Genomic DNA, 144179 nt, shown 5'->3' with positions numbered 1-144179 from the left:
TGAACGGAGTTATTTCCACGGAAATGGATAGAACACCCAAAGAAAGGTCCAGTAACTCAGGTAAATTACCCCTCTCTTTTTTTCAACTAATTGAGAACTTTGAGCTGTATGATGCTTGGAGAACTAAAAACCCCACGGTAAAAGACATCACACATTACTCCGAAGCCAATAGGTCAGGGGGAAGGATAGATTCAATTTGGCTAACGAAAAAGTTAATGCTGAAGTTAGATAAAGCAGAAATACAGAACAGATCGATATCAGATCACAACCCGGTATTGATTCAATTGAAGTTTAGGAACAACATGAGTGGAAGGTGGAGATTAAATGACGAGATCTGGAGGGACGAACTAAGAGTTAAGAAAGCCAAAGATACCCTGAAAGAATACTTTGAAATAAATGAAAGACAGGACACAGACAAAAGAACAATCTGGGAGGCGAGTAAAGCCTATATGAGAGGGTTCAGTATTCAACAAATGACAAAGATAAAAAAAGAGAAAGAGAAAAATATAATGGAAATGAATAAACAAATTAGGGATAAAGAAAAAGATTTAACGAAAGATCCCCAAGACGAGGAATTAAGACAACATGTGAAAAGATTACAAAACCACCTCTCAGAAATAGTAAACAGGGAAGTTCGAAATAAAATACTTTGGACGAAACAAAGATATTTTGAATCCGCTAATAAACCCGGAAAAATGCTAGCTTGGCTACTAAAGGGAAAACAGAATGATAGAATAATAAATAAAATAATGGAAGAAGATCTAGAAATTACGGACCCACAACAAATTAAGGAAAGATTTATAAATTATTATAAAACACTTTACAAGGAGGAAGGGAAAGACGAGAAAGCAATACAGAATTATTTGGCCCGAAATAAATTACCAGAAATTAATGAGGAAGAATTCCAACTTTTAAATGCTGAAATTCAGGAGGAGGAAATTAGAAATATGATTAAGAAATTGAAAGAAGGGAAATCGCCAGGCCCTGACGGAATCTCCGTCAAGTACTATAAGATATTAGAAGAAGTGGTAACACCGAGATTAAAGGAAATAATGAATGGAATTTTGGAGAAAGGCGTATTACCAAAGTCCTGGCAAGAAGCATTAATAACGTTGATTCCCAAAGGAGATTCAAATGCGAAATTAATTAAGAACTTTAGACCAATATCTTTATTAAATATTGATTACAAGATATTTACCGGAATATTAGCAAATCGACTAAAGAGTGTATTAATTAGGATAATTGGAAAAGATCAAGCGGGTTTCCTTCCCGAGAGACAAATTAAGGATAACATCAGGGTAATTATTGATTTAATGGAATATTTAGATTTCAAACCAAGCATGGCGACAGCAATGCTGTTAGTTGACGCGGAGAAAGCCTTTGACCGTGTGTCTTGGGATTTTATGATAAACACCTGTGAAAATCTAAAACTGGGGCAAAGGTTCTTGAGGGGAATCAAAGCAATTTATAGTGAACAAAGAGCAAGGTTAATTATAAATAATGAACTCACCGAAGAATTTAGCATAGAGAGGGGTACAAGACAGGGCTGCCCCTTGTCCCCCCTGCTATTCATCACAACCCTGGAGACTTTACTGATAGCAATTAGGGGAAACAAAGCGATTAAAGGAATAAAATTAGGAGCCTACTGTTTTAAAACTAAAGCGTTCGCTGACGATCTAATCATTATGACCGAAAATCCGGAGGAAGGAATCGTAACAGGAATGAATGAGATAGGGAAGTTTGGGGAAGTATCAGGATTTAGGTTAAACAAAGACAAATCGAAAATGCTAACGAAAAATATGAGAGTAAAGGATCAAGAGAGTTTGGAAAAAATAACAGGGATTAAAATTGAGAAAAAAGTCAACTATCTAGGGATTCAGATAACTAACAAGAACACAAATCTATTGAAGGATAATTACATTGAGAAATGGAAAGAAGTAAAGAAAAAATTGGTAAAATGGAAGTGTATGAATCTATCCATTTGGGGTAGGGTATCTATGATTAAGATGGTGATTCTCCCCCAAATTCTGTTCCTGTTTCAAAACATTCCCATATTAATTGGAACCAAATATCTAAAAGAGTGGCAAAAAGACTTGACGGACTTCATTTGGCAGGGAAGAAAGGCAAGGATGAAGGCAGAGATATTAACGAACCCCAGAAAGATCGGGGGATTTGCCCTACCAGACTTGAAAAAATACTTTGAGGCAGCCTGCTGGACCTGGATAAAAGATTGGTTAACGTTAAAAAAATCGGATATTCTGGAACTAGAGGGGGTAAACAAGATCTTTGGGTGGCATGGTTACTTGTTTTATGAAAAAGGAAAGAAAAACAAAGAATTTCAAAGTCACATCTTAAGGAGGGCCCTATGGGAGGTCTGGGAAAGAACTAAAGATAAAATCATAGATAGGACTCCCTGGTGGGCATCACCGGTAGAAGCTAATGCCACATTAAGATGCTATAAGAAAGAGGTCTGGCCTACGTATAGAGAAATTACCGAAAAGGACAACGACAGTATTAAACTCAAAGAATACGATGATCTTAAGAGTAGAGGAATATCCTGGCTAGAATACTATCAATTAAAAGCCACATTTGAAAGAGATATAAAGGAAAGAGGATTTGGAGAAACAAAAACGAGATTTGAATCAGAAATTATCAACAGCAAGGGGAAAACCCTCTCGAAAATGTACAAACTTTTAAATGAGCAGAACTGGGAACAAGAAAGTAAGAACAAATACATGGAAAAATGGGAAAAAGATCTAGGTTATCAGATTGAATATAAAAAATGGAAAGATTTCTGGGATAAACAAATTAATTTCACAGCCTGCTATGCTTTAAAAGAGAACTTTATGAAAGTTCACTATAGGTGGTACTTAACGCCTGAAAAAATAGCCAAAATAAATAAGAATAGTAATGACAAATGCTGGAGGTGTGGGCAAACTACCGGAACGTTATACCACATGTGGTGGTCATGCCCCAAAATTAAAACATTTTGGGAAATGATACACAGGGAAGTCCAAGAATTAATCAAAGCTCCGTTTAGTAAGAAAGCAGAAGCCTATTTATTGGGAATTCTTAATAATGAAATACCTTCAGATAAGATCAATATATATCTTTATGCAGCAACAGCAGCAAGGATGATCATTGCTAAATCATGGAAGGAACCTAAGACACCTACGAGAGGAGAATGGATTGACAAACTTTGCGAATATTTAGAACTAGCAAAATTAACTGATCTGATTCGTAATAAACCTAGACATAAAATTAAGGAACAGTGGGAGTGCTTAAATGATTATTTAAATAAAATAGGATTGGGCAACAGAACATGGCTATGTTTAGAGTAACTGTGTATGAATTTGAAGACTTCTGTTTTGTTAGCAGAAGTTAGCGTATTGTATTAAGAGGACAAGATATGGAAGTATAGAAGATTGAAATTCTGTGCAAAGCGCGGTGGAAGTTATAGAAGATGTTATGTAATCAAGTGCTTAAGATATGACTGTTGAATCAGTCAACTGGGGCTTGCCTCCTTCTTTTCTCAGTCTGTTTTTCCCCCCTTTTTTTCCTTTTTTTTTTTTCCTTTCTTTTTTTCTTCTTTTTTTTTCTTTTTATTCGTTGACTTTATTCATGTTTATGATAATTTTCAGCATTAGTATTAATATAACTATTATCATTATCATTATTATCATGCCTGCTCCTTTTTTTCTCTTTCTCCATTGCTCCTCTCCTTTCCGACGCAATTGCAAGCAATAGTTTTTTTTTTGGGATTTTAACTTTAGGTAAATGTTAATAGGAGAAATAAAGATATAGATTTGTTTGTATTATGTAACCGATGGATGTGCAGGAACGTAAGTGTATTGTTTTTTTTCTTGTGCGTGACTGTTTTATGTTATTCTTTGTAATAAAAATAATAATAATAAAAAAAAAAAAAAAAGAAATAAAAAAGGACGGTAAGAAACCTTACCTTGTCTTGGGCAACCAGCCGGGAGCCACTGGCAGCATCCTGACACGGAGGGAGGGAGAGATCAGCCTTGTGTTTAACTACTTGCCTAGTATTCATAGGAGATCAGGAATTCCATATAGGCATGTGATCGGGGTGAGAGAAGAGGAATGGATGTCTCATCTCTTCCCCCTCCCCCAACCAGCTTGGTTTCCAAGTTGGCTGCAAAAAATAAAAAGGAAAGTCTCTTCCCTCCTAGCAGGGAGGGGCTGTTAAAATATTGGCTTTCAACAGATGGGTTGGACACACTCCTGGGTCACAACCTGATCTAAGTTGAGGCACAGCAGCCGCCAGGACTGGCTCGACCATGAGGTGATGTGAGGTGGTCACCTCAGGCAGTAGATCTGGCCTTGAGGAGTGTGCTACTCACCACTGATGCCATGCCTCCACTCCCACTTTGCTGCTGTGGGCAACCGCTACTGCCACCGCCACAAGCGCACCACACCCCTGCCATGGGAGCATCCCTGCAGCCTCTCCAGGTGCTCATGCATAGATCAAAGCTCCAGGTCTCTCCCGGTTTTCCTTGGAAATCCTAGGGGTTGAACCTGGGACCTTCTGCATTGCTCCAACACTGAGTAATGTCCCTTAGGTCTAACTCCTCCCTTGCAGGTTTTTTTCCAATCAGGAATGTTTACTGGAAAGGAAAAAAAATGCCCACATAATCTTTGGCCATCTCTCAACCATAAGGCAAGCTCCAAACCTCTAAAGAGAGGAGACAGAAAAATTGAAACCTCTTTCTCAGGCGAAGAAAACTTTTGCCCTCTGAAGGGTGTATTTCAGCACAGCCCTGATTTTTAGAGATCCTTTGTGCTAGTGCCACTTTACAGGGGCATTAAGGAAGGGTACACATCACCAGGGGCTGCAGAGGTGAAGGTCGCACAATGATCAGAAACAGCCAGATGAATCTTTTGGCATTGTGTCTCTCACTTGTATTATATTGGCATGGCAAACCTGAAAGAAAAATAGACTTGAAAAACAGCTCAGAAGCTGAACCGAGCCCATACACAAAATTGACTGTCTTGATGAGTGTTAGGAGACAGGAGGCAGATGTCCAAATCCTTTTGGGTCTGATCTGGCATTTTAGAGAGTTCCTTTCCAATTGTTTTCAGATCATCATGCTTCTTAGTAGCCTGAGAGAATAGCAATTGCTGTCTTGGATTCCGCAGATTTTGCCTCAGTGCAGTGATTAAATTGAATTATACGTGCTGATATATTTTCTTTTGTTCGAGGAAGAATGTCAGACCCAGTCAGTATGATGAACTGTCAGAACAGGAACTCATTCCCAAAATCTCAGCGGCCAATCTTCAGATGTTATTCTGTGGCTTAATATTTTGAACGCGGAGGCTGTCTCCAGAACAAAGTCACAAAATTGTTTTGATTGTTTTGATTTGTTGCTTCTTTGGAAATTTGTTCTGAAGAATAACCTCTTTGCTGGACTCTTATGAAAAAGGTTGCTCCTGTTGCAGCTGGAACAGGAACAAAATGGATCTCAGAGTTTAGAGTTAATGGAGACACATAACATAATCACTCGGAAGGGAAGGGGGGCATAGTTCTAGTGGCATGTCCATAGCAAATGTAATATGACCCATGGCCTTGGAGGGCAATAAAGTATGGCTGTCAATCAAAGGCATCATCTTGTGCCCTAGATTTGTGGGGCCCAAGTGTGTGTGTCACATGTGTGTGATGCCATGGTGACAATGCACAACACTCATTGCACGCACAACGCCACATCGTTGGGATGAGACTGAGAGCAGAACCTAATGCAGCCAGGGCCGTCTCTAGGCCCAGGTTCGGTGGCGCAGGGCGCCAGGCCACCAGGGGCGCTGCTGCGCCCACTGCGCCCGCTGAGAGGCGTGGCGGAGGCTGCCCCAGGCATGCCTCTCCGCTGTTCAGCGGCTTCAGGCCACTCTCCGGAGGTGCGCGGGCCTGGGGCCCCTCCGCCACGCGCAGGGGCGTCGCAACAGGGGGCGGGCAGCGCCCCCTGGCCCAGGGCCGGCCCTACAGCCAGGTTGGGTTGCGCAGGGCTCTGGCCCTCCAGGTGGCAGCCGCGCTGTGCGCGGCACCCGCCACACTGGGAAACGGGGCGGGGGCGCCGGACAGATCGGTCGCACCAGGGCGCCAGGTATGCTTAAGACGGCCCTGTATTCCAGCTTCTTCTCTCATGCTCAGGAGGAGCCAGCCACTGAACCATACCACGTTTGGCTCCAAATTCAGCCTCCTCTGCCCTCTCAATATTGATAATAATATAATAATATAATAAGAATTTATTATTTCTACCCCAGCCACTCTGGGTGGCTTTCAACAGAACCTTAAAAACAGAATAAAACTTCAAACATTAAAAACTTCCCTAAGCAAGGCTGCCTTCAGATGTCTTCTAAAAGTCAGGTAGTTGTTTATTTCCTTGACATCTGATGGGAGGGCATTCCACAGCACAGGCACCACTACCGAGAAGGCCCTCTGCCTGGTACCCTGTAACCTCACTTCTCACAGTGAGGGAACCACCAGAAGGCCCTCGGAGCTGGACCTCAGTGTCCAGGTTGAACGATGGGGGTGGAGACGCTCCTCCAGGTATACAGGGCTGAAGGTTTTTAGTGCTTTAAAGGTCAGCACCAACACTTCGAATTGTACTCGGAAATGTATTGAGGGGGACCAGGCCTCTGCCAGCAGATATTGGGGTCACACCTGTACATATCTTTATATGCAACTGCTTGAAATATCGTTGAAATATCAGGATGTATGTTGAAGTTCATTTTCAAGGCGGAATTAGTGCCACATTGTGCTCAGAAGGGAGTCCCACGGCATTCAAGAGGGCTCTCCCATAATTTTAAATGGATAAAGGTTTGGTTGCAACCTGTTATTGTAAACTCTGAGATGTTTTGAGCAGAGAACTCAAGAAGCAGCATATGTATAAAGTGAGGAGTGGGATGCATACGCTGTGTGTGTCACCATCTTCTGCGGCTGCTGCACAGATGAGAAAAGATTAAGGAAGCCATTTTAAGTGGAAATATATTTTGCCACATTCTGCACACCTATTTGCATATCCCAACATTTCAGTGAAGTTCAGTTCTGCAGACCTAAAACCAGTGAAGACTGTTGTCTGGGAAATATAAATTAATACTTACGACCACTAGAGGGCAGAGCAACATTAGGAAAGTGAAGAAAGAGTGTTTTGGTTTATTGAGAAATAGAAGAGATTCAACAAATAAGACTATTAAAGTACATAGAGTCAGTATACAAATAAAATATTCACTGACTGTATACAACCCAGAAAAATCTTACAGCAGGCCCACTCCCAACCAGCAGACAAATATTGTTCAAGAAATAGTGTGTCCTGAGAGGGCAATGGTTCGAATCCCACTTCTACCGGTACTGTAGGCTCATTGTTTGGCTTTGTCTCTCATTCCCAGTCCACCATCTGTGAAATGGGACTAAATTGCTTGTTTGACAGGGTTGCTGTGATGGCAAAAGCTTTGGGTTGGAGCTAGATTCAGTCATGACTAAACCAGTCGTGGTTGGAAGGCCCATATTGTGATCACCTGGCAGAAAACTAAATGGATGTGGGTGTGCTCATTCCCTGGGTGAGGTTGCATGTATGTTGCCTTGGGTTCCAAGATGGAAGCCAGTCAGTGTATAGGCGTAAGCCAGCCCTCCCCAACTTGGTGCCTTCCAGATATTTTGGACTCCCGTTAGCCCCAGCCAGCATGGCCAAAGGTCAGAGATGATGGAGTCCAGCAGGAGAGGCTGGTCCACTAGGGCGAGTAGAGCAGTGCCCTGCCAAGTGCAGTCTTCCCCCAGCCAGCCCTCACCTGCCTATCTCTTTCTTTCTTTTTTTTTAAAGACATTTTATTCCACTTTTCCAAATTCAACAAATTAACAAAACCAATCTTTTATACAAAATCTTATATTCACATCTTTTACCTTGCTCCGCCGAGCTATGACTTCCCCCCCTCCCTTCATGCGGGTTTCTTGTTAATTCCCTTTTTTGCAGTTCCTTTTTTGACATATTGGTCAATTCGTAAGGTTTATTTTAATCCTGCGAGAGTTTTTAATGATCTACAGTTTTTCTCCATATAGTCCACATATTTACTCCAGTCCTTTTGAAACCTTGTCTCCCCCTGGTCACGAATCTTGCATGTCAATCTAGCAAGTTCAGCATAGTCCATCATTTTTGTCTGCCACTCCACAATTGTAGGTAATTCCTGTAATTTCCATTTTTGGGCTAACAAAGTCCTAGCCGTGGTTGTTGCATACATAAACAGTGTTTGATCTTCTTTTCTAATCTCTCCTCCCATTATTCCTAACAAAAATGCTTCTGGTTTTTTTGGAAAAGTATATCTAAACATCTTTTTCAATTCGTTATATAAACTTTCCCAAAATCTTTTAACTTTTTCGCATGTCCACCACATATGATAAAATTCACCATCTTTCTCTTTACATTTCCAGCAACTTTTGTCACTCATTCTATACATTTTAGCTAATTTAACTGGAGTTAAATACCATCTGTACATCATCTTATATACATTTTCTTTCAAGGCAGTACATGCTGTAAATCTTAAAGTTTGATTCCATAATTTCAACCACGCATCATATTCAATATTATGCCCCAAATCTTTTGCCCATTTAATCATCACTTCTTACCTGCCTATCTCTTTCATTGCTTCCTAAATTGTACTCAGAGCAGACACAGTGATTTGAATGACTGTGACTAAGTTAGAGCCACTAATTTCAGAGGGTTTTGTCTGGGTAAACCTCGCAACTAATTTAGTGGGTGGCCCTGATTATCATGGTCCTCCTCCTTATTCTCCCTTGTAGAACTCAGTAGGGAGGAGGGTTGAACCAGAACTAGTTGACTCTGCCCATCGTTTGCTCTGGCGCAACCTACTGCTGACCTCCCTGCCTTCTGCCCTACTGGTTCCAATGGGCACTGACCTTCGCAGGAGCCCAGCCACATCTGGAGGACCACAGATTCCCCTCCTGGCTTGGCTTCATCTCTTGCAAGCTTCATGTTTGTGACTAACTAAGACCACATCATTCTATCCAATTGTTACTGAGGCTTCATGTTTCTATCACCCTGATTTTGAACTTGTTTTAACCTGTTCCTAATTACATTATACTGTTTTCAGTGACTTTGGGGTGGCTGTTGTTGTTTTTTATTGGGGAACTTATCGTTTTGATGTGCATGCAATTATGTACGCCACTTTCAATTTATTTATAAAGAGAAGCAGAGTGGAAATGTCTAAATAAATCACTGGCACCATTCATGAAATAAGACCTCTTGCTGGCAGGGGAGCTGAGTTCTGAAAGATCAGCTCCAGCTAAGATTGAAACACTGAAATTTAAAGGGCCCTGTGTGGCACTCTAGGAGGTCTCAAAATAGGCTTTGCACTTTACTCTTATGCTACCACAGCAGCATGCCAGAAGAAGTCAGTGTTGGTCTGCTTCTCTGCTGTGCTTAGGCTCCTCTACTGCCCCAGATGGACAGGAGGCAGTACTGCAACTGCTAGGCAAGTAGGGATCAGGTCACACACCAAAGGGCTTTTAAAATATTTTCACACTGATTGCTTTTTTAAAATAATAATAAAAAAAATTAATGTACAGTTGCCAGGCACACAGTAGACAGCTTCCTCACTTTCCCATGCTTTCAGAAAAGCCCAGCTGAGGGTGTCATGGCTATTGATGTAATTTGCACTGTCATCTTGCTTTGTTTATTTTTCATGAATTATTGAGCCCATCCCACTTCACATCTCGTTCTCCTTATTAATTCTGGTGTTCTTTCATAAGATTTTGTAGTTGTTTTCAAAAACTTCTCTGTGGGTTCTGCAACACAAATTCCAGCCATGTAAACAATAACGCATTTGGGTTTATGGAATTTCACCTAACTTTACTACAGGCATGCAACATGTCTGTATGTGGAAAGGAGATTGATTATGTAAAGTGAAGCAGGATTTATTATTTAATACCCCCCAAAATGATTTTTTAAAAATTAAAAATAATAATATGCTTCAGGGCATCTTAATTGCACGAACACTCATGGAATCGTGGGCTCACTACAACGAGAGCACAAAATAGCAAATTGTGTGATGTTTGGTAAGCAATTTTGAAAGATGCAAACTTTGTTCGTATCCCAGCTGAAGACACCCAGGAAGGCTGGAGGAGAGATCAGTTGTAGAAGAAAAGAAAGGACACCCACAAACACCCCTTGGGCACAAAAAGAAGCTCTGGACCCCATGCATGATAATTTCACTGAATTCTCCTCTCCCATTCATAATTCCTGAATGCAATTTCTTTTCTCATTCATGGATTGGGAGTGGTTGAAAAATGCAGGAGAAATTTTCAGCTCAACACCACAAGGAAGTGCTTCTGCTGCACAGATTATTGCCTTTTTTCAGAGCAGTTGGGAAACATACTGGCACAGCCATTGCTCTTTTGGGTGCTTTTTGAAATACACTTTGATCGCAGGCACTTGATTGGATATAGCCTGTTCCATCAGATTGACACATCTCTCGCCCACCCTTGCTTACTGCATTTCCTTGTTGTGACCCTGAACACAAGCATTAGCCTTTCAGCGGGGGACTTCCACTGCAGCTGAAATAGACAAAGCTGAAAGCAAACTCTGGAGATGCTGTATGTCAGTTTCACCACCTGCGGCGAGTCTTCACACTTTACCGCGCAACTCACTACCAAGGGGAAACCCCCAAGCTTTGCCTGGAAGCTGACCAGTTTCTGCTCTCAGTTCTCACTTTGCAGGATGAATGCTTCCCCACTCATGCACTGAACCAGGAGTGCTTTGGTAACATGGCACTCTGAGTGACGCAGGTGGCGCTGTGGTCTGAAGCACTGAGCCTCTTGGGGTTGCTGATCAGAAGGCCGGCGGTTCAAATCCCCGTGACGGAGTGAGCTCCTGTTGCTCTGTCCCAGCTCCTGCCAACCTAGCAGTTCAAAAGCACACCAGTGCAAGTAGATAAATAGGTACCGCTGCAGTGGGAAGGTAAATGCCGTTTCCGTGTGCTGCTCTGGTTTCCGTCATGGTGTCCCCTTGTGCCAGAAACATTTTAGTCATGCTGGCCGCATGACCCAGAAAGCTGTCTGTGGACAAACGCTGGCTCCCTTGGCCTGAAGCAGTCATGTCCAACTCTTCGTGACCCCATGGACCAGAGCACGCCAGGCACTCCTGTCTTCCACTGCCTCCCGCAGTTTGGTCAAACTCATGTCCGTAGCTTCGAGAACACTGTCCAACCATCTCGTCCTCTGCCGTCCCCTTCTCCTTGTGCCCTCAATCTTTCCCAGCATCAGGGTCTTTTCCAGGGAGTCTTCTCTTCTCATGAGGTGGCCAAAGTATTGGAGCCTCAGGGCTGATTTCCTTCAGAATAGATAGGTTGAGTCGGAAGTTAAAATATACCAGCTATTTGAAAAAGTATTTCATCACCTCTGGGATACTGCCATTTTTATTTTTATTTTTTTGGCTTGGGTGTTTTAAACTCCCGATTAAGAAAGGTATTCATAAAATGTGTGATAATAGAATGGATCAATCAAAACATACTGAACATTCTTTTTCAAATTGGATTGAGAAACAGAGGTTGCTTTTTTGAAGCTTCTTTTGCAACATCTTTAAGCGCCTCCATCCCTCTCACGACCTTATAACAAGACCAGGAATGTTTGTGTGGTTTTGCAAATCTTTTGTGGGGTCCACTAATAAACACGCATATAAACAGAGGCTGCTACTGGAAAGGGCTTTACATGCAGAGGGTCCCAGGTTCAATCCTCAGCATCTGCAGGTGGGGCAGGAAGAAACCTGCACCTGAAACCCCGGAGAGCTGCTGGCACTCAGTGCAGACAGTACTAAAGATGGGCCAACAACCTGAGATAAAGCAGCTTGCTATGTACCCATGCTAGGGGTTTCTTCAAAGTACAATGTGTTTACTCCCCAATTGTCAGACTGCTGCCAGAGACTCCCAAGTCGGTTGCCCAGGAACGTACAAAGACTAGGTAATGTTTCTTACCGTCTGCTTTGTAATCAGTATTTGCAGAGAGAGGCTATAGAACCCAGCCTCTTGGGTAATGGCGTTGTCCCAAGTGAATCTCCACCCCACCCCACCCCAGTCTCTCCCACTTCCTCATTCGTCACTCTCATTGTCTCTCCTACGGGTACTGCTACATGCCCTCTGTCTTTGAGCTCTTTGCTCTCCTACTTTCAAGGCTCGCCGGGTTCTGGGAGGGGGGGGGTCTGGAATGCTTTCTAAAGACACTGTGTCTGTCAGCTGTCGCTTCCTCCTCTTCCTCCTCTCCCATTATTTCCCAACTTTCCCCCTCATCTCCCTCTGAGCTGTGACCTCCCTCAAACCCCTGTTGTAAATCTAAACTGTCTTCCTCTTCCTCCTCCTTGGAAGGGTCAAGCTGGGGAGGCCGTCTTCACCATTCCTCCTCTGCCCAGTCCCTGACATCAATGTACAGTCCTTCAAAAAAAAGGAGATATTGTTGTGGCTCAAATGTGCAGCTGGTCTCCTGCTCCTAGGTCCTAGGAGGAGAAAGGGTGGTGTGTGTGTGTGTGTGTGTGTGTGTGTGTGTGTGTGTGTTTCTATGAGGTGAGATGCAGCGATTACAGCAAGAGACTTTACTGAGCCAATGGCTAACAGAACAGTCAAACAGGGACAAAGCAACTGCTTATGTGTATTTCTCAAGGCCTGGGCAACTCCCACACTCAATGTGATTGGCTCTCTAAAGCTGCAAATCGTAACCCAGAGTTTAAGAGCCAATGCCAGTAGCCCAAACCCTGACAATGCTACATGATTGGATATCATGTATCGAAATAAAACACACAACAAGCTCAGGGAAACACAGAGCGCTGCATCAGGACTACATTCAGAGATGCCTTCCACATTCTTGGCCTGACTTTGATTGCTGCTACCGTGAATGGGCATCCATGACATCATCACATCCAACGATGATGGCATTAGCAGCTTCATGTTGGGCGTGGTAGAATAAAAACAGATTAAATGGCAATGAGGGCAAATTAATCACAAGACAGGTGGAGTGCTGGAATTAGACTGGGGGAAAATCCAAGTTCAAATCCCCACTGCGCCATTTGTTACGGTCTTTTAGCCTAATGTACCTCACAGGGTTGTTGGGAGCATAAAATACGTAGCTGTTTGGGTGGGAATGAATGATGCTAGGAGGAAGGGTGTTAGAAAAAACACACACAACTAAATACAGCGAGTGTCAAAAAGTCACATCCAAATCATACATGTAAAATGCATTTATACCACTTTAACCACCATGGCTTCCCTCAAAGCATCATGGGAACTGTAGTTTACCCCTCAGACACCTACAGTTCCCGTCAGTTTGCACAAACTACAGTTCCTTTAAGCTTTTAATGTATGGTGTGGAAGTGAGCAGCAGAAGGTGGTATACTTTTCTTTTCTTTTTAAACATTCGTGAAAATATAAAACTGCTTTTGATTCTGCCCTAATTATAGCGTGTATTATCCAAAATGTTGTGAAGAATTCAACTTGTTTGCCTTCATAATTCACACCTTTACTGCTCGTGGTTTTCCGGGCCTCATCCAAACATCATGTACACACAATTATTTCCCTACATAGTTTCTCATTTTTGTGAGAGAGGGCTTTGCGGCATTTGTCTGTTTGCCTTACTGCTGAGAAAGAAATTCATCTGAGCTCGTTCGTTTCTAAATGTAGCCTAATAAAATAAAGTCAGTTCTTTCCCTCCTCTCCAGTAATCCTTGAGTGTATGTGGTTCTTTTCCAGCTAGATCCTGTGAATAATTTGCCAGCTAATGACCTCCTTTCTCTGTTTATGAAATAATACTCTTAAGAATAGTAAGGCAAGGCGCAAGCGGGAGGCATATGTTTCTTCTCGAATTCCTGCTCGACAAATGACCTGAAAATTGCTGTTGCAAGAACTTCTAAAACATATGGCTGTGCAAAGGGAATTTTAACTTCTTGTGCCGGATCCAAAAACTTTCCAATTATCAACAAAAGATGGCATACCAGCTCAATTACTCCTGAAAGATTCCAGTCCAGACGGAGACCGAGTAACCATAGTTGTGTGGGCGTAGGCAGCTTGAAATGACACGAATCGCAGAAAATTTCAAGGGCAAATAAAGTGCGGAGGCCATTTATATATATCTCACACGTCCAGACAAATGCGTCCCACTGTGCCGAATGTGCTTTTGAGAGGAAGTCGGAATTCTTCGGCATCCGACCAATGCTGATCTCAAGCCATCATAAACTATGAGAGGTAGCGTTCGTTCTCCAGTGTCACAAAATGCCTGCAACAGCTTTTTCACTTCATTTGTCAACAGCGTCGGACAAAGAACAAGGGCCAAGTGCTTATATAAGAAGAGAAAAATGCCCTGAATGACTATCAGGGATGTTGATCCACAGCGGGATTAATTATTAGAGGGGCAAAAAGAGAGAAAGAGAGAAAGAGAAATCTTTGATGAACATCCTTTTGGCTACTGCATGATAAAGTTTACATTAGAAACGTGTTAGAAACTGGTAATGTGGTATGGAAGGTGGTTAAGCTACAAGGGTGATTCACATGCTGCATTTTCTGCTTTCTGGGAGCCCTCTGAGATAGGGCCCTGAATACATAAACATCCAGATTTTATCCCTGGCATCTCCAGCTAAAGGACTGGGGAAAAGTTCTGCCTGAAAGCTTTGAGAGCTATAGGCAGGCTAGATTGGTCAGCATTCTACAGACACCATTTACAGCAGTTTGCTGTGCCTAATATCCAATGTCAGTATCCATGGAAATTTAACGTGAGGATAAGCAACATTTTCTCTCTCTCTATGGATCATATAATTCAGAGTTCTGGAGTCAGACTGATGTGCTCTCGATGGAGCAAGCTTCCTCTAACCACACAAATACCAGAGATTCCTGAGAACTGCCCAGGGGGTATTAGTATCACTATCTCAAAGAAAAACTCTAGATGGATGGAACCGAGAGGTTCTGCTCGGGGGGGGGGGGGAGGTTTGGCAGGCTCAGATTCTCCATCCAGCTTTTCTAACTTCTGTTCCCACTCAGAATCAATGTTGTTGTTTGCATGATGGCTCAGGAAGAAAGCTAATGTAGCTACATCAACAGAACTATAGGGTCCAGATCAAGGGAAGTAATACTACTGCTCTATTCTTCCTTGGTCAGACCACAACTAAAGTAAAGTGGTTCTGGGCACAATCGTTTATAAAGGATATTGACAAAGCTAGAGTGGGTGCAGAGGAGAGTGACCAAGATGATCAAGGGTCTGGAAACCAAGCCTTATGAGGAATGGTTGAGGGAGTTGGGTATATTTAGCCTGGATAAGACGGGACTGAGATAAGATATGGTGGTGGTGTTGTTTAGTCGTTTGGTCGTGTCCAACTCTTCGTGACCCCATGGACCATAGCACGCCAGGCACTCCTGTCTTGCACTGCCTCCCACAGTTTGGTCAAACTCATGTTCGTAGCTTCGAGAACACTGTCCAACCATCTCGTCCTCTGTCGTCCCCTTCTCCTAGTGCCCTCCATCTTTCCCAACATCAGGATCTTTTCCAAGGATTCTTCTCTTCTCATGAGGTGGCCAAAGTATTGGAGCCTCAGCTTCAGGACCTGTCCTTCCAGTGAGCACTTAGGGCTGATTTCCTTCAGAATGGATTGGTTTGATATTGCAGTCCACAAGACTCTCAAGAGGCTCCTCCATCACCATAATTCAATAGCATCAATTCTTTGGCGATCAGCCTTCTTTATGGTCCAGCTCTCACTTCCATACATCACTACTGGGAAAACCATAGCTTTAACTATACGGACCTTTGTAGGCAAGGTGATGACATCAAGATATGATAGCCATCTTCAAATATCTAAAGGGCTGTCACATGGAAGATGGAGCATGCTTGTTTTCCCCTGCTCCAAAAGAGTAGGACCTGAACTAATGACTTGAAGTTACAAGAAAGGAGATTCCAACTAAACATCAGGGAGAACTTTCTGACAGTAAGAGTCATTTGGCAGTGGAACAGGCTCTCACAAGAGGTGATGGACTCTCCTTCCTTGGAAGTTTTTAAGCAGAGGTTGGATGGCCACCTCTAATCTCATGGATGATCTAGTTGAGGTTTCTGCATAGCAGGGGGTTGGACTAGATGACCCCTGGTGTCCCTTCCAACTCTACAATCCTATGATGCAGAGACCTGGCTATACAGGTTTGATGCTCCCCTGCACTATGTGATTACATTTATCATGCTGGGGGGTGGGGGTGGGGAAGCAGAGGACAATGCACATGCACAGCTGGCCCATGGCATCATAGAAGCCTTCTGGAACTGAGCAAAGTGTGCTAGATTCCAGCGAATCCTTAATCTGGCTTAAGGTGCTTCCACCACAAGTGAAACTGCACTTCAGTTGCCAAACTTCATTAAACTGATGCAAAATTCTGCAGCATTTTGACTAGGGGGAAAAAAAATAACAATGTTCTCTCCAACAAAGACAGCTGGCCCTCCTCTCTTCTGTAATAGGCCCACGTCACAGACAATCACACGTTGCAAGCCCAGAGCCTGTTTGTTCATCATGATTTAATGGTAACTGGAAGTTTTAATCTCTGGAAAACAACTCTGAGCTGTCTCTCCACAGCAGCCAGTTTCGCTAAATCATTGAGGCCCAGAGTCGTTTCAGCTATGTCATCTCGTTGTTTAATTAATATGGCGAAACTGTATTTGTCCAGATCTATGCAGCACATGCTCCCCAACCCAAAACAGCATGTTTCAGTGGATGCATCCAAAAAGTATTCTTTAAAGACTTTAAAGACTAAGATATGAAAGATGCCAAGAATCACAAACCATGACCACTGTTTGAACAAGGCAGCTGTGGGGTGACATTTCTGAAACTCCCTGTTTTCTATTTATCGTCTGACGGCATGTGCCAGTGATGGCTAATAATTCTTTGGCATACTAACTACATGCCAAAGAGTACAAGAAGGCACATGTTTGCTTGCCCTGGATCCTTAACACGGACTCCCAGATGTCACGGGACTCCATTAGAACTGACAGGGCAAAGGTAGAGAGCTAGACTGGTGGCTGAGAGTGGCCACTGAGACCACTTAACACCAGTTAACATTAGCTCCCAGTAAGTTTCTGAGCACAAGTCAAAGTGTTGGTGCTGGCCTTTAAAGCCCTAAACGGCCTCGGCCCTGTATATCTGAAGGAGCGTCTCCACCTCCATCGTTCAGCCCGGACACTGAGGTCCAGCTCCGAGGGTCTTCTGGCGGAAGAAGTGAAGTTACAGGGAACCAGGGCCTTCTCAGTAGTGGTGCCTTTGACATCAGATGTCAAGGAAAGAAACAACTGTCTTACTCAGGGGTCAGCAAACTTTTTCAGCAGGGGGCTGTTCCACTGTCCCTCAGACCTTGTGGGGGGCCGGAATATATTTTGAAAAAAAATATGAACGAATTCCTATGCCCCACAAATAACCCAGCGATGCATTTTAAATAAAAGGAGACATTCTACTCATGTAAAAAAACATGTTGATTCCTGGACAATCCGCGGGCTGGATTTAGAAGGTGATTGGGCCGCATCCAGCCCCCGGGCCTTAGTTTGGGGGACCCCCTGGTCTTACTTTTAGAAGACATCTGAAGGAAGTCCTGTTTAGGGAACTTTTTAAAGTTTGATGTTTTATTGTGTTTTTCATATTCTGTTGGGAGCTGCCTAGGGTGGCTGGGAAAACCCAGCCAGATGGGCGGGGTATAAATAATAAATTATTATTATTAAATTATTATTAGAGAGGTCAACAGAAGCGGAGCCAGAGCCAGTGACAATGTGGAACCAGCTAACTCTTGTTTCATCCCCATCCTCTTCCCTGCTAAGTTCTCTAAGAGTGACAGCAATGAGGAGGAAGCTGATAGCTAGGACTACACTGACATGTGTGTCTCTGCTCCTAGCCACTTGTTCTGAAACCTTATTTGAATGCAACTATGGGCTAAACCTGGGATTGTCATCATGAAATTGGAAGCCTTCACTCCCATTTTAAATGAACCACAGTGCTATGCCTGAACCCCAAACTGTGGTTAATCTTAACTATGGTCTATTTCAGGGGGTGGGAACCCATCTTCATAAACTGCAGTTTGTGGTTGTCCTGCTAGGAAAAAACCACTGTAAATGAACTCTAGTTTCTCAGAGTTTTGGCAAAACACTCAACCCACCTGGACTCTTTTTGTACAGGTTAGGCAAACATACATGTCTCTGACTTCAAATATTATTTATTTTATGTGTTATGCACATGTGTGAAATGCTGAAAATAATTTCAGAGGTTGCTTTCAGCTTAGAAATTGGCTGCACAAAGATTGCTTCCTTCGCATGAAAATAGCAATGACAGCTGATAAACAAGGGGATGAAAAACAGTCGTGATGTATTCCTCCCGAACAGGAGATAAAGGCAAAAGTATTGCCCCCCTTATCAGAACAAACAGCGATATCGTGCAACCTCCACTGGAATTTCCAATATTAACCTACCTGCAAACCAAGGGAAACATTTTCTCATAGCTCAGGAATTACATTAGCATAGTAGTTTGCTTTATGCGATAAGGAATGTAGCTTGTCGGAATTCTGCCTAACTGCAGCTGTGAAGGAATGAGGGCAATGAGAAGAAAGACGGCCCAGGGTGGTTACTTATTGCTCCGACTCTTCCATCCTCGGTTGTTGCTTTTGAAAAGTCTGCCAAAATATTTCATTGAGAAATCAAAAGTCTTAGCTATTCCATTTGGTGCATTTATTTATTTTTTACATGCACCTGTTTAGTCCTTCCCATCGTCAGGAGGGTGAATGTGTGATCCATAATAAAGGGCATTTTATAGCTCACCTGTTGGTAACTAAACTCATTAATCTGAGTGCATATTGAGATGTGTTTTTTTTATTTTATTTAAGTGCTTAATTACCAGAGCTATTAAGTGGCATACATAAAATGCAGCGCTCCCAATTTTTTTTATGAGACCATTCAGCGAAGGGGAGAGTTATAAATGCATATAATATATCTGTTTCCTGACATGGTAAAACCCTGACATGGCAAAAGCTACTATTTGCTGCACTTTCCCTAGCTCAGCTTGTGTGTTTCTAAAACAACAGCAACAACCTAGATAGGATAGTGACGCTCGAAGTCTCTAATACAGTCTCGGTACAGGGAAACTGACGTTGTAAAAGACTCCCATGGAATACCCTGCTGTTTAAAAAAGGGGAGAGCACAAAATGTGATCCTGTCGCAATTTGCTCCTGTCAATATAATGATGTAAGGCAAAATAGTTTTAAAAGGTTACTGTCTGACCGAATTCTTGTGACATCATTTTTTTTGAGGGGGGGGATTAAATAAGTAACTACACTTGGTTGGCTATTGGGAAAGGCCTTCTAATAATTAACGGAAGGAGCTAGAGAATGTTCTGCTGTCTCTGTTCAAAGAAAAAAAAGGGCAATTGTATTTAATTAATCTTTGTGTTTTGACATCATGGGATTCATATGGGGTTTATCAGTCTCTGCTGTTTATCCGGAAACCAGGGCTGTGCAACTTGTGAGCTACGCAGCCAAACACAGCCCCACAGCCAGGCATGGCAGGTCATCAGTGGGTTTGCCACCTGCTGGGAACTGCAGACCATGGAAGGCTGACAGTCACCTGGCAGGGCACAATATGTGATGGGTGTGATATGCGATATGGTGTTGCATCAAGTAAGAGTTCTACCACACTTTCCAAGGCATTTTCCTGTTGTTTTCCTTATTGAAAAAAAGTCCGCTTTGGTGGGGTGGGGTGGACTGCTTTTGTTGTCCAAGATCGCCAAATCCACTTTACTTGTGGATTCATAACCTGAATATGCTGGAAACAGTGGCAGCCTGGAAGCGCCTTTGCTCTCAGTGATCCTTTCCACCGGAGAGGCTAGGGACTGAATTGGAGACCTTCTGGATTCAAAGCATGTGCTCTGTCCCTCATCTATGGTCCATTGTTACCTTTAGAACTGGATCTGAGTATAGCCATCATGGTGGGCAAGTTGGCTGGCTTCCAACTTCACTCACTCATGGGGGGAGGCTCTGGGAAAAGGGAGACAGCGGGGAGGTCATTAGCTGCTGCAGTGCATTAGCCTAGGTTAGAACTTGCCATTGATTGCTACTTCTTCTTGGAGCAATAATAATCATGACCTATTCGCAGGGCACTCCTCACCATACCATGGTTTGTCATCTGCCTGCAGTGAGGCTGCCCACGGCTCCTACTTTAATCTCCCTGAAGACGCAGGCTCAGCTCAATGCTACACATCATCAGCCTCCTATTACCAGAGCTGGGACAGGCCTCAGCATCATTTCCCTGTGTTGGACCTCTCATCTACACCACCAGAACAGTTCATTGGCCAAGTTGATCTCAGAGATAGTATAAAAACCAGGTTGCATAAACACAAGCACACCTAGATGGACATGGGCTTGCACAAACTTCTCCAGTTCATGGCAAACTGCAGGCCAAAGAGATGGTGAAGGGAAAGGAGCACTCTTTTTAAAAGTTCTGCTTTTCTAGAAAGAAAGTACCGTTGAAAGCATTATGTCTAAAGAAATTCTACTCATGGCACCCACTGCACCCTACAGGGCAGTGATCAGGAAACAAGCTTCTTCTTCTTCTTCTTTTAATAAAAGTGACTGTTCCTGGCTTAGTATATTTTTCTATGTAAAACTGTAATAAAATGCAAATTCAGCAATGTGTGGAGGTAGCACAATGGGAGCAGAGGATCGCAGTGAGTTTGAAGGGAGTGCCTTAGGTGGAAGATAACGCAGAAATGGCTTGGACAAGGATGTGCATTTCGTTCAGATTCAAAATTTGTTTGAGAGCCCTTCCCCAAAGGAAATCCATTTCGTCTTCTTTTCACCATGAAAATGGATGCAAAAGACACCCCAAAAATCATATATCCAGTGCTGCCTCATCTTTGATTGAATGTTCTTTGATCCATCAGAGGCTCCTGTCAGTGGAATAAAGAAAGAGACATTTTAGCTTGTGTGTGTGTGTGTAGAGAGAGAGAGAGAGAGAGAGAGAGAGAGGAGAGAGAGGGAGAGAGAGGGAGAGAGAGGGAGAGAGAGAGAGAGAGAGAGAGAGAGAGAGAGAGAGAGAGAGAGAGAGAGAGAGAGAGAGAGAGAGAGAGAGATTTATGCTTTCCCTGGCCACCTCCCAGAGTGAACTGAAAAATCCCTGAGTCCTCTGGAGGTGATTGTGAATGGAATGGGGAGGGTGAATATATCACAATAACCTTATTTTTCTGTTCTGCTGAAAGAAGCCTCCACTGGCTCCAAGAGCCTTCTGTCAGCAGCATGTGAGACAACACTGGATGCACTCCTTAAGAGTCTCATGCTGCTGCTGCTCGCATAGCTGCCAAGTTTTCCCTTTTCTCACGAGGAAGCCTATTCAGCATAAGGGAATTTCCCTTTAAAAAAGGGAGAACTTGACAGCTATGTGCTGCTGTTGTTGTTGTTACCCATCTCAACAACCAGATTCATCCAAGAGAACAAAATCAAGATGGCTCGGTGGTCAGTTTTAGTTGCAAGGGTTTACATTTCAAGCTGCCTCTTTGCCCTGGGCATGCCCACCCACACAAAGTGGGGGGGAGACCCATATGCCTTACATTTAATGAGGTCCAGATTATATGGTAGAATGTCTAAGCCAGAGAAAATATTTCCAAACTCCCTCACAGCGAAATAGACAGCTATTGTGCACATTTCAGTTAAAATGAACAAATGAAACTCAAATAATCTACGAATAGCTATTCATTTCATTTTACCAGAGTGGTATGTTAATTCATATCTATATGTTCTGAACCAACAGGCCTAATTATTATTACTGTTATTTCATTGTGTAGAGACCCAGTCATTTGCAACTCAGAAGTAAGTTTCATTGAGTTGAACTTCCAGGGAACTCTGCCTTAAAATGTCAGCCTTCATTTTAGAACTAACCTAGATAGGTAGGAATAATATTAATAATGGGTGAGCCCCCTACTCCAACACCTCAATCCAGAATGGGTTTAGGGAAAATAATTGATTTGGGTTTTGTTTTGTTTTTTTAAAAAAAGATTCCCGGCCCCAAGCCCACTTGGAACTACACACCCCAGAAAGCCTCCTTTTCCCCAACCCTCCCCAGTTAATCTCTCCCTCCCCCCCTTAAAACTCAACAAACAACATTTATGGTAGTGCCTCCCACCTAATCATAATGGCAGTTTCCAAGGTGGAAAGACCATACTAGACCCCACTTAGTTATGCAAATGTGCTAGCAGTTTTATTGCGGCACCACTGGTATCACGAACCATAAGGAATGTAGATCCCATGGCTCTTACATCCCTATTAGGAAGCCTAGGAGAATTGCACTTCCCATGAATCCTGATGCCCAGGATGCTGCAATGCATGCTGGTGATGAAATTCCAAAAATCAGAAACCAAGGGAAATGTGATGTTCCTAGTAGGATTGAAGGAATTGTGCGTTGTATCCAAAGTAGCACTAATTTACTGTTTTATCATTGTAAGGATGTATGCTTGTGCAACTGGATTTGGGGAGAGGAGTTCCATTGCACAAGTGGAAATCCTTGTGCTTATGGAACAAGTTAGCTTGATGGCACTTTATATATTCCTTGTGGTTCCTGACTCCTGGGAGCTCCCATTGCCAACCCTCTACTACCCTCTACTACCGTATGTTGCTGTCACAACTGTCAGATATGTTTGGGTGGTGAAGGGACATGGGCAGGGCTATCTGTGAGGCAAGCTGGTTAAGAAACTGGACCAGAACTTCTCTGACATTTGGAGGAAACCCCACCTTTCTCACCCACTATCGCTAAAGAACATTGGTTGGGAACATTCAGGTGTGATGCAAATGGTTCCACTTCACAATAAAGGCACAGGGGTAAAACACAGTTGCTTCCCTTCTTGGAGAAATGAACTGCTTGAAGTTCTGGCTGCTTGAGGCCTCAGCCTCGAAGTTCATTAGTGCCTCTTTGGAGGTCAGGACTCAGAAAGGAATTCTTTTTTCCCCTATTCCCCATTATGGCTGGCCACATAGTGAAGGAATTCGGGGCAGGGTCGATTATGGCTAATGTGCTAATAAAATTCCCTCTTTTAAAAGGAGACTTGGGTAAATTTTGCTTCCCTGCTCCTACATCAACAGCAGTGGCTCCAGTACAAGGTATCATTTTACCGATTCTGTGTTGCATATTTGGGGGCTGGTAAGAAATTTGTCCTTCATTGAGTTTGGGGTTCCGAGGCCACAAAGGAGCCTGAGAATCATTACAGGAATCATTATAAAGGGATATAACAGAATGAAAAAGCTCTTGTTATTCTTTGCTTTGATCAAAACTACTAGCCACACACAAAAAAGTATGGAGTAACACATGCCAAAGTCAACCCCAACCAATATTCTCTCTAAGCACTGGAGCTGCTATCTGCCAACTTCTCCTTATTTTCTCCAGTCGTCTGCCCATGTCATGTTGTTCTAACAATTAAGAATGTGGCTTTCAGTTTCATTTAAGGGTAACTTAAACTAAATCATGCACTTGACATTTTAGGCCTTCCTTGGAATACGTGGGAGAAACACTCCATATTGCTTGCAACACATGCTATATGATGTGATGGGCTGATTTACAAAGGCTTTGAGGGGGCATACAGGAGATAGGGCAATGATGGCATCCAGGCTCTGGGGGGGCTCCACGAGCAGTCTCTGGAGTCAGTACCATGGCTCTTTCTGGGCCAGATGTTGGCACAGGATTTTGATAAATGGCCCAACAGGAGATTCTATAGCAGGAATAACCAACATGGGCCCTCCAGATGTTTTTTGGACAACAACTCCTATCATACCTGACTGCTGCCCATGCTGGCTGGGACTGATGGGAGATTTATGTATATGTTTATTTAATGCCACACCTTTCTCCTAATACATGACCCAAGGCAGCTCACAGCATGAATTAGCTACAGCTAAAATCCCTGAATGTGTATGTGTGCATACACCCATAATGGTATATATACAATGGTATCAAAAAGCCACTGAGAGGTCCAGCAGAACCAACAGGGGTACCCTCTGTCTCCAACTCCTGGCAAAGGTTGTCTACCAAGGCAACCCAAGCTGTTTCTGTCCCTTAATCAGGCCTGAAGTCATACTGGAATGGATACAGGTCATCCAGGAACTCCTGAAGCTGAGAAGCTACCACATGCCCCAGCACTTAGTTCGATAATGGAATATTGGAGACCAGAGTTCAGCAACATCTGGAGGTCACCAAGTTGGCTACCCCAGTTTCACAGAAGTGAAGAAAAGTGGGAAGATGGTGGGGGTAGCTGAAAAGAAGGTGCATTAGAAGAAGCCCAGGAAAAGAGGCAGGTGGCGGAGGATGAGTGGTATAAGCAGAAGATTTCTCTAGTGAGCACTGTTGGTTTTGTAGTCCCACTCCTCTCTTTCAAGCACACTCAAGCCATGCTCTTTCTTTTAGGAAATGTGTCTGGTGTGATAATATATAATAAAGGAAATATATATCCAAACATGTACAGGGTGCCTATTCATCAGCAATGAACAGCTGCAGCATTTCCTACACACATTGAGAATTAAAAAAGTATGGCTTCCATCCAGGGCAAATGGCCGAGCTCTTATAGATGCCTGTTATAGGTGCATCTGTTGCATCTGTTGCATGGTTTCATCACAGGAGGAGAACCAGGAGAGATTGTGATCCCTGGTCTTCTCTGTACATAGATCCCATGGGACCTGAAGTGGGAGGAAAGGAAGGCATGATAGAGAAAGATTTAAGTACCTATCACCTTCTTCCCAGATACATACCATATTTTCCCGTGTATAACACCCCCACCCCGTGTATAAGATGCCCCCTATTTTGGGGGTCTAAAATTAAGAAAATGGGGGGAGATTGCCCCATGTATAAGACTATCCCCCCTTTTAACATTATTTTTAGTAAAACAAAAAACAAAAACCTAGTCTTATACACGAAAAAATATGGTAATTACTAAAGCAGAGTAACAGAAAACGGATATAACAGGATAAATATACCGTAATGTGTATAATCAATACAATAATTGCATACAAACTTCTGCTTAAAAATGCTGAGCCTTTTCTTTTAACTGGAATGTAAGACACCATTATTAAAGGGTGTATTTCCATGGTAAAAGAAATACATATAAATGCATGGGTTATTCCCAGAAAACCAATGATTTACTTCATTGTTTATTTTACTGCTGATACAGTGGTGGTACTTGGTAGTCTGAATATTATATATTTTACCCAGACCTTTTCATTCAATGTCATTAACCCTTACAGCAGCCGCAGAAAGTAGGCCATTATTACTATATGTGCTGCAATGCTTGTCAGTAAAGAAGTACCGTAAGTTCCACGGAGCTCAGTAAGATTCACTTCCAGATAGATGTTCATAAAGTCTCAGCCTGTGTTACAGATTACAGGCTTAGGCTGTCATGAAATTCTACTCAATATGGATCCAGAGCAGATTCCAATGTATAGTTAGCAGAGTAAAAACTGAAACACGTTGCAGGATTCCCAAAAAACAGACCAGAGGCAATTATATTTCATCCAGCAGAGTTTTACTGCTACTGAAGGCAAATGAGCATAATGGTCGCAAATCCAATACATTCAGGATTGGCATAGTCCATAAGAAATCCAGTTGCAGCAGACTTAACTTAAACGTACAATAACTTAGGATAAGACTAAACCGGAACACTAAGCATACTATGTAAAGAACACCACACCAGAAGAAAAAGAGAAAGAAAGGGAAAAGTGAAACCCAGGCTCTTTCTAGCCTTACTTTTATAGTCAGCATGACCTTGACAGAAGAGATAAGAGAACCAGTTTAAGTCAGCTGTACTCAGCTTCTCTGAAGGAATAACCCAAACATCATGAACCTTCTGCTTGCTTCTTTCATGCAGAGAAGCTTCCAGAACCCTCTTGAATTACTTAGAATAGGAAAGATATCTACACATCAGATCAATACTTTCTGTACTACCGGTAAGAAATGCAAACTGACATAGGCTGAGTATAGCAAGAATGCAAACAGGATTTTCTGGGCCCAGTACACTGTATGTGGATTGGGCTCTCTGAACCACTCACCCAAGAGGACACAGATTTGCATAAAATTGCATCTTTTTGCAGTTGGAGTTGAAGGCACAAGATTAAATCAGTGGCCACACACATAAGATTTTTGACAGGCAGAATATGAAGCTTTCCCCACAATTTTATTGGGAGGGGAGCTTAGCTTCTTGAATAAAGGCACAAGAACCCTGCTTTTCCCCCAAGCCTAGGCTGTAATCCTGCATTCACTTAAAACACAAAGTTGTTACTTCTGAGTAGTCACTCACACCATTGTACTGCAAGTGAAATATCCAATGCCTGGTTTAGCTCCTCCCTAGCAGAAGACGCTCCTAAGTCTCCTTGCAAAGTTTTCATATTTTGCATTTGCCGTCAGTGCAGGGCAGGAGTGCTGTTTAATATCTGTGTAGTAGTATTTGCAAAAAGAAAGAAAAAAGTAGGAAGTTCCAGCTCTCAGATAAATCTACCCCTCAGGAAAGATGCATTTTCGTTGCTAGTAGAAAAAGGGCAAGCTACAGAGATTCAAAGGACTACATAAGCGAGCAGTTCATAGGACCACAGGGATTCCTGTCAACTGGTGTCCAAATTCACTCATCAATCACAGCTCTGACTTCCCTCATTGGTTCAAAGTGATATAATGTGAGAGCAGTCAGAGTAGTTCATCTCACAGAAGTGGCTTGGAAGGGTTCATTCACTTTTACTTCATAACTATCTTTCTAGGAGGGCTAGAGATTTACTACTCCCCCTTTTTTATTTTTAAATTAAGTGCCAAGTTTGGGCCCCAGTACATCAGCAACCCCTCTGGTTAATTTGTAATACCTCTCCTTGTTCTCGCTTTCTTCAAAGCAAAAGGGTTTGTGCTTTAGCATGCACAATAACTGCACAGGCCTATTTAACAAAGCAATGTTCTGCATTTTTACCAGGAAATAATTCTATTTGGCCATAAGTCTTCATAAGGGGCACCTTTGATCCCAAAGAGTGTACAATGGCAATAGCCATTCCTTGTTCCCTACTATTAGACAGTCAGAGGTATACATTGCCTCTGAACATGGGGGTTTCATTTCTTTCAATAGTAGGGTTGCCATACTGTATTTCAAAAAGTGAAAATCCAGACACAAAAGTTGTTGAGCTTTTTTTAAAAAAAAGCTATGTTTTGGTAAATTCTACACTTCCGACATGACATTTAAGCGATTTCCTTCCAGACACTGTTACCAACAGCTATGTCCAGGAAATTCTGGATGTATGGCAATCCTATTCAATAGTAATTTTTAGACACACCCTTCATCAATTTGGCGGAATACTTGAAATGTCACTTGCAGCTAGTGGTCATTACAACACCCTGGGCCTGCAATGAATTAATTTCTACAAAGGGAAGTAGGGCTATCTGGCCTGGCTGCATTTCTCTCCTAACCCTAGGTTTGACTGCTTGTTTTTAAAGTGGGAGAGCTTCTCGGGAAAACATTCATCCCTATCCACCATTGCCTCCAAACACTATTGGCATACCTGGAAAATATATAATCCTTCTATTACTGTCAGTAAAGTTCAAAACACATTTTACATAGAATTATTTGAGCTCTCTCACACAGCCTGTAGTCTGAATAGGGAAAGGGCACATAGTCAAAGACTTCTTAGCCTTTTGTCCCCTATTGATTTTTCAGCTCAAAATAACCATTGCTTTTTCACCTATTGTGGGAAGGCTACAGTGTATCTGTGTCTCTTGCAGCCCCTCCTTCTCACTGGAGGCAATTTTGAGTGGGAAAATGCCTGGGATTGGAAGTGCTTAGCAACCTATCCCAGAGCCAAATCCACCCAGGCCCATCTTCTGAGAAGTCGCTGCAGCGTCTGGACCACAGAAACCCACCAGGGCGGGGGGAGGAGGCCGCTACTTATATCTTTGGGCGGAGCCTCTGGCGACTCGCGCGAGCGCAGCCTCCGCCGGCTCTATTTATGCTGCTCCCTCGTCGGCGGCTCCCGCCCTCGCGCGCCGCCCCGCCCCTTTTCTCCCCTCGGATATCCCTCCCTCCCCGTCGGCGCGCGCTTCTCGCCGCTCCATGGAGGAGGCGGGGATGCTGTGCGGACTGCGCGCGGGATGGGGGCGCAGCCGAGCTGCAGCCGGCCCGGGACAAGCGCTGTGCAAGGCGAACGGCTGTAGCAGCAGCAGCAAGAAGGACAGCCGCACGCTCGGCGGGGAGCCTGAGCTGGAGGCTGAGGAGGCAGGCGCCGCCGCCGCCGGCGGGACCAGCGAGGCTCTGGCGGGCTGGGATGAAGCGGGCGGCGGGCGGCTGTGGGGCCAAATAGCTTCCCGCGGCGGCGGCGTCAGGAGAGGCGACGACGACGGCTGCTGCTATTGCTGCTGCGGGCAGGAGGCTGAGGGCGGCGGGGCGGCCGCCGCCTCCGCGTCCTCCGCCGCCTCCGCCGAGTGGGGCGCGGGGATGGCGGCTCCTCCTCACGGCTACCCGCTCTCGGACCCGGGCTCCAACAGCGAGCGCAGCGCCGACTCGCCGCTGCCCGACGACGACGGCGGCTCCTCGGCGGCCGGCCCCGCCCGAGCCCCCTCGGCCAGCCCCGAGTGGGGCGAGGAGAGGTTCCGCGTGGACAGGAAGAAGCTGGAGGCCATGCTGCAAGGTGAGGGGCGAGCGGCGGGAGGGAAAGGCGAGCGGGCGGCGGGCGACGCCGAGGGACTCCAGGGAGCCGCGGCCGCGCGGCGCCTGCGCAACTCGGCCCGAGGATTCCGCTTTGCCTCCCTCGCCGCTATTCGCTGCCCGTTAGACGCGCGGTGGGGAACGTCCTCCTTACCACGTGGCAGAGAGGACCACGCAGCCAGCGGCTCGTGAGGAAGCCCCCTCCCCGGACTCGTCTGCTTTTCCAGCCTGGAAGGAAGGGGGCGCCTCTGGTTTGCTGGGCTGTAGGAAAAGCACATACCCCCCCCTCCCCACACTACTTGATGTATTTCTCCACGAACTTTTTGTGAAATCCAAGGCATTGATCGTTTGTCTTTTTCCATCTCGTCGACTCCCTTTGCCATAGCTGTCAACCCTCCCTTTTATTTTTGGCTGGAAATTCCCTTATTCCAGCGCCGTTTCCCGCTGCTATCCTGGATTGTTAGATATAGCGTAGACTGTCCCTGGGACAGGTGAGGCTGCTGCTGATCCCTTATTTTCAAATCCGAAAGTTGACAGCTATGCCCTTTGAACAGTTCTCCCCTCAGAAGGAAGAATCGTTGGCTTATGCAATCTGTGTGATCTAGTTGAGATGCTTGCATTGTAGAGGGCTGGACTAGATGACCCTTGAGGTCCCTTCCCATTCAGGGATTCTATATTGATTCCCTATTCTTCACACAACGATCCACTTTTCCCCTCCCTCCTTTTGGGGACTGAAACAGCAGCCTGGAGTGTCTCCAAAGGAGGCGGACAGAATAGCCCATTCTGCCATACTTCTGCATCCTAACGTGTGTGGTAAAATTCTCCTTTCTGCTTGGCCATTGAAACATAGAATTGGAAAGGACCCTGGGGTCATCTAGTCCAGCCCCCTGCAATGCAGGAATGTGCAGCTGTCCCATGTGGGATTGAACCTGCAACCTTGGCATTATCAGCATCACTGGAAAACATTTTTTTTAAAAAAAAGCCATGCATCCCTTCAGAAAAGAGAGTTCAGTCCCCAGTTTGCTTTACACAGTGTGGCCTTAAACAATGAATTAACAGAGAAATGGTCCCAGCACCATGGGTGATCTTCAAGGCCAGTGCCCGTGTGGGATCTTTAGGGGCGTTGCTGGTGAGGGTAAAGCAGGAAAGGTGTTCAGCACCAGCTATTGGGGAAAACCCAACCCCCAATTTTAAGGAGCACCTCTTTCCCCTCTATCAGCATTTAGAAGTTGCTGGTAGTGTCCATCTACTTCTTCCTCCTTTTGTGGACTTCAGAGAAGATGCTTTCAAGGGCTTGTGCGTTGCATGGCCAGGAGGAGCCATTGAAAAAGATGTCATTAACAGAGCTTTGGTGATGGTGGTAGGAGGATGGAGAAGGGGCTGTCAGAAGTCAAGGGACTGGCCTTGACATGGAGAGAATTGGGGGCTAGAGGCACCCTTAGTGTGCAGAGATCTTTAGCAAAGCTGGAGAAATGGTCCCTTTTCTTTACTGTGAATTTCCAGCGAAAGCTTTCAGTTTTACCCTGTTTTAAAGCAGGGTGTTATTTCTTCCATTCTAGGAATAGTGGCTGCTGTACAGTAATTTGGTGTTTCTGGGATGCTTGCAAGTTCAGTCTCTTCACTCCCCCCCCCATCCTTCCTACTCCAATGTGCCATCTAAACTGCAAGGCTAGAAATAGTTTGCAGAGCACACACTGAAATATGCTGTCTCCAAACTTTGCTGGCTGTTTTGTTTTCTCCTCCCTCCTCTCAACTTTCCTTCCCGTGTGTTTCCCAAACATATCAGGTCCCAGATGTGGATAAATTCTCCTTTCTACAGATGTCAGTGCTTAGAGCCTCTGCTGTTTTTCAGAGGCTGGAAGTGTTTGTTTCACTAAGCTGAGGAGTCCACATTTGTCGAGAAATTAGTGTTTTTAGGGGCTTGGTGCAAAATGAATCTCAATAGCTTCTATGTGTGTGTGTGCGGGTTTTTTTTTTTTTTTACTTAATCATTAACACAGGCCCAAAGTTCTGCTTCACAGAATCTCAGAGTTGTATGTTTTCCAGGCAAATTCTTAGCTCTGCATAATTAACATATGCATTCTGCACTCTGAAGGGAATACTCTTTTGCATAGTGTGAATGACTGTCAAAGTGGTAAGATAACTTTGTAACCAATTTAGGGGTAACCCTTTTAGAAGGGAAAGCATTAAGGAAATTGAAGACTATAAAATGAACATCTGTAGTATAGGAGGCTTTTTGGAAATTATCCAAAGCCAGACTTTTAAAAAATATTTGCAGCCGGTATAATCTGACATGCATTATTTCCTTATACAGTACAGCTCCAAATAAAGCAGTAAACTTGTGCTTCACTTTCTAAATTACTTGAGTTCAAACTTCCCCAGGATCCTTTTCATAAGGCTGACGTTGCAAAGGATTCTGGGTAACTTTGTAGGACATTGGGTGCTGTTTGGTTCTCCTGAGTCCAAATTGTTGCTGCTGTCTTTTTTCTTTTTCTGCAGTCTTTTAAGTAGGTGCTAAAACAATACCCTAATTTGTGGCGTGTATACTCATTTTATATTGCCCATTTAGTATCTGGTTACAATGGATTTTGCATGTTTTCCCAGCACTTGAAAATGTGGGTGGGTGTGACCAGGTATCATGGGGCAGAAATGCATGGCATGGAGATTGATAACTCTATCATACAATTTTTTTTAACGTATTTTCATTAAGATGAACCCAACAATCTCCTGCGCTTTTGGGTTGCAAGGAAAGATTGGAAGTAGTCTACAAAAGAGTGCTTTGGGCAGCATATCCACCATTACTTATCTTCTCATCATGGAATCCATAAATGATTGCAGTATCCTAGAGTTCTGCAGTTTGGAAACCATTGTTCCATGAATGAAAAGTCCATAGTACTGAGAAAATAGACATAGTATTGTTGAACTCCTATAATGTGGAAGGTAGGCTGGAAAGTAACTGCATCAGTTTACTAACAAAAGTGGAAATGTTTAAGAGTGCATCGTGTAGAGGAGAACCGAGTGTTTTCTGTTGCCTGTGATTATGGTGGATTACCTTAGAATTTCGTTCTGTTTTGAATTATGTTACTCTTGCTGAAACTTAAGTAAACAGTTTTTGATAAAACATTTATGAGGGCTAGTTATGAAGGCAGATGTGTAGATTAGAAATGTTTGGAAATCCTCAGCATTTGTGTACCTAATTGAGCTTTTAATGGTCCCTATGCTTTAGTGATGGAGATCAGAAATTATCCAGAAACCTTTCCTTTGATCAAAACAAATACGGTAACTCCGTTTTATTGCTTTGCAGTTTAATATGCTGATTATGCTGTGAACCACCTGTAGCATTTTTTTTAAGTGGAAAAGCAGGATTACAACAATTTTATGAACTCTGTACATAAGCCCTTAAAGCTCACTAACTTGCTAGGAGCTTTCAGGAGAGGGACAATGTCCCTTCTAAAACATCCCACTGTATGTCTATGCTGGCTGTAGGGTGGCTAGGCTTGGTGGACCTTTGATCATAACATGGCTCGTATTATAATGTGTGCAGATCAGAGATGCAGAAGCTGTGCTCGCCTCATACATTGTTGGCCTGCAATGGTTCAACAAGCTGGCAAACATGTACAGCACTTTGCAACATGTATGTGGCTAACTTATATTTATAATCAAGGCTTTGGAAGTGAGCACTATTATACTTGTTTCCTTCATGACTTCACAATTGCAAAACACCGGGACTGAACTCTCCAACACACCTTTCCAAATATTCTGTAGCTCTTCTAAGTCTCTACAGCACACAAATAAATTATGTTGTTGCTGATCCACATTTTAAAGAACTCCTTTTCCCTATTTTTCGGCCACAAAATAGGAAGTAGTGTTTACTTCTTGCAAGATATCCCCGTAGCTGTGTTGCCTCAGTGTTCAGTTCTGAATGTTCTATTCAGATGGTTATAGCACAGCTTTTGATCATCAGATCAGTGAATTGTGGGTAGTAGAAAAGCAGTCAGTATGACTGACTATAATGTTTGGAATTTGTTTCAAATTAGATTCAGTCTCCTGGGGGTAGGTTAATCTTTAAGCAGTTAATATTTTGTTTTGCTGATAGAGGGATTTTTGGTATGCAACTGAGCAGAGATCACAGTATTTACTGTAATGACTATAATTTAACTTTAAAATTTGAGGAGGCCTTTAAACCCTAAAGGCATGGTATAATCATTGGAAAGAAGTTTGTGTGAGAGATTGTGCTGCTAGCTGATCAGAGCTGAGTAGTGGAACATATGGCAGATAATGCCATGAGGTTTTACCTGATGTGGAATATAATTCTAGCTCTCGGATTCCCCCTCCCCATTCCTCCAAGCAGCTCAAGGAGGTATTTATGACCCCCCCCTTAGTTCTTACACAGGCTGAGGCATAGCATTTAGCCCAGTGCTACTCGGGAAGCTTTGCAGCTCAGAGGGGGTTTGAGAGTTGAACACCCTAACCTCTGTACCACACTGGCCAAATCACGTAACCGCTGGGCAAGAGGGCAGCCCATATGGATAATTTTATCTCTTGCTAGGCAGATGGACAGTTAAGGCTACCTGTCTTTGGAGGTGTTTGCCCATGCATATACCTGGCTCAGGAACTCAGATTTAATAAGTGGTCACAACAGGTACACATTGATAAATTACTATTTGGTCGATGATTGTCAGCATTCTCCCACAGAAGCCTCCCATTTACAGGAGGTGCTCATGTGCTTTCTGTTCGCTAGAAAGCACTTTTTTACAAGAATAGATTATTTTCTTGTCAGGCTTGTCTTCGTATATATATTCTAAAAAGAAGTAATGTAGTTTACCTCCTTCTGGATGTGCTTATATTTTTACTGCTCTTTTTGTAGTTCCACTTGACTCTGCTTGCTTCCACTAATCTGTTTTGCGTGGCTTTATCTGCTTGGGTATATGTTGCCTTATACAAAGTATGCAGAAAAGCCATAATAGAGAGCAGGGATTAGTTGGAGCGATGCAACTTCCCATCAGTGCACCATGCTTATTTTGTCCTTATACTGTATTTAATTTTTCAGGTGCTTCAGGCAAGAGTACTTCCTTGTTTCACCTTATGAAGCTGATCAGCAGCTGTGGAACAGATGCCTAACTGAAACATTTACTGGAGCAGCATAGTTGATACTTTGGTAATACCTGTAGAGAAGAACTGCACAGGTTGAACGATGCTCTATCTCATGCCTGCATTCCACCCACTCTCAGACTGGTGGTGCCTAAGCCACACTGTTCTTCTCTACAAACATTATCAGAGAGGAATTTAACCAGTCCACAATAAAGTGATTTTTACTAATTTTTAAAATTAAGCCTGTACCTTCATTCAGGTAGAAAATTCTAGTCCATTTTACAGTAGCTTCTAAAACACAATTAATAATTGTAGATGGAGGCAGGGAGGGCATCAGATACTGCAAACCTGAGGATTCTTTTTTAAAAACAAACAAACACCAAAACCCTAAAATACAAGGTTAGTCGCCTTGAAGAAAAGTCCCACAGGCAGACTACCACTACTGAAAAGGCCCCTTTCCCTATTGCTCACTCACTTTGCTCCCCTTTTTATTTTTTGGTGGGTGGGAGCACTGAGCTAAGCCATTGTTCTGTTTAACATGTCACCCCATCCCACGTTCATGGCTTATCTCTCCCAAACAAACCATGAGCTGTAAACTATAGGACAAAGCTTGGTTACCGCTCATGTTTCTCTGGAGAGTGCTAAACCATAAGTCTGGGTTCGGACAACAAGCTAAACCACAGCTCAGCTCCTTGCAGCAGCAAAATGATGAATGAGGAGCAAAGTGACCACAATCTCGTCCCCAGGAGCCCACCCTTTTCATCATGCGAACCAGGCCAGCACTTAGACTCCAGGGATTCTGTTACAAATACTTGTGAGTTTGGAGGGCCATGATTGACTTGAATTGCTGCATAATATATAATAAATCTGAATATCGCTTCCCAAACACGACAAATTCTAAGCTGTCGGGAAAGTAATTGGCATTAATTCTAGACTTGAGTTGCTGTTAGAAGTACTGAATGAGAATGATCCCAAACAAGTGATGTGTTTGTTGGAAATGTTGCTTTGTACTTATAGAAACACTCTATTTTAAAACACAATGATTTTAAGTTTGTGTATTAATGGCCTAGCTTCACTGAAGGCTGGAGGTCAAACAACAATCAGAAATCTGAAGTGGGTCCCATGGACATGACATGCAGCCCATGCCCCCTTTCGTGCTTGCCCATACGTTACTGAATGTGAAGAACAACTGTGTTTGGGTACTATTGTGCTGGTAATGCAGTGCTAGGTTATTTCAGGACTTGACCCAAAGCTTCTTGGGCTTGGAGTTCGTCAGCTGCAATTTGCTGCTAAATTGCTTTTGGGAAATGCAGTAGTAATTTATTGCACTTTTCCTGGCATACTTATAAGAGGCAGCATAGATAGTTTGGGGCTAGCATGCAACACAACCTTGTAAATCCCACAAAAGTTAGTAGTGTACAACAATCTGCTAACCTGCCTGCCCACATGTATCTGTGTTAGTCACCTGTGGCATATTGGTGGCCTGAAATGGAAGGAAATTGCTACTTAACATTCTAGTTTTCTGCTTACCTGGCCATTAAGGTAAAGGTACCCTGACCATTAGGTCCAGTCGCAGATGACTCTGGGGTTGCGGCACTCATCTCGCTTTACTGGCCGAGGGAGCCAGCGTCCAGCTTCCAGGTCATGTGGCCAGCATGACTAAGCTGCTTCTGGCGAACCAGAGCAGTGCACGGAAACACTGTTTACCTTCCTGCCAGAGCAGTACCTATTTATCTACTTGCACTTAGGCTTTTGAACTGCTAGGTTGGCAGGAGCAGGGACCGAGCAACGGGAGCTCACCCCGTCACAGGGATTCAAACCGCCGACCTTCTGATTGACAAGCCCTTTTTACCTGGCGATTACTCTGGTGTAATGTTTCTCTCCTAGAAAGAAAAAATTGCCCTTGTAAAATGCAAGTAATTTCAGTGCTTCTTTATTCAGTGCAAGGAGATAGCCCCAGTACTGAAAAATGGTAGCTGAGAGAGCAGCAAAAATATTATCCCCACTGCAGTGCAGAAGGCAAGCCAGTGCTCTGATAAAGAAAGGGCAGTGATGGAAAGTAGCAATATCATTTTCAAAGAACTTAAATTCAGCAAAATAATGATGTCTCAGCTACAGACATGAAAATCGGCACTAAAGGTTACATAAAAGCAAGGATTCTGCTGTGTCTACCTGTATAAATTCTGTTACCCCCACTATAGAAATCTGTGGACCTTGCAAAGGGAGCAAGCTAACATTTTCTTTGTGTTACTGGAAAAAAAATCTCATAGCAGTAGCTGTGAATGTAGTTAAGGCAAACCAGAGATTCTGGCTGGAGACGACATTCTCAAACTTCCTTTCAGCAGATGTGCTGGTAACTTTGAATACCTGTTGTCAGGACGGGCTCCATGCCAGGGAGGGTTTCCTGAAAATGAGCATCAAAAAAGACTGCTGGGACACGTAAAATGCTTTAAAAAAAAACTCTTAAACTTAAGGCTTTGGCAGCAAGTTCACTTTATTCATACTTTCTCCCCATCTCCCACCCCAAGATGATCATATTAAAATTGGGCAGTTTGTATTTGAGATTTTTTATTTAACAAAGCTCAAGCATGTCAAGTATTGCTTTCAGTGGTGTGTGTTTGGGCTTCAGAACTCTTAAGGGAAGGGTTCTTTGTGTTTGTGTAAACTTCTTTTATTTATGCAACTTTGTGAATTTCTCACACAGGGTGCTACAGTGTTTACATCCAATGCACATGTGTTACATTTAATAGCATTTTGGTTATTTTTTTGCAATACATGTATACAGAAATCCCTTTGTATCCTCCTATAAGTTGCTGGTCAATATGGTGAATTTTATTCAGTGTTGTTATGCAGATCTTTACTCGCCTTTTTTTTTTCAAGTGGCAGAGTGATGCATTGTACAGTATACCCACAACTTGGGCGGCGGGGGGGGGAGGTATATTCCGGGAATTGAGCCTAAAGCCAAAATTGTGTACAGTGGTGCCTCGCTAGACAAATTTAATTCGTTCCACGAGTCTTTTCTTTTAACGAAAAATTCGTCTAGCAAATCCCATAGGAATGCATTGAATTTTTTTTGAATTTTTTTTTGCCCATAGGAACGCATTAATTGAATTTCAATGCATTCCTATGGGAAACCGTGATTCGCTAGACGAATTTTTCGTAAAACGAATTCGTCTAGTGAGGCAACCTCCGCTAGAAAAAACATTTCGTTAAGCGGAAATTTCGTTAAGCAGGATATTCGTTAAGCGAGGCACCACTATATAGGGAAAACTGTGAATCTGGTCTGGGACAGTAATAAATTTCATTTCATTGTATAGGGAAAACACATTGGGTTCAGTGACAGATGGGATTGCCAAAGTCTTTTTCTGCAGACTTCTGCCCTGCCCCCTTTTCATTTGTTTTTTAAATTTTTTGCCAAGTGCGTAAAGCGGAATGTGCACAAATTAAATTCACATAAGTTGCAGGCTTACTGCAATTTATGGCATCATTTAGAACTGTAGCCAGTTATAATCTGCATTTCATCCTAGACCTTAATAGGGACGGAGGTCTGTTCATGTAAGGAACCCCTTGTTAAATTATACTTGAGTAAATGCAACACAGTCATTAAATAATGAGGGACTGTGGCACAGTTTGGAATCTCTGCCATTGTTCAGCACTGTATGAATTGTAGCTCAAGGAATTGTAGCAGGCAGTGCCTTAGAGCATTATACTAGGGATGCCTTTTTTAACAGTGTAAAACAACATTCCCCAACCTGGTGCCCTCCAGAAGTTATTGAACTATAGCTCCCATCAAGCTCAGCCAGCATGGCCAATAGTCAAGGATGATGGCATTTGTATTCCAATAACTTATGGAGGGCGCCTGGCTGGGGAAGCCTGGCATAGAAACTTGCATTAGGTAACAGAGATATCTCTATGTAAGAAGGAAGCAATGTGAACATTTTTAGATTTACAAATAAAATGCATCTTTAAAGGACGATATATTGACATGGAAATGGCTTTGACCGTTCCTGAGTTTTCAGTCTTCAATGTGTTTTTGTGAAAAGCTGTGATTAACATTACCAGTTAGAAAATCTGCAGCAAGAGCTGGATTGCAATTCTCTGTGTACTTGCTTGGTATTAACTGTCATGATAAAAGTTCTGTGAGTGGTGTAAAACCATTCCTAACACTTAAAATGAAGTCCGTGTTCCGAATAAGAATCAAGTTCTTGCTCTTCTGGAATAGGTAGATATGCAATGCAGGAAGTTCATTCTTTCCTATATAAATATCTCTTAGTAATAATAAACCACTAAAAGGAGCCAAGCCTCTTCCTCCCTGTGTCTAGTTTTTAATGAACCACTGTAATACTTTGCTTAGAAAACCAAAATACTGAGGTTTCAGGTTAGCAGTCTAGATTTTGTAGTAACTGGAACTGGAACATCTTTAATAGCGTTTACATTTTGTTTCATGTGTGCATAGCAGGAAAGGCTTCAGTTACTATTTTTGCTTTCATGTGCCAAATCTGCTGATTAGGCTTTCCTATAGAAAAATAAATATATGAAACGGATTTGTGGGAGTTGTAGTCTTTAAAACATTTTTACATTCCTTTGTTAACTATTGTAATAATACCACTTTCTCAAATTTCAGTGTTTCCTTAGTAGTATAACAGGCTATCTTGGTTTGGCATGAATGCCTTGGTTAAGTATTGCTGGCTTGCACATTCCTGTTGGTTACATTACAATCTTTACCTATCATTGGAAAACATGCCCTGTTAACTGCTCATTGTGGACAGCCTGATTAAAAACCTGCCTATTTAGTGAATAAACATGCCAGTGTTTATCCCTTATAAAAGCTAGAAAACTGTCTTCATAATTCTTCATATTTCACATTGAAATGGTGGGTAGGAAAGTTGCCGTGAAATGCACCTGGATTTCGTCCACACAATTTTTCCCTCTTCACCCCTTTTTGTTTTCATCTTACGTCCACAACTGTGTTGGTAAAGTTCATTGAAACATTTTTCATAGCTCCAGTACAAATAGCAAGCTGAAGGAGAGCTGTTTAGGGCAATTTGATAATTGGATTAGGTTTTAATCAAGCCTTCCTCTAGTTCTGGGTTTCCCCAAACTTGGGTCTGCAGCTGTTTTTGGACTACAGATCCCATCATCCCTGACCACTGGTCCTGCTAACTATGGATAATGGGAGTTGTAGTCCCAGAACCACTTGAGACACAAGTTTTGGAAACCCTGCTCTAGTTTGAGCCTTCTCCTGAGACTGGAGCACTGAAACGCCTTGTAATTTAGAAAAATATATACAAATTAAGTCTCTGTGCCTGTCCATTGTTGCTCAGTGTCATCACCTTAGATTGACAATTTGTGCACCAGATTCCCAAGTATACTATGTGCAACAAACCACAATTAGATGCATGGAGCGACAGGTAAAATGTTTTTATTGATTTTGCTATTTGTCTCCTCTCTCTGTAAGTTCCAATTTATGCCTAATTTTATGAATTGTGGTGACTTGTGTTAAGAACCTTTTCTTCTCATACTTTTATGCAGACAATAAATTCACCAACATCTTGTCATATACAGGGAACGCCTTGTAGGTCAGCTTGGGATCAATGAACGCCTGAAACAGTGTCAGAATTTTCCTCTTAGTCCTGCAGCTATCTTTTTCTGTCACATTTGGTGTGTCACTCTTTTCAGGACTTCAGAGTGATGCACCTACATGGTTGTACTTGCAACTTCGCTTGCCCAGTCATCTCCGATACTCCTGTCCAGTGTGTCACACTAGATTTGGATAACTGATGTTGCCAAAACTCATAACTAGCTGTTCCAGTAAATGAACTTGTCTAGCCTATTTGCTAATCTACATTATGAATTGAGCAATATTTCCCTAAGAAACCTCTCTCAATGAGATTCTGAGGAGAAACTTTGCAGATGAGGTGATGAAAGGCAGCTGCTTTGTAAACACAGGTTAATCCCCTACCCTTGATGGAAACACATGAATTGCCGTGAACTGTGGGTGATATTCAGCCAGGTATTACTTAGAGTAGACCCATTGACATTAATGGGCCTAGTTTAGTCATGTTCATCAATTTCTCTAGATCTCCTCTGAGAACAACTTGGTCGAATACCGCCCTGTGAGACCAGGCCACCTGGTGTTTTCTCCTGTAATGTTTATGTGGTAGATATTTCACTATTCAGTTCTAAACCTCTCTCTGGTTCCCTGATATGTCCATTAGGATAAGGGAAGGTGAGTTTCCAGGCAGCCCTCTGCCATCGCTGGTATGATGGGTGCACTGCAGGTGAGACCACAAACTACAACATCAAGAGGCCATTGTAGTGTTTGTATAGCAGCATCAGCACACATGTTTATGAGCAGAGGGAGAACTTGCAGAGTGTAAACGAACTCATTGCACATGCTTACCAAAGCTGCTTGTGTGAGTACTGAACTGATTTGATTGGAGTGCAGGGGAGTTTGCCCACTACTACTCTAGACAACAGGTGGGAGATAGGGATGAGGAGAAGCATGGTATCTGCAACAGCTGTCTCTTTCCATGAAGCTTTATTGACATTAGCTTTCAGATCTTGGTCTATGAGACAGCAGAGAGCTGCAGCCTCCAAGCTTTCTGCTTATGGTACAAAATGTGCTTGAAAGAGTGTGGACAATGCCTGGCAGTATCTTGGAAGCTGGATGGATTAGCAGATGACTATATTGTGAAAACTGCAGAGCATCTCTGTCTCTCCATCTCTGCTGCAATGCCTAAGAGTACCCTAGACATTATGGCAAAGATGGGAGAGAATATGCCATGTGGTTGGGATCCCAATTCTTAAAAGTTGCAGTAGTCAAAGGGCAGGGCTATAGTATTCCAGTGCTCATTATGTTCCTGGATGTTCATAGCACTGCATTCATAAAGCTGTCAGCTGTCGTCCAAAGAGTTTCTTTCAAGCTCCGAGCAGAATGTAGCTTCTGGTAATCAAAGTTTGAATCATTATTGAATTGAAACACATGCCTCTTAAAAAAGAAAATACAGATAGGGCTGAGCTGCAGGGGGAGTGTTCCCAAGTGTTGTTGGCAGTGCTTTGCAGTTATTGTGTGAGTGATTACTGCAAAAGGCCCTTTTTTTGCCCATTTAGAAAGCACTTTCCTCACTCTGAATTCCCTTAGTGACGTTGGACAAATACTATTTGTTATGCAACCTCATGACATCATCACATTAAGTACATGAACCCTGATTAGAATTGTCTGTGTGGCCATTGCCAGGAATTAGTAAGCTCAGAAGAGGTGGCAGTGGTGGAGGAAGCACAGAAACAGCAGGGTCAAAATCCACATACATGTACCCAACTATAAAGTGTTTTCAGAAAACTTGTTCCCTGAAAGCATTAGTTTCAACCTCAACTTCAAAACAGGCAAGCATTTCTCTCTCTCTCTCTCTCTCTCTCTCTCTCTCTCTCTCTGTATTAGAGCTCTTGCCTTTCATTCGCTTCTTGATATCTTAAGATAAAAATGGTCCAAATTAAATGCAACTCCAGACTATGGTGCACTGAAGCACTTCACATTATGGCAAAATGTTCAGTGCACTGAGAGATATTCTGAAGATAGTGTGTACTGGCTGGAATGTTAGGGCAATTTACATCTCAGATGTGGACTAAATAAGAACTCTGTGAAACTGTCATGCATACAGAAGTCCTGAGGGTAATTAAAAACACACGGTGTGGAAAATATTTGTGTTCAGATTTTTTTGATATATATATTATATATAAATAATATATGCAGGTATCAGGATGGGTGCACCAGCCCAATTAGTTTGGCTCTGAGCCAATAAGTAGCCATGAATCATGGACCTGAAGTGGCCTTATCTAGGCTGCTCTATGCATTTCCTCTTACAACTGTGCCATGACCCTGCCCCCTACTCATGACACTACAGTTGTTGTGGAATGACCACTAGCACCTGTGTGTGCTTCTGGGTTGTCTACCTAAGCTTGATACGCAGATGGGGAGTTATAATAGAAAACAAAATTGCTGATACCATAATACCAGTATACACATGTATGGCACGCTTGCAACTGGAAATACTGGCCAGCTCACCTCAAAAAGAACATTGTAGAGTTTCACACGCTAGCAAGGTTATGCTTAAAATTCTACAAGGCAGGCTTAAGCAGTATGTGGACCGAGAACTCCCAGAAGTGCAAGCTGGATTCCGAAGGGGCAGGGGAACCAGAGACCAAATGCACTGGATTATGGAGAAAGGTAGAGAGTTCCAGAAGAACATCTACTTCTGCTTCATTGACTATGCAAAAGCATTTGACTGTGTCGACCACAGCAAACTGTGGCAAGTTCTTAAAGCAATGGGAGTGCCTGATCACCTCATCTGTCTCCTGAGAAATCTCTATGTGGGACAAGAAGCTATAGTTAGAACTGGATATGGAATAACTGATTGGTTCAAAATTGGGAAAGGAGTACGACAAGGCTGTATATTGTCTCCCTGCTTATTTAACTTATATGCAGAATTAATCATGCGAAAGGCTGGACTTGATGAATCCCAAAATGGAATTAAGATTGCTGGAAGGAATATCAACAACCTCAGATATGCTGATGACACAACCTTGATGGCAGAAAGTGAGGAGGAATTAAAGAACCTTTTAATGAGGGTGAAAGAGGAGAGCGCAAAATATGGTCTGAAGCTCAACATAAAAAAAAAACCTAAGATCATGGCCACTGGTCCCATCACCTCCTGGCAAATAGAAGGGGAAGAAATGGAGGCAGTGGGAGATTTTACTTTCTTGGGTTCCATGATCACTGCAGATGGTGACAGCAGTCACGAAATTAAAAGACGCCTGCTTCTTGGGAGAAAAGCAATGACAAACCTAGACAGTATCTTAAAAAGCAGAGACATCACCTTGCCGACAAAGGTCTGTATAGTTAAAGCTATGGTTTTCCCAGTAGTGATGTATGGAAGTGAGAGCTGGACCATAAAGAAGGCTGATTGCCGAAGAATTGATGCTTTTGAATTATGGTGCTGGAGGAGACTCTTGAGAGTCCCATGGACTGCAAGAAGATCAAACATATCAATTCTGAAGGAAATCTGCCCTGAGGCTCCAATACTTTGGCCACCTCATGAGAAGAGACGACTCCCTTGAAAAGACCCTAATGTTGGGAAAGATTGAGGGCACAAGGAGAAGGGGACGAAAGAGGATGAGATGGTTGGACAGTGTTCTCAAAGCTACCAACATGAGTCTGACCAAACTGTGGGAGGCAGTGGAAGACAGGAGTGCCTGGCATGCTCTGGTCCATGGGGTCATGAAGAGTCAGACACGACTAAATGACTAAACAACAACAACAACAAGAGTTAGAAAAGGTTCAGAGAAGGGCAACCAAAATTATCAAGGGAATGAAGCAACTCACCATTGAGGAAATGTTGCAGCATTTGGGGCTTTTTGGTTTAGAGAAAAGACAAGTATTACTACTACTACTATTACTATTACTATTACTATTACTACTACGTGGTTGCCCTGGCCAGTCCAAGCACCTTGTCCACATCTTCTAGCCTTTCTAACATAAACTCACCCACCACAACAGTGTTCTGCCTAGAAGAGAAATGATGGAAGTGTATCAAGTTATGGAGACAGTGGATAAAGAAATTTCCTTAGTAGGTGCTCTTCAGCCCTTTCCTTTCTGAGGTGAGCTGTGCTTTGGAACTGCTAAACTATTTTCTTCTTCCTTTCCTTATGCAATTTGAATTAAGACTAAGGCCCTTAGCTTGATTTGCTGCTATCACAATTTGGTTTTTAAGATACTGATTTTTAACTGTGTGTTTTTTGTTGTGTATTTTGAATCTTGTACTCTGCTTTGGACAACTTGTTGGGACAACAGATTATAAAATTGATAAATTCACAACAAGGATCTTCAGAAAGAAGCACTCTTTCCTGGCCATCTCCAGCCTCCTGCTAGATCACACCATGCAAATGATTTCTGGCTGTTTCTAGCTTCATAAGGATGAAGTTTGAAAATACATATTGGTAATTCCCTCTGCTATTTCTGTAAAACAATGACAAAATATAAAAGCATTTATGAACCACTTAATATTTAAAATATCTACATGGTATACAAAAATAAAGCATAAAAACAATATAATGAAAAAATATATAATAAAAACAGGTACAACATGAATAGTAAAATAAAAAATATATAACTTCAGTAATAACAGGGTCCAGCCTTATGGGTCAGGAAAAGCCTGGACAAATGAAATTTAGGAGATTTCTGAAGTGATTGATGGATCTCAGTTATCTCAATTTGTCATGCAGAAAGAACACTGAGTAGTTCTATCACTGCTGCTGTTGCTAACAGACATTTAGCTAAATCTAAAGTTAATAATGCACTTTGTAATAACAGAAAGTTGGAACTCTGTTCCCATCAGAATATTCCCATATAAATATGTATTTAATTGAAAATTCCTTTTGGGTGACTTTCTCTGTCTAGTCTTAGTTGAGAAATGTGGGTAGTTTTTGAAGTGGCTAATGAGTGCAAGAAGTTGAGAGAATGAGTAAGTGTGGAAAGTTTGAGATTTCTGTTTACCCCAAGCAATGAAAGTCATGTAGTCTTCATATTCTAAAGCATCATGAGCCCACCTGCAGAATTTTGCATTCTGATAGTATTAAACTTGTTAGCATTAACTTATGTTTTTTCTCATTTGGGGGGTTTGGTCTCTTATCTCTAGCTATGCTGTTTTGGGTGCATACTCTCCCCCCACCCCCAATTTCAGGATTATCCAAGATCTTGTATTGAATTAATTTACTTTAGTATAATGTGTCATCGCTCCCCCCCCCCAAAAAAACCCCTCATAAGGCACAGTCTTTTATTTTTGGGACCTGCTTGCATGTCACTGAAATCCTATCCATTGCCTAAGCCATATGGATCATCCAGTTGTTGAGCCTCCTTTAATCCATTTGTTGCTCACAGTCTTTGTGTTGAGCCATTTCACTCATCTTGCATAGTTTGAGCCCCCAAGTTATGCTAGCATAGTATGAAGAGCGTTGCATAGTCTTATTGACCAGCTTTACAAACTAGTCCACTAAAACATTTGATAGCCCCTGTGTAATTTGCAACTTATGTAAAACTGGAGAGGGCAACCTGTGGCCTTGTCACATCTGGCCTACTCAGAGCCCTGCTCAGGGAAGACCTATTGAAATTAGTGGAATAACTTAGATTCATTTGTTTCGGTGGGTCTCCCCTGAGTATTATTGAGTTGGATTGCAAATCTTATAATCCCTGGCCATTGCTTATGCTGGCTGGGGCTGCTAGGTGTTGTGTTCCACCATATGTTGTAGACCAGGGGTTCCCAAATTGTGATCTGTGTACCACCAGTAGTCCACGAGCTTTATTCAGGTGATCTGCAGCATGCCTGTGGATCTGTGGTTGAAGACAGAAGATGGCACATGCATCACAATTACACATTCATATTGCTTTTAATTGCTTTTTTTCTTACATTGGACTTTTTATTATGCTACAGTTTTAATTCTTTGGAATTAAAATTGTCATATAATAAAATGCATTGTATAAGAAATAACAGAAGCAATTAAATAAAATTAAAACCATGCAGCATCTAACACAAAACATGACAATTAATACAATAGACAGAAACATCATTAAAGGGTCCACCAAGACTCTCAGCTATTTTCAAGAAATCCCTGGGGACACAGGGAGTTGAAGAAACACTATAGGGTGCCCACTCATTGGTGTAAAGTAAAACCCACCCGAACTGTTGTAAAGGTTTCCTTTTTGGTCCCTTGGAAAGTTTTGCTTTCCACAAGTGAGCAGGCAATTGGCTGTCGACAAGCCTACAGTTGCCTTGTGTGAGATAATTGCACAGTTTGGTGATCAGTGTAAAAAGTCTAACTGATCCTTGTCCGTAAAAATCTAAGCATGAAACAAACTTTGGTTTGAAGAACAGAGGTGGGGATGGTAGGGCTTGTTCAAATCAATATACCCAGAAAGTATATTTAAATATTGCTATCTGGTAGAACAGAGAATTTATTCAGAATGTTTCATGAAGAGTACATCCAGCATTCTCCTTTCACCATGTTTTAGTATACCCTAAACAGCATTTGTTAATCTTCAGACTGAAACATAGCTGCCAAGTTTTCCCTTTTCTCGCGAGGAAGCCTATTCAGCATAAGGGAAAATCCCTTTAAAAAGGGGATAACTTGGCAGCTATGGACTGAAAGTTAGTTTATGCTTCATTGGATGGTTTGCATTTTTAGTGGGTGGGTGGGAGTGTTGTTGAATATGCTGTTGAAAGTTTCTCTAAGGCAGTGTTTCCCAACCAGTGTGCCTCCAGATGTTTTGGGACTACAACTCCCATCATCCCTAGCTAGCAAGACCAGTGGTCAGGAATGATGGGAGTTGTAGTCCCAAAACATCTGGAGGCACACTGGTTGGGAAACACTGCTCTAAGGAGTACTCCTTTTTATTATTTTGTTTCAGTGCAGCCTATAGTTTGTTTCCAGGGCTTTAAAAACAAAGTAATGAGCAACAGTGGCTTGCATGTAGATTGAGAAATGTGTTCCCAAGAATTGCAAATTTCATTTGTCTGAGGTTACCTGACTCATTCAGCCAGTTATTCTAGCAAGTATGTTTCCCTGCTGATTTGAACCTCATAGATTGAAGTTCATGGTTATGCAAACTAGGAAAGCGGGAGGGAATGTGTGTGAGAGAGGCAGTCTGTATCTCAGCAGTCTGAATTCTGCAACATATGTAAATCATGCAAATTGAGCCATTTCACACTCTTTCTTCCATGGCATTGTTCTAATTTTTCTAGTCAAGGGAACTGAATCCCTTCTCTTAGCTGAAATTCAGCCATCTTCCTGGTTTCTGAGATTTCAACAGGCATTGCTCACCTGCCTTCCAACGCAACTGCACAGCCACAAAAGCTGGAAGCTTGCTCTCTTGTTCTGAAGGAACTTTAAGATTGGCAAGAATCTGAATTCCGTGCCTGTTAGCCGGCCTGTGTTTTTCCTTCTTACTCTGAAATTGCATGTGTATACGCAACTCAGCCTGTCTCTGGCCATTAATAAAAATAGGATGTACAATTATCTATCCTCATTCCCCAGGCTGCTTTCATAGTTACAGCAGCCATAGTGGCTTATTTTCTGCAAGGCTTTGTTGGTTTTTGCTCTTTGAGTGTACCGATGCAATTGCAGTTGTCCAACTGTAACCAATTTAATAGCATCAGCAGGATACAGAAGAGATCACATCAGCAGAAGGCTCTGGACAGAGAAACATGGCTCTTGTTTCTCATGCAGAAGCTCTCTCCAGCCAGTCATAAATGCCCACGACCCAAATACCAGAACAGGGCTTGGGAGAATTTGTGGTCCTCTCGGTGTTTCACATCATCCCTAATCATTGATAAATGCTAGCTGGGGCTGATGGCAATCTGGGGCCCTACATGTACTGTACTAATAGACACTAAATTGCATCAGCAAGCATTGCCAAGAGTGATTGAAGGATGGGAGTTGTAGTTCATCAACATTTCCAGGACTACAGGTTCCCCACTACTGTGTTGGGCCTTTTCCTGTTGAATAGTGATTTCTGTTCTGTTATCTTGGCTTTCCCCTCTCCCTGTAGGCTTTTTTTTTATTAGCATAGTCTGTGTTTAATTATGACAGAATGAGTTGTCAGTTTGGCTTTGAACTGCTCATACAGTTTTAGTTTGTGACTATTTTCTTCAGAATGACTTTGCTTATTAGTTTTGCATTTGGTGTGTTGTATTGCTTGACATCCATTGGCTCTTGGAGCATAATAATTCTACCACTAAAAAGGTAAAGGTAAGTGACCCCTGGCGACTATGGGGCACAGTGCTCATCTTGCTTCAGGCCGAGGGAGCCGGCGTTTGTCCACAGACAGCTTTCCGGGTCAGCAAGACTAAACCACTTCTGGCTCAACGGAACACCGTGATGGAAGCCAGAGCACACGAATAACAACCTGATGATTCTCAAAAGAAGACACACAAGACCATGTACAGAGAAGACCAGTCAAGATACCCAGGTGTTCTTCAGATAATCTTGAAAAGGGACAGTACAGTAATTGCAGGCGGGGGTGCGGGGTAGACATTCCTATAGCAAGATCTAAGGGTAATCGAGGCAGGTGGAGGTACTGCCATTAAGCTGCCAGAGGTGATACCCCCCCTCCCCATGATGGTGGCTCCTCCTTTGAAAAGAACAAAATGAGCCCTTCTCTTTCTAGGAACTTCATTTTTGTTTCATCACTTTGGATTCTTTGTTGGAACCAAGGGATCTTGGTAACCAAAACAAAGGTTTTGGTACAGTTTCCTACTTTTAATTCATTTAGCCCACTCTGGAAATGCTTCTGACATTTTGTAAGTCTACTGAGGTTTAAACGTTTTAGTTTGGAACTCCTTTTCAGTCAACCTGGCTCTCCTATCTAACCCTTTAAAGTGCCACATTAACCTTTTATATGCCCATAGAAATTCAGCAACACTTCACCTTTGTAAAATTCACTACGTCTGCAGGATGAAGTCACAGGAAGTCTGTAGAAAGTATAACCAGTCATCGTTTTAGCTTCAGCATTTAGGATCAAGTAAAGGGCATGTAGGAATCTGAAGCAGCACGGACAATGGTCCAGTTACCCATTTTGCCTGCTATATTTGTAGTAGTGGTTTACTAATTACATGACTACTTCATTTCAAGTTTCGTATCACTGCTACAACTGTAATCACAGATACTTTTCTAGATGCCCATATAACCTCTCAGTGTGAAGCTCCAGCTGGTTGTCTTTGGCATATATCACCTGTGTGTTTGTATTAATCACATGTGAGTAAACACATATGTGCCTCTCGTTTCCCCCGAAACCTGCTTAAATAGAGAAGTCACGTTCCCAGTCCTACAAACAACATTCCATAGGCTCCCTTCCCAACTCTCTTGCAGGTCCCCTTCTAACTTTTCTGGATTTTATTATCATAGTTTGCTGAGACATTTGAATTTAGCAAGGTGTGGTTATTGCTAATCAAGAATTGCCTCCAAATTTTGGCTTGTGGTTTTGCAATCCATGTTTGGAGGCTAAAGTACATTATCATACCTTGTTCTTTTTAGGTATGTGTAGAATTACATCAGGTAACAGTGGGAGAATCTAGGCCCAGGGATGGCCACCTATATGGTGCCTTCCAAATATTGCTGGATTCCTAACTCCCTGTAGCCCCAAGCAGCATAGCCAATGGCCAGGAATTATGGGAATTGAAATTCAACAGGAAATGGTGGTGACCCCTGAGCTGCTCAGTGGCTTAACTGGAAGGGAACAGGGCAAAGGGAGTGTCTGCATCAACGTTATACAATGCTGTTACAGTGGTACCTCTACTTACGAATTTAATGTGTTCCGAACACACATTTGTAAGTCGAAAAAATTTGTAAGTCGAATCCCATAGGAATGCATTGGGAGAAAAAATTCGTAAGTCGAAGCAACCCTATCCAAAAATTCGTAAGTAGAAAAAATCCTATCTAAACCGCATCCAAGATGGCGGACGGAGCTCCATTTGTAAGTAGAAAAATTCGTAAGTAGAGTTATTTGTAAGTAGAGGTACCACTGTAGTTGGCTCCATGATGCAATAGAAAAGACTGCCTGCCACTTACATAGACGTCTTTGACTTCAAGGAGTATCTGGCAACTTTGGTCTGACAGGCTCTCAAATTACTGAGGCGCACAGATTGAGTGATCTCTAAGATTCTCTGAAAGGAAACCAACCACACAATGCAGGATGTCAACGATGTTAATATGGAACTTGAATGCACATAAGCTGTAATCTGCTGGGTGTTTCATTGCCTCAAGCAATGCTTAATTCTGGAGCGTGGTAGAAAAGAGAAGCTTGATTGTTTGATGGATACAAAAACTGAGCCGGCCAAAATAATTTTTTTTCTGACAAGAATGGCCATCTTACAACTGATGTGGGTATTAACTTGCCTTCAAAATTGAAAGTGGCATGTAGATGAGAAATAGCAGAATTCATTATTTGGAATGTCTTCCAAGTCTTCTGGTTTCTTCTGATAGCTGGGGATGGGGAGAGCTGAAGTGTTTTTGAGAACATGCAGAACCACCGCAATGCATGAAGGAAAGAAGCCAATGCTGTTGAGGATACATCATTCGGAATTAACCTCGGCTGTTCCACCTTTTGAATGTAACTGAGCAATTTATAACAGGGCAAAACACTTGCATTGCCTGCACTCAGTGAATGTAAAACCTCTTGCATTTCTTCTCCTTTCCTGCGGTGTCAGCATTTGAAATTTACAAATAAATACAAGATAGCTCCAGCCTGAATGGCAGAGACAAAATTTAATTTAGTAATTCAGTTCACTGTCTTGTTGCTAGTTGCAGTCAAAAATAGAATTGATTGCCACTAGTGGTCAGTAAAGATCCTTTGACTCCTTTCCTGACAGTTAAATATTCCACTATTTTGAACTTTTTCCGTGCCACTGTTTGCTGTAAAGAGAAAATGCCTAAGTTTCCAAAGTGTGTAAATTTTGTTGATGTGTTAAAACCTCTGCCCCATATCCAAGTATAAAAATTGGGGATTATAAAGCTGTGTGTATCATTCTTAAAATGAATGTTACATTCATTTTACACATGTGTATAATTTTGAAATCTTATGCAAATTTAGATTCCTCAAACAGTATTGATTCCAAAAATATGCTTGAAACAGGTTTTCAATACTTAATTTACATGGAAATTAGGTTTTTAGGAATAGTACTAATCCTGGATATTAGAAGCAGCCTAATAGCATAAAGCCAACTTTAAAATCCTTGGCAATTGATTGCTTGGCTTTGAGGGATGAAGAGCAAATTAAATGCCATTATTTCACATCCCCTTTGACATTTTTGGCATGTGTTTACTCATTTGTCATTTATTTGACAGCAAGCGTGGAACAATCCAGTTAAAGAGCACTGTTGCAGTGTTTCTGTTTTTGTTTCCGTGAAATTTTGTTTTGGTTTTTCTTGCTTTTTAATTTCTATGTAATCCAGTGAAAATCTTTGTGAATCAGCCTTCTGGAAAAACAAATCAATAGATTCATACTGCTTTCGTACCAGAATCAGCAGGGTTCAATCATCCTTGGAGAATTGTTGCCACACTCCTTTGCCTTTAGTTAAGTGCCTCTGACACATTATGGTCCAATTTCATACCATTCAGTGCCTCTCATTCTGCATATTGGGGTGGGGTGGGGGGAGTGATAGCATTTCTGTGGCTCAGCTAGGGCAGAGCCATTGTGTACCTTTTAAGATCAGTAGTGATAGCAACCTGAATCAAAAGTGAAGTCCCCCCCTTTATGAAATTTTTAATACTGTAGCTTTATTGAGTTCCTTCATCACAGCGGGGAATATTACATGGCAATATTTATTTAGGTTATTTGTACCATGTTCAGGGCCATCTTAAGCATATCCGCCGCCGTGGTGCAAAGATCCCCCTGGCGCCCCCTCCCTCCATTTTCCAGAGTTGTCAACCTTTTTTAAGTGTGGGGGGGGATCCCAAAGTTGTTGACCTTTTTTAGGGAGCTGACACCACACTTACACATTATCTCTGCTTGAGAGGAGAAAACAGGAAACATAAACAAAGAACCAGTAAACAGTTAGGATGCAGCTTAACTGTATCAGAAAGGCACTCAGCATAGCTGCCAAGTTATCCCTTTTTTAAAGGGAAATTCCATTATGCTGAATAGGCTTCCTCGTGAGAAAAGGGAAAACTTGGCAGCTATGGCACCCAGCCAATTTGGTTGCCAATAAATATTTGAATGTGTCTACCAGCCCGAAAAGGTTGTCAATCCTGGCTTTCCATTTCTCTTGCCTATTGCTTTTCTTGAACCCCAACCTCTGGAGCTTTCTCCCAACCTGTTTGTTGCTGACAGTCAGTGGAAGAGAATATGCTAGCATGACCCTTTTGAATTGTTCAAGCTACACCAGCCATTATTTCTTTACTTATTTAAACCATATTTATTCAGTTCTTTAGTGGGGCATTCCTTTTGTCCCTGACAAACTACCTGCAACTTTGGAGCTGGGAATGTTACTACGCAAAAAGTAGAGTAAATTGATTGCCAAAATGTGTTCTTTTTGCTGGAATGCTTCTGGTAACGTGGTCAATACAGGTATTGTTTCCAGCTGTTGGAAATTCCACCAGTGCCAAGCTTTTTGAGAAGAAGAGATGCTGACTGTTTTCTAAGGATCTAGAAAATTGTGGATGTTTCCAATTAAGCCTCTCATGCCTTTCTAAAGATAGTTCAGCTCCTAATATAATATTGGATCATCTGCCTGCGTTAGATCCATGTTGCTTTCCCAAGCCTCATTCAACTGTAAGCTTTGACTTACAAACCCCAACATAATGTTGTTTTAGTGCCTTACCCAGCAAAGGCCTTGTGCATCCTTCAAGGACCAGTAGTACTAGCAACCTGAGTCAGATTTAGAATTTTCTTCCTTTTTTGCAATTTTAGCAACTTCATTGAGGGCCTCAACAACAGAGAATATTAGCTTAAAATTAAACTTGTGAGCAAGACGCTGAACTCTGCATAATCAGGGTCATAATCAATTGTGCAACCATTTGCACAATTAGCAACTGGATTTTGTTCTTGTTTTTTAATGGAAATGGGTATGGGATGCCCTCTGTTGTAGTGCTCATCAAGAATGAGAGGCCCTATGCCTGCTTTAGGCATAGGAAAGAAAATGCCTCTTCACTCCATTTGAAGCTAATTGCATCAAGTTTGGCCCTAGGGCACGGGTGTCAGACCCAAGGCCCGCGGGCCAAATGCGGCCCGCGAGACCTCGCCATGCGGCCCGCGAGACCTCGTCATGTGGCCTAGAGCGCCAGAATGCAGGGGGCGCTGAGCAGCCCGCCCGCCGCCCGCTGCCGCCACTGCCACCGCCGCCGCCGCCCTGTGCTGCCTGGGGCCGACTCCCGCGTCTGCAGGGGGGCGTAGTTGGCCCCCTGCACCAGCCCCTCCCCGCCGCCGCATCATACCCTCTGCCAGCCAATAGGGCTCAGGGGGGCGGAGTCCAGCTGCAGCGGGAGAATTTCTCTTTGCTGGGCTTCCGGCGAGGCATCACGGCGCGCGCCACGGAGCTCCTGAGGGCAGCCAGCGTGTTCGCGCTGCCCAAAGGGCTCCTAAGCCACTGAGACCGCCGCCGCGTGAGTGCCGGGGGTTCCTGTTGGACCCCCCCCCCCAGCTGAACAGAGAGAGGGAGAGAGAGAGATCGACCCTACTGCGCAAGTGCCATTCATTTCCATGGGAGTTCGCCCTGCAAAGCCCCCTGAAATGAATGGCGGCGACAAGAGTGGGTCGTTTCCTGAGCCATTGAGCAAGGTTAGTGGCCGCTGGAGACGCAGGGAGGGAGGGAGGGAGGCTCTCAGAAGCAGCCGGAGCCCACCCGGGCAGATTAACCCTTGGGCTGCTGGGTACCATCAGCTCATTCACCCGCTGCCTTTCTTCCGCTGCTTTCGAGAGAAGTCCGGTTAGGCGGCAAGGCTGGAGTTGCAGGCTGATGCAAAGGAAGGGGCTTGAGGAGCTGGGGACGGGGAAAGAGATCTCTTAGAGATCTCTGCTGGCACCAGAGAGGGATGGCTGGTCGGGCAGTTTCAGCTCACGGAGGATTGTTTTCTGTTTGAGAAGTGGGGAGGCTATTGACAGGGAAGCGAGCGCTCACTTTCCCTCTGGAGAGCTCAACAGCTGCTCTCGGGCTGGCAGCGCCTTGAAATCAATTTTAAAGAGAGGGAAAGGGGAGGAGAACAAGCGGGGATGGATGGAAAGAAGGCGGGAGGGAGGGAGGGAGAGAGAGGAGGGAGGGAGGGAGAGAAGGAGGGAGGGAGGGAGGGAGGGGAGGAGGACAAGCCGGGAGCCTCTGAGGGGGAGAGCGAGAGAGCTAGGAGACAACGGGGAGCAGCCGCTTTGCAGCCGGCCTCAAGATCTCACATCTATACACTCTCCGATCGATGGCAAGGAGGGATAATATTTGACAGCTGCAGTCCTCCCCCACCTTTTCCATTCTAACCCAAGAAGGGAGGGAGCTAATGTCTAAGAGGCATTTCCTCTCGGTTCCAAAAACAAAACAAGAATTAGCCCATTATAAAAGAGGAGAGAAGAACCCCGCAAGCGAGTAAAATCTAGTCAGAAAAGTTTAAAAAAAGTTAATGCCTTGTGTTTGCCACATGTGTAATAAACAGTGTTTGGCAATATTTGTATGTTTTTTTAAAAAATTACTCTCTGTTACCAAAAATCATTTTTCAATAAATTGTACAATAATTGTACATTTGAATACCTACTTGCCATTATTCTGACTATGTTTTTGCTTTCAGAGCTAGTTATTACTTACATTATTACAAAAAACAGTAATAATTGAATGCAGTGACAATAATTTATAATAATAAAGAGTGGACACATAGTCCTACAGATACAACCGGCCCTTTGAGGGTGAGCAAACTGCTGATGCGGCCCCCCGATGAATTTGAGTTTGACACCCCTGCCCTAGGGAGATTGGTTTGTCCTGTACATCCTGTCAAAGAAACAATGTTTACTTCACCATCCCATTAGAGTGTATGGAACAGAGGAATTAGAGTTTTGTCTTGGTGGCAATTAATTGTGTCCACTGTCATTTATTTGTCCAGTCCACAAATACCTCTGCTATGGGACAACATCAGGCAGCTCCTTCAGCTAGCAAACAGTGGGGGACCATTTAAGGGTGGCAGAGAAGGTGATGCTCTGTTCTAACCTTTAGGCACAATTGACTATAGGAGTTTCCCCATGTACACATCACTTAAAGTAGTAGCTTTGTTCAGTAAGACTTGCTTGGGAGAACTTTCAGGTAGATTATGCTTGATGTGAAGAAGGGGCTTTCTGCCTTGGGCACCCTGATGTCCCTGGCTAACCTTTGTCTAGGATGAGTAGCTGATATTTGGGATTTGGAGAGTACAAAGGAGAGCAGATGGCATTAAGTTCATATTGGGGTCCTTATCAGTTTCTTCATGTCTTGGTTTTAAAAATATTACTCATTGCCTCTGCAAATGAGAGTGTCTTTAGCACCTGCATATTTTTTGAAAGAGAGAGGGCATTGAAATACACAGCTGGAAATGAATATGGAAGGGCATTTAATTCAAATGCACAGAGCTGGTTTTACTTAACTGATTTGTCTAAAGAATGCACACTGGCAACAGGCATGTAGAGCAATATCCAGGGTGGTAAAAAAAAGTAGTGTTGGCTTTTCCTGTTGGGTCCCTGACATTCCTTCCAAATTAGTGCAATTCCTACGTCTCCTTAAAAAGAACAGGCCATTTGGCAGGAGGTTTTGAGCAAAGCACAGAAACACATGGAGAGTATTTTGCTAGAGGGATATTTAGTAGGAAATTTAAGACTGGCTGCATCTGAAGTCACATGCTATGCTATCTCATCCTCTAAACATCTGACACACCATGAAAAGTTTACAGTCTGTGAGAGGAGAGGATGCATGTAAGATGTGTTTGAAAGTACTAGGTATTGTGTTGTGCTGCTAAACACAAAAAACCCCTTAGTCCAAGCATCCCCAAACTGCGGCCCTCCAGATGTTTTGGCCTACAGCTCCCATAATCCCTAGCTAACAGGACCAGTGGTTGGGGAAGATGGGAATTGAAGTCCAAAACATCTGGAGGGCCGAAGTTTGGGGATGCCTGCCTTAGTCTGACAAACTGCACTGAAGTGACCCTTGTTAAAAACATGCAACTTACTTTAGCAAATATGCATAGCAGACCTTTAGTATGCATGGATGTATGTGAGCATCTCTGAGACACTTAGGTGTCCTTAGTTACGTACACTGCTTTTTGGTGAGCGTGCCTGCTTTCATCATGGTTTAAATGAAAGTGCACATCTGTCATCTGCTGCTAGCTGTGTGCAGCACTTTCTACTGTGTAGTTCAAGTAGGATCTACTCCCCCCCCCATTTCTGCTTTATGTAATGGTGTTCTTATATCTAAATCTAGTTCCCAGATCCCAGTTCTTATGCAGCTTGTTGTAGCTGAAACTATTTGCTTGCATAAGGTGAATCTATGGACAGGGTCCAGAGCAGGTGTTGAGTGTTGCCCTTGTGATGTAATAATCTTCAACACAGAGGATCAACAGATTTATTTCTTGATCTGGTGAGAGTCTCTGCCTACTGAGCCCCACCAACAAGTTTGGTTCCTTAGTTCAGATGCTCCTCCCCAGTCTACAAGCATCCATTTTAGCATGCTGTGGTTTCGAGCGCAGAATTGGTCCAGGCCACGACTTGTGTTGAGTTCTGTTTGCATCTGAGATCAGCCAATAACCTCAATGTTTTGTTCAACTGGGAAATAAAGTAGAAGACGTGAACAGTGTCACGTGCAGAACTAGGAAAGTACACAGATGTGCCTATGATGGTTTCATTCTATTTTAATTTTCTTGACTTGATCTACTACAGTTTTTGCAGTTAATCATTTGCTGCTCAGTATTTTTTGCTCATGCAGAAATGAAATGTTACTTGGCTTTGGAGTTGCTGTAGAGGAAGTCAGGGGGCAATGTTCCAAACAAGCTTAATTTTTCATTTGTTTCAGGTTTCTTGGAGTGCATGATACTTTGTTTTCTCTTCCATCATTTCATGTGCAATTAGCATACTGAGTAATAAATATTCAGTTACATTGTGGGGATATTCTGAATATAGGAAATTTGGAAACAAAAGAAAATGTTAAGTCCAATTGCATTTAGCCATACTCCATGCTTATTCCTTTATATCATTAGAAGGCCACTTCATGCATTGTTCTTTAGGTGTATACCAAAAATAATAAATTTGTAAGGATTATGGCTAGATAATGTGTGTGAAGCACTTTGAGCACATGAAAGCACTATACAAATGTTGTTTTGCATACTTCAAAGCCTCAGGGACTGAAAATGGAGCAATAGTTTTGAATCTGTGTTTTTCCATTATTAAGGCTAGTTACACTTAAGGCCAGATTGGTAAATGGTTTGTTAATACAGACTAGCATCCAAAAAGCTACTTTAGGCTTGCCCAGGGGTGTGGACAGATGCAATGGGATTTTATCCCCCCCCCTTTTGAGCAACTGGCTTTTGTGTCAGTTTAGGCTGAATTGATGTATCAGTATCAGCGACCCTTGGTAGATGGCCGAGCTCTCATCTCTGATGTCCCCTTGAACTTCAGAGATTATCGTAAAAGTAGCACAAAGTCTTGCTGCTTCTGTGTTCGCTGCTGGGGATGTGTTCGCTGCTGAGTTCCTTGCCCTCCCTTCTTTAGACTTCGCTCTGATGTTTGTCTGTGATGCTGTGCAGGGCTTGGAAGCATTTGGAAATTGCCAGACTTCTCACTGTTTTATGGGTATCTCCAAAGCCTCACACAACATCTGGGACAAGCCACCACCCCTCTCTCCAGACTAAAAGATACACTGTCCTTTCAGCTCCAGTCTTTGTGAACCCCTGCACTTCAGTTTCGAAAATAATTTGCACCTGAGTGGGAACAAAAGCTTCTGCGTGATAAGCATGGCTCCCAAACCACATTGATCACGTAGAGCAGGTTGTGCAGTTCTTTGGATCTTGGCCATAAACTTTAGATATTTAGGCAAAGAGCCATATTTAGGAAATGCATAAGAGTCTGGAAAGACAGCAGCCTGGGTATTTAGGCAGCTTTCTGCAAAAGGCTTAGACAGTTAAAATTAATATTGGTCATTTTCTGGTCAGCAGCAATATATTTGAAAAATGCAGTTCCATGCTCATTCTTGAGCATTTAATCTGGCAGCAGTGTATGTTGACAGTACTCCAGCTTTGTTTTCAAACATTGTTCAAATCCCAGTGGTAAACAGATCCTCCTGGAAGAATTATGTTAGCAGATGGACCTAAAATCTGACTTGTGACTTTTGGAAGCTTATATTCCACTGCCACAGTTTGAGCAATATGTAGCAATTAATTAGTTTCCTCATCCAGAGGAGCACAGTATCCCTAATCACTCTGCATATTTCATTTTTCTTGTATGGGGGAAAAAAATGGAAGATAATCGGTTAAGTTTACAAACGTTCACTTTTTCAGTACCGACAAAAAATAATTCAGCCATCCTTTTGAGAGAAATGAATTTTAATGATAGATCGAGACTCAATAGAGTCGACAGCTCTGTCTCTGAAATATGAGGAAGAACATGAGTCTGTCTCACTTTAGAGAACATGTGGGCAGGTGATTGCTTTCCTGTGTCTCTTCCTCCCTCACCCATTGAACATCCTCTTCCACTGTCACTAAGAACTGGCCACAGGGTGGAGGAAGAAAAGCCAAGGGACACTTCCTCCTTTATCTCAGTGGATTTGAGGAGAGAGAGAGGAAGGAAGGAAGAGAACAAGCTGGCTGGCTGGGTGCCAGAGGAGGATGAAGGTCCCAGATGGAGATGGGGTAGCAGGGATGGTGTGAATGAGTTTGGATGGATGAGGAGAAAAAGGGGGAAGAGAAAATGGATGCCCTTGCTCACTTTGTCTCTGCTGACCAGATGTGTGACATTACGACTACATTCCCCTGTGGGAATGTGGCCTTCAGACCTGAAAATATTGCTCACCCCAGCCTTGGCATCTCTAGCCTGACAAAGTTTTAGTTTAGTCCCACAATTATCACAAGTATCTAAATTCATATGAAAACAATATGTGACAGGGGATGAGAAACTGATGAGCTAAAGGTTTGACATCTGCCATCCCTAAAAAAAAATGCTTCAAAACTGATCATTGGGGAAAATGGGAATGCATATAAAAGATATTCTGATCTCTTCACGGGAATGAAGCACCATATTTGGTAGCAGTAGAAGCAAAAGAAAAATACTCTAGGAAAGAATATAAAGATTAATGTTTTTCATTCCCATCTTACGGATGCACATTTACCTGGGGGGGGGGGGAATGCACAGCAAAGGCTTAAAGAGTTGGCTGGCTTCTCACAGTTTAATAACTGTATGTAAATGCTGCAGCCAATTCTGGAAGTCATATGTAGTGGTGAGCTGTCACCTGAAAATATAAAAATATGTTATATCCTTAAATATATGCAAACTCCTTGGAACTTTATCAGTATCTCTTGTATAGCTTATGTGGAATTGAAACTACAGTAGTTACTTTACACTGTCTTGGTGATGGTGAACCTCTTGGCTAAGATGATGTGCCTGAAACTTAGATACACATAGAGCTACTTTGGATGTGATACTTAACTATACAATAGCATTGCTCGAATGAGCCTAGGAGAACTTTGCTCATCCTCTTCCTCCTGCATGGCTGAAAATAGCAGTTTAGAAGAGTTTGTTTTTGTTTACTGGACACAGCAACCTGCGGTTAAATCCAACCAACTGTGCCTAATTTTGTTCTTTTGAAGCAAGCCAGCTTGAAACCATAGTTAAAGATGTCCAAAGCTAAACTGTGGCTTCAGCTAAATAGAACAACTCCGCTGGAGGTGGAGAGGAGAGGAAAGGCTTAAAAAATTCAACCATTCTTCAGCAACTGTGTCTGATCCTCCCATAACTTGGCACTTTGCTCTCAGATTTCCAGAAAGGCCCTGAACTCATAAGGAGGAAGAGCATTCACATTTATTTTGGTTCTGGCTGTTGCTTGATTGAGTTGACTGATTTCATAAGCAGGGCAGAGAAAAATCCTTTGGGCATATGATCCCTTTGGGCCTTCTCAGTTTTTAGAATACCTTGACAAGAATGAAATGCTGCAAAAAACTAAAAGAAGTGTCCCCGTAAATGGTTGGGCTGCATCTCAGAACTACCATTATGCTACCAACACCTACCTGTAGCTTCATTTTAAGAGTGTGTAGAGTCATAGTGGAATAATGATGAGAGTGTGGGACCAAGCCTGGGGAAACCCAGATTCAAATCTTAGGCTCACCTTGGCGACTCCCTTTATTTTCTCCCCCTCAGCCTCACTTACCTCCCTCCCAGAGTGAATATATGTGGTAGTGTTATGTGAAGTTAAAATGGAGTAGTGGCAGGGAGAGAAACGTGACCATCTTGGCCTCCTTGGAGGAAAGGTACAATATTAAAAAGTCAAACTTTCCCCCTGGATGGATGTTTGGGTCATTGGAATGCTTAGTGGCAACCCCAAGTAGCTCCATTTCCCTTGACCTGTTTTGCCATTCGCTTTAAGATGATTTTACTCAATAAGCATTTAACCAGATGGGTTGAGTGGACATAGAATATATAGACAAGTCCATCAAAACAACAAACAATGAAACAGTAAGAGTGTTAGCAGCAGGTAAACATGACTTGATTTGAAAGTTGAGTTCACCTGCTGCATTCTTACTGTTTTGTTCATTGCATCTGTTGCATTGCTTAGTGTGCTTGCAGGGAACATCCATCTTTAATTTTCCTTAAGTTAAAAATAATATGGTTTATTTTTTTTTAATAAAAAACTACACCTGTGTGCCTCCTAGTAATTTTAGGTGTGGTATACATAATTATGATAATAACAAATGCAAGAAATAAGTAAAACCTTAACTGATTCATTTCATACCTTATTCACAGCTTATTTGTTCTTCTCATTGTGAGACTTCATTCATAAACATATGTAGTGTGATGATCTCTATTAACCAATAAGACGTCTAGCAAAATGTTGCAGTGTTTGCCTATCCCCTAAGAGGATTCTATAACCCCAGCCCCAGTTCTGCAGGGAGCTTGTTTCCATACTATGGAATTCATGCTTGAGCAAGAATTGAGAAGTCACTTTTCTAAATATCTGTACACAAGCAGCTGTGATAATATAACTTTGTTCATCAGTTTCCTACCGGTATGTGTGCTTTGATCTTGTCTCAACAATGACTTCATTTCCTTGCTGTCAAAAGCAATATTTTGTTGATGTGATTGCACTTAGAAAAGTAGCTTTTTAATGCAGACAACTAGTCTGTAATAGTTCCACATGTGAGCTAAGAACCAGTATTGTTGTGCTTCACAGTTCTGAACTCTATTCACTTATGAAATGAATCTTTCTCTAGGTGACATATAAAATATGCAGGAATTAAAAACAGTAGGGCTACATTTTTGCCAAGATAGTTTAACATCTGTGGACACCCCACTTTTGGCACGCCTTCCCAATTTGTACTATACAGTTGCATAAGTTTAGCTGGAGCTACGTAGAAGTTACCATGTTGTGGTACTGGTTGAGCTGCTGCTACGTAGCCTCTGTCTGCTTGTAAAATGGAGTGAGGCTTATTCATTATTATTTTTTTAAAGACTGACCATGGAGTGCTTTTGGAGGGGGCTAGTTTCAAATGTGAAGTCAGCTAGCCATAAATTGAAGATGGCAAATTTAAGGACAATGCAGGTTCTATCGATAAGAACTCAATTAATTTTTGTCATAATACAAGTGCAGGACCTGCAACAAACAGTTCCAATGTATCCCAAGCCTAGAACAGGAACTTTGTGGCAGTGTTTGGGATTTGCAGGAGAAATGTATTTATTTCCCACCCTTCTGAAACCTTCCTTCACTACTATATCATGCACAAGGGCTGGCATCTGATACTCTGGTCCAGGGGATAAAACAACAACTGTTTTAACTTGCTGTCTGTATTCCCAAAGTGAGACTTTCCAGACCTCCTAGGGCTGTCATAATTTCAGTGTTGGAGACCCCCAATGGAGGGATCCCATTTTGACTTGGATAAGCCCCAGATTTTGAATTTTTAAAATCTGAATTCGCCCAATTCAGCTTGAGACTTGTATGCACCCACTGCATACCCCTAGTACAAATCCATATATCTTGGTACAAATCCAGGCCCCTCCCTAAATTTGCTGAGAGTCTTCTGGCCCCAAATACCATTCCTGGTCTATTATTTCTTAGTAGCAAAGGCTGTGAGGAGGAATGAGAGAAGCTCTGTAGAACTCACTACATAGCAACAGCACTTTGTGATCAGTTTCTAGTAATTTCAAATGAAAATGGAAAACTTGGTTAGCAGCTAATTAAAAATTCTTGTATGTATCCTAGGTGTGAGTCAACTGAGCTAGTGGCCTGGTTCACATGTCACTTTAAACCATAGTTAAGTTAAAACACCTGAAATTGTGAGCACTTCATTCCTCTGCTGCTTCTACTATCTGCAGCTAAGCCGCAGGCTGGCTTAGTATATCATAGAATTGTAGAGTTGGAAGGGGCCAGAAGGATCATCTAATCCAGGGGTTGTCAACCTAGTCCAGGGGTCAGCAACCTTTTTCGGCCGTGGGCCGATCCACTGTCCCTGAGAGCATGTGGTGGGCCGGACTATATTGGGGGGGGGGGAATGAATGAATTCCTATGCCCCACAAATAACCCAGAGATGCATTTTAAATAAAAAGACACAGTCTACCCATGTACAAACATGCTGATTCCCAGACCGTCTGTGGGCCGGATTGAGAAGGCGATTGGGCCGCATCCGGCCCATGGGCCTTAGGTTGCCTACCCCTGACCTAGTCTCTACCGCCCACTAGTGGGCGTTTCAGGATTCTAGGTGGGCGGTAGGGGGTTCTACGGCACAAGCTGAATCCTCCTTCCATTGAGCACTGGTGGGCGGTAAGGAAATTTTTCCATCAAGAAAGATGCATTAGTGAACAGTAGGTATAAAAAGGTTGACTACCCTGATCTAGTCCAACCCTCTGCAATGCAGAAATAAGCAGCTGGCCCATATGGGGATTGAACTGGCAACCCTAGCATTATCAGCATCATGCTCTAAGCAACTGAGTTATCCAGGCTGTTAGCTCCAAACCCAGGCTCATGGCTTGTTCTCCAACGGAGAGCTTTAATCAAGGTGTGTTAGAAATGAAGCCGGCAACTGGCACAGAAAAGGGGGGTGGAACTATTGACACAAGTCTTAGATGTCCAAGAATAAATTCAAAATCTGCATACAATTTAGGAATACAGTATAGATACTCTAGTAGCAGATTTCTATAATGTAAGCTCTATTTACCCACCAGGAGTCATTTGAATGGTGGCCATATTGGCTTAATACCAGAAGTGCTAATTTAACTGTGTTGGGACTATGACCCCTGGGTGGCTTCTGCAATTTGTGTCAATACGGATGAAAAAATTCTTGGAAAGAAATACATGTCCAAAGATGAATGGCACTTGCAAAAGACCTACAACAATTCTAAATTTACTTGGCTTCATAAATCTTCACTCTTTGAAATATACTAGAGGCCTCTGCAGTAGACTAGAATTGAAATAACACTCAAGTAGAATTTCAAGATCATTTATTTAAATTTGATCTCAAGGATTTTCAATAGTACTTTCTCATGGTTAAGTAGACAAAACCTTGAAGTTCATGGATGCCATAATAGTTAACACCTGTTTCAACTTTGTCATGTTAGTTTTGGATAGGCGTTTTGCAGCCCCATATTGGCTGAAAATGAGAAGTGTGTGAAATGCAATATTGCATGATAACTGTGGAAGCCGCAAGAGTAAAGCTGAAAATACAAATTGCTTAACGTATATATTTGAATAGAAATAGATACAGTTTTCAGCACACCTGCCATTTATATACAATAGACTGCTTTCTTAGGAAAAGCCTGATAGTCTTTACAAACGTTGTAACAGAAAAAAAAATGCAAGGTCTGTTAAATTTCAGATGTTAGCAGGAGTCTGTGCGTGGGAGAAAATAGCTTGCTGTAAAGGCTTAGGCCAGGGGTTGTCAATTTCTGAATTTTCGTGGTTAGCCTATTCATCAGACAGTGGTCCAGAAGTATATTTTGTTACACAAACAAACCCATTGGCAGTGCACAGGCTTCATAGCCACGAGCAGAACAAAGTAGAGTTTCTTTATATTATGGGGTCCGTATCCAGATCATCTCATAAAACCCAGAGAGATGTAACATGGAATACTGCTCTAACTTAGCTCCATGGTGCAGCAGTAAAACTGCTAGCACATCTGCAAAGCTAAGCAGGGTCTGGTATGGTTTCAAATTGGATGGGATACATTGTGTTGAGATTCCTGCATTGCAGGGGTTTGGACGAGATGAGCCTCAGGGTCCCTTCCAACTCTAAGGTTCCATTAATTCCATGAATCCCTTAGTTCCTTTGAAAACAAATTCAATTTGCCACAGACGCCTGTTTTGGATGGATCATACAAAAAAAAAAACACCCATACGCTCAAAGACTATGCACCTGCCCATTGAAGGAAATAGGCACGGAGGGAGATTCTGGACCCCATACTGGCGAGGTCAGTAGGCCTCCCGGAAAAGCAAATACAGTGGTACCTCGGTACCATAATTGGTTCCGGAAGTCTGTACTTAACCTGAAGTGTACTTAACCTGAAGCAAACTTTCCCATTGAAAGTAATGGAAAGTGGATTAATCTGTTCCATTGAAAGTAATGGAAAGTGGATTAATCTGTTCCAGACGGTCCGCGGAGTACTCAACCTGAAGCGTACTTAACCTGAGGTATGAGTGTAATTGGTTCCGGAAGTCCGTACTTAACCTGAAGCGTACTTAACCTGAAGCGAACTTTCCCATTGAAAGTAATGGAAAGTGGATTAATCCGTTCCAGACAGGTCCGCGGAGTACTTAAACTGAAAATGCTCAAACCGAGGCGTACTTAAACCGATGTATGACTGTATACGACCGGCTCCTGCTAGGCAAAGACCAGAAGATAACCAGGACAGTTGGCAGATTCTGTGTCCAGATATGCAGACACAGACTTTCTCCTGAGAATAACCAGCCCATCCGAACGTCCCAAAATACGGTTCCCTGAGCAATCTAGGCCCAGTTCTCTGCAGCAACTTTTAAGTTTTAAGGTTTAAGTTTTAAGTACTTCCATGCGCATTGCATTTACAAATATCAATTTTATTGTTTTATAAAGTGTCACATATATGTTATGTTCCTTGGAACTGTTCTTCCAAAGGGATTTTTATAAGAGCTGGTCTTTGACCGTAATAAAGTATTCTTCTTCTTCAATTTGCCACAGTAAAGTTTGGCATATTTGGTAGGGACCAGACATAAAATGGGCCTGGAAGGCTATATTCTCACATTTGGAGGGCAATATTTACCCCAAGGACTGCCAGTTGATCCCTGTTGGCTTAGGCCAGGCTAGCAATTTGTTTAACTTTAATGTAAAAGGGCATAAGTGCTTGATAGATGAAGAGATACATGAATGTGCATCAAAGGGATTAGACTATAGTTGTGAGTAGCAGTCCCTGTGTATCGTTCTGTTGGGAATGTCTGTAATCTTTAGCTGTAATCACGTGTAAGTGATGGATGTTGCAATGTGTTTCTGGCTAAAGGCAGCAGTAATTTATTCTAATTAAATTGGAAATGTGCATAAAATCAAGGGAAGATAACTCAAAGCTATACTGTGCCAGTGTGTGTGAGAGATTGGTGGGCTCTATTAATTATTATAGGGTTGCCATATTTCAAAAAGTAAAAACCAGGACACCCTGAAAGTTGTTTTGGGTTTACTTGCCAAAGATCCAGAACAAACCGCCACCTTCTGGAAATCCCCAGACATCACATCCGCCTTTAAAATCCCAATAATGTCCGGGAAAATCCATACATATGGCAGCACTAATAAATACTTGCCTGTTTTCAGTTGCCCCTGCGTGCTCGGCTTGGTACAATAGCAAAGAGCTGCTTTTTTCCAAATTTCAATCTCTTTTTGCATTTAGGGTGGTAACTCTCCTCTCTTAAATGGCTATCTGCACCAGTAGATCTGAAACTTCAGTTCAGTAGCTACTGAACACTGTTAATGTTCCTCTGCATGGATAAAGTCTTGCCAAAATTCATTATATCTTGCTAGTCTTTTTTGTTATGTGTGGCAAAGTAGTATATTTTGAAGAACAACAATAACCTTTGAGAGGTTCCTGGGTATTCCAGTGTCTAAACTCATGTCTAGAAAACTCAAATATTTTCAGTCCAACGCTATGCTAGCCTGCCTCCTCTATCCCCTAGCAAGTTTTAAGTTGAAGTTGGCACTGGTATCTGAGATCATGAACTTTTCCTGCTTTGTCTTTTTAGCATATGTACCATGGGTTTCAGTGTTATCATAGCATTTGCTAGAAAAACTGGTTTTCCCACTCTGAAGAACAACTAGTTAGTCCTAGTTTGTCATTAAAATAATCACCAATGGTCAGTAACCGCAACTGTTTTATAAAGCATATTGGAATTGTTTGGTAAATTTCATTTTCAAAACGAGATGATCAAAAGGAGCATCTTGGAAACTGTATCTTTATGGTTAAATAAAGGGGCCAAGCTGTGTGAGTGATGTGTAACAGAATACTTTCAAATGTGCAGACACACTTGGTTTGCTCATTGAAGGAAGTTCAAAGACTGGCATATTTTAGATGAAAAAGCCAAAGTAAAACATTAGATTACATCTAGCCCTAGGCTAAGATCCAAAGAACCATGCTATAATTTCTGTGCACCCTAGGCAGTTTTAGGCTTCAGTTCATTAAATTAAAGCCCTCTGTATAGAAAACCATAGTTGAAACTGAGTGGACCGTAGTTGAAAGGCAGCTTCTGTGACACTGCAGTCATTGCGGTATGCTGTTCAAAAAAAGTGGAAAAATACCACTGAGCAAATACTAAGTAACTTTTGGGATCCCCACCCTGGGCTTGAAGAGATGCAGGCTACCTGCCCAGATCTCTATAGGCATGTGAATCTGTTAGAGAGCACCAGTTTTAGTGTAATAGAGAAACCAAGCATGCTTCTCGAATTTAAATGACCATATCCAAAAAGGTTGAAAATGAGCTGAACTAGTTGTACACAGGGGCATATATGCCATTTGCTTTATGAAATGAGGCTATCCAATTGCATTTTGGATCTTGATCTTTCCCACCATGACACCCATTTCAATAATCTTTCCCCACTGACAGTGCATTACTTCTTTGGAAAGGCATTTCCTCCACGTTAAGTACAAGGGAATATGGCAGAAATCGAAGTCTTTGTTAACCACCATGCATCCTGCGGTTCTCCCCAACCATATTTTGCATAAAGGAGGTTGCCAGCATATGTGCAGGATTCATTGCTGTGCAAAAACTCTTCTGCTTCCAGACAGAATTGGTTCCCATTTTTAGCAGCACTGCCAGAGTGACTTTTTAAAGGAAATTCTCATGATGGGTGGGTTGCAACCCTTGTTAAACTGAGGTCAACAGTGCTTTAAGTATGAAAGCACCCAAGGAGAGACATAACCAGAATTGCCTTAAGATGAGATAAAATCCATGTATGTAGGAAAATGCTACATGACATGACAGGACATGCATATGTTTAATGGTGTGTCATTTTATTTTCAGCTGCTGCTGAAGGAAAAGGCAAAAGTGGAGAAGACTTTTTTCAGAAGGTAAGCAAAACTGCACTTAGTCATCTGTCTAACAGTATTACATGTATCACTATAATTGAAGGCATGGTGATTGATCTTTTAAATCACTTATCTCTGGAGCATTGACCATATGGCATGCGACTTGGTTATGACCTATTATACATGTATGCCTGTGCATTTAGTCTCCATTGCAATTTTCAGGTGTAGTGAGGAATAGGAATTCGGAACTGGGTTAACCAAGCCTGGTATAAATACACTGAGTCTGGCCTTTCTGCCCTTGCTCGGAGAACAGAGAAGTCATTTCTAGCTGAAGCCTTCACTGTGGTGGCCACAGCTCAACCCAAGAAATCTTGGGTTGGAGAATAAATGTTTCAGATCTGGATCAGGATTAGTCAGCCCTTTCACTCTTTTCCAAAATGTGATGCTGTTAAAAGCTAGTATTTAAACATTAGAATTAGCTTCTGATATGAATGATCAGGGAGGGGTAATTTCTGCATTTAAGGGGTGGGTCTACATCTTTTTATACTTGTATGGTTTTCTGAAGTATTTGAAAGGCATTCTTTCCTTTAACACACAGGCAAGGGAATTCTGAGGGTTAATTTTAAATAAAAGCACAGCTTTGCAGTTATGCAGTAGGTAGGTTTAAGAACATTTGTTCGCAAACTCTGGCTTTGCAAACTCTGGCTTGGCTTACAAGTCAGCCATGATTTGTGGTTTCCACTCACCCTTTCCCCTCTTCCAAAGGGGATCTCTCAAAAAGCTTAACATGAGAACAGCCCCACCCCCTCAATCCATTCATTTGAAGAGTATTGTTTGTGAGACTGTCTCTCTCCACCTGATAGTATGTTTCAAACACGCTTACAGAAAAAGATTTTCAGAGTTCAGAACTTTTATTTTGGTATGTAACATTCATCTACAGTTAAAAATAGAAACGGCCATATTAAATTGTGGCTGTACTGTGGCAGTTTTACTCACTTCTCAGTTATTCAACACATACTTATCCTAATACAGTGCAGAGACAGCCTTAACACTTCACTAAGTTTGGAACCCTGCTCTTCTTTCATGACATTGCATGAGGCTGGTCTATTGAAATGCAACAATTTTGTGATGCATCAGTGATCACATTTGTTCAGGATTTTCATATGTTACAGATGCACTTGAGGTCAACCTCGAATACCCTAGAGCAGTGTTCCTCAACCTTGGGCCTCCAGCTGTTTTGAAACTACAACTCCCATCATCCCCGGCCACTGGTCCTGCTAGCTAAGGATGATGGGAGTTGTAGTCCCAAAACAGCTGGAGGCCCAAGGTTGAGGAACACTGCCCTAGAGCATTAGTTGAACCATTCTGTTCAGCTGAGGTACATTGGGCTGAATCCAGAGTGAACTAGTTGAACTTTGGTTCCATTGAAGTCAACTGCAGACAAGCAGGTCATGAGTGAAACTTCCATTGAAGTTTCCATTGAAATTAGCCCCAACATAACACACTCTGAATCCATTCCATTCTCTCCAACGTCAGGGACAGTCAGTGCTGTGCGGCAGGTAAACTTTTAGGCAGGGGACTTAGAATCCTACTTTCTTCTTTCCTGCTTTTCATTATTGGGTTTCAGTATGATAAACATAGGGATGCGGGTAGCACTGTGGTGTAAACCACTGAGCCTTGGGCTTGCCGATCAGAAGGTTGGTGGTTCAAATCCCCGCGATGGGGTGAGCTCCCATTGCTCGGTCCCAGCTCTTGCCAACCTAGCAGTTCAAAAGCATGTCAAAGTGCAAGTAGATAAATAGGTACTGCTCCGCCAGGAAGGGAAACTGCTCTGGTTTTGCCAGAAGCGGCTTAGTCATGCTGGCCACATGATCCAGAAAAACTGTCTGTGGACAAACATTGGCTCCCTCGGCCAGTCAAGCGAGATGAGTGCCGCAACCCCAGAGTCGTTCACGACTGGACTTAACTGTCAGGAGGAGTCCTTTACCTTTTTTATGATAAACATGATAGTGTCAATACACATGGTTAATGTTGTAGGTTAGCAAGGAGAGATGTAGGAGATAGCATTTTTCACAGCAGCCCCCTATTTCTTCTATGTTGTTTTGCCCATTGAGGTAGGTGGTGGTGGTGGCTGAGCTTTTACAGGTGAGCAGCAGAAGCTGAGAGATAAAAAAATTACCTTGGGACCACCCTGGGAGTTTGATAGTGTTCAGTCCTGAACCCATCTCTTCCAGGCTCCCAACTACAAATCTCTCTACCCACTCTTGTCAGCTGCTGTTTATGGATGTTGGTTTTTAAAGCTACTCATATTACATAATACATTCAAACAGATTTTAGAGATCCATTGCTTGTGGTTAGCTGACATTGCTAGGCAGGAATGTTTGTTGTTCATCTGTGGGTTACAGGAAAATACAAATTTGTTCAAGAAGCTTGCATTTTGAAGATTATGAAATGGCAAAGGTTTTTGTAGGGAGCGCTCGGGTATGTCCTTCAAGAATTTTAGAACAGTTCTTTGGGTAATTGCTCATGGTCTTCTTGCTGTCTTGTTTGCAGAGCTTCCTTCAGTCTGTTTAACTTCTCATGTGAAATAGTCAATTTTGTGGAGAGAGAAGTTGCAAAGAATGGAAAAGGAGTAAGGAGGAGGAAATACGATACAGTGGCTTCAGGCAACAATGCCCAGTTTGTTGTTTCCAAAACTGGAAACTCTTTCACAAGGGGCACTTACTTGGAGAAATGACTTGTGAAGTAGGGAGGGGGAGCCTTTGGTTGTTGTGCAAGAAAGAAAGAAGTGGGGGCATCATACTCAGTTTTGTTTATTTCTCATGAGGATAGTGGTTGTTCAGTTTGGTTTCCTGTAAGTCTGAGAAAGACACTTCAGAATCGAGAGAAATGGAGGCAGCATAACAAGAAGCCAAAAATAATGGATGCTCACAGATAACTGCATTATTTTCTCATCATTTCTGGTGCGGGCTTAAAGCTTAGATAAAGCTCTGAAAAGCACAATGAGAATATGAAGACCAGATGTTGCAGATGTGTATCATACAAGTGTGTGCACCAGAGCTTTGAGTGGCTGGCCACATAGAACACTTGGGGGACCATCCCAGGTTTGTTGCTGTGGCATTTGTGGAAACAGCCCTTGGAATAACATGAATTCAACTGATACGTTCAGGAAGATGAGTCATATTGATCTATGCCACCTTGCTGCTAGAGTGCTTCCATGTCTTGACTGATTTTGTGGCTTTGTTTCATGAGTATTCACAGGCACTGCTTTATACCAAGACACTTCTGTAAGTGTCTTGCTGCTTATTTTGGTGACCATCACTGCCTCCCGGGGAAGTGAGTCCCACAGTTTAGCTATGTGCTGTGTGAAGAAAAACTTTCTGTAAAAATAATAATATACAGAAAGATTGTCTACTTAATTTCTGGTATAATCTTGATGGCATGGAAAGGTTTTCAGCAGGCCCCCGACTCCAAGTTTGGATGCTGCCAGATTAACCCACACATTTGGGATAATCATGTGACCAGTGTTCGGTATTTGCCAGGCACCAGGTACATTTTGCACCTGGCTACCAGCCACTTGTGACCAAGTGCCGGGGCACCTGGATAGTGCCTGACACCACCACCATCTGGAGGTGCATGTCTGGGGATCCTTGGATCTTGACTGCTTTCACACACTAGCAACACATCCTGTAGAATTCTACCTGCTATATTTTATCTGCAGAAGCAGATTGAATTTTGGGAACCAAAAAGTCATATTGAAAAATGCAATTATCAAGCTGTCTAGCCTAAAAACGGCAAGTAGGCATTCCATTTTAGCGGCTGTAACCCTGGTTTAAGAAGCCTTTTGGTACCTAGCTTATATTCCTGAGTTTCTAACATGGCGTGTGACACACTCACACAGCATAGGGGTGAATAGGGTCCAGTTTCCCAGAGGCAGCAACAGAGAACATCAGATTTCTCAAGCACACCACAAGAGCAAGGAAAAAAGCCTTCATGGAGGGGGGTTGATAATTAGGCTGCATTTACTTTGATTTTTTTTAAGGCCAACTTGTTTCTAACATCTAATTTATTGATACTTTTAGTATTTCTTTATGTAAACTGTTTAGGGGTTTTGATGCTAAAGTGGTATATAAATCTGGTTCAATGATGTTACTTATTCTCAGACCTGACCTATTAGTTTCCTCTCTTTTTTATGCTATTAGTGGTCAGTGGTCAGTGGTTGGCTTTCCTGATTTAGAAATTGAGTGAATTAGGTTGGGCACATTGCACCATCTAGAGCCACTTCACAACAAAACTTCATCAGAGTGAGTCTCATGGTTGCATGGAAAATGCACACACATGAAGAAAGAAATGTGTTTATGTGTGGCTTCATTCACCCGTCCGTGCGTCCCATTTCTCTGATGCTTCTGTAACTGTTAATTTCTACATGAGTTGAGCTTTCACATGATGTAAGAGCCACTTCAGGAAAATGAACAGAATATAGTGCATGTTCAGTGCTCATTTCCATGTTACTTGTTCCCAAGAAAATGCTTATTAAAAAAAAAAACCATTTGCTGTCCCCTTAACCCAGAAAACTATTGGAGCAAAGTAATGAAATTTGGGTGCCATACCAGTTATTTTCTGCTGTTTTCATGAGGGAACAGAAAGATGCATGTGCCGAAAGGGTGTGGGAGTAGTGACATTGTACAGTGGTAGTCGTTGTTGTGTCATACCGCACCCACTGGTGTGAATGAAATTTAGTGTGACATGCTGGTATATTGCTTAAAAAGCCAAAGTTCCATAACACACCAGGTACTGCAGTGTGAAAGGAACATTAGGAAATGGGACAGAAGCACTAGCTTCATCAGGAACGCTAATGCAATATTCCCCATGTCTGAATGTTGCCCATGCAATCTGTCTGCAATAACAATGAGGATGAATTGAATGAGCAGGAATAGTTGTCTCTCTGTGGTGTGTGTGTGTGTGTGTGTGTGTGTGTGTGTGCGTGCGCGCGCACACACACACACACACACACACACACACAACCCAATGTAGTGGCTGACAAGGATTTTCATGAGCCTGATCATTCAGTGTATTCATTTCTGGGGCCTGCGTAACAATATACAGCATTTTTAGTAGATATTCGGAAGCCATTTTAATGTGCAAAGCTCCTTTGTATCTAACTTGCCTAGATATTCTAGTGGATTTTATATGTGGGGATGTAGATTAAGCCAGACGTCTGAATCACTTTGTTTAGCAGCAATCATTTGGTTTTGTTTAAGTTTATAAAGCTTAAGCTGCTTAAAATAATGTTTTGAAATGATTGTAGTGGATGGAAATCTGACTGGCTGAATGCTGAGCAGACATGCTGCTTCACAAGAGCCGCTAATGACTCCTTTCAGAGCTAAATCAAATGCTAATCTGGTTCATAATATACTGTGCCAAACCCAGGCTAGTAAAACTATGAATTAGAAACTCTCTTGGATATGAGAACTCTGTAACTTACCCAACCGGCTTAAACCCTGTTTATGTAGTTGCCTTAAATAGTCTTCTATATGGAATGTGCTCTGCCCTGGCTTCCAAATCAGTTCGTTATGGAGGTGTTGTGCAGCATTACCTGGGGTAGGATTTGGCAGTGAATCCTGAGGATTGCATGTTTCCACCTGTCATCCTAATGTGCAAATGCTCACTGCAACTGGTCTCCCAGGTCCTAGTCCAACACTGTTAACCACTGAACCACCTCTAACTCTCACCACTTCCAGGCCTGCTAGCCAAGATCAGGTTCCCAACTTACTTGCAAGCAAGAGCATAAATGTGAGTTAAACTTCCCCTCAAACTCTTCCAGTTTTTTTTTTAAAGGTTGCATCCTGAAAAGGTCAGACACAGAATATCTTGGCCAACTTAAGTACACCCAAAGGTTTTACGTGATGAAAAATAATGAAGTAATCTAGTTTATCCTACTTTCTGCACAACACTGAATTGTTGTTCCTTGATTCAAAGTAACTGTGATCCACTCCCATCTGTGCATTGGAAATGGGCCTGTGTTAGCATTGGCTCTGTATTAAAAACCTTTCAAGATATCCGTTTAAACTTTTAAAATCTCAACTCTGATTTCATTTATCCAAGTGCATTGCTCTCGTTTGCAGCTCACTGTGTCGTCTTCATGTTTGGGAATGGTAGGCAAACATGTTGGCAGTGTAGTAGCTGTTCCATAGATGTGGGCAGAAGAGCTCACTCAAGTGCTTATGCAACCACTGACTAACGTGAAGGCAATTTTGCACTTGCATCAGTGAAGAAGATGTGTATTTAAGAATGAATTTATAACATGCATGTTCATTCAAAGTTTAAACTTGTTCATAGCCACTGAAAATTACCCATGTCATTTCCTCATGTACTCTTAAACTCAGGAACAAAGGAATGTCATCACAAAGGAATGTCTAGGTGCCATTTTTTCCTCCATGGAGTAGTTGTTGTTATTTCTTTTCATTTCATTAGTATACTGCCTTATAGTTTAAAGAAAAACATCTCAGAGCAGTTTACAACACATTAAAACATCAAACAAAACAATCTAGAATAAAACCAATTCAAGCGTCAAGGAAAATATTTCAGATCCTTCTCCAAATGACATTTTGCTTTCCCCATATTTCTTTTCCTACCTAGTTTATAGAGCTGCCCCATAGCAGAAGTACTCTAGGTAGCCGGTGTGGTGTAGTGGTTAGATGTCAGACTAAGACCTGGGAGATCAGCCGTGAAGCTCACTGGGTGACTTTGGGACAGTCACAGCCTCTTAACCCACCTCACAGGATTATTGTAGGGATTAACCTGTGAAAGGGGTGAACCATGTACTTATTGGAGAAGAAAGTGGGATATAAATGCAGTGAATAAACCCTTCTGCTTACTTGCTTAAGAAAGCTGGAGGGGCCAGCCAGGTGGAGATGTCAGTTGCCAACCTGGCATCCGGAGATCTCCCGTGTGGCAGAAGCTGGACTCGTGCCAGTAGCAAAAAGTACCTAGCTAATTTCTAACACCGCTTTCAACTGCTATCATCCCTGACCATTGGCCGTGTTGACTTGGAACTGATGGCGGCTGGAGTCCATGTGAAGGGTCTTAGGCTAGCCAGCTTACTGACGTAAAAGGTTTCTGCTCACATAGATCCTCTAACAGCGTATTTTAGCACGCCGAAAAATGGTGCCCAACTTCTTGGGGGTTGTCAAATGTGATATACTCAACATGCTGCTAGAAAACCTTTGTGTGGACCCCAGCTGGCATGGAAGTAACCACTGAGAAGGTCGTGTCACAGTGGCCGGAGTGGGCTACTTCAGAGTAACGACGCTACGCAGCTCTGCATTTTATTCTTTTATTGGTGCTGCGTATTTACAGTGCTGAAGTCATTGCTATTTACACGGAGTGATGTGGTCAGTCGGTTCCAGAACCTCCGAATGGCTTTTGGCACATCTTTCTCCAACACAAAAGCTTTGGCAGACCCATCCTCTTTCCCCTCCTCTTTCTGCGTAATTCCGGAGTTGGGGGGATGGGTCTCCCCCCCCTTATTCGCCCCTTCCTGTCCCACCTGGGACCCTGGCTCCTCTACCTTGCCTGAGCCTCGGACACGACTTCCTGCTTCCCCATTGGAATCGGAACTCTCTCTGCTTTCCCCTGTGCTCGGGGATGGGCTTGAACTCAGGAGGGGAGGGACTTCGCGATATCCCCTGTCCCTCACATCCACCCCCCTCCCAAGCTCTCCTTCACCCCTCCCCAGGTCCCCCCCAGGTGTCGGTGACGACTGGAAGCCTAAGAACTCAGTGCTTTCTGAGCCCGTTGGTGTGAACACCTCCCCCCAGTCCTGCGAGCCCCCCCCCTTCCGCCTGGGAGGACGGGAATCCCAAAAAGTCCGTGGCGTCAGAGCTGGTAGGGGTAAAAATGTTCTGCCAATCTGCTCCTTCCTCTGACTGGGTGGATCTCGGTGACACCCATACCTCATCCTCTGGTTCCTCAAACTCCGCTTCCCAGCGCCATGGTGAACTGCTCTCCCATGCTTCCTCCCCCTCCCCCTCCCTTTCCATGTGCCAGGGCTTGGGTCTATGGGGAAAGAGGGCGTGAAATTCTTCTACCAGGAATTCCTCCTGTATCTGAGTGGCTGGGACCCATTCATTCTGGGACGGTGGAGCATCCTCCCATGCCATGAGGTACTCCAGGCCCCCCACCCCCCTCCTTGAGTCCAGGATGGCCGTGGCCTCATTGAGTTGCTCCCTGCCTTCTCTCTCCCCCCCTCCCTCAGGGGTTTGTTCGCTGCCTCGGAGCCTGCTGCTTTCCCTGTACGGCGACAGCAGCGATCTATGAAACACTGGGTGCACCCTCATGTCCTCTGGCAGTGCCAGCCTGTATGCCACCGGGTTGACCTGTTGCGTGACCGTGAAGGGGCCCAACCTTCTGGGTGCCAGCTTTTTGCACCTCCCTCTGATGGGAAGGCCCTCCGAGGACAACCAAACTTTGTCCCCCACCCTAATGACCTCCCCCGGTCGCCTGTGGCGATCTGCCCCCTTCTTGTACGCTTCCTTGGCTCTCTCCAAGTGTTCTCTAAGCTGCTGGTGCACCGTCTCCAGTTCCTCTGCCCAATCCTCAGCCTGTGGGCCCTCCTCCTCCTCCTCCCCCTCCCTCTCTGGGAAAGATCTGAGGTCACGCCCGTAATTGGCCTTAAAGGGCGACACCCCTGTGGAGACGTGCACCGCATTGTTGTAGGCAAATTCTGCCAGTGGCAGGCGATCCACCCAGTCCGTTTGCCGCTGGCTGACGTAGCATCTCAGGTACTGCTGCAGAATGGCGTTGACCCTCTCCGCCTGTCCATTGGTCTGCGGGTGTCTAGCCGTCGACAAGCTGACCTCCACCTGCAGGAGGTTCATGAGCCGCCGCCAGAACCTGGAAACAAATTGGCGGCCACGATCCGAAATAACCCTTAAAGGTAATCCATGCAGTCTGAATACGTGATCCACAAACAGTTTGGCTGTCTCCTCTGCAGAGACCGCCCTGGCACACGGTATAAAGTGGCACATTTTGGACATGAGGTCCACCACCACCAACACTGCGGTCTTGCCCCTGGAAGAAGGCAGATCTGTGATGAAGTCCATGGACACCACTTCCCACGGCCTGTGTGGCGTGGCTAAGGGCTCCAGCAATCCCGGTGGCGCTGCTCTGACCACCTTTGCCCGCTGGCAGGTGTCACAGCCCCGTACATAGTCTCTAACATCTTCCCGCACCCCTGGCCACCAGAAGTGTCTCATGACTAGGTGAGCGGTTTTGTCCCTCCCAAAATGACCCGCCGTTGGGTTGTCGTGCATCTGCTTGAGGACCGTACGTCTAAGCTGGGTGGTGGGCAGGTACAGTGCACCCTTGTAGAAAAGCAGCCCCCTGCGTTCTGCAAAGTCTTTTGCCTGCTTCCCCCCCCTCTCAGTTCTCTGAAGATGCGGTTGGCAAATTCATCCGCTGCCGTCAGTGCTGTGAGTTCCGCCTCGCTCACCACTGCTGCTCCGCAGGACCATGCTGACGGGGGGAAAATGTGTCTGGGTGCCGGTGGCGCCTCCTCCTCCATGTACTCTGGCTTGCGGGAGAGGGCATCCGCCCTGACATTCTGCTCTCCCGGGATGTAGTGTATGGAGAAGTTGAAGTTCGAGAAGAACTCTGCCCACCGTATCTGCCGCTGGTTGAGCACCCTGGCAGTTCTCCAGAACTCCAGGTTCTTGTGGTCTGTGCACACCTGGATGGGGTGCTTGGCGCCCACCAGGAAGTGTCTCCAGTGCTGGAACGCAGCGTGGATCGCAAGAAGTTCCCGATCAAACACCGTGTAGTTTCGCTCTGGCTGGGTCAACTTCCTGGAGAAGAAGGCACAGGGTCTCCACTCTCTGTTGGCGTCCAGTTGCAACAAAATGGCGCCCACAGCTTTATCAGAAGCATCTGTCTCCACGCGTAGGGGCGCGTCCTGAACCACGTGGAACAGGTTCTGGTCTGAGGCGAACACCCTCTTGAGGCTTTCGAACGCTGCTTGCGCCTCTGGTGTCCACCTGAACTTCTGCTTGCCTCTCAGGCAGTCAGTGATGGGAGCCGTAACGCGAGAGAAGTTCTTGATGAACTTCCTGTAGAAGTTGGCGAAGCCTAGTAGGCGTTGGGCATCTTTGCGCGTCCTGGGGCTGTGCCAGTCCAGGATGGCCTGCACCTTGTCCTTGTCCATCGCCAGCCCCTTGTCTGACAGCTTGTAGCCCAGGAAGTCCACCTCCTTGGTGTGAAACTTGCACTTCTCCAGCTTCACATACAGGTGGTTCTCCTTCAGGCGCTGCAACACCTCCCTGACATCTTTCACATGCTGCACTGGGTCATCGGAATAGATAAGGATGTCATCCAGGAAGACCAAGCATTTCCTGAAGAGGAGGGACCCCAGGACGTGGTGCATGAAGGCCTGGAAGCATGCTGAGCCCCCTTGCAACCCGAAGGGCATCACCAGATATTCAAAAGAGCCCAGAGGCGTGAACATCGTGGTTTTCCATTCATCGCCTTCCCGGATCCTGATTAAGTTGTACGCCCCCCTCAGGTCTAGCTTGGTGAAAATCTTGCCCCTGCGCGCTGCTGTCAACAGATCGTCCACTCTGGGCATGGGGAAAGCCACTGGCTCTGTCACTGAATTCAGCCGTCTAAAATCCACCACAAGACGGCGCTGTTGCATGTCTTTCTTGTCCACCCAGAAGACTGGGCTGCCCCCTGCTGCCTTGCTTTCTCTGATGAACCCCCGCTTGAGGTTCTTGTCGATGAAAGCGCGCAGATCCTCCAGTTCCTGGTCTGACATGGCGTACAGCTTGGCTGGGGGTATAGTTGCCCCTGGCACCAGGTTGATCTGGCAGTCAAAAGGCCTGTGTGGGGGTAGGTGGTCGGACTCCGCTTCGCTGAAGACCTCCTGCAGGTCCCAGTACGGCTTGGGTATCGCCTCACCCCCTTTGACGTGCATGGTGGCCACCGTGGCTATCGGAGGCCCCTCCCCTGGTTGGTGCTGCATGCAATGTTCCAGGCAAAAGTCCGATCCAAAAGTGATGCATCTCTGGTGCCAACTGATGGAGGGGTCGTGGCGCGCCAGCCAGCTCATGCCCAAGACGATGGGGGGGTCTGAGATGGTGGTGACGTTGAATGCCAGTGTCTCTGAGTGCCTTCCCACCGTCATTTTCATGGGGGGGGGTTTGATGAGTGATGGCCCCTCCCAGCAGCTCTCTGCCGTCAATGGTCGCCACGTGCAGAGGAAAATCCAGCTGCAGAAGCTGGATCTGGTGCTCTTCTGCAAAGTTTCTCGAGAAGAAGTTCGCTGACGCCCCACTGTCAATTAGGGCGAGGACCGTCAGGGGATAGCCATTTGGGAGCGTGAGCGTCACTTCTAGAACCACTCCTGCTCTGGGAGGGGTGGGCTGGCTCTGCTCCTCTCTGTGCGGGTGGGTGGGCTGGGGCTGTTGTCTGCTGACTGTGCCTGGCTGCTGCCCCTTGTCTCCTGCAGCCAGGCTTTCCCGTTTCCCTGCTGTGGTGCTGCGTCAGTGGGGGAGGGCACAACCATTCCCGCCTTTCCTTGCCACTCCCTTCGATGTGGGCAGTCTCTGACGAGATGCTGGGGGGAGTTGCAGAGAAAGCAATTCCCACCCCTTCCCTCCTTGCGTCTTGGCGCCGCTGGGGTTTGAAAAGCCCGCGCGCGCGCGCTATCAATCTGCATGGGTTCCTGGTCCTGGCTGGCCCCAGGCGTGGCTTGAAAGGGTTGTTGGGGGAGTGGCTTCTCCTGCGACCGTGGGAACCAAGCCCGCTTTGCGCGCGTTGCTTGCTTGTCGCTCCACCGGGATTCCTGTCTCACCCCCACCGCCAGAGCCGCTTTGCTCAGCTGATCCATATTACTGGGCTTTGGACCTCTCGAGAGCTCATCCTTCACCTCCTCATGCAACCCCAAGTAGAACGCCGCTTGCATTGGGGGTGACTCCAGTTCCCACCCCAATCTGTGCACCAGCATGGTGAATTTCGCCCAATACGCGCGAACTGTCATATTTCCTTGGCGTAAATTATGAAGTTCCTCCTTAGTCTGGTCCATATGACTATCGGACGAATACATCGTTTTCAAACCTTCTAGAAATAGTTTGACATTCTTCATGCAAGGATTCTTTGTTGCGATTAACGGTCTTAGCCACTCCCTGGCTGCCCCGGTAAGGTGCTCCACAATAAACGCTACCCTGTGCTCATCATCAGGGAACTCATCGTGGTGCAGCTCAAGAGCATACACAATCTCAGTCTCAAAGCCCTGATATTCCCTCGGGTCTCCATTGAACTTGCTTACTAGGGTCCCGGCTCTCCTTCCTGGCAGCACTTGGACTTGGGGTGCCCCTCCCGCCTTGTTTTTCTCTGCATCCAGCTTGTTTTGGAGGTCTACCGCCACCGCCCTTAATTCCTGCTCTCTTTCCTGTAGCGCTCTCACCTGTTCCGCAAGTTGTAGCCGGTCGTCCTGGACCTTCTTAGTCTCTTCTTTAGCTGCCTTCAATTCCCCCTGCGCCTGCAGCGACAGCTGCTGCAGTTCTTGCTGGGCTTGCTCCGCGATCTGCCGCCATCTCTCCGCCTCTGACACGCTCATCCCGGCAACTCCAAAGTAGCCCAAAAAAGGATTCGGAGGTTGCTGTCACAGTGGCCGGAGTGGGCTACTTCAGAGTAACGACGCTACGCAGCTCTGCATTTTATTCTTTTATTGGTGCTGCGTATTTACAGTGCTGAAGTCATTGCTATTTACACGGAGTGATGTGGTCAGTCGGTTCCAGAACCTCCGAATGGCTTTTGGCGCGTCTTTCTCCAACACAAAAGCTTTGGCAGACCCATCCTCTTTCCCCTCCTCTTTCTGCGTAATTCCGGAGTTGGGGGGATGGGTCTCCCCCCCTTATTCGCCCCTTCCTGTCCCACCTGGGACCCTGGCTCCTCTACCTTGCCTGAGCCTCGGACACGACTTCCTGCTTCCCCATTGGAATCGGAACTCTCTCTGCTTTCCCCTGTGCTCGGGGATGGGCTTGAACTCAGGAGGGGAGGGACTTCGCGATATCCCCTGTCCCTCACAGGTCGCATTTATGCCAGTTGGGCAGATAGGAAGTATTGCTCTGCCAGCCTATTTATTTCAAACAGTTTAAAATTTTGGAAGTCAGGACCTGTGCATGCTGCCATCTCTTGTCTATCAGCTGAAATCCCACAGAGGCCTGAAGGACTTCACATTCCAACTTAATTCCACTGGATTTCTTATTTCACATCTGGGTTTGGGAATTCTCGGGAATAGGAAGCATGTCATGGTAGAATTTCACTCGTTTGGAAATGGTCTTCCATCTGCGATTTATTATCCCATGGCAGCTGAAATCCATACAAAGCAAAGTGTACTAAGCCTTGGCTGACATTTCTCCCTTTTTCCACATGGCACCCTGCTCTGGAAATAGTGGCTTTAAAGAATTCTATTGATATAGGCAGTAGAAATAAACACGGACTATGGGATTTTTAGGGTATGTGTTTAAAAGCTTTTGCTCTAATGGGCCAGCAAAGGATGCACCTGAAATTTCTTTAATTGTAACTACAGTCATATGTTCTTGCAACTATGGTACTGGAAACTAGATTTTTTTTTAGGCCAGCATTCCCAAATTCAAACAGCTGAGTTTGAGTCTTCCCTGCTGTTTTTTAAAAGTAGGAGGATTGGGTCTCTGCAAATACAGAAAACAAATATTGTAATGTCGGGGTGGGGGTGGGGGACCCACCTGGAATTGGTTTGTCATAATTTCCATTAAAGCTATATTTGGTTAATCTTCAGACATCTGATTGTCTTGGTATTCCTTGGTAACATGTTAGCAGTTCGAAACTACCAGATATTGCTCCTGTCAGCAGTAAAGTACAGAGGGTAACGTATTTTAAACTGAATTTTTTGTTGTCCTTTTAACAGATTATGGAAGAAACAAACACTCAGATTGCTTGGCCATCCAAGCTGAAGATTGGTGCAAAATCAAAGAAAGGTAAAATGTTTTGTAAGATCATGGTAATTTGGATGCACATTTTATGACAGTCACAACGAAACCAATCTACATAAGTATGTAAAGGTGTGCTGAATTCATTGTATCTAAAAAGTATACTCTGTCTGTTACCTGTTTGGTTGCCTTTCCAGATTTGCCAGCACCTATTCTAGAGCCTGCAAATGCTGCAAATTCAGCTTCATGTGTATGGCCTAAATCTCCAAGGCATTTTAGTACTTATAAGCACCAGTTTGTAAAAATTGGTTGCTAGCCTCTCCACCTAGTGATGATACTGACAAAGGTGTTGAATACCTGAGAGCTGAATACTACAGAAAAGCTTAACCTTTTTAGTAGTACCTCAAGGTCGTTAACATGCTATGGTGACTACTGAGACGTCAAGACTTTCATAATAATATCAAACATTAGAATCATCTACTGTGTTCTAGTGATCTAGGACGCCAAACCTCTTAATGCTAGAAAGTAGGATGTGTGGGTGAGTGAAGCAGAAGATTGTGCCATAGCTGGCTCCTGCTAGTGCTTCATGATTAAATACCACATTATGAGCAAGCTTTTGGTCCTCTTCAGACAGTACAGTGGTACCTCTACTTACGAATTTAATGCGTTCCGAACGCACATTTTTAAGTCGAAAAAAAATTGTAAGTCGAATCCCTTAGGAATGCATTGGGAGGAAAAATTCATAAGTCGAAGCAACCCTATCTAAAAATACGTAAGTAGAAAAAATCCTATCTAAACCACATCCAAGATGGTGGGCGGAGCTCCATTCGTAAGTAGAAACATTCGCAAGTAGAGTTATTAGTAAGTAGAGGTACCACTGTACTTTCCAAGAACAGGAATCAGATTTTTTAAATCCAGCTATTATTCTGTGGCCTGAGTGGTAGTGTCTTTTCAGCTGCAAGCTTGCAGACGTGTTTTTATAGTTGAATGCAGACAGATGTGCACATCAGACTATTCAGTAACCTCGGGGATTACGCTGCACTGACAGGACGTAAGGGGCAGTGTTCAACTAAATAGTGGCATTAGTGCAGGGATTAGCATGAGTGCAGTGGTATTCCCGCCCCTGGTTCCGCAAGCTACTCTGCAGGATTGGGGGTTCCTCAGGGTATATTTAGGGGCATGTGAGCAGGAGGAGGAGGAGAGAATGTTCTGTTGTGAATAAATCCTTGTGCTGAAAGAACATTTTGCTTAGCACTATGTTAAATACAGCCCATATATTTTCCTGTAAATATGTATTCACATGAGTTTTTGTAGAGAGAGAATGAAGTTGCAGTGATGGGCCATTCTAAGAAAAAAACATCTTTTGCTGTTCAGACTTGAATACTTGTTCAGACTTGGTTACTGTACCCCCCCCTTTATTTGTGTGCAAAAAACGTACTTAAATCAATGTCATCTTTGAAATCAGTGTAGTTCCATGTCTTCATGTGCTGTTAATTAATCAGTATGTTTTTGGGGAAACAGGGCAAGAACAAAGTATTATTATTATTTATTTATTTATTTATTTATTTTAAATCGAAATTGAGTAAATTATAACATTGCCTATGTGCAAGCTGCTTATTTGCTTTATACATACAAAAGGTTTGTTAGGTTGAAAATGAAATGGCTCAATCTGATTTTTCAGTCGCATCCAGGAAATCACAGACAACATTTATATTTTGACTTTTTTATTTTGAAAACTTACGTCCAGCATTTCATCACTAGCAAATAACAGAGCAGCTAACGGCATTGAAACAGTTGGAGCAGCACCAAAATGGCATTAAAAAATGCTATAACAAAATCAGGTGTCACAGCAGATCATTCCCGAAAATTCAGTTCATTAGCAGTAAAAAAAAAAAAAAAGCAATATTTCTGTCCAGCTTCTGCGAAGCATCTCTTTAAAGCAGGGTTACTCAATCTTGGGTCTCCAGCTGTTGTTGGACTACAACTCTCATCATCCCTGGCTAGCAGGAACAGTGGTCAGGGGTGGTGGGAACTGTAGTCTAAATGCAGCTGGAGACCCAAGTTTGGGAAATCCTTCTTTAAAGGAATCAGAGTCTTCACTTGGGGTTGAAAGCTGGTGGTGATGGGGCCATGCAGGCATCCCTAGTGGAAGCATTTGGAATATAGGAATCTGCCTTAGACCACTGGTCTATCCAGTTTGGTATTGGCTGCACTAACTGGCAGTGGCTTTGCAGCATTTCTGGCAGTTGTTCCCAGCCCTACCTGAAAACGCTCAAGGATTAGATCTTTCACATGCAAAGCTCTGCCACTGAACATCATGAACAATCTGTTCCTCATGTCCTCCTGTGAAACCTAAGAAGCTGGGGACAATTAGAGCAGTTGTTGAAAGCATATTTTGAGAGAGCACATTATGGTAGAAGGTCCATTTGGGGATTAAAGGTGACCAGCGCCTTGACTGAACCTGGAAATGAATAGGAAACCAATGGAGACTATAAACAACGAGAGTGATGTTTGGCTTCATTGTTTGGGACCAATTGACGGTACTGGGCTCTTTTTCAAGAGCATCCCCACCCAGAGAGTGTTGCAGTAGTCCAGTTGGAGGTTACTGAGGTATGAATTGGCCACCCTGTTGTTCTTCTTCTGTCAGTCTTTTTTGTTTACACACATACTACTACTACTAATAGAAGGGACCCAGGTGGCGCTGTGGTTAAACCACTGAGCCTAGGGCTTGCTGATCAGAAGGTCGGCGGTTCGAATCCCTGTGACGGGGTGAGCTCCCGTTGCTTGGTCCCAGCTCCTGCCAACCTAGCAGTTCGAAAGCATGTAAAAAAAAAAATGCAAGTAGATAAATAGGAACCGCTACAGTGGGAAGGTAAACGGCATTTCCATGTGCTGCTCTGGTTTGCCAGAAGTGGCTTTGTCATGCTGGCCACAAGACCTGGAAGTTATACGCCGGCTCCCTCGGCCAATAATGCGAGATGAGCGCGCAACCCCAGAGTCGGTCACGACTGGACCTAATGGTCAGGGGTCCCTTTACCTTTACCTTTACTACTACTAATAGTGGTTTACATTTCTGCTCCCCGACCTATAGTGGATAAATCATTTCCCATTCCCCCTTTAACTTTTATTACGCGAATCTGTAAAGCCTCGGCAAGAAATTTGGATGTTCTAAAAGATATGTACCTCTCCACATCACACAACAAAAAACAAGTCTTTGCAAGAGACGACCTTCCCTTCTGCGATCTTAACCATGGGTGGATGTAATTGTTTGGAAGGTTGTTATAAAAAGGGCCTTCAAGGAGTACATGAGTTAGGTCTGCAACTGTTATTCTTCCATATGAAGCCGCTTGTTCATTTGGTGGGAAGTGGTTATTGTCATCCAGTTTGATGTGAAAGTGAAAGGTTAGTTGGTAATCGCATTAATAAATTATTGCAGCGCTTCTCTTTTATAAGAACAACCAGATGTGCATGTGTCACAGAAGAGTGTGGACATTGGCATATAAGATGCATAGGTGAATAGTGGTGACATCTGTGGGAATTATATAGTTTGGAATTTTACATAAAGGGCACCTAGTGCTGGGCTTGCATGTTGACTCAATCATTGAAATTCAGGCTGGGGATATTTTAGGCCTGTAATGTTCATCCACTAGTCTATAAAACCTTTTAATTGATTAAAGGGGTATCCCAATTTATTAAAAATGGTTTTTTAAAAGTTTAATATTCAAGGGTATTCCATCTTAGAGTGGAGACTGTGCTCTCTAAGATGATGCAGGCTGTAACATGTGTAAGCATAATCTAAAAACAGTGTTATTTCCTTTAAATTTGATCATATTCAAATATATGCAAGGTTAATAAGATTGACTAGGATGTCTTTTTCCCTGAGATATTTTGTGTGTGTGATGAATGAACAGAAAAGACAAAACCTGTTTCCTTCCAAATGTACACAATTCTTAGACTCATTTTTCAATATTCAAGCTGAAGCGTCTTAACAGTTAATGTCTGCATAAAGACCTCCCCACCTGTTCAGAGAGAACCCATAAATTTAAAGCCAATTTATTGTTTTGTGTCTTTTTTGTAGTGACTTCTTGTAGTAAATACCTTTTTCTTAAGGTTAGATGGTTGGCTGAGAATCTCTAGAACAAGCAAGTTTAGTTGTTGTTTTTTGCAGTCATCTATTTTAAAGAATTGTATGCTATTCATCTCTAGGTGTTTTTTTAAAAATATGACCCTTTCTGTTGGATCATTCTTTATTTCTAAATGTCAAGACTTTGTCTACCTAGGGGGCTAACATATACAGAATCCAGTTCTGTAAAATGATTCTTTCCAAAGAATTTGGCAGCTTGAGCAGAGTTAAGTGAAGGTTTTTTTTGGGGGGGGGTTAAAGGAAATTGCTGGATGCACTTAACCACTGAATTTGCTCTCAGTATGGTTCATGGCACTGAACTCGCACTGTAAATATGTGACAGTATGGTGATGCTGCAACATGGTCTTCACAGCATAGTGTAGTGTTTGGAAATATATGTGTGTGTGTGTGAACAGAACACACAGGTTGCGTAATGTTATGAAAGCCACTTTGCATTTGAAAACATTTGGGCCACCAGCCTTGGATAGAAATCAGGGGGTGTGATAGTCAAAGATGGATGGACGGAGGAGGGATGATTGTGAACCATACTTGCCTCAAATCCAGTTTTCATTCTTGGTCCGATCCAGTTGGATTACTGTTTCCCTAACATCCTAACTTGATTCAGAACAGAAAACTCTTCCTTGATGCACATCCTCACATTGACTTTCTTATCCTCTCTTGGCCAAGACTCTCAACACTTAAAAAATCCATTTCATGGCTGTGTGTTAGGGAAGGCCGAAGTTTCCCGAGAGGAGCATGTTACTTACCAGTTTCTCCCTTTCCACCCCATCCCCTCTAAATACAACCACAATGAAAATATTCCTGTGATACTTATTTCATCTGTAATTCGTAACAAAGTTGTCTTTACAATTCAAGGAATGGTGAGAAGATGGGTTGCATAAGTGAAGTCTGAACATTAAGCATGTCAATGGGGAAATGATTTAAAGGGTTTTGCCCTTCCTGGCAAATAGAAATAGAAAAAATAATTAGCTGTAGTTAAAGACAGTTGCTTTATACTCTGAAATATGAGTTTGAATTTCCTCTATTGTTTGCTGTGTCATACTAAGTGCATAGTAAAGTATAACTCTTTTACTAAACAATTGGTTTCCTTCCCCCCCCCCCACTGTTGGTGAGGTTGACGGCTAGAGGCAGTTGTGGCTGCTTTTCATCACTGGATCAACTTACCGCCAGGCTGCTTATTAAGCCTCTCTAGTGCCTTGTTGATAAGCCTGGAAAACAACAAAACCCACTCCTAATAAAATGCCCTACTTTAAAAATACATACTTGTAAATACTTTACCTTTACAAATCCTGTGTTTGGATTCCCCTGTCCTGCAATAATGCTTAGCGAGACAAAGGAGATGTCAACCCTACATACAAAGATCAGCTCGGACATTGGCAGTGGGGAACTGAGTGGTCAGTGTAATATTCAAGTCATTTCCTGTTGGGCATTTGAACTCACAAGATCATAGGCCAGGCACCCCCAAACTTCGGCCCTCCAGATGTTTTGGGCTACAATTCCCATCTTCCCCGACCACTGGTCCTGTTAGCTAGGAATCATGAGAGTTGTAGGCCAAAACATCTGGAGGGCCACAGTTTGGGGATTCCTGTCATAGGCATTAGGTTAATTGCTTGTATCCTTAACTCTGTACTATTTCTGTTGCAAATGACAGCATTCTTTTTGCACCTTTGCTGCAGATTTATGGGATTTTGATCTGTCCTCCAGAATAGCATATTTTTAAAGAGGGGGGGGGGTGAAGAGGGAGACAGATAAAAATAAATGCCACAATAGTTACCACTCACAGCAGTGACCCTCAGAGTAACTTCCAGTTAATAAAAGAATTTTGGACTACTCTTAGATTTCCGGTTGATGGTGGGATAATTTTGGGTCTAATCCTGGCAGGAAACTGGTCCACATTGTCTAATATGGAGATTGCCTGAATAATGAGCTGGTGTGTTTTGTTTATTTATTCAAATATTCCTATACAGTGGAACCTCGGTTTATGAACACCTCGGTTTACGAACGCCGCGGACCCATCTGGAATGGATTAATTCACTTTCCATTACTTTCAATGGGAAAGTTTGCTTCAGTTTATGAACGCTTCAGTTTATGAACAGACTTCCAGAACTAATTACACCCATGCTTCGGGTTAAGTATGCTTCCGGTTGAGTATTCCGCGGACCGTCTGGAACAGATTAATCCACTTTCCATTACTTTCAATGAGAAAGTTCGCTTCAGTTTATGAACAGACTTCCGGAACCAATTGTGTTCATAAACCGAGGTACCACTGTACTGTCATTTCAGGGGAGGAAAAACCAGAGTGGCAGAGGGCAGATCTTCATGTACCCAGATCCCTAGACAATTCTTTGAAAAAGGCCTTCCAAGATTAGTGGTGTGGTGTGTGTTTGTGTGTGTGTGGTAGTGTAGAGATTGTGGGAGGGTAACCTTCCAAGGAGTTAGTTTTTCTGCTCTCCACATTAAATGGGAACTAACGCTTATAGTGAGATAATATCACATGAGCTCAACAAGCAGGTTTTGAGTTTCCCTACATCCGAGATGATCTCATTATTTTGCGTTTATGAATGTTTATCCTCCTTTGTGTTTAGGCTTGTGTTTCCAAGCCCCTTAAAAAGGAAGGGCATTGCTTATTACTTTGACCAGAAATGAAATATCACAAGGCAACGGCAGCTGTGAAAACAGTCTAAACTGTGCGTCTGTAGTCTTATCTCCCGTGCTTTTACTGCATGCTTACCATGTGTCTCTTAGTTTCCATAGCTACTTGCTAAGCAGCTCGGTCCTCTGGCTTGGTATGCCCTGGTGTCAGGCAGAACCCTCTGATGGAAGGAGAATTTGAGATGAGTTGCTTTGTTGAGGCCTGTGTGCTTTTGTCAGCAAGAGTTTTATTTAAAGCGTTTTTCTTAAGTTTTTGGTTCCCAAGATATAAAGTATAGGTTCGATTTTTATTATTCGCCAAGGCGTGTGTGTATGTGTGAATCTTGGCATTTAGATGTTGTTTCCTCACTGGTCCCCATGGCGACTGTACTGCTCATAACTATTCCGTCAGCTTTGCTTCAGGATTATGTATCAAGCAGCATTCCATCATGGCTCTTGTTTGGACCTCCACTCACCCAAAGGAGGGGGGTGGGGAATCAATGAAAAGGTTATGCAGTTCCATTGTCCTTGTCGGCTGGGAGGGGCCTCTAAAAGTCATGATGTATGCAGATGTTTAAAAGAGCAGCACAGTGTTTGGCATTGTAAAGTTGTTTTACAGGCATTAAAGGCTGGAATCTGCTTATTTGGTGTCAACTTGGTTTCGATGTTTTAATGTACAGTTCAGCATATGGTTTGTTACGGCACAAATGAGCCACGGCCAACCTTGGGCTCCAGCACTCCCTGCTTCTCTTCTGGCATGGCCACAAGGGGGAGATATGAAGCTTTTAATTCCTTCTTTTTTAAAATTTTCATTGGCCAGGTCCAGGCATCATGGAAAGTGTTGGGACGTGGGGTTTGTGATTTCAGCTCTCTTGACATAACATGCTGGAGACAGTTCTCTAGTAACAGCTCTTTATTCAAGCAAACAAGACTGAGCTCTGAGGAAAGCTACATTTATAGGGACGGGGGACTAGCTAGAAAGGGATACATTTTGGAGGGAACAATATCAGGCATTCACAGTGCTGCCTTTTGGAGGAAACCAATAAGACAGAGGATCCAAATACAGCAGCTTAAATGAACCAATAGTAGCTGTACCCTCTGGAACCAAAAGGCAGTTACTTTATCCTAATGCAAATACAGACAATAATAATACAGATATAAAATCCTTTGACTCAATAAACAACAGAAAGACAAACCATGGATTGGCTTGGGAATCCACAGGCTCCAGGATACTGTTTTTGCTTGCTCTTCCTTCATAGTTTTCTACACTCAGATTTTAAAAACAACAAAGCCCCGTCCTTTCTGAAGTTGAGAGGATGGACTACATTGGAGGGTGTGTTTTTTTACCGTTAAGCTGTCTTCTTTCAGTTGTGTGTCATTTCCCATTACCACTTGCACTTTTGCACTGTGCATAACTAAAGTATGTCATTCCACTGAAAACGGAATTCCCTTTGCTATTTTGAGTTTAGTGGTTACTATACATTAGTGGTTAATTTTTCTATCAGTACTAATTGCCAGAGGTTTCTTTTTAATATCATGTGGTCAATATCAGACCCTCTAAGAATTTCCAGTAATATCTAGCTATTACTAGCCAGGCTGCTAATGAAAAGCTGCCCAATAAGGTGCTTAAAATTCAGATTAATATTATCCCCTAGGTAAAGACTAAGTAAGTTGTATTTGTGATGCATCCCTTCATTCTGTTTTTATTTCATTTTGTGGACCCAGGTGGCGCTGTGGGCTAAACCACTGAGCCTAGGGCTTGCTGATCAGAAGGTCAGCGGTTCGAATCCCTGTGACGGGGTGAGCTCCCGTTGCTTGGTCCCAGCTCCTGCCAACCTAGCAGTTCGAAAGCACGTCAAAATGCAAGTAGATAAATAGGAACCGCTACAGCGGGAAGGTAAATGGCGTTTCCATGTACTGCTCTGGTTTGCCAGAAGCGGCTTTGTCATGCTGGCCACATGACCTGGAAGCTATACGCCGGCTCCCTCAGCCAATAATGCGGGATGAGCGCGCAACCCCAGAGTCGGTCACGACTGGACCTAATGGTCAGGGGTCCCTTTACCTTTACCTTTACCTTTACTCAGTGTTGTATTTTTGCTTAAACTGCTTAAGTTTTATTTATATTATTGTTTATAAACAAACAAACAAAACTGTCCTGCCCAAGTATTTTTTTGTTGGGTTTGTTCTTCTTCAGGCTTTACACTGTATACATGTCTGTCAGTCAGAAGCGTAGCATCAGTTGTACAGGGCATGTTGACACACTGCATCATACGTGAATATAACCTTCCTAACTGAGAAGGCATTAATCTTAAGCACCCAGATACAAAGTGGGACTGCCTCAGCCTCAAGACTGCCATGCCCCACTTCTTACCGTAGCACTTCTTGCTTCCCAAATTTCCTCTTAACTTTGGGTTTTAACAGCCGTTTAACATCAGCAAAAAGCACTAAACAGCACCCCAGTGCTTTAATTACGAGAGTTTTCAAACCTCCAGAATCTGGTTTTAAGCAATGCAAACTTGTTTTTCAAACACCTTTTCGCTCACTGTTTGCCTAAGACTACCCATAGGATGAGCTACTCTGGTAAAGACAGCCAAAAAGTGGAACTAAATCCATAGACCCAAGCAGGATGATCGCAAGCAGATGTTTCTTTGTAAGGGAATGACTCATATATCTTTTTTCTATAAATGGGCTTTGCTAGATCTGATATAACCTGCATTTTTGTGTGTCTGCATGTTGGCTGGAGAAGTGTGGTTTGGCCAGTAAAGCAGCTTGGAGCATTACAGTCTTTACCCAAGCTCAGGCAGTGGGAGTGGAAGGAAGGCCTGGCCCCTGTGGAGCTGCACTTATGCCGGAAGGGAAAGTGGGATTGGTAGGGCAAGTAAGACACACCAAAAAGGCAAGCAAGGAGAGAATGGACACGGGGTGGGAATGGTTTCTTTTGAAAATATAATGAAAAGCAGACAATGCCTTTGAAACACAAATGGGAGCGACTTTATGGGCTATTAACCACACTCCTTTGGCAGAATCGGAATCCTCCTTAAAGCTATCCTTGTTTCAGTACTCCACTGGTCCCAACAGTTACCATATTTTTCGCTCCATAAGATACACCTGGCCATAAGACGCACTTAGTTTTCTGAGGAGGAAAGGGGGAAAGCCCCGTTTTTTGGGGGATCAGCTCACAGTTGTGCAGCTTCTTTTGCAAAGAGGAAAAGCCCCATTTTTAAAGGATCAGCTCAAAGTTGTTGAGTTTACTTTGCAAAGGGGAAAAATCCTGTTCAACTCACAGTTCTGCAGCTTCTGGTAATCTAACCAGCCAGATAATCCAATCAGCCAGTCACATGTTGCTGGGGAAACAAACAGCCTCCCTCTGCAGAACATTCAACAATGGAGGCCTGGGCAAAGGGGTGGGGCGGAAGGGAGGTACAGTCCCTTATCTCCCTCCCCGATCTCTTGCAATCAGCTGCTGAGCGGCTTCCTCTTTCCCTCTTGTTAGCCTTTAGCTCTTTCTTAAAAAAAAAAAAAGCATGATCTGCTTTTCGCCCCTGGGCAATTCAGCTCCAGGGACCACATAGTCATTCCATAAGACGCACAGACATTTCTCCTTACTTTTTAGTCATTCCATAAGACGCACAGACATTTCTCCTTACTTTTTATGCCATTCACAATGTGTCATTCCATAAGACGCACAGACATTTCTCCTTACTTTTTAGGAGGAAAAAAGTGTGTCTTATGGAGTGAAAAATACGGTACATTCTTCATAAACTTTTGCTGCAATCTCAAAACTATTATAGGCTGTGGCCATTATTCGTTGTCTCTGTTGCAATGGAGCAGGAAAGGAACACATCCCTGTAATTTGTTGATGTTGTTTGATTGGGGGTTGTCCGGATTTAATTTGTATTATGTATGCTCTTATTTATGTTTTATGTTTTTTAAAAATTCTAAGTTACTTGGATACATTTTTGAGCAGCAAGGGACTACTCAATTTAGCTTAATTAAATAATAATCCCTAGACTCTTCAGGTTGTATTACCTTTCAGGATTGAGAAGTTGACAGTGTTATCCTAGGCATGGAAGTGAGCCACCTGAATTCAACAGGGCTTGTTTACATAAACATGTGCATAAGATTGCAGGATCAGTGTCTCTAAGGCTGCTGCATGGGTAGATATTTGCTATGGCAGGCACACATTGTGAATGGCATAATGAACTGTCAGTCTCACAGGTTGACTTCATAATCATCATCACTTGTGTTTTAAAAGTACTATCATTGGAATTGTGGTTTTTAATGATTGTGCACGCCACCCTGAAATTGTTTGACATGTTAGGTTATACATTGTTTAATTATAATAATATTTAGGTGACCCAAACTAATCATATTTCTCAAGCCCATATGTTGCGAACCACCCTGAGAGGTATGGATGAATGAGAGTATACTAAACAAACAAACAAATCTGTCCAAACATTTTATTTCTCTGACCTTTGTCATGCAGTTTTCCAACTAATGCTACAACTGAAATATTCAAAGGTAATAAACAACCCATATGAGTTGAACTAAACCATTTGAAAGTTCACTTCTCAGCAAATGCTTGGTTCAGGTATTTCAATGACTTTCTCATTTTTATAGAGTTGTAACCCATATTTAAAAGATGTCTGAGGTTGTTTACAATGTAAGAAAACATTGAAATCAACAAACATCTTTTTAAGTCATGAAACATGTTTAAAAAAAGAATGGGAGAGAGAAAAAGCCAGAGTGGAAAGGTTCTAGTAGCCTTAAAGACAAAACCCTGGAATAATAAAAATGTGTTAAAGCTCTTTCTGTTGAGTGCGTGGAGCAGATCTGTTGCATTCCATGGGAAGAAACACAATAAATATGGTGTCTGCCTCCAGAAAAGCTTATTTTAGCATTCTCTTCTCCAATACGGATAGTGCTTGAAAAAAGGACATGTGGTTAGTGCTAGCTCAGCTGGTGTGGATTGGCAGCAAAATGGAATCTGTACCACTCATGCCTAAGTTGCCTGTGTAGCTGGGAGAGCAGAGGTTGTATTAAGTCAAAAGGAGCAAGCATGCATTTTCAATCTCAGGGGTGATGGGAGGAAATGGTTGGTAATAACCTAGGCTGCAGTATCTCTGAATGCATATCATTAATTTTGTGGAAGAGATGCATTTTCAGTTACTGTAATGCTACTGGAAAAAGTCTCAGATATGTCATGCTCTGAAACGGTACACAATCTTTTCCAATATTTATTCCCAGCACTGACTTCGAAGCTTCCTCTCCATCATATTCTTAAAGGTTTCTTGTTTTCTGGCTATTTTTGTATTTTGTCCTATCTTCTAGTTTAGCAGTTTCTCTCCCCTAATAAATAAATAAATAAATAAATAAATAAATAAATAAATAATTCAAATGACCATATCAATAAGCAGCATGGAGGGCTGATGCAGGAACATAAACTTATGACAAATTTTACATAAAAAAAGAAATGAGATATGATTATTTATTTGTTTGTGTTTATAGTCTGCCCTTCATCCCTTAGCATTCCAGGGCAGTGATCACTACAGAATAAAATAGGTATGAACAGTAATATAACTCTTCTATAGAGGTTTGGCTCTTGCTTTTGCATTAAATCCTTACTCTTGCATTTATTTATTTATTAAAGAAGACTGCTGCAAGACCATCCTTTCTCCCAACCACCCCTTATTTAGCCAATGCACAAAAATTATTTTTTGCAGCAGAGAGTCTTTATGACTTATCACTAATCCACATGTGTCAGCCATCAGATGGTGATAATGGAGGTTGATTCCCTCCGATATTTTCAAACCACACACTGTGCTTAATGTGTAGCATGCAGCCATATTCCACCCCCAACCTTAAATTACAGTCTTTGTAGAAGAGTAATCGGTTGTTGACCCCCAGTTGCATCTCCCTGAAATCCCTGCTTGATACATCTATGAGGCTGGGTTAAAACAAAGGAAAGTCCCCCCCCCCTCAAGCCTCATAGCCATAGTGGGCGGGAGAAGGGGCACAATTGAGGGAGCTCATAGCTGGGGACAGAAGGAATAAACCTCCAGTCATTGAATACTGTGATTCTGACAACGATTAGACCTCCCCCTTGCATAAGCATGACTGCATGCTATGTGTAGTTTGATATAGAAAGTGTCTTCCTTTGCCTTGCCCAGCCTGGGCAACCTCCCCTAAATGCAGAAAACTCTGTGGTGCATGTTGAGTTCTACGACACATTGTATAAATGGTTGCATGGCTTCTTAGCAGTTGATAAGAGAAATTAACATTTGGCATGCTCATAGGCTCTAAAGAATACCATTGAGCTCTGCTTCACTTGGGACCACATAACTGAGGCTAATAGTTTCCATATGTTTCTCCCCATAAAGCAGAGATTTTAACTGTTCCATGCACATGAAAAATGGCACTGAATGCTGAGCAGTATTGCATTTCATATTTCAGATGCCTCTTCTATGCTACTTCTATGCTACGGTACTTCTGCTGGTGTCACTCTTCTTGGTTGTGGTACATGATTCGATATCATTGCCAGACTCTATCTTGGTCCTCTTCCAAATACTATTAATTGAGCAGGTGAGAGACAGTTAGGAATGAATGTCAGATAGAACTTTTTATTGATAACTGGATATTGACTGTTTATAGCAAACAGCAGGATTTGTCCACTTAGGATAATGGCACTGAGTGCTGTAATTCAGTAAAACTTGACTGCATACATTTGAAAGGAGCAGTGCCGGATTTACGTATAAGCTAAACAAGCTATAGCTTAGGGACCCACTGGACTGGAGCTACATTTCCAAAATATAAGCTCAACAATTACTTTGATAAAATACATATTTTGTTATGTGCAAATGGCTTTAGATACCTATTAGGTCCATAAATTACCATATAGCATATATTCAACACAAAAAACAGCGACAATTTGTTGTTGACAAAGGACAGCTGGACATATAAAGGGCCCCGTTATCCTCAGTATCTTAGGGCCTCATCAAACATAAATCCGGCCCTGGTGAGGAGGAGTCAAGTTGATCTGACAGCTGATGTGTGGCATTGAGGCAGAGAGAGGGAGCTGAGGTTGAGAGTGAAAAGGTTGAGCCCTGAACTGTGAGAACTAGAATGTTTCTCCCCCACCATCTGATTTGGTCTGTTGGCCTATTGAAGGAACAGTGCCTCCCCAAGATCTTCACTGTCACCCCAATTCTAGCAGAGACCTCCACATCCACTAGAGGCCTCCCCTGGGTCTTTGGCAAACCCTCCAGGGTGCATCACCCTGATAACAGCATCATATTATTATTGATTGATTGATTAATTAATTAATTAATAGCCTTCTTAAAAACCATTTCAAGGCAATGTACATGAAGGATAATTCAAAGGATAATTCAAAACAATTAAAACCGCAAATACATTCAAAACATAACTGAAACCATACAAAATGGTAAAGACTCTTCTATCCTGCTGGGAAAACCTCTATTGGAACAAAAATGTCTTGTTTCCAGAAAGTGCAGATACTTGTTGTATCTGAGATCTTTGCTACACCTCTAAAGCTTCATTTGCTGAACCTTCTTCAGTTATCTGACTTGGTAGTGTAGAAAGACTATTATCAAGTGCACAGTTGCACTCCCATTGCTTATTTCCTTGCAAGTCAGAGAAAAGGGAGAAGAACCATTTTGACCACTGTTCCGCTCTTTGCTTTTGATACAACAAACCACTTTGGTTTCGAGGAATTCTTCCACTTTCACAGAACTGAGATTATTCTGTTGATGCATAATAAACTTCTTCTGAGGGTGTATAAGGAGCTGGAATGGCCTCCAGCTATACTTGAGCAATACCTATTAGAATGAAAACAATTTGGAGTGGGATCTGCTTATGGGCCTACTATAGACATTAGAGATTGTGCATGTCCTAGGACAGGGGTAGGCAACCTCAGGCCTGTGGGCCGGATGCGGCCCAATCGCCTTCTCAATCCAGCCCACAGATGGTGCTGGGATCAGCGTGTTTTTACATGAGTAGGATGTGTCCTTTTCTTTAAAATGCTTCTCTGGGTTATTTGTGGGGCATAGGAATCCATTCACACTCCCCCCCCCCAAAAATAGTCCGGCCCACCACATGGTCTGAGGGACGGTGGACCGTCCCATGGCTGAAAAAGGTTGCTGATCCCTGTCCTAGGATGTAAGGAATGGCTGCCTAGTTTAATTAATGAAAACTTACAACCATGCCATGTAGGGGTAGGGAGATAAAACAGCAGAAATAACACGCTCCTTCTTCATGTGTATGTTTGTGTATCATACCTTATTTCATAGTATTACCGGAACAATTTACCTTAAGGAAATGCCAGTTGCATTTGCTAACTACCAACTGCGTTTTTTGTTTTTTTAAAATGACTTTCCTCCAAATAGAAAGCAATTTAAAAAACCCACAAATTTATTATAAGGTGTGAACTTATAGAAACCTTTTAAAACATACTTGGGAATGAGATTTTTAATATCAGCTTCTTGGTAACTTATTTTTAAAAACTCCTAAATTGACCGGGACTTTAAAAAAAATGAGTTTGAGCTCACAGTCACTGTATATATATATAAAACACAAGTACAGAGTTGGATCATGGGATGTTCTTCCCAGCTTAACTAATACTTCCAAAACTGGGTACTAGTGTTCAATCTATCCAAGGAAGTGAAACCCGATGAAGTTGTCTAGATTGCTCTTGTTTCTCTGTCAGATACATAATGCTGACTTGTGTTTTCTGTCATCCTTCTGAAGCCTCAGATCTCCCATATTTCTTCCTCTCTCTTATTTTTTTACTTGTAACTTGCCAGTAGTGGATGACTCTACTTAATGTTTACCCTGAACTGCTGGAAACAAGAAGAACCTCCCTTGAATGGGTGGTCGCTCATTTCAAGATTGCAGCATGTAATCCCTGGATACACATATTTTTAAATGTGGCTTTTATTTGATTATTGGCTTTGTGGGTAAACAGAAGGAATCTGCACTCCAGTCATTGTGGCTCCAAGCAGTTGCTTTCCACATATTTCGCTTGTTGTTGTTGTTTTAAAATCAGCCTGCAAAATACATGTATCACAGTATTTTTAAATTGCTGCTTCTTAAGTGCCCCTTGTAAATCAGAAATATTTGACTTAAAAGTGTCATTAAAGCCATTAGTATTTATCTTTGCTCAAATCAAGATTTGTAGAGCATGTTTCGCTAATGACATGTTTATTGTTTAGAATGCCACATGACTTACGATATGTTTTGGACCTTTACGTTGGAAGCTACATCTGCTTTTTGTTAAGAGTGTTCCTCGTAATTGTACAATGTGTGTCCGTGAGAGAAATGAGGCTTTTTTGCTTTGCTTTATGTTTTGAAAAATGCTTTCATGTTTGCAGTGTTTTGTGTTGGACTCTCTTGCATGGGATCTCTCTAGTTTATCAGTCCCTCTCAAAAAGCATAGGTGAAGGTAATAAGCTATCACATCAGTCCAAGGCTTTACTTGAAAGCTTGTCACACCCACTGTAGAATGTCTTGTTGGGAGCTTACACAAGAAAACTTGCATTATTATTATTATTATTATTATTATTATTATTATTATTATTACCCCTGCTCATCTGAGTGAGTTTCTCCAGCCCCTCTGGGCGGCTTCCAACATATTTAAAAACATAATAAAACACTAAACATTTTAAAAAACATATATACAAGTCTCTGGTGCATCCACTTTTGGAATGCTGTGTACAGTTCTGGTTGCCTCATCTCAAAATAGGTACTGTTTTAGGCAGTTCAGAAAAGAACAACCCAAATGACAAAGGGGTTAAAGAAGATCCCCTTTGAGGAAAGATTACAGTAATCGGGGCTTATTAGTTTAGAGCAGGCATCCCCAAACTGCGGCCCTCCAGATGTTTTGGCCTACAACTCCCATGATATCTAGTTAAGAGGACCAGTGGTCAGGGATGATGGGAATTGTAGTCCAAAACATCTGGAGGGCCGCAGTTTGGGGATGCCTGGTTTAGGGGAAGTGTAAATGGCAAAGTGACAGAAATGTGTAAGGCAACGTTATAGGAATGTATAAAATTACGCGTGGCATGCAGAAAGTGGGTAGAGAAAATGGTCAGAAGCAGTGTGCTTCTGGACACCAGTAGCTGGAAACAGGAGGAGGAGGAGAGAGTGTTCTTCTGCTCAGGTCCTGCTCGCTGGCATCTCATGGGCATCTGGTTGGACACTGCTGGAGGTCAGGCAGTACCAGTGCCCATGGGAACCCCATCATTTCAACTTTTCAGGGGATGCACTCTGTGTCTCATCTATGAGTGTCCCTAGATTGGTAGAGGGACAAAGTAAAACCTTCCTTTCTTCCCATCTGTCAAGTGGAGCTCCTGTTCCTGTCACCTAATGACAGAGGCTGTGAAAGACTTTCCTTTTGCGGCTAGGTTTCAGGCTGGTAGTTTACCTTGTTCTTCTACTGTTTATCATTCCCTCTGATAGTGAAATTAGCTGGTTCTGTGCCAGTGGGACTGGGGCCAAAAGAGGGCCACTGAGAATCAGGAAGAGAGATATCGGCAAGCTTGAGTAACCTCCAAAATATGCATAAGTGCAAAAACCCTTTAAACCCCACAGAGGGCAACTCACAAGATAAAAAACAGATTTATGGGGACAGAGTATGATCTGAAGCCTCTAGGAGCCAAAAATAAATGTTATTTGGAAAAGAAAACCAGAAGGTGTGGAGGAAAGTGGATTGAGTCCTTTACAATGTACTGTATAGGATTGTATAGAATCCTATACAATGTATGGGATTGTGGAACCCTGAACCTAGGCTTCCTCTATTAGTGAGTTAGCAGCACACAATGCAACTTTTTTGTTGCCAGCCCTACTTGTAGATGCATCCTTGTTCTCTTTCTAAAAGTAAGATGCAAAGTGACTTAAAGTAAATTTTGTATTAATTGTTCAGCTTAAGTTTTGATTTTCTCTTATTGGATGTTTTGCCATAGCCACTTGGAACATAGCTTCTTTGAAAAGGTGGCGAATACTAAAATAAGAGTGACTTCAATGAAGGAATTTTCTGACTTGTGAAATTAATGTGTTGATGTTATAATATTCAAGAAAGAAAGTTTAGATTTTTAAACTTATATTCCTTCAGCAAACCTATGATGGAAGTTAGATTGGAAGATAATGGCCACATCCAGACCTAACAGCAGTCCATAATTTAGTGCAATATGAACAAGCCTCAGACTCCTTCCTGAAACATGGAATCATAGACTTGTGGCGTTGGAAGGGACCCTGAGGATCATCTAGTCCAACCCTCTGCAACACAGGAATATGCAGCTATTCCATACAGGAATGAAACCTGCAACCTTGGTGTTATCGGCACCAGGCTGTGACAAACCGAGCTATCCAGGCTGTGAAGAGATGAGAAGCATCTGTTTCAGTGTTAGAATCATAGAGTTGGAAGAGACCACAAGGGCCATCCAGTCCAACCCCCTGCCAAGCAGGAAACTCCTGACCACTGTTTGCTGTGCCATCTAAATCAGGACGCTGTGTGGTTAATTTAAACTATGGCTTGTTCTAAGAAGCCAAGATCAAACTGATCCTTAAACTAACCACAGTTCTGGTCCAGACAAAACGGCAAACTATGGTTAGCTGAAAATGGAAGCAGATGCTTCCAGTTATTGTGTCTGAATGTAACCATTATCGTAAACTATTGTTTCCTATGTCCTCACACCAGAGGGAGGGAAGATGCAGAAGGAGGCTCATGCTTGTGATGCTGTAACACATAGAATATGGTGCTTTAGCATTGCATCCAAAGCAGGTTAATACTGGGCCATGGGTCACTCTATGAGATTTGAGCCTTTGTGTGTGACAACCTTTTCTTTTCTTTTTTTCTTTTTTTTCTTTTTTTTAAAATATCATATACATAAATAATGTATATGGAAATTAATACATATACATAAATAAAAGCAAACATAGATGAGTGGAGAGAGAAAATGACAGAATACTTAGAGTTGGCAAAAATGACAGGAAGACTAAGAGACCAAAAAGAACAAAGGTATCGAAAGGAGTGGAATAAGTTCATGGAATATTTGAAGGATTATGTTAAATGATTAGAAACACTAGTAGAATTACATTTAAAATACAACAAAGAATTATAAAGCCATTGTCCACAAAAATATAAGTAAAATTATATGTTAAATATAGGTAAGAACAAAGGGAAGGAATATATATATATATATACAAAGGGAAATTCTAACTAAGATAAGGACAGGCAAGAAAAAGTATGGCACCGAAAATGGTGGAATGGGAAATAAAACCAAGAAAGAAACAGGAGGAAGTCCAGTTCGAAAGAACAAGTGGAGAAGATGAACGTTATAGGGAAAGTAAAGATAAACACGACACAACTAAAGTCTGATTGTATAAAAGAAAGTTTATTTAAGAGGTGCATAGACTTGTGTGACAACCTTTTCAAAACAGAGCATAGTAGGCAATGAATGTGGGGTGTAATGACACCAGCAACAGGTCCTATGAGACTTTGTTGGTTTCCTTTCTTCATTTAGAATTGTAGAGTAGCAGATAGCACCTCCTGAGGCATATGGGGGTGTTTATTAGGCTAACCAAGAAATGGGCTGCCAACAGGAGTTGAATTGATGAGTTGGTAGTGATCTAACCACTTAACGGGACTTTGGAATCGAGAGAGAAAATGTACATGGATGTAATGAATTATGGAACCCATTTAGCAGCTAGTGGCATGTCTGTGGCTGTTAAGAGAGAAGTGTCCATCAGTTTCTTTTTCTCCCTGGATTTGAAGCTGGCATAGCCAATAGAAAGCCACATGTCTCTTAAACACAGTCCAGCAGTAACTTGGAACAGTTTGGTATAAGTGAGCTCAAGAAATAATATATTGTACTCTCTCAGTATAGTGTGCATGATGAAAAACAAAGCTGAATACCAAGCTACTTGCCAGGATATTTGCTGGATGTCATACTGGAAGTTAAATCATGTATGGTATATTGATGTTTTTCATTGCTTTATGGCACATCTGTTTCTTGTTTGCTGCTTATATTAGTGCCTCCATATTAGAAATACACCCATATCAGATTATTCCGAGGAAGTGGGCTGCCCTTGAGGATCTATGGCTTTAGCTTCATTTCCATCCTCCCAAGTCCACTCCTTTTCTGTATAAGTTGCAACTTGCTCATCTATAGTTGTGGATGAAAGAGGAACCTGTGGGGCAACCTGCTTCACTTGCAGCTTATGAAGTGGACTATTATGGAATGTATACTAAAAAATAGCGGAAGGGAAAATACAATTGTATTCCAGTCCTGCAGTCATGAACATGAAGCTGTAAATCCATGATTAGCAATATTTATAGAATCATAGAATTGTAGAGTTGGAAGGAACAATGAGGGTCATCTAGCCCAACCCTGTGCAATGCAGGAATATTTTGCCCAATGTGGGGCTCGAACCCATGGCCCAGAGATTAAGAGTCTCATGCTTTATCTTCACTGCAGAGCAGTAATTTGTCCTCTTCGGCCTGATGCTGTGCTGGTGGCGTAGTTTCAGCCCTTAACATGGCCCATACCCTAGAGGCCACTCTAATTTGCACCATCCAAAGGGTGCACAATGGCAGACATGCTTAGTTAAAAACTTGTTTCTGCTACATAGTAAGGGGAATGAACTAGCAGCTGCTTAATGTGTGGATGTGAGGAGCTTCTGAAAACTAATTGTGGGGAGTGTGTCTGCTGTTATGCACACAAATATACACAAAAGTATGCATGATGCAGCTCTGTGTGCAAAAATTATTTTGATATACTTCTTGCCAACACCCACAGATTGAGTGCCTTGGTGTCTGTTGTGTCCTTTGGTTTCTTAGTGTACAGTTGCACATGGTAGTGCATACTTTCTAGAACAAATAATATAATCTTAAAGTTATTTATACTCTGTTGCAAAAAAAAGAAGAAGCTTCAAAGCAAGTTGGAAGTTTAAATTAATCATTGTATAGCAAGGCCCAGTACATCTGGTCTAGTAGTCATTTTTCTCCTCTGTGTGGCAAGGAATATAGCTGGCACTTGGATATGGTGCAGAATTCTAGAGCCATATGTTAATGTGCATTCTGTTAAATCTATAAAATATTGTCTGTCTGGAGAAGCCATGCATAACTTAAGGAAGGAGGGGACAAACAATTATAAAAAGTGCAGCTTTAATAGCCAGTCATAGATCAGTGGTACAATGCTATCCTAAGCTATCTTGCCTTTAAACAAATTATCAGTATTATTGAATGAAAGAAAAATATCCCAAGCAATGTAAAATACCATGTTTTAGATGTCACAAATAATTAACAGAAATTGCACATTGCACAATTTGTTAATCAAGTAGGTATCCCAAATGAAGATGTGTGGAGAACCAAAGCATTCTGTATGATGAGCAGATATTCAGGTTTAAGGTATCAGGTGTGCCGAATTCTATTTTCCTTGCAGGCCAGTGGGGGAAGGCCTGGCTAGGACTCTACCTAATGCTATAGAACAGCCAGGAACGTGGGAGAGAGAAGCACACTAAAAGAAACTAAGGGACTGAAGTATTGACCTATGCTGCACAGGGTCTGGCCAAAGGCCTTGTTTCTGACATTCTTGATCTGAAGCACATGTGCTTTGCTTGGAAGTGATTTCCCCAAGGCGTTAAATAAGCCACTTTGCCAGTTGTAGTCCTAGCAGCAAATGTAACTTAACTGCTTTATTCCATTTCGACCAAGTGTGTTTGTGATGCTAATGCAGTATACCATAAGTGAATTCTGGAACCGAATCATATGTTGTATTGATTCGTAGCATTTGCTTCCTATACTTGTGTGTGTGCCAACTTGGACTGTTGCAGCATTGCTTTTGCAATTAAATATTTGACTGCTACATTTTTAAAGAATGTATTGTCACGTTCTATACTTTGTTACTTCCCTTATCCAGTGGTAACTCAGGTTACAAACTCTGCTAACCTGGAAGTAGTACTTCAGGTTGTGAACCTTTTCCGAGGATGAGAACGGAAATCGTCTCCCGGTGGCGCAGCGGCAGCAGGAGGCCCCATTAGCGAAAGCGCACCTCATGTTAAGAATGGTTTCGGGTTAAGAACGGACCCCCCAGAATGAATTAAGTCCATAACCCGTGGTACCATTGTAGTGTACATGGGCTTGGCACTTCAGAGTCCCTTTTGATGTAGCCTGCCTGCAAGTTCTGAAGACCTTGTGTTTTAAAACTTACTAGCTCACATGGTTACCAAATTCTGATGTGGGGTGGGGGGTGGGAGATAAACATAAACATATGAAGCAAGTAAATCTCACATTCTTTTAAAGACATGATTTCTATTCCCATATTGATTCCTTCTGGCACCCTCACCTCCTCCACTAAGGGCTGGCTCATACTGAGCAATGTTATTGGAAATGTTTAGCTATATAATAATTTGGCATCCATTGAGCTCATGCAAATCAGGGTCTCTTTAATATAAGTGCTTGTTAAGCAGTATCAAATGAAAAACAGGTTGATGTTCTCCCAATAAAGGTCAAAAAACAGCAACCCTGCCTTTCAAGATGGCACATAATCTAAGCATAAAGAAATACAAAAGATAAAACTTTTAAGATTTTGTTTACTTGTGAAGGAAGCTGACTTGATATGCCCCTGCCATATTGGTTTATCACAATTTTAAAGTTGTAAATAAAAGTTTAAAATTGCCTACTAATAATTAAGCTAAAGCATGTCTGAGAAGGGGTTATATGGTCATAGAGTCCTGCACAAATCCTTGATCCACTAAACTTATTGAATACTATGCAGCTTCAACCTAGAGGAGTTTGCCAGCCTTTTAAATTCCAGAAAGCAGGGTGCACCACTATTGCAAAAAAAAAAAAGTTTTAAACTGTGGAGCCTATAATGGATTTTCACTTATTTATTAAAATCTAGGGACTCAGCAAAAATCCAGAGGAATGTGTACCTTGTAAACTTCAAGTGTTCAACAGAGTATCTCTTTTCTCTTTCCATGACCTGTGTCAGGTCTAAAAGTTACAGATTTTGCTGCTTCAAAAAATTGCCTGGCTATTTTTTCAGTGGATATGGCCTATTTTTCCATGAGAGTGCAAAGGAAGCAGCCTTTGATATTACTCTGTTAAATCCAAAGTTAAAGTTGCTTAAGAAGGGTATTTGTGCCATACTCTTAAAAACTCAAATACAGTATTGCTTTCCCTGTTGTGACCACAACAGGGACAATTCAAGACCTTCGTGTGTCCCTCCCTCCAATGAATTGTTTTTAACACTAGTATATCTTTGTGTGGAAGAAGTTTTGTTTTCATGCCTTGGGGCAACTAATGTAATTGCTGCAGCAGTTCTTGTCATCTGCATTTACTGGACAGTCTTAAACTTATTGAGCCAAAAACTAATAAACCTCTGGGAACAAAGATGTTAAGGTATTTGGCTGCTAGCTGGTTGCAGCACTTGCCAAAATCCTTTAGAAACAGAACTGAATGTTTCTAATGGAATGCTTCGTAAAAAGCACAATAAACTGTGATAAGAAGTTGAGGGGTATTTGTGTGCTGTGGTTATGTTCACAAAACAAACATTTTCTGCTAAAGGGTGCACAAATTGGATAAATGGCTTTCTTGCCATCCTGTTGAAACTACAGGCAAGTAAGTTGAAACCAGCTCTTCTTTATGGATTTGAGTTTTCTCCATAGAAGCACCCTCCTCAAATACCTGTGCTTGTTATGGTAGCTTTTAATCATAAACATTGAGAACTACTTGGCTATAGATATCAGTGGCTACAGTTGCTGCCCATTCTATGCTAGGCAAGAAATCAGTGTGGTCTGATGCTCTTGGTAACAGAAAGTGCCCTGTAGTTGGCCTGTTTCATGTCCCCCCACAAGCCTCTTATTGCTGAGAGAGAATTTAATTGCACCCTAACACTATCTTCCCTCCCCCCCCCTGCAAACTTTAGCTAGCTTCTGGAGTTCAGTCTCAAGTTTAGTTCCACTCAGCCTACATTATCTTGAGCTGTGTTTTGCTATGAACGGCCACTCCAGACTGGTGTTTTATTGCAGGTGTATTCTGCAACCCTTCTCTTGCACAAGGGCTTCGGATAATCTGCCATGCTGTCATCACCAAATAGCTACCTAAGGCTTAGATTCTAAGCTTTTCTGTGCCCGGAGTGGGCAGATTGTCACAATAAAGGGAAAACGTCACCCCTTCCACAACAAATAAGGTGATCAAAAGTATTAACCCAGTTAGAATTATCATACCACCCTGTTTCCTTTGGCTTTACTGTGTTTTGGGATAGATTTCAGTAGTGGCAAATTTTGAAGGGCTCGAGTGCATCACGACAATCCTCATAGTTATACCCTGCTCAACCTTTCGCCCACTGAAATTAAAGTGAAACTCTAAGGTGCTCTGAGAATGAGGAAGTCGGAAACCTCTTTCAGAGGGGAAGAAATTGGAGGCCAGGTTTCAACCCAACACTAAGCATTATTATTCTTGTTACATTTGATGTCACGTTTATTTACACCAATATACCACGTAGCAGGTTCTGCTTAGCACAGCGCTAAGCAAAATGTTCTGCCTGTGCATGAGATTTCTCATTGCACACTGGACTCTGCTTGCCCTCTCTTCCTTCTGTGTGACCCTTGTTTCCAAACATGTTCAGGTTGTTTTGCATTGCCTTGCATTGTGCTCCAGGAGAATGGACTGTAGTAGCGCCATGTCTCTCAAAAACATCTTGATTCAGTAGCAATATTTAGCACCAGGCTGTCAGCCTATTGAGTTCAAATCAGAATGTACAGTAACTTACATTTATGGGAATAGCTGGGCTGGTAATGTATAAAAACACCAGATGGAGCTGTCCTTCTGCATTATAACAACAGCTACATATTTCTGTTAGTTCTACATCCCTGTAAAAAGACAAATTCATGTCGGGAGAACTTTTGACTGAAGAAGCAATTCTAGTAAGTGGGAATTAGCTTTCGTTCTGTGTGTTGTGTGGCAATTTGTCTTGATAAGGAACTGCCAAGAAAGCTTAAAAAAATAAAGTCAATTAGTCAGTACTTGTTAATGTTGCAAGGGGAATTAATTTTCCATGGTCACGGTGGTGTAATATGCATTGCTTGATGTGAACTGACATTCATAACTGGGGAGTGTGACCATAATGTGCCATAATAGGTAGTGTGTATAATTTATATTACCATATTTAGGGGTGTTTTTTCCTCTCTCGGTGTAGCGTGATTTTATTATGTTGTAAGCTGCCTTGAGCATGGTTTTAACTATGGAAAGGCAGCATACAGATAAAATTATGTATGTATATATTACCTATACAAACAAGATTCTCTACACACAATGGCCCAAATCATGATGTAAACATGTTTGGAATAATATCTAAAAGACTGAACATGACAAGTATTTTTTTAAGTAGAAACAAACTGAGGTCTCATCCAGGAATACTGATGATTTCTACCTGTATTTCCTGTTATGCCTGTTAAAATAAATTATGGCTCTTATTAGCTTTATGCCAGCATTTTCTGCATTTCCTGAAGGGACCCTGGTAGATGTGTACATTTTTTGTAATATATTTACAGTTTTTAAAAAGTGCCTTGATCATTTTTTAGTCGGGGGAAAATATGAAAAAAAGGATGTTCCTTAAAATATGACACAGAAAAACTTAAGCTATTTTTTAGGTGAGGGGAGAAATTAACTTCCCTAATAGCGAAATTCTAAGCTGTTGCAAGCAAGGTATATAGAAAACCTTTGTGTGATACAGGTGTTTGTATATGATATTCAGGAAACTGAATAGTACAGTTCTTGTTCTCTTTCAGTCCTAGAGACACAGGGAAAAGCTAAAAAGTTACAATTCTTACTTAAATAATATTAAACAAAACATTCTTCCTAACAATGAAAGAATAATCAGTTTTCTCTTTGTAGTTATTGTGCTGGGCAGTGCATGCTTGCTTCTAAATGAAATGTGTGTTGTATTGACCTTTTCAATGCAAGTGGTCACCCTTCACAAAGACATTATTGACCTGTTTGGCCACAGTCAGGATTGGCACCTCAGCCCTACCTCTGTTGTAACCAGTGAGAATTAAACATTTCATTTCCATTTATTTCAATGGGATTTGGCATAGCTATGAAGTGATGAAAGCTTTTATGTTGACATGCCATGAGCAGCCTTGTGAAAGCTACCATATTGGCCTGAATATAAGGCTCACTTTCCCCCCAAATTCCGACTGTGAAAAGTTAAAGTGTGGCTTATATTCGTGACCTTACGGTATGCAGCCAGGAGCGCGGCAAAGCAGTGCCTGCCCCGAGTGTAGTTCCCCATCCTCTCCCCCAAGGCCGGGAAGGGAGAGAGTGAGGAAGGGGAAAGGTAGCCAGCAATGCAGCGCAACTCCCCCCGCCACGCCACGCCACACCCAGTATGCAGCCAGGAGCAGCCAGGAATGGAGGGGCTTATATTCAGGTATTCCCCCCCCTCCAATTATAAAGGTGCAGCTTATATTTGGGCCAATATGATAATTCACTGGCCTCCTGTGTCACGTAGGAATTGCCTCCAGGCAACTAGTGTGAGAGAGCCTACTGGCCAGAAATTAACAACACTGTGAGAAGGACAGGAAGACTAGTAAAAAGAAAGAAAAGTGGACGGATTAACTTTTGTAGTTACTAACTGTGAATTTACTCTTGGGCTTCTTCAGGAAAACAATTTTACATCTTCACGTCGGGTGTAGCGTGGTGGGTGGCCATAGCCCCAGGTGCATGAATTTAGGGGGCGTGGATTAGGCACCCCCATGCAGGGATCTCCATCCCACCCTGCCTGCTGACGGGGGTCTCTGGGCACCTGGGCCCAACCTAGCCTTGCCTTACCACCATGTCTCCAGTCCTGTTGCTGAATGGTTGCCCACCCAGAGTCGGGGGGGGGGCTGCCAAGGGCTGCATTGGCCTGCTGGGCTCCTCCCTGCGTGGACGGGCAGGCGGTGAGGGCTGGGCTGGTGCATTAGCTCCATGAACCCGCCCACCCAGCGGCATCAGTGGTAAGGGCTGGGGTGGCCCTGTGGGTTCTGTTAACCCTCCACGCCCCAGGCACTGGCAAATGATGCAACACCACTGTTTCATATGGCCTATCTTGCATGTTTCTGTGATAAAGACTGAACCTGTTGTGCTTGGCAGTGGACAGTTTTACATTCCCAAAGTGTTAATATGTAACCCTAACTGCCTGGCACATTCCGCAGTAGATTCCGTTTGAAAGCTCTGAAAGCACACTTGCTTGGCCATAAACAACCAAATTCATTTAAAAGCTACAGAAGCTTTTGCACCGTTCTCTAGAGAAAGACGTATACGGCGGTGCCTATACTGTGTGAGCATAGTGTAACTTACAAAAATTAATGCATATGAACAGTGAGACATGACTTAAGGGCTTGTGTTGGCTTGTAGTAGAAAGAATGGGTAATTTGTTGGATGGCTTGCATAGCCCGTTTACCAAAGTAATATTTCTCTTTGGTTTTTCTTTTCAAGATCCTCATATTAAAGTCTCCGGGAAAAAGGAAAATGTCAAAGAAGCTAAAGAGAAGATCATGTCTGTTTTGGACACAAAAGTAAGATGAAAATCAATTAACCAGCCCTTGGGCTTGGAATTCCAAGTTCTTGATTTCTGAGACTCAGCAGTGCACCAGCACTTAGCGTTCCTGAACCTTCTTAGGTTACATTAAAAAGCAAACATTTTCACTGAAATTTAACATTTACATGGCTTAAAACAGCCAGTGATTGTTTCCATCTTTAAATTTGATCTGCTTTCAAGTAATTTCAAGTAGTACAGCTTTGCATGCTGCAAAATGAGTCAATGACAGCATCCAAAAGGAACTCTGGAGTATTTTATTTTATTTTATTTTAATAACTTGGGGTTTTTGTAACTGGACAGTTTTCTTTTCTAATTCATGAGCAGCCTGATCCCATGGAATCCTTACCCCCCAAAAAGCTGCTTTGTCACAAGCCACTGTCTGCACTGATTGGAGCTCTACATCCCATTTGGTTACAATTTCACGGAAAATCCCCCTAAGAGCTGTCAAGTCATGCAGATGTGCTAATGCAGTTGTTTTAATGGGTGAGGTAAAAATTACTTGCCATGGGCACACAATCTGTACTTGGTCACAGAGTGGGCATTAAAGGCCATGAGAAATATTTGTTAAAATGTTAAGTTATGTATTGTGTAATTATCACAAAAAGAAAACTGCATTTTCAGTGTAGCATTTGGAAAAGTTATACAGTACATATAAGAGTTTGCAGAGACACTTAGGGCAGTATGTGACCCATGAGGTTAGCCCTGAAGCTTCTCTTCAGATTTAGCCTAGCAAAGTGGAGCCCTTTAAACCACTTAAATATGGATGTGGCTGAGAGAAGTAAATAGATGTGTGATGCTGGTGTGCTGCAGCAGCCCATTTGTTGTCTGCAAATGCTTTTAAGCAGGCAAAATAGTTTTGCTTATACATCATACTAAGCAATACCATGGTGTGCAAAATGTGCTGAATGCGGGGGAGGATATTGCGGCGGCCACTTTCCTCCTCCCTGGTTTCTTTTTTTGCTGCTGCGACATGCTAGGAGCTAAGACATAGTTTGGCTTAATGTGTCATCTGAACCTGGCTTAGCTCTCCCGGATAAACCACAAGCTGTGTAAACCACAGAACAAACCATGGTTATAGTTCATGACATACTCTGGAGAGTTAAACCACAAGCCTAGGTTTACATAGCATGCTAAGGCAGACATAGCTTAGCTTTCAACAGTGCAGTGGCAAAACAACCAGAGAAGAGTGTAGTAGTCATGAAGGTTTTTTTCCTGGGAGCCTGCATCCTTATGCATTAGTGCCAAACTATGATTTGGCGTCTTCTTCTTCTTCTTCTTCTTCTTCTTCTTCTTCTTCTTCTTCTTCTTCTTCTTCTTCTTCTTCTTCTTCTTCTTCTTCTTTAAATTTGTTAGTCACTTCATCTTTCCCAGGGCAACTCAAAGTGACTTACAGCCAACCAACCAACTAAACAAACAGACAATAAACCCCACATAGATACCTTAAAACCAAGAGGAAAGATAAATCCATTAAAAGCATCCTACGCACTTCTAAAAGGCCACAGATAGCTAAATGTCAAAGTCCTGGTTACGGAAGAAAGTTTTTGCATGTCACCTAAACATACATAAAGATGGCACCAAGCAAGCCTCCTGAGCTTAGCATAACATAATACAGCAAGAATGCTCCTCAGCAATGTAACCTTGGTGTTCCATTAAAGGTCTACAATCATTTTCTGTTTGCCCCAGATTTTAGCAATCACTCCCAGCATGAGTTGGCTGAGGGGTAGCTCCTTGTTCTAAACCTTTATTTACCTATTGCTTAGTAGTAGTAGTAGTAGTAGTAGTAGTAGCTACTTAGTAGTAGTAGTAGTAGTAGTAGTAGTAGTAGTATTTATTGCAAATACCAGTCAGAGGCTTAATAAATGCCAGAGTAAAATGCAAGGTAATGGTCCTTGAGGCACACCTTATCATAAAAAATTGTCATTACTCCAGTATGGGGTTTTTTCTTGGTTTGTATTTATAACATGTCATCCATTTGCCTTAACCCTTGGATGTGCCAGCAATTTCAATATAATTTACAGCCCTAATATTTGCCCAAGGCAAATCTCAGGCATTTAAGAACTGTGGAGGGCAGGGTTTTTTTTTTTTTTTTTTTGCTGAATAGATCGCATGGAGTAGCTTATTCAAAGCTCAAAACCTGTGTCTCTAGTGGGGAGTGGATTCATAAGTCTCAAGAAAAGTGGTCCTTCCCACAAGCATCTTCCTTTAATGAAAGAAGGAAAATGGTTAGATTCATGGGAACTGTGAGGCATAGGATTACTGCTTCCCCCTTTTTTCCCCTTCTCTGCTCCCGTGGCTTTAAGAGCAGGCAGGTTCACAGAAAGTTAGCAGATAAAGAGGACTTTCACTTGCTCAACTTCCGTACCCAGTTTTAGGCTGGGAGAGAGGCGAGGAAAGCAGCTCCAGTGAAGGGTTGAGAACATAAGATACCTATGTCTAGGGGTACCTATGGCCTTCCAAAGGTTGACCACTCTCACCATTGAGCATGCTCATTGGGGCTGATGGGAGTTGGAGGTCCAGCAACATCAGGAGGGCCACATATCCCCCAATTTCTGGTCGACAGATGTCTCCCAAGTACATAACCATCTGATAACAAATACAGAAGAATATAGGTGGTGTGTTTTTTTTGAGCAAGTAACTTTCATTTACCAATTTTTGATGTCCTCTTGGAGGGAGGAGGTTTCATTAATCCACCATTTGTATGCAGAACCTTATGCGTTCTGTATCAAAACCATTTTCACCTACTCCACAGTGCTTCACTTGTTAAATTACAGGGCAAAATATGTGGCCTTGATCTGAAATGTCAACAGTAGAATAGTACTCAGATTTGAAAATGAAAACTCACCCACTGTTCCATTTAAGCTTCCGTTCAGGTTTTTCATGAAGTGTGGGACAAAGGCAACTTTCTCATATATATATATATATATATATATATATATATATATATATATATATATAAATAATCTCGTGTTTCTCATATTATAAGACACGTCTTATATTTATTTTTTCCTCAAAAAAACACACTATGGCTTATTTTCAAGGGATGTCTTGTTTTTTTCCTCCTCCTCCTGCCGCAGCCGGCATTGCTGCTGCGCCTATCACTATGTCTTATTTTCGGGGTATGGCTTATATTCCTTGAATGCTTAAAAATCCTGCTATGGCTTATTTTATGGGTATGTCTTAAAATATGAGAAACAGGGTGTGTGTATATATATATATATATATATATATATATATATATATATATATATATTCTGTATTGGAAGGACGCAATAAAATAAACTTCTGACCTTTCCCCCCGGCAGAGTAATCGAGTCACTCTGAAGATGGATGTATCCCATACAGAGCATTCTCATGTGATTGGCAAAGGAGGAAATAACATTAAAAAGGTGATGGAGGAAACAGGATGCCACATCCACTTTCCAGATTCTAATAGAAATAACCAAGCAGAAAAAAGCAATCAAGTGAGTATATATATTTTTCAACCACTGCACTGAGTCATAATATCCATACATATGAGTCAAGGCTTCGTGTCAATGGCACCCCAATACGTTTTGCTAATTGAGACAAAAGACGTTCCCCTACCCCAGAAACCTTTCTGTCCTACTCCCAAGCCTCTTTTGCCTAAGGCGACTGCCTTCAACTTGCCTCTGAGTAAGAGTGGCTTTGTTTATGTCCTTGGGCGTAAGTCAGTATAGAGAGAAACTTGAAGCAATGAATCTTAAAACTTTTCTCAGCCAAACAAATCACTTGCTGAAGTGATCAGAAAGTATTAGATAGCATTTTTATTACAAATGCAATGGCTATCTTTGAAATAGCACCTCTTGTGGTCCAGTCTGTTTTGTTACATAATTTTAAAATAACATTTAAGCACTTCTTGAATTAACTTTGATAATGTATCTAATAGAAACCTTGCATAGTTTGAAAAATGTTGCAGTGGGGGAGGGTAGTAAGAAACCAGAACTTCCAATTATGTTTTAAGCGTAAAGGATAACCAACAGATGCATAACCGTGAATCACAATGGTAGAATTCATTGTTACAATTTCAATCTTACGTTCATACTTCCACAGGTGTCAATTGCAGGACAACCAGCCGGAGTTGAGTCGGCCAGAGTTAGAATACGGGTAATTATCAGATGCTGGTATCTAACTGGTGCCTTCCATCGAGCCCTCCTGGCTCCTTCCTCATGTCCTTGAAATAAGTTTTTTATATAGTTCACTTGACCCAGAAAGTAGAAAACCACCCTGGCTGCTGTCTACTTTGGGGATGCTGCAGAACTGCGTAGTTCTGAGGATATACTAGTTGTAGCAGATATTTACAGACTTCCTTTCAAACCACTTGTGTTCACCCTATGTTTATGTGCTGTACTGACAAAGTTATAGACACATTCTGTGGATTAAAGCCCCAGAAGATGCAACAACAGTTTGTAGATTTTAATACTCCCCCTAGGTTTCTGGCATCATATCTACCTATTCCACTGTTAAATAGAGGTGAAATGTAATAATTTGATGAATTCTGGTAGAGATTGTGCAATGAAAGATGGTGGGCAGCATTAAACAGCTTTTAAGGCTGGCTGCTTGACTTAGAATTCTGAATATATACCTTCATGATAGGCCAGATAAGTTCTTCCTCGTGTTGAACTTTTGTTTCTAATCACTGTTCCAGGAGCTGCTCCCATTGGTGCTGATGTTTGAATTACCTATAGCTGGAATCCTTCAACCAATCCCTGATCCCAATTCTCCTACAATTCAGCATATATCACAGACATATAATATTTCAGTATCCTTTAAACAGCGTTCTCGGACATATGGAGCTACAGTCATCATCAGAGGATCTCAGAATAATGCTAGTTCTGTGAAGGTAACATCTTAGCTGATACTACTGTGGTTGTACTGAAGGCACAGGTGGATGTAGTATCTGTTCTTGTCGCTTTGCTTGGATTTGTGTGGCTGACAGTCCCAGTCAGTAAGGGGAAACTGCCTATTTCTGCCCAAGAGAAAGGAGTGAATTGTTTAACATAGCCTTTTTTCAATGGTGTGCATATGCATAATGGAAACTGCAGTTTGCGCTATTCTTCAGGTCATAACCCTGCAGTATCCTAGTACAAACCTCGGTTTACGTCTACCTCTGTTTGCGACCGCTTCGGTGAGCGACCGCCGCGGACCTGGAAGTGTTTACATTGGATTCCGATGCGCAGACGCGATCTGTGCAGCTCACACGTGCAGAAGCGCTCTATCAGCGCTTTGCGCATGCGCAGAAGCGTGCCTTTGGGGAGCGACCGCTTCAGTGAGCAACCGCCTCCGCGGAACGGATTGCGGTCGCAAACCGAGGTACCACTGTACAGACAGGAGTTCCATGTGTTACCTGCATATGTTTAGAGACTGAAACTTGAGCCTGTTTCACACATCAGGCTAAGTGGGTAAGATCAATATGTGTTCGAGTGAGAGGACAGCAGCCATCTAGCAGAAAGACACGGTTTACCTCTGTGCACTGATCATGCATTGTGCTTAGGCCTCATAGTCCTTAGTCCTGATTTTTCTAGGTAGCAATTGTAGCATTTTGGGCAAAGCCACGTTGGATTACATGTGTGGATACACTGAGTCTATTGACAGACATAAGCACGGCAGGCCTGGTGACAGGCAGCTAGTCATGATCTCCATGCCACATGTGGTATGTTCACCAGTATTGTGGAATACTAAAAGGACAAATCTCTTAGAGAATTTATGTATTCCAGCATAAGTGATTTCCTGTGTCTGTCCATAGATGTCATGCAGATGCATCTTTCACCTATTCCATTCGTTTTTTTAATACCAGAAAATCAGACTTTTAAAGGAAGCTGCTACTTTCTTATTTTAGAAACCCAATCCATTGTGGTCAAATACAAATTGCCACTCCCTGAATTTTAAGTTGTCTCTACCGCACTTGTAACCTACCCTTGCTTAATGCCATTTTCAGGGTATTTATGTAGGATTTACTCCCATTTTATCCTCACACAAAATATAGCCGCCTTATGAGACTGACTGTGTGTTGGGGAGGAGATCTAGTATGGATTGAACAAAACAGATATATATATATATATATATATATATATATATATATATATATATATATATATATATATTACAGCACTGGATACACAAGCCTGCATATTAATCCCTTTGCTTTAATTGAGATGAGTCTCATTCCTTTCTGTATGCAGAATATATGGGGAGGAACCTGATATAAACTTTTCTCCAACTTCTTTTAAATAGGAAGGAACAGCTATGCTCTTGGAGCACCTGGCTGGTAGCTTGGCTTCTGCAATCCCCGTGAGCACACAGCTGGATATAGCAGCTCAGCATCATCTCTTTATGATGGGTCGGAACGGCAGCAACATCAAGCATATAATGCAGAGAACTGGTGCTCAGATCCATTTCCCCGATCCCAGTAACCCACAGAAGAAATCCACAGTCTACCTCCAGGGCACTATTGAGTCAGTCTGCCTTGCCAGACAGTACCTCATGGTATGTACATTAAAAACTGTTGAAATTGTCAAGCAGCAGCAACAACAACAAAAACACTGCAATCACAGGCCAATTCACTGGTACTCAAATGAATGATAAGGCTGTAGGTTTGTGAGCAGTTATGCAGTCAATAGGGATCACAGCTGCTGTTTCCAGATCTGCAAAGACCAGGGGTTCCCAGTTCCTGCTGGAGTGGTAAATCTGTGTCTAGACTGTCTTGCTTCAGGTTGATGTGGATTTGTGTGATTTAAATGCTCCTCCATACAAAAGGAAAATATAAAAAACTGGAATGTTAAGAACAAGGTTTGGGTTTAACCAGTGCTATTTTTCTAGAAAAAAGAGGTGCTGGAACTCACCATGAACACCTCCCTTGTTCTCTTACAATGGCAATGGCGTCCACCTGAGAGGTGCCAGAACTGAGTTCCGGCTGAAAAAAAAGCCCTGGGTTTAATCCTCCCTACTTCACTTCTAGTTTCCTCTTGAAGAGGGATTTTTTGTGCATGGAGTAGCAATCAGTCATGTGAGCCAATACCAGGTTTGTCACCTCAGCGAGAACTCTGCATTGAGCATATGATGATTTATGTATGTGTTTCCAAACACAAATATGTCCTATTCACAGGCTACCTTCTTAGGTGTACACAAGCATAATAGGTTTGATAGGGTTAAGGGACTCTTTAATTAAATGATGCATGATTTAACCAATGAGTTACTAACATGAAGCCAATGTTTGTCTGTTTTCTAAGTAATTTAAACCTGCAAATACCTCAGCACAAAAGTTTGCAAAGATCTGTTGAGAAATTCTAGCGTTAGTGGCTCAAATCAGTGACATTTGAGTTCCAGCCCAAAAACTGTTTACTTAGATTTCATGAACTATGGGTTTTGGAATTTGAGAATTATAAGTACAGGGAATTGAATTTTGAATTCCCATAGCCTAAAACAGCAATAGTGAGAGCTCAAGTTAGCAGATTTGTAACACACACATCCAGTTGACAAGAACTAACATGGCCATTCTTTCTTTCAATGCTGCAAGGGAGTGCACATATAATGGGATGGTAAGTTATGGTTCCATTGATCTATTGTTGTTGATGTTGAATATCCAACTAGTAGTATTCAGTGTGGAGGAAGAAATTTAATCTAGAAGTATGCTTTTTAAGATATGCTCATAGAAAACACCATCAGGGATACTGATTAATTTCTATGTAAGAATGACAGAAAGCTTAAATTAAAAAGCCCTTTTTTAATGCTCAGAAGAGCAGCAGAAGTGTTTTTTATATTTTTAAATAGAGTGAAAAGTGATGAGCAGATCAAGTGCAAGGATGATTTTTTTTAAGCATGTCATGCTCATTAATTTTATTTATCTTTCTTCAGACAGTTCAGGTTTTATTTTTTAAAAAATTAAAATGCAACAAGCCAGAAGAAGGTGAAGCATCCAAAAGAATAAAAGCCGGTTTAAAGCAGTATAGGTTGCTGTGAATAAAAAAAATTACCTTCAGTTGGCTCAGCGCTAGGCAAGTCTTCTGCAGTGAAAGGAGCTCTAGAATCTGAGTGCCACTGCAGACATAAGTGTCTCCCCAGCTCACCTAAGATATTGGGGGCAGAGATGCAAGAAAGGTTTCTGAGGAGGATGTCTAGAACTGGGCAGATTAAACCAATAAAAACAGCATTTTGAATTGAGCCCAGAAATTGACAAGAAGCCAGTGCAAATGTCTTAAGACTGGCCGGATGAGTTCCATGCACCCTTTCCTAGATAGTGCAGAACATGGTAAGTAGATTACTAACTGAAACTGGCCATCATGCAGTCCATTGCCGATCTCAGACAGTGGTTCCTTAACCCCCACAGTCTCACCTGCATTTAATGAGAGGAAGAAATATAGTTGGGTGAAAACACTGCTTCCCAAATGCCCCTTCTCAGTGGCTTCCAGTGTTAAATAGGAAAGCTTCATTGCAAAATTAAATATGTCTTAGTTTGTAGGTTCTTGTGTTTTCTTTTTCATTCATTTGCAAATGCAGGAAACGAGTGAACCAATTTTAAGAATCACTTGTGAAAATCCTGTACCTCCTTACGTAGGAGTAAGCCCCTCCAAATTCAGTGACGCTTACTTTTGAGTAGGCATGTATAGGATAATGCTCTGCCTGCCTGTTGATACTGGGTTTTGTATTTAATCTTTCAGGGCTGCCTTCCTCTTGTGCTGATGTTCGATATGAAGGAAGAAATTGATGTAGAACCACACTTTATAACTCAGCTAATGGAACAGCTAGACGTCTTCATTAGTATTAAGCCAAAGCCAAAGCAGCCAAGCAAGGTTGGTAGAAAACATTCCCTTTCTGTAGGCAAATCAAGCCTTCCTCCTGCAGCCCAGAAATAAACCAAACTAGCTGTCCAGTCAATGGATGTATAGCATCTGAAAACAAGACTTGCCTTTTATTGAGAATTATTTCCTGCATTCACAGAGCACCTCTGCAGCCAGTTTGCACTCTTTAAAAAAAGATAATGTAATGCATTTAGCTCTGAGAAGCCAATGCTTCTAATAAACTAGGAGTGTTACGGAAACACTATCCCCTTTAACCCTACATGTATACTCAGACCCAGCTCTATATTGCACAAGCAAGAGGGCTTGGGAAACCAGTGGCACTTGGGAAACCAGAAGCTAAGCAGGACATGGTTCCCCACCTATTGCAATGTTTCCACCAAAGAGCCCTTGTGATGATGGGCTCTGGTGAGAGGCAAGCAAGGCACTGGGCCTCTGTTGTCTATGCTTAGAACCTAGAATGTGTCCCAATGGGCTTGTTCATATTTTCCAGTAGTATCTTGCAACTTGAGACTTCACTCAGTCATGAAACTCACTGAGTGACCTTAGACAAGTCCCTGTCTCTCAGCCTAACCTATTTCACAGGGTTTTAAGGATGGAAAAAATGAGGAGTGGGGTTATGTGCGCTGCCTTAAGCTCCTTTGGATATAAAGCAAAAAAATAAGTATAGCAAATTGCTAAACGGGTTGCAAGGCCTGCACAAATCTTGCATACAGATTTGTGAAATAATGGGAAGAGGAGCAAATATATATTTCACTATTTAATAGGAGAAAGCATTAAACAGGGCAACATCCATATCATATCACCACTGGGTAATATCCATCCTATTACCTTGATTTTAACTTATACTATTAACTATTTTATAGCTGGCTTTATTTGAACTGGCTTTATCAAACGATCTTTTTTTTTTTTTGGTTATTTGTGAACAACAGAAAACTTCTTTATATCCCTGGTACTGCAGTAAAGCTTTAATAATAAAGGCTTCCAATGAACACGAGCAGTGTTAGAAACTAAGATATGAAAGCTAAGGGGCACCTTAAACCTAGGTTATGGGCGCAACTATGGAATATCCAGGCGGACTTTTGTTATAACAAGAATACAAAGCTGAAAATGAATGAATTGCAGCTAAAATATTACATTCATTTTTCACATGGTCTAGTCCTCCTCTCCCCCCCCCCCATTCTTAAGAGGGTCTCTTCTCCAGTCTTCAGAGAGTAACTGGAAGTGGGGAGGCAGAAAAAGGTCCTCCTTTCCTTCCACTCTGCATTTTTAATCTGAAATCTTAGGTGCAGTACTGCAGCCAGAGCTCAGAAACTGCTCACACTAATGAAATTCCCTGTCACAAAATGCGCCTAGAACAATGAGAGTTTCCAACACTGAATAGGAGGTTTCTAATTCATTGCTATGTTGTTTTAGGGATATAAGCAACACAAATATAGAAACCCAAGCAAGGGAAGAATTGTCAGGTGTTTGTAAAAACTCCATTTTTACTAAAATTTCAGGCTGATTGTACATGATGTAAGAATAATGTTGCGCAACTAATGCCCATTGGAATGCAGTCTGGGTTGGAAGATTAAATGATAGAATAATTCCTTGAGCTCCCCACCATGTGGCCAGAATTTGGTTTTCCTTAACCAGAGCAATCTTCTGGAAGTATTGCCGTGATAAAGTTAATAAGGATCTGAGCCTATAGTATAGCAGTTCTATTCACCATGCACCTATTCAGTTCAAACTGGCAAAATGTTGTTTACATCAATTGATCTCCAGGTCTCCTGTTGATTTAATTCATGTTGGTAACTGCCTCCCTTCCCCTTCAGAGACAAGTACCAAAGGATATATTGTTTTCAATATGTGCAATTTTAAGTTATGTGGCCAGAATTGGAAGCTTGGAGCAGGGCTGTGCAGAGTTTCTGGTTTGAGTGAACCTTGGTTTGCATTAACCACCTTGACACATTGCACATGTAACATTGTTTGTGTATGGAGCGGAAACAGCCTGAGTTCATGAGGCTGGGAGTGGGGGTGGGTGCAGGATACAGGGACTCAAGAGGCATAAACTTGAAAGGGAGAATAATCAGTAGCATACACGGTTTGCAGGCCTTCATCCTAAAATGAAAAGAAGGAAGATTTTAGCTCAGGTACAAGCAGCATTTTGGTTGTTGGCAAACCTTGCTCTGTGATCGAAGAACAGGCAGAAAAGAGGATGCTGGAAGTTGTGGAGTCCATTAAGGCTGAAAGGATCTCACTTTCCCTGTGTATATAAAAACATAGATTTGATACCAGAACTATTTAGTGTAATTCTAAGTAGTTGCAGGGGATTTTTTTTATATATACATAAACACTTGTCCCATTTTGAAAGATTATAAAACATACACATCATTAAGATAATTGTGTTTTATCTTGTAAGGGAGGAATTAAACAAGGCTCATTGTAGTCCCTGTGTTCCACAGTTCTTCCTTTAGAAAAAGGCAAAATGTTAAGTAATCCCTACAAGTTTTGCAGACCTCACTGCTGTCTTTCTATTAATACCAGAGGATGAGTTTGGCTCGAGAGTGGGCTTGTAAACAAATTCCTCTAAATGTTGCCAGTTATCAGAATCACTTGGAACATTTTATTGCATTTCCTTGCTTACATGTTTCCTCCTTACAGTCTGTAATTGTGAAAAGTGTTGAGCGAAATGCCTTAAACATGTACGAGGCACGAAAATGTCTCCTGGGCCTTGAAAGCAGTGGAGTCCCCATGGCAACAAGCCCATCCGCAGTCTCATGTCCTGTTGGCCTCTCATGTCCTGGTTTGGATATCCTGTCCTCCGCTGGGCTAGGACTTACTGGACTCGGTAAGAAGTCTACAGTACTTTACTGTACTCGAAAACTTTGCACTATGTGTTGGGTTGTGGGACGAGCTGTGTGTTTTAACCATGTATTTAACTGAAGAGGGGTAATGGAAGATATTGAGGGTGGGATGTAAGATAACTGCTTTGAGGCAATTGCTGTTGGCAATGAAGGAACAGCTGGGGTATGAGACGAGGATAGGACAGAGTTGGGTGTCAATGGGATTTCTGATTAAAGTACAGTCCATTGGTGACCAGTTTCCAAAGAATGTTGTTGAACTTGCCACGCTGGAGTTTAATGAGAGGGGGAAGTGCAGTGCCCCCATGTCTAGGTAGCGCCAGCATCACTGAAGGGGGAAGTAGCTATCATGGGAAGTATAGGTTTCTGTGGACACCTCTTTGAAAATGTCAGCCCTCCAATGTGATATTAAAGCAAAATTAATTTGAAGAATTTGATTTATTTTTTTAAAGCATTGTTTCATTAATTCTGTGCAATCGTGCGAGAGATAAGTTACCTGTCATGCTTTTTTTTTTTTTTACTTTTTAGGCCTCCTTGGTCCAACAGCCTTGTCCGTCAGCACATCCACCACACCAAACTCTCTCCTAAATGCTCTAAATAGTTCTGTTAGTCCTTTGCAGAGTCCTAGTTCAGGCACACCCAGCCCAACATTGTGGGCATCTTCAATTGCCAATACAAGTGCTACAGGTTAGTAGGTCTAATTTGTTTTTAAAAGGGGGGGGAGGAGCTTGAACTTTTGTGTAGTGAACGGTAAAAAATGTTTTAGAGAGAAGCATGAGATCCAAATTATGAAGAATTCCCAAGTTCCAACAAAGGTTTATGGCAGAGTTTCCCCAACTTTTCATGTTGTTGACGCACTTTTTAGACATGCATCATTTTGCGACACAGTAATTCAGTTTTGCTAGCAAACCGGAGGTTAAGCGAACCCATTTCCAGCCCCAGGAAGAGCGTTCGCACAACACACCCTCTCACTGCAGCCAGCGCACTAACGTGCCGCGTCACTGTTTGGAAAGCTCTCGTTTATAGCATTAAAGTGGTGTGATCAAATTAAGTCTTCGTTGTAATGAACTTCTTTACAGTGGAGTATCCTAAGATAGAGCTCTTCCTTTGCAGAATGTTCCAGGTTCAGTCACTGACATTTCAAGTAGCAGGACTGTGCCATAGAGAGATACCGGCAGTTGAGAAAAAGCTGTATTGGAGCAATTGCCTGGCTGTCCATAATTGCTGCTCTATATAATTAAGATTTTGTGCATGAATGCAATTGAGAAATATTACTGATCTAGAGGTTGTTACATTTTATTTCAGGCTTCTCTGCTATTCCCCACCTGATGATGCCATCTACTGCCCAAGCCACTTTGACCAGTATTCTTTTATCAGGGGTGCCAAACTATAGCCAGAACACGCCATCTCCCCCTCCTGGCTTGACCCCTGTGGATATTCATGTCAATGGCATGCAAGCGGAAAACAAGAAAAGCTCAGCTTCTCTAAATGGTCATGTAAAGGTAAATTGACTTAGGCTACAATCCTAAGCATTCTTCATTGAGAGTATCCCATTGAACTAAGTAATTATGCTTAGGATTATACAGTCAACGCATATTGAAAATACATCTAAGTATATTAAAAGACAATAAAAACCTTATGTTGAAATCTTATGTTAAAACAGCAAGCAGAGTATAAAAATCTCCTGCCTTGATTAATTAGGGCACTTTGTCAATCGAATGGTTATAAACTGTAACACAGCAGGTAAATAAAGGTGGAGATTATGGTCAAATATTAATTTATATATCTCCATCTGTACAGGTGGGACAAATCTGAGGTGGGCACCTTTTTACTATTTATAGGCTGAAAGTAAGTCTTGGGTCTGTGTGCTCCCTCTCCTCCTACAGTGAAGCTGCCAGGAAGAGTTTGGAAGCTTTAGGTTTAATTTTTATTTAAACACAGTTTAGTTGCATGTACCAACCCAGACAAACTGTGGTTAGTTATAAGGATGATTTGCTGAAACCAGTCAACTTCATAAACCATGGTTTGATGTTTGCTTGTTTCAATAAATAATAGTTAACTTTAGACTAACCACAGTTTTTCAGGATTTGGACATAAAGCTGAGTTGCATTTAAATGAAAACGAACACTTCTGATCTTCTCATTACTGTACCAAAGGAGAAGAGAAAGGGGAGCATATGAGACCCAGGCTTTTTCGCTTGTTAAACCATAGTTTAACATAGCATCCAAATGCAGCCACAGAGATGGTTGTATTTTAAGTCCCATTTGAAATCAGTTCAAACCAGCTACATGTCTCACTAATGTCAATAGAAATCAACCAACCAAACTTTGGGGCTTTTGTGTTAAGGAAAAGGGTTGGCTTCTAAGCTTTGCAGAGTATAGAGTATAACTTTGCCATTGCAGCTTCCTTCCTACTTGGCATCTTCAGTATCTCAAATAGTAGGGAATAAATCCAAAATCTGAACATTGATTTTTGAAACTCAGATTTAGTGCTGCTCATTGTTTTAAAACCTGGACTTGTTTGCCTGCAGTTGTTGGGTAGGGGAAATGCAAATATTTTCCCCCTTATTCGAGTTTCTTTCTGCCTGCAATCTACCTAATTTTGTGTTCAACCACTTTGGCACAAAGATAATTTTCAACAGTGACAATCTGAACTCACAGTATTGGAAGAGTACATAAGTGGATGGCTTCTGTGGGATGTGACAAAAGTCTTCTGTGGATTAGGTTCAGACATAAATATTCCACTCAGTTAAACTATGCTTGATCTTGGGGAAAGAGTGAGTGTGCTGTTTGCTGGGAAAGGCATCTGGGTAAGCAGGGGATGACTCTAGTGGTGTCCTTGAGTGTACATACTGTACTGCCATTCCCTCCTAGGAGAGTTGCTAAAGTTCTGCTCCTTGTGACACTCCTTCCGAGCCAAATCCCCTGTTCATGACATTGTCCTGGTTCGCATTTCACTTTAAACCATAGTTAAAATAAACTGTGGTTTAATGTGAATGGACAGCATTCTAGCACAATGCAGCCAAAATCACGGGTGCTTTGCTCCTCTCCTGCTGGGAATCAAGCCGCGCTCTGGCTTGTTGTGTCATCTGAACCTTGTCTCGTCGTTTATTTCTCTCCAAAACATGAATTGGAAGCCAAGGTTTGTTCCTGGCCTAATGCTTGTGGTTTGTTTGGGGGAAAGAAACCATGACCCAAGTTTGGATGACACGATAAGCCAGACCATGGCCTGTTTCCCGGCGGCAGCAGCAGTGGAGGAGTGCAGCACCCAGGATTTCAGCAGCATGCAGTAGCACACAGCTTCTTCCCATTAAACCACAGGGATTTTGTTTTGTTTCGAACTATGGTTACTTTTCTGTGTTGTGTGAAACGTGCCATTAGGTTTTTCTCATCTCTTTTCATGACAGGCCCTGCTCTGTATGGGCACCCCTCTTGCCATTCATCAAAGGACTTTTGCTAGTGTAAATGCTTAAGTGATACACTGCTCTTTTTTGTTGTTCTCGGTGGATCTTTTTCAATAAAATGTTTTATAGTTTAAGATTATGACTAAGCATTCTTGCGACTATTCCAGACCTCAGCTATGAAATATACTGCACTAACTGCTGCATCACTCGGTGAAAATGTATTGGGTCCAAACCACAGCGATCCATCCAGGCAGACAAATAGTCATAGTGCCTCCGAACAAGTGACCACCAAGGCAAATGCTGGCGAAGGTATAATCAAATAAGCATTGTGCTTTCTCAGGTTGCCTTGTCCTCTCAGATGGGCAGGGTTACCTCTCCTGAGAGATTCGGGATAAGCTTGTATTTTAATTGGTGATGAATCATTCTAAACACCAGCTGAGTAAACGGCAAGCTAAGCGACTAAGCAGATAGCATGAAATTAAGGGGCTGCCAGTTTCAGCAGGATTCCCAAGTCGTCGTCATGCTAAATATTGAAGAGATGCTCAAGTTCAAGTAGCTGGCCGAGGGCTGCCTTTAAATCCATTGTCACTCATTTTACACATGAGTTCGTCAGTAGCTTGGCTTGGAATAAAACAAGCCATGCTTCGTTATAGAAATGAGCCTTGGGCTTGCATGCTTTCCCTCCCCTTAGTTGGAAAGGGAGGCGTTTTAAATCTCCTGTCCCCAATTTATTCTAACCTGCAGTTTCCTGAACTCAGGCAAAATGGGAAAGAAGGGAATGTATGAGCTCAAGATTCACGGCAGCTTTCACTTCAAACAGCAAACCATGCTTTTATATTACATATGAGCCAGACCAGTAAAACTGCTCAAATTGAGGTTTTTATATTGCGCTGTAAAATTCGATTTCTTAGTTTCATGGCATGATGAATGATAGAGGTGTGGTATGGTTCACATAGCTTCTAATATTACACCTTCAAGTGTGTATATGGCTGCTATAGGTCTCTGTGTAGTGCTTTGCTGAAAAGTTTGGTATCAGAAATTTTGCACCAAGAAAATGTGAACCATTCTTTCCCTATACAAATGATATATGAGAGCATGCTTTGTGTTTTTATTGCAAAGTTCTGCTGTGCATAGTGACTGTGTTACTGAAACTATTTTTTCAGTAAGCTGTCGTGGAAAGCTGCAAATATCCTTCATAATAAATTGAAATGGACAAAGCTTCAGTGGAATCAGTACTATGGAAGGATATTGGTGGCTATCGAATCAGCTCCTATAGTGACAGGATTTGTGCTAGCCTTAAATCATTCCTGACAGATACATAATATCCTGCTCTTTGTTCTTCATAGGTTGCAATGATGCCTTTGTGGAGGTGGGCATGCCAAGAAGTCCTTCACATTCTGCCAATGCCAGTGATCTCAAGCAAATGATGAGTTCCTCCAAGCAATCCTGTGCAAAGAGGCAAACAGTAGAACTGCTGCAAGGCACCAAAAACTCTCACTTACAGTATGCCACATTCATAAATATGACTTTATAAAGTACTGGGAGGCAGTAACATATTTTACATGTTCTGGGGAAGGGCGGGTGGCTCTGCCGTTAACAACGGTCTTACTCTGGAGTTAAGGCTCTGCCCTGAAGTAAGAGAGCTTCTCAAAATTCATATGGACATGGTGATCTCTTGATGACGTTTGACTCTCATGATTTTTGCTTAATTGAAGTGCTACCTGCATGCTAATACTTAACAGAGAGTCTCTCAGTGTTACCGTCCCCCTATTGCAGAAGAGGTTCCCTGGGGCTGAGAAAACAAGGCTTGTGCAAGGCTACATAGCGAGTGGTGAGATTTAAGCAGGGAATTTTGTGATTTACATGTCAGTCTCATACCCACCACACTAGCTCTCCAAAAGAAATGTGTGGGGTTCACAGCATACTTTCCTCAATACCACTCTTCAGTAACTTGTATGTGTAATTATAAGGCAGGCTTTTTAATATTGTCATAGTGATGTACTTGCAACTTCTCAGTTGGACGTGGGTTATATTCCCCACTTTGCTTAAAAGTAGGGAGCAGTGTGACCAGATCAGTAAACACCAATAAGTCAGCCCACACTTAAACAGCTTTTCCCACTAATCCAGGTATAGGCAGACTCAGCCGTCCAATGTTCTGAGACTACAATTCCCATCATCCCTGACCACTGGTCCTGTTAGCTAGGGATGATGGGAGTTGTAGTTCTAAAACATCTGGAGGGCCAAGTTTGCCTATGCCTGCACTAATCTTTGTTCTGTGAGCAGCCACATGGGCCACAGAGAACACATTCATGCACTCTTAGATCTACATACCTCCAAAGATGCTCTCTTGGGAAATGAGTGCGCCAAACTCCCTTATTCTCACTTTGAATTGAGGTTTTTCCGGAAGCTAATGCAAATAATACTGGTGGCCGTGGAAGCTAAAGCCAACATTAGCAGACTGCTTGCTGTGTCACCTCTGGAAAATCGAGCTTTAAATTCTGTACAAAGTTGTTATTTGCATTCCAGTGCTTAAAGATGAGTACCTAATCTGTCTTGTCCTTCGAAAATGTTTTCTTTTCCTGTTGCTTTAACTGAGAACAAAACAAATGCTGTTAAGATCTCTGCGCACTTTAAAAGCAAATCCTGCTCCCTAAAAGAAACCCCTCTCGTCTTTACAGCACCACAGACAGGCTCCTTTCAGATTCCGAGCTGAGTGGCTCAGAGAACCCAGTGGCTGATAAAAAGGCTCCTGGAAGTGAACGAGCAGCTGAGAGGGCAGCAGCAGCCCAGCAGAATTCTGAAAGAGCGCGCCTTGCCCCACAGTCGTCATATGTGAATATGCAGGTACTGAGCAGATGGTGGCTTAAGCCTGAATTATGGTGAGAACCTGGAAGTGGCCAGATCTGGACTCCAATTACTCTGGCTCCTTCAGCCCTTCTCTCTCTCTCTCTCTCTCTCTCTCTCTCTCTCTCTCTCTCTCTCTCTCTCTCTCTGTGTGTGTGTGTGTGTGAGAGAGAGAGAGAGAGAGAGAGAGAGAGAGAGAGAGAGAGAGAGCCTTCTTAAAATGCACATGATTAAAATTCCACCCTAAGAAGGATTCTGCATGTGCCAGTCTGCATATGCCTGGTCCATAATTGCAAAAAGATGTCCCATTATGAATATGGCAGGAAAAAGCAGGCAGCCAATCTACCCCAAGGGGGTTAGAGCTCACACTGTGGTAACTTGGTGACTGAACTTTGTGACCAAAGCAAAACTCGGCATGCAGAAGTTTTTCAGCGCTCCTGCAGAAGCAATCACATGGCGAATAAGTAATTTTTTATTTAGATCAGAGAACCAAATGCTTAACACTCCAAATACCTTGGAGAAAGGGGCCGTGTTTGAAAATAGTAGATTGGGTGAAGGTTTAGGAATAACTACGAGGCTATTTACAGCCCTAATTAGCTGGTTTTAAGTAAAAGTTTTAAGTATATCAAATGTTAATTGGACTTGCTGGCACATTGTTGTTCAGTGCTTAGTGTTCCCCCTAGACAAACTTATGGACCGTGATCAAAATCTTTGTGGCTTGGAGAGCAGAGTACTGGCATGACATTTAGTGAGAGCAGTGATTAAGCTGCCTTCTGTGTGTTTCATTTTTAGGCATTTGACTATGAACAGAAGAAGCTATTAGCAACCAAAGGTATGTGGGACAACTGTGACTTGAAGCATATATATATATCTGTTTGGTAGATGAACAATGAAAGGGTTCATGCTTCCCTCCCCTCCTTTTTTTTTTTTAAAAAAGGAACAGTCCCCTGCTGCTCTGAGATTTGGCTGGGTTGGTTGCTCAAATCGAGAAGCTGTATCGTAGACAACATGTTTTGCAATCCAAACTTCTCTGTGTATAAAAAACTCTGGTTCTACTGTTACAGTGTGGGAGAACACTGTAAACTTGGAACTTCTTGGTCCATAATAAACTTGTCTTGGGGCAGGTGGTTGGAAAGGATGGCCCACTCATGTTTCATTGGGAACTTTGTTTTCAAGAAACACAGCAGGCCTCATCTGCTACTGCACCATTTTCCTCTTGTATAATCATGCTTAGTGTGTGTCCCGTTTTTACAGCAACTTGGAGGGAGGGGATTGCCTACCGGCTGCACACCCTGTAAACACAGGGGAAGGGTTGGGGATTCAATGCCTCCCATATTTCTAAGCATAAGTGACCGCAGTTGGCATGGCTGCTGCGTGCATACATTAATATCCCATATATTAATATATATTAATATAAAATATATGTGGAAGGATCAGAGAAGTCATTGGCAAGTGGGATCTGCAACACTGTGTTCCATCATGGAGGCTTGGGACTCACCTCAGTTCTCCATTTCTCTTTTCCAAACAGCCTCCCTCTTTCTTATGGCATACTTTATATGCCAGAACTTCTCTATAAGGAATGAGATGTGCGTGCATGTATGTACAAATGCCTGCAGCGCACATTATTATACCTAAGATACTTACCTTGTGTGTGTTATAGTAACTCCATGGTTTCTCCTCACACGTACAGAATCATAAGCCCCTATCATCACACCATCTCAGTATATGTGGAGGGAAGCAAAGGCAGGGGCGGAGGGAGACAGCACGACACACAGGGCGCAAATTGCCATGCATCCGCGGGGCGCAGCGTCGCTACGTAACGATGCATGCATGTTATGTAATGATGCATGCGTCGTTACGTAGCGCCGGATCCAGCGCGTGTGCAGTCAGCACGGGGTCACGGTGACATCACCGTGACCATCGTGCTGACTGCGCACATGCTAGATCCGGCACTTGCGCAGTCCGATTGGGGTGCCACTGGCCTGCGGCAGCTCCACAGAGCGCCGCTCGCGCATGGTGAGCAGTTAAGAGGTGCCGAGCGCGTGTGGAACATCGTGGAGCTGCCGCACGCCAGCGGCACACTGAACGGACTGCGCATTTGTGGACGGAGGCAAGGGGTGGGCAAGGGAGGCAGAGTGTCACCCCCCCCCCGGCGTCGCTCGGGGCGGACCGCCCCCACCCCCCGCTTGCTCCGCCCCTGAGCAAAGGTTAAGAGCAACCTGTTTTGCGGGTTTCTATGAGCTATCATTTTGGCCGAAAGACGCCATTTTTATCCAAAAAACGTACATTGTTCATGCTTACGGGTAGGCTGTCTTTTGTTTTCTTTAAGCTATGTTAAAGAAGCCAGTTGTTACGGAGGTGAGGACACCGACAAACACCTGGAGCGGCCTTGGGTTCTCCAAATCAATGCCAGCTGAAACAATCAAGGAATTGAGAAGAGCTAACCACGTGTCATATAAACCATCCATGTCGACAACTTATGAGGTATGCAAAAACTGCAAGCATGAGTTTTACTATGCGTGCAAGAAACTGGGGCCGCTCACCTGAATTTTGAACATAAGTACCGATTTGCAGCGAATTTCAAGCTCCAAGATCTTAAGAAGGTGCAACGCAGCATGTTTTTTGACTTCTCTAGGTTTAACTCTTCATTGATTTATGGAGTCCCTGTTCTTTAAAAACAGGTTCAGCATAGTCTGTACATCGAGCAAAGAACTAGAGAAATGTGGTCCTGTTGATGTTAAAAGGGTAAAAATAGTCACATGGGATCAATCCAAGGCTGTAGCTCCATGGCAGATGCCCCAGTGTAGTCGGTGGCGATCACCTGTGTTTTTTTGTACAAGTGTCTGCAAAGCAAAAGTATCTTCATTTCTAGCTTGAATGAATAATCATAATGGCCTGTTTTCTAGAATGCAGCCGCAACTAATTGCAGGCTTCACAAGGACTTAAAACTTGTATTTGTGGCTTTCACAGTAAGACACATGAGATAATTACTGAAGGTTCAAGGCCTATGAATTCTAAAGTAACAAAAGCCGGGTGTGTGGATTCTGCCTGTTGGCAACTGGATCCCAGCATGGACATGGTTCATGCCACAAGGTTAAGTTACGTGGCAAGTGCAATGCAGATTCCCACAAGGAATCATTTTGCAGTGGCTTCTCGATGAAGGAAGAGGGGATTGTAGTGTCATGATCTACTGTGGCTTCCTGGTAGCAGAGCTGTGGTACTCTTGGTTGACAAGGAGGGATGAGAAAGCAAGAGTAATCATGCAGTTCCCCTGCTCAACATTTCAAGGTCTTCTGCATTGTGCTCCTCCTACAGCAAATTTCCACTGTGCTAACACTGCAAAACACTCAACTTTTTAAAGGAGCATCTCTTTAGATAGGATGCCAGATCTTTACCAACGCCAAATGTATCTGGGTTTTGCTGCCATTTGAATTTTCTGGGGAGTGGGGTGCGAGGGATTCCCCCATGACAGTATTAACAATGGCAGGGTGGAAAGTCTACTGTTCAGATGTCTAACTGATAGGTGGAAAACACCCATAGCAGAAACTGCGCTTTCTGTTTTGCAAAGTCAAAACATTGCATTAAATGAGATACAGGCTTTTTTTGTGAACCATCTTCACATCTTATGAATAGGATGTAAATGATAAAAATTGATTTTCCTTAGGAACAGGTTTAGTTTGGCGCATGCTGTTCCTCGTATATACTTTTAGCAGATAAATGTTGTCTAGTGTGTTTCACATTATCTTCCAGCCATTTTACTTGTCTCCCTTTTTCACAGGAGTTTATTAGGAGACTAAAAATGTTTTCTGTCCATGAGTCACTTGGCTGTAGCCCAGAAGCAAACCACAGCCTGGGTTCCTTGTTCTGTAAACTATTTCTTCAGAGACTCCACTGCTCATTGTTTTGCTTTGCTTGAGACATGTGGGCAAAATAAAAACCATGGATCCCTTTGTTTTCCTGCTTATACTGGGCTGTTTTCAGAACTTCCATCGGTATTAGAAAGCACTTCTGTCACGGTACCTTACACCATTGATTCCAAAATGATTAGCCAGGAGTTAACCAGTGAGCTCTGGGAATGTGTGGGCGTGGTCACAAAGTCTCCAATGGGTCACATGACAATCTCAGTGTGGTGAGGAGCATTCCAGGTCATGGTTAAAGACTGACCCTGTGAAGGCACTGTTGCATTAGGATGGGGCCATTTTCTTTTTTAAAAAGAGATTCACAAGTTTGCTTGTGATATGGGTCATGAGTTTCTTTCGCTAAAACCAAAGTTATTGAGATGTCTCTTACAAAAAATGGGAGCAAGCCCAATAAATAGGAAGGGTAGAGTTGAAAAGGGTGCAAAGCATATTACTGTGCAACCATGTCAGTGATTGATGTGTGCTTCAGTAATTTGCTACTGCCAAAATGAATGAGTAGGTGGCACTACCTTGGCTTATTGCATAACTATTGTTGCTTTTTTTATTAATTTGATTTATATACCACCCTTTATCCAAAGATCCCAGGGCAGTATGCAACATAAAGAACATAATTTATGCAGCATAATAACAAAAACATAACATGCAGCATGCTAATAAAATCATAACAACAGCCCCTTGGACACCCCCCCCCACACACATTTAACCAACCATGGCTGAAGGCCCGGGTAAAGAGGGATGTTTTCACCTGGTGCCTAAAGACATGTAATGAAGGTGCCAGGCAAGCCTCTCTGGGGAGAGCATTCCACAGATGCGGAGCCACCACAAAAGTCCTGTTTTTGTGTTGTCACCCTCCAAAGCTCTCAGGGAGGTGGGGCATAGAGAAGGGCCTCAGATAACAAGCACACAGGGTCCAGGTCAGTTTGTATGGGGAGAGATGGTCCTTAAGGTATTGAGGTCCTGAGCTGAGTAAGGTAGTGTGTCCTCCATACGTGCCAGAGAGTACAGAATCCTGTTGGTTGCAAGCTTTTTTTGTATTTAATAAGACCCCAGAGCCCAAAGTAAGTACTCAGCAATATATCCTTGTGCAGTGAACTGCACCCCTTCAGGCCTGGGTGTTCTTCCATGTCAAGAAATGCTCATCTATCACCTTTCAGAGGTTGATAGTTTACACTTCTCCTTGATGTGTAATTATTCTGTATAGTGGAATTTTATTTTTTAGAACTTGGAAATGTAGAGAAATATGTCATTCTGTTCCTCTAGTGAGAAATGGGATTAAACAAGAAAGGGTGTGCTCCATTCTCTCTTTTTTCTCTTCCTCCTCTCTTTATCTCTGCCTATTCCACATGTTCACCTTCCTAGGGTGGCTCCCCTACAGGGGTGCTCTCCTATAAAGAAAAGAAAAAAGTCATTTCAGGGTGACCATTCTTTAAGGTTTATAAGGAGCCTTCTCCCAGTTTTCAGGTTATGCTTATTCCTTCTTATCTTTCTTGCAGGGTTCATCAATGTCTCTCTCACGATCCAACAGCCGGGAACATCTAGGAAGTGGTAGCGACTCTGATAACTGGAGAGATCACAATGGCATTGGCCCAGCAGCCCCTGGTGACTTTGTTTCTTCCATTGGCAGCCCTAAAAGGAAACAAAACAAATCAAGTAATGATTTTCTGCTTTATTTTTTATTTTTTAAACTTGAGCATGAGTTTTGTCATGCACTAGCGTTGGCTTGGCTAAAATTTTGTCCTAAGTCTAGTGGAAGCAAAGTTGGTTGTTTAGTTCAGCCTGTTAATTGCAAGTGTTAAAATCCTAGGACAGAGTTAGAAACTGGGTGTGTGGTGGTGGGGACAGCTTGCTGAAAGACGCTGCACTGAATCATGGGTCTCCCCTTTGACTCTGTAATGTGTGAATCAACTTCATGGCCTGATGTCACCATATTGAGTGTTGCCATATTTCCAACACCACATCATTTGCTACTGCTGCTAACATGAGCAAATGCTCAGTGTCACAGCATTTAGGATGCTGTGTAAGTTGAAGCACAAAAATCAAGGGGGGGGGTGGCTTAATGCAAGGCTGCCCTATTCAGGAGCAGCCCCACATGTAGTTTCAATCTTTGACTTTCTTTCATAGCACTTCAGGGAAAATATTATGGCTTGATCATTTGCCTTTGGGTGGGCTGGGTTTAAAGTCTACCTGTCACAGTGGCTTATGCACAGTTTAAGTAGTTCAGTGGGATATGTTTTAAAAGTGAAATGCAAACTGTTTGGAAACTCAAAGGTACTTCCTCTCTGAACTTCCAGCTGAACATTATCTCAGCAGCAGCAATTACATGGACTGCATCTCCTCGCTGACAGGAAGCAATGGCTGTAACTTGAACAGCCTATTTAAGGGATCTGACCTGCCTGAGCTGTTCAGCAAACTGGGTTTGGGCAAATACACAGACATATTCCAGCAACAAGAGGTCAGTGTCTGGAAAAGGCATTTTTTTGTTGTTGTTCCTGCTAGAGTGTTTTGATTACTTTCCAAACTAAATCGCTCAATTGCTACCATCTGCTGTGCTTTCATTTACTATTCTGTGAAGACCACATATTCATTCCTTGAATGTAGGAATAGCTAGCTTCAAACCTCAAGTGTTTTCAAAGCACTGTGCTGAGAGAAGCAACTCTGGTTTCCAGTGTTTGCAAGCATATGTGGATGCATGCTGTGTAGTGCATTCACATACAACTAGCTGTATGAGTGTTCCATGAGTGACACCATGCGTCAGTGGCTTGTGACACAGCTACATAAGAAACAGGAGAGCATCTGGCCCTGCCTGTTGTCATCAGGCCTTTGCCTCTTCTGCAGCATAGTGCTGCCTGCTTCCCAGCTCAACATACTAAAGCATGGGTAGCTAACATGATACATGGGTAGCTAACATGTTGGACTATATAGGTCTCGTGATCCTGGAACACTGACCATGCTGGCTATCAGTGATGGTTATTGAAAAATGTAAGCTTTTATCCCTGGGCATCGTTTGAACAAGGCACAGAATTCAGCTCTCATTGGAGCAAAACTTTGATTGCCTGGACACAAATCTGATATTTTGTGGCATGGCTTACACAAAACCTCGGTAAAGCCACTGGTCTCCTTTGAAAGGAAAGGCAGGATATATTGATGATGATGATAATAATTTATTTGTGTCCCACCCATCTGACTGGGTTGTCCCAGCCACTCTGGGCGGCTTCCAACACATATATAATAACATTAAAAAAAATCAAACCCTATACTGTACTGGACTGCCTTCAGATGTCTTCTAAAGGTTATATAGTTACTTAACTCCTTCACATCTGATGGGAGGGTGTTCCACAGGGTGGGTGCCACTACCGAGAAAGCCCCTCTGCCTGGTTCCTGGTAGCTTCACTTCTCACAGGGAGGGAACCACCAGAAGGCCCTCAGTGCTTGATCTCAGTGTCCAGGTTGAACGATGGGGGTGGAGACTCTCCTTCAGGTATACAGGGCTGAGGGTTTTTAGTGCTTTAAAGGTCAGCACCAACACTTCGAATTGTACCCAGAAACTATGATGTTATCAAGTGTACCCTGGAGTGGCAGTACCTAATCCTGTGGGCTTGTCTTCTGACATACTGAGTTACACAAAGAGTGGGCCACCTTCAGCTCAGGTACATTGGCCACACTCACATACCAAATTCTACCTTACTAAAACCAGGATATTTGTGAGCTGCTTTGCTCATGCTTTGCCCACTCCACTCCCTTCATGAAAGCAGGGAAACAAACTAGGAAGCTGCAGTTAACGATAGCTTCCTGTTACATGCAAACTGAGAAACAGTGGTCAGTGGCTTCCATAAAAGCCTGGATATGAAACTGTGACTTAAACTTGACATATGATTCTGGCTTGTTTGGAATCCATTAACCACAGTTCTCAGTTTGCACATAATAAACTAGGGTTAACTGTGTATTTCTGGCTTGCTTCCCCATCACACAAAAGAAGTGAAGCGGGAGCCAAGAGACTGCATGTGAGCATCCAAATCTTTAGCATCTCCTGGCTTGTTAAACTAGAATTTGATTGTGCCATCTGTCTACCAGCCTGCCCTCATCCACTCAGTATTGCTACTGGCCTTCTTTCTTATTTTTGTAGTAGACTCTTGCAAAGAGGCATGCCATCTGGTGGTATAGATCTGATGGCTTACCATCTGAAAATTATGAAGTTCACATGTCTTTGAGAATGTACAGGCTTTTTTAGCTTGGTGCAGCACAACAGCTAACTTGGCATTTCAGAAACTGGGCTCATGGTTAGGGATTCACATTCTTAACTATTACCTGTAACCACAGGACAAAGCTTGCTTTACAAATCCTGGTTAAAGAGGAGAAGTCTTAACTGTGATCCCAGGCAACACACTAAGCCCAAGCTACTGTGCTGCACTAATCAAAGAAGCCCATCAAGAAGCAAAGAGGATGCCTGTTTCTCTCCAGGAGTCAGCATGTTCACATGGACACTGTAAGTCGTACACTGACTTGCTGTGCTGTGTGAACCAGGCCATTGTTTTGTTTTGTTTTTTTCTGGGACAGGCATTTGTAATGCATGTAAGACGGAATTTTGGTAAGTGGAGATTTCACACCCTCATTAACAAACTAGAATTGAGCAAGAGTTCATTTAAAGGTTGCATGGAAACTCCTGTAAAACAGACACTGCATTATTTAGTTACAGAAATCAGGCACAGATGCATTGGCATCTTAAAGATTTAGCATTGCATTAAAAGGAATTTCTGTAAGGACCTTATGAAATTGGATGGACAAATCCATCCAGTCCAGCAGCACCATTGCTGATCAGCAGGTAGGCTTGAATTGAGACAGAGTGTTTCCTTGCCCAGCTACATCTCATTTGTTGGTTGTTGTTTTTTCTCAATCTGGGAATGTGTGGATAGGGTGGAAACGGTGTTGAGGTCGTTCAGCTCTTAGCCCGTTTCTCGTCTTTGAGGTCTTGACTTACACACGCTTCTAATAGTACTGTTCCCATCTCCTCTGTGGTTGCTCCCATGATGCTGGAACAGAGGGTAGCCAATGTGGTTCCCTCCAGATGTTTTGCACCACCACTCCTATCGGCCATAGCCAATATGGTCAATGATCAGGAATGACGGGAGTTGTGGTTCACAACATCTGGAGCGCACCATGTTTGCTTCCCTGCACTAGACGTAAACAGAAACTGATCCACTTGCATATTGGTTAAAGCCCACAAACAGTGCTTGGGCACTATGGGTACGTATTAAAGCACCCTTTTCACCTGCTTCTCTATGAAGAAAAACTTTGGCAATGGGACATTTCTATAATCTTTTCTTCTTCATGGTTGTAAATCATACTTTCATTATATATGTGTAATTACCTAGGAGTGAGTGCCATTGGATTTGATGGGGTTAACTTCTGAGTAGGCATAGCATAGGATTACCCTATGCTGCTCTTGCTCAGTTTTCTCTTTGGATGATAAAAATAAAGTTCTTCGGGGAAGTTATCTATACTAGTCCCTTTAGTATGCATTTTGAATCTTTACTGTGAGACTTCTGTATCTTGAATTACTAGGGTATACATTTTGTATTTTCTCCAGATTGATCTTCAGACGTTCCTCACTCTCACAGATCAGGATCTGAAAGAGCTCGGAATTACTACTTTTGGTGCACGAAGGAAAATGCTGCTTGCAATTTCAGGTAAAGAAAAATGCACTGTTTGTGCATATAAGGGCCCTTTGTTTTTCCTATCTTCCTTGCTTGGTTGAGTTGTTACATCTTAAGAATCCGATATGAATTTCACCCTCCTTGACGTGTATGGATTTAATCTGCATTTGTTTATCAAACACTATAAACTTTTTTTTAAAAAAAATAAATCCCTATTTAGCTGCTATTTTTTTTTAATGAACCCTTTTCTTTTCTTCCCCCGCTCCCGCCCCTCATATGCGCAGAACTGAATAAAAACCGAAGAAAACTGTTTGACCCCTCCAATGTCCGCGCCTCGTTCCTGGAAGGCGGCGCTAGTGGAAGACTGCCGCGTCAGTTTCATTCGGACATTGCTAGTGTGAGTGGCCGCTGGTAGCAGTAATTCGAGGCTCTCACAGTTGACTGCACAAATGGACATGGCAATCCTGTGGACAGACATCACTGCACACGACCCCCTGCACTTTGGGAATTTAGGTACCAAGGACCAAAGCCTTCTGCACAAATACCTGTGCCAAAAAGAAAGGAAGAGAACACTTGTCTCTTTCTGAACACCAAATGTGGATTATGTTTTACTCATGTAGATTGGACAGAATTTGCAATAATGATAATATAGGGTTCTTTGTTTAGTATTTTATTACTTATAATAACTATATTGTATGCACTGAAATTTTTTTTTTTTACTTATTTGAATGGAGAGTGAAGGGCTGGGATGCCAGAGGGGCATAGCATGTGGTTTTTATCAAGAAGGTATTTCTGGTACTGCTTAATGATTAATTGAGGTCTTTCTGCACTTTACATGTTCTGATTGCTTGTCCTGTGGAAATTTCATTGTTTTCCTCTTTAATTTCCATGGGGAAAAAATATTGTATTGGCACTTATCAACGTTTGCCAGGTATGTTCCCACATTAGATGAAATTCTTTTGCCATAAACCATACTAGCAAATCAAATTTTGGTTATTTCCCCCCCTTAAACAACTGTAGAGCAGTCATCAACAATCAGGTCTCTTAGCGTTGGACTCAACCTTCTTTTCGCTTTTGGGAGGCATTCGAAGAATCCTCACAGTTCAGCTTGTGCACTGTAAAAGATGCAATGAAAGACCAAAATGAACCTTATTGCCATCAGTTATCCCTATTTAGCTGCTGCCTGTAATGCTAAAACTGATTTTAATGGTCGTCTCAAAGCAAAGGACTATTTTAGTATATACTGCCACTAAAGGACACTTTATTTATAGGAAACGTCTTATTTTTTAAGAATCTGTACACTTTACAGTGCATAAGAAATTAAACGGATCTCCTAAAAAGTTTTTGGTAGAGGATGGAAGGCAATTCATCATGCCAGAACTCTGGGCAATTGTTCATTTAAGGAGAGCATTAATTTCATTTGACAAGACAGCACTGTTGCATTTATTTCAAGAATATTGCTTTCATTGACTCTTCATTCAGCAATAGATCAACATAAGTCAAATAGCTGCAATGACATCTGTTTTATTGGTTGATTTAAGTTAGTGATTGTCAGCTATGGAGTTTTGAGATGAGCTATTTCCGAAAATCCATACTGACATGTCACCAGAAAGAGTCTGTGTTGTGCATGGACAGAGCTAACAGTTGTGTTCTTTTACTGTGAAAGGTCAAGAAATCTGGTTATACTATTTCTGTCTTTTTGCAAATGACTAGGTATAAATTTATGAAGTGAAGGATAGGATGAAGTGCCTCTCGGCGATGCAATACGATGTTTCCAAACATGAATTTATCGAAAGAAGGAAAACATTCCCATAGAAAAAATTGTGAACTTACTTGTACTGTAATTTCTTATTTATGTACAATGTACAAACCCTTTAAGGTGGTTGCAAACCACTCTTAACGAAGGCATTAGATTTAACCAATTACCGTAGCTGTTTTTTATATATATGCAAAACAGGGGTGAGAAATAGTTTTGACACTTTCTGTGGATAATTATTTTCTATGGCGAAGAAAAAAACACAAACACACATAAAGGAAATCTTTAATGGTAGATAATGCAGTTGTCATCTGCTACCCACCGGCATTCGTTCTAACCCTATCCAGCTTCTCACTGCAACTCAAATAGCTGCTGATCTTTCTCCAGTGTTTGAAAAAGCATGGGCCAGATTAGTGCATGCTCAACTGCAGTTGCCTTTTCCTGTGTGTTGCCTTACGTATTATCCTGGAAATCAGCTAGTCCTGCCTCAAAACTTACATACTTCTGTTCACACTGTAATATAGAGATCCTGATACTTAAACTATCTTCTTCATCATGAATATGCCATTTGGTATGAGTCTCCTCATGTGTAGAATTAAGCACTTAGTAGTTCAGGAATTCAGCTTGTCCATGGAAATGATTTTACCAAAATTTAAAACTAACTTGGTTTAATCTGTACCAGAGTTAATTCAGACTAGGATGAGCACCTATCTGCCAGTCTCTTTCGGCTGCCGTTGCACCCCCCCCCCTCGCCTTTAAGGCATTCTTCTCCCACAGATCTGTGCATAGTTTTTTCCAGTTTGTACTTAAATGCCATGTGTGTTATGACAGTATTATACCTGGAAGATGCATTTAAGCTGCTGTGGTCTATGCTGAAGTGAAGATTTCCCCAGATATAAGAACGATAGGGCTGCACACTCACACCCAACACACACACACACACAAACTCCACACTGGAAGGACAACTTTCTCACTCCTTTTGATTCCACAAAAGGGATATATGGCAATGCAATGTTCAGTATTGTCAATATTGTATTATGCACAAAAAGATATTGAAACGTTAGTTTTAAATTTTGTGCCTTTATAGCGACCAGTTATCTGTAAATATAGAGCAGATACAGATTGTATTTTGGGAGGGAAGGGGTCCTTTTTAGTGATTTTTTTTTAAAGAATAAATAAATGAAAGATGGAATTAAAGGTTCAAAAATGGGAATTTTCCAAACTAATCAAATGTTACATGAAAGAATAAATTTATATAATCCCCTTGTTACACTGCCTATGAAATGTAGTCTGTCGTCTTTTACACACATTTATTCCAGAGGTGATTTCATGTTCTCTTAACATGGAATGGTTGCTCCCAAAGTCAGAACAAATACATGCTTGTTATTTTCTCTGTAATGCTAGGCCCTGTTAGGACTAACCTAAACTGGGCATTGTTAACAGGCACAGTTACTAAAGAATGCTGATCATGCTTCTGAAGTGAAGGGGCACATCATGTGAGTAATAGTCAAGTCATCCTTCTTTTTCTTTACGGTTGACAAGAAAAGGTTACAAATGCAGATTGCCCATGAGCTACTGGTCTTTACGGGTGCAATCTATATGTTCAGAAACTGTGTGTGGTGCACACTGAGAACACAGTGCTTCAAAGTGCTGTTTGAGGGATTGCATGGTCCCAAATGCACCCTGTCCCCCCTGTCAATTATTCCGTTGTCATGGGAGCAGAGTTCAGACTAGTCTCAGACCCAGTGTGCTAACTTTCAGTAGGCAGCCTTTGAAATGGGGAAGCATTCAAGTTTAATATCCACTACAAAGGCCCATAACCAGAGATTCTATGCTGAGGAGTGGGTCTACAGATGCTTTGATATGAGCATGATGTGAAACAGCCAAGTCTGTTTATAACGTTACATTTGATGTTTAGAGTTGTTGAATAAAAATATTGCTTTTAATCAAATTAAAATGGAAGTTTATGTATACCCAGTGATTTGCAGCTACTTGTTTCTTGCTGAGCAATTGATCTCTTTTTTTAAGTGCTTGCATGTTTGTTTTTTGCTATTTCCACAAGGAAAAGGGCTAGAGACTTTTCTGACGGAAGCTGGAAATTCAGTGAACATGCCTTGTCTAGCATTAAGGAGGATGGGCTTCTGAAACAGTATAATTCCCAGAAGGTTGTACAGTACCACATATTTGTTCGTTTTCCTGAATGTGGAGATTACTTCTCATTTGATTAAGAGAAGGCTTTAAACTCAATTACTGGCAATACCCAAGTTAAAGGGGGCTTGGCATTACAATTCTGGACACCTTCAAAGTAGAAATACAGTTCTGCAGACCATGTTGCCCTTTAAACATTGGTCTTTGCAACAGTTCATTGTCAGCTGTGTGTACCAGAAACAACTGTTGCCACTTGAAGCATCCTGTTTGTGTGGACTAGATGAGACAGGGCATCCTCATCCCTGCAAATAGTGCTATCTGATCTGATGGGAAGATGGGGGAAATGCAGAAATGTGTCTGGCTCCTCTCAGTGGAACAACATCCGCCCAGCTCTCCTGAAGATAAAAGAAGACCACTGTACCAGCAGTCATTCTTTCCAATGCATTTTGAGGTCATTTTAGCCAGAGAAAAACATTGTGGGCAAACTTGCCCATGCTTATCTCAAGCAGCTTTTTATTAGGGAACAAAAACATTTTCCCTCGAGAAAATGCATTGGGAACCCTAATCATGCATAGAGTAGTGTGGTGTAGTGAGAGCCAGTGTGGTGTAGTGGTTAAGAGCGGTAGACTTGTAATCTGGGGAACCGGGTTCGCGTCTCCGCTCCTCCACATGCAGCTGCCTGGGTGACATTGGGTTAGTCACACTTCTCTGAATTCTCTCAGCCCCACCCACCTCACAGGGTGTCTGTTGTGGGGGAGGGGGGGAAGGAGACTGTTAGCTGCTTTGAGACTCCTTCGGGTAGTGATAAAGCGGGATATCAAATGCAAACTCTTCTTCTTCTCCTCCTCCTCCTCCTCCTCCTCCACATTTTTCTGTAGTTGTGATGGATCCTCTCCTTGTGTCTTCCAGCTCCCCTTCTGCAGTCATGGGATGGCAAGAGCTTCAACTTGCAATAAAAGCATTATAAGCATAGCTGCCAAGTACCCCGTTTTCCCCAGGAAACCCCCATATTTTCTTACCGTTTCCCGCTGGTGTTCCGAATGGCAAAATACCCCGTATTCCCCCGGATTATGGAGCTCCTGCCGGCGGCACTGGAAGTCGCTTCTACGCACTTCCAGACATGCGTAGAAGTGACTTCCGATGCCGCTGTTCCCATTTCCAAAATGTCTGCAGTGCCAGAAGTTGCTTCTACACACTTCAAGACATGTGTAGAAGTGACTTCTGGCACTGCAGACATTTTGGAAATGGGCACAGCGGCATCGGAAGTCGCTTCTACGCATGTTTGGAAGTGTGTAGAAGTGACTTCCGGTGCCGCGGCGGTAACAATCAACTGTTTCAGCTTAGAGCTGATACTTCTGTCTTCCTACTTGGAGACTTCAAGCCTGCACTATGCACAGAGTCTTCTTAACACGCACTGTTTCCATTGTCTTATGGAGCTCACTCTGTCGTCTCTCGCTTAGGAATTATTGCTAGAGAAATGTTTTGGCTCTCTCGAGAAATTAGGATGTCCTGATTTGTGCACATTTGCATTGATGCATTTTTATGAAACACCAATCTTTTCCATTGTTGCATGTGAGATAATCTGCTTTGGATATTCTTGGCCCTCTTGCTGATTAGCTGTCTGTCCCTCGACAAGGATGGTTTTGTGCAGCTACTTTTGAGCTATGCTTTCTGCATAATGCTTAGGCTTTGAGAATCCTAACAAGTGCATACTATATGTTCAAACATCAAAGCAAACTCTGGAAATAAGTTGAAAGGGGTGTCCTTGTATCTAGCTTGGTGGAACTGTAACCAATTTGCCAACTGTTGCTGACCATCTTGTAAATTAGAGTACTAACCAGAAAAGATTTATAGAAATCAATTTAAAATCCTGAAAAGTTGGGTTAAAAAGGGACGTAAAACCTGCAATGTAGAATAAGCAAGTGCGCATAGGTTTGTGAGTGAACCTGTCTTCGTTTTCGTTCTCAAGCTGCTTTTTCTGAGGTAGTTTCAGAACAGCATAGAATTGTGAATGTCAGTAGCACTTGCTCTCTGAAAAGGAAGGAACTTGACAGTACAGGAACAAAGGGAACTCACATCACATCACGATGGTGGATTTCAGCAGTTAACAGATAATGTTCTGTGGAGAGCAAAATGCATAGGTAAAAGGGAACTGCCAAGGTTCAGTGAAGCTCTTTAAAAGTTATCAGTGGTAGTTGCCCCCAAAGTGCTGCAGGCGACATGAAAACTAAAAAAAAAAAAGGAACTTCATTGAAAGAAAATATAATGAAGAATGGGCCTCACAGGGTGAGTATAAAAGAACAAGGAGGTCCAAATTGGGAATAGACTAGAAATAAATTACAGCTGTAGCAAGGGATGGCAGAATACTTCAGTGGTGATATTATGCTAAAAGTAAGAGTAGTGAAATAGTTATTGTGGAAGAGTAGTGAAACAGATATTGTGGAATCATTGCTCTTTTTGCTAAGAAGTGAAGATTTTGAAGGCTTGGAAAGAACTCTTCAAAAAGCCTCGTCCTGAGTCCATTCTTGCATCCCACAGCAATGGGGCTTCCATTAGGATCTTTACTGTGAAGCTTAATACAGGGTTGAGGACTCCCAACATTCCAGCCATTGTGGTCAGGGATGATGGGAGTTGTAGTCCAGCAATGTCTGGGGGGGGAGACCACGTTCCCCATCTCTGCCTTAATAGCAAGGCGTTGAATATCTCCCCACTATACACACACACCCTAGATGAAGTTGATGGGAAGCTCTCGGAGGCAAGGAAATTTTATGTGCTCACCAAGAGTTCAAAACACAAAGTAAAAGGTAAACAAAAACACACAAATCACTGTCAGGCTGTTTATATGCTTATCAAAGTTACATCATGGAAAAAGAAAAATGCCAGGAGGTCTTAAATGTTCTCAGAAGCATCTAGGTGGAAGAAGGTCCTACTGATGAGGCTGAGGCAGCTGACAAAGGCCATCACATGAGCCAGCTCTGTCATTTTTTTCACCAGGGCAGACTTTGAGAAAACAGAGGACTGGCAACAGGGGAGGGAAAGGCAAGGGGGGCTGGCACTGGAGCCAGCCATTGAGAACTGAGACTGAGCTTTGGTTTGGTTTAGGACCGGCTCATAATGGCTTCTTTTCCAAACTGGGGTAGCTGATTTCTACTCTTGCAATTCCACATTTCCTGTCATTTTTACCATACAGGCATAACAAGAAAGATCTGTGGCTGTTCAAATTCATCTACACATTTCAGGATCATTCACAAACGACGACATTGCTTTTTCCAGCATCCTCAAGGAACGGTTACGAAATTGCGGCTTCTTAAAGCTTTTTGTCGAAATAAACTGAGGCTTCAATTTGGAAGAAGGGCAGTTTTTTGGATGCGATAACTCTGAAATTTTAGAATGAAATTTGGAAAAATACATTCGGGACACAATCCTGCTTTACGTTTAGGTACCAGCACCAATCACATGCCCATTTTCAAGTAGGGGTGCGTGGGGGGAGATGAGAGAGATATTGCAATGTAAGATCAGGCTTTTAAATGACGGGATGACGTTCGGTAGATCTTCAGAGCCCAATTCTATGTTTCAAAATACCATCCCTTGCTGAAACTTCAAAGTAACTCTTTCCAACAGCCCTGGGAAAGGCTACACCCAATGTGAATAATTTATAGAAATGCTATTTCCCAAATACCTCATGGTCAAACTGCATATATTTCAAACATGCTTTTTGGTTTCAGGAACTGAAACAATTTCACAACTTAAGATGTGGAGCTTTTTAGCGTTACTCTGTGGAGTTGCCTGTGTTTGCAGCCCTCTTTCTCATGACTGGGGCCTGAAAACACTGCCTTGGCAGAGATGTTAAACGGTCCCAGGCGATATTTAGGCAAAGCTTGAATAAATTGTGATGGAAATTGCTCAGTGTGTGCCAAGGGCTGTTGCAACCTCCAAGAAACTTGCAGATGGAAAAGACGGAAAATAATCGAATGAAACTGTTTTGTACTAGTAAAGAGCTTCAGAGGCCTCATTTGCTCCTTGCCCTTTGGATAACGGGTGCAGAGTTTCAAGCTGAGGATTAACATGAAATGATGTACATTGTCCTAAACATTCATACAAACTTTGATTCCATTGGGTTCATTGTCTCCAGCTTCGAGCACACCAGATCACATCGTGTTTTCTTTTACACCCTTCCTGTTCTCAAACACAGGTGCTGAGTTTGAGCTGGGATCTGTCCTTGGAGTGTAGAAAACATTTTATACCAAGCTCTTGGTTTTCTGCGACGACGTCACTTTCTATTGTGCGTTGTGACTTTCCTGTCTCCCTGGTTCATTTTTCTCCTAGCTGTTCCCTACCCAGTTCTTCCCAACTTTTGTTTTCTGAGGTATGTCCCTCTGCAAACCACTGTTCCAAACTGCTCCTGGAAAGATTCAGGATCCTGAGCAGGAGCAGGTGGAGGGGGAGGCTCCCACCATCCCTCCT

The 144179-nt window shown here is 42.5% G+C and overlaps 1 protein-coding gene across 1 annotated transcript; it reads left to right on the top strand.

Annotated features, from left to right (window-relative positions):
* The first annotated feature begins 28103 nt into the window (after window positions 1–28103).
* BICC1 (BicC family RNA binding protein 1) lies at window positions 28104–140474 on the top strand. The gene is made up of 21 exons (XM_035137506.2): window positions 28104–28677; window positions 66991–67037; window positions 80941–81010; window positions 108235–108314; window positions 111640–111798; window positions 112406–112459; window positions 113001–113195; window positions 114587–114838; window positions 117010–117141; window positions 119794–119980; window positions 120522–120680; window positions 121299–121495; window positions 123564–123705; window positions 124743–124899; window positions 126075–126240; window positions 127033–127072; window positions 128570–128724; window positions 131654–131810; window positions 132452–132612; window positions 135745–135844; window positions 136096–140474. Exons 1-21 carry the CDS (start codon window positions 28104–28106, stop codon window positions 136224–136226), a joined length of 3315 nt encoding a protein of 1104 aa, XP_034993397.1. The 3' UTR covers window positions 136227–140474.
* Window positions 140475–144179: the final 3705 nt, after the last annotated feature.

This window comes from Zootoca vivipara, chromosome 5, assembly GCF_963506605.1.
Source record: "Zootoca vivipara chromosome 5, rZooViv1.1, whole genome shotgun sequence".
Lineage (NCBI taxonomy): Eukaryota > Metazoa > Chordata > Lepidosauria > Squamata > Lacertidae > Zootoca > Zootoca vivipara.
The sequence above is the reverse complement of the archived record's forward strand: the minus strand, read 5'-3'. Positions and strand labels throughout refer to the sequence as shown.

Coding starts and splice junctions, on each gene's coding strand:
- BICC1 (XM_035137506.2), top strand. CDS start 28,104: ATGGAGGAGGCGGGGATGCTGTGCGGACTGCGCGCGGGATGGGGGCGC. Junction 108,315..111,639: donor TGTCTGTTTTGGACACAAAA/GTAAGATGAAAA, acceptor TCCCCCCGGCAG/AGTAATCGAGTCACTCTGAA. Junction 114,839..117,009: donor TTGCCAGACAGTACCTCATG/GTATGTACATTA, acceptor TTAATCTTTCAG/GGCTGCCTTCCTCTTGTGCT.